Source organism: Rissa tridactyla, chromosome 2, assembly GCF_028500815.1.
Source record: "Rissa tridactyla isolate bRisTri1 chromosome 2, bRisTri1.patW.cur.20221130, whole genome shotgun sequence".
In the NCBI taxonomy this organism is placed as follows: domain Eukaryota; kingdom Metazoa; phylum Chordata; class Aves; order Charadriiformes; family Laridae; genus Rissa; species Rissa tridactyla.
In genome coordinates this window covers 13,693,102-13,836,840 of record NC_071467.1, presented here as the reverse complement: position 1 = coordinate 13,836,840, position 143,739 = coordinate 13,693,102, and the positions used below count along the sequence as shown (strand labels likewise).

Below are 143,739 nucleotides of genomic sequence, written 5' to 3'. Positions count from 1 at the left end.
TGAACTCCATTTACCACCACTCTCTGGGCACGGCCATCCAGCCAGTTTTTTACCCAGCGAAGAGTACACCTGTCCAGGCCATGAGCAGCCAGTTTCTCCAGGAGAATGCTCAACGCCACAGCACCATGACACAGCTAGAGAAAGCTCAGCCCTGACCACTGCATTTTTCTGACTCTTCAGCAGCCCGTGCCAAATCCATGTGTGGTCTCAAACACCATGCTGGTCAGTGCAGTACAGGTGGAGGAATAAAGTGGGACTGTCCTTCCAGAGGGCTGAGTTTCCAAAGTCCACATCATCCTCGCTGACCTCTCCTCTAAGTGACTCATGCCAGGGGCTGAGGATCGTCACAGCGTGAGTTGTACCAACTATGAGCATGGTGATTCACCGGTAACAGAAAACAGGTCCAGAGTTTCAAATTCTGAGAATTCTGGGCCAGATCCAGGAAAATGCTTAAATATATGTTTACATTTTATTCATGTGGAATCAATGGGACAAAAAAATTAAGCGTAAGTTAAAGTGGTAAGTACCTCCTAAAGGGCCAAGTGCCTGTGCTTTGGAGGATCAGGCTTTATATAGCAAAGATGTACCTTACAGTAAGAAACAGAGCAAACACAGCATGATGGCAGGGTCAGGGTCAAAACCTGGAGACAATCCCTCCAGAAAAATATCAAGGGAGGCAGAAACCATGCTGCTTTCACAGGTCTGGGGCCAAAGAGGGCTGTCGGCCCACCATCTTCACCTGAAATCGTTTGTGCTGTCTTCCGAAAACACAACCACCAACATGACTCCAGGAACTCACTTTCCCAAAATTATACACAAAGCATGAGGATGCCTCAGAACACCTTTGGTACTCATAGAGACTAGCAATTAAAGTAAATATAAAATTACCACAAACTAATATACCTGACTCTACCACATACAGAAATTCGACTTAGAGTGCTTATTCTATTGTCCAAGGTTTTCCTCAGAATGTTGAGAAAATTATAACCTTTTAAAATATAGGTGTTACCTTAAAATATGCCTAAATTAATCTGACTTTAGCTGAGTGCATTTGTAAGAAAAATGAATGGGGAACAGTTTTATAAAATTAATCAGCAGATAACTGCAGTTCTTCTGGAGGACAATTTTGTTGGACATTTCAGGGAGGTTTAACCATTTGATCCAGATAATTTGATCTTTTGAGGAATGACAATGCTAGAAACTCTCTGAATGTTCTCGTCTGTCATTACGTGTAACTTCTGCTTCCTCTTACTCCAAGAATCATAGAATCATAGAATCACAGAATCATTTAGGTTCGAAAAGACCTTTGGGATCATCGAGTCCAACCATCAACTCCACTCTACAAAGTTCTCCCTTACACCATATCCCTTAGAGAAGAAGGGCCCCCTCTGTTCAAAGGTAAAGTTTCTATACAGTTGTATCTATGACATGAAATTCAGAAGACACAATCTTAGTTTGCCTATTACAATCAAAGAATAATAAGCAAAATCTATCTCACAGTAATCCTGAGATCTATTTGAAACCAGCTTCCAGAGCATGTGCCTTCAAACACCGGCATCAGAATATAAATTCATTTTGCCTGAAATTTAAAAGATTTATAACTACTGCTGTTATTTGGTGCAGTAAATCTTCACAATAAATTTGTTTACGGCCATATTCAACTTATAGTTATTCCAGTGCAAATCCAGAATACTTCCAGGGAATCACAAATTTCATAGATGTGGATAGAGATACAAAACGGTAGGGTTTCGGTGGAAGTGCAGGGGGTTTAACTTGAAATAACAAAGCAGAATATGATCTGGAGAACACAATTCCCACGGAAATCTTTATGACAAATTCAGAAAGGGTATAAGTTACATGTTAAGTATAGGCTGATCAGAAATGGTATAAGTGCTGAAGTAGTGGTAAGCAGGATCTTGGACTAATTTATCCCCCAGTGACTGCAAAAATGGGGTAATGTACGTGTTGAGGAACACAAAGTAGAAACTATAATGAGAAATGAAGAGAAAGCAAGTCATTCTGCTCTCTTGGCTGAAATCCCTCTTATTCTTCAGATGAGGAGCTATTGACTTCATTACAGAGACTGAGCCTTTTCTCATTCCATGCTATTCAGCAGCGATGGTGGTATACGAAGGGAAACTGCTGCCTAACACAGAGTAAAAACAGCTTCACTGTCTCAGTGTCCTATTACTCTCCACGTACAAGAAGCAATCAGAGGGTAGGACTTTTTGGCAGGGATTTCAGCTGCAAGAACAACTCGTCCTCTGGGGAGAAAAATAAAAGAATCTTATGTAAACCTTTATCAAGGGCAATACTTCCAAAAATGGGGGAGATCATCAAAATGTTAGCATATCTACTTGTAAAAGGAGATCAGAAGGACAGAAAACTGGAAGAATATTGTGTGGTCTCACCAGTAATTTATTTCTTCAGGGGAAAGTCGGGTGAACGCTCCCCCTTCCCTTCTCAGTATCAACCAAGTCTGGTTCTCTGGTTTAAAATTCAGTTCAGTACCTTCACAGACATGGAATATGATTGCCTCCCTTCTTTATCCGTTTCTCTAGTTTGCATTACCATTCAGTAAATACATTACAAAATATTATTTGCCTCTGTCCACAGCTTTTGAGTTGCTGCAGTGATCTTAAAGATATCATGAATTAAATTACTGGATTCCACTCTGAACTCATCAGGACACACTGGGGGAGAGAAAAACCAAGGAACCTCATTGCATCTGGTGCTCAGTGTTTATGCGCAGCAGCAACACATGTTCCATTGTGCTAACACCCTTCTGGAAAAGCATCAGCGAGGAAGAAACTGTCCAGTTAACTGCAAGGACCAGCACTGTTCTCTAGCCAGCCTGGCAGTCAACGCTGTGCTTGAGGGATTTTAATGTACACAGACCTGTTTTTGATTTGGTGACCTTCATTTTTATCAGGAACTTCTTCCGAAGTCAGTCAAGGTAAATGACCAGAATCTGGAGTGAAATCCAAGAAATGTATGCATTACTTGTGTCCAAGATCAGTAGTGAACTCAAAGCGGGGTAGCTGGAAAAAAGGGCTAGCCTCATATCAGAATGCAGTTTTAAAGCTAAGTTTATCCTGCAGAAGAAAATTTTAAAAAAAAAGTAATTTCAGTATTTATTGTCAACAGGCTCTTAGGAGCAGCATTGACTGCTGACAAACTGTGCAACTGCTGAACCAATTCTGCTGACACTTTGGGCATCAAATCACTCCCTAAATGATATTTTTTAAAAAGTGTCCCCTGTAGCAACATTCCCTTACTGGGTTTGTGTTTCCACCGCAGTGCAGGTGCTCTGGGGCCAGGACCATGTGAGCCGGTGGAAAAGGTCCTGACCAGGACAAGCGTGGGTCTGCAAGCAGCACAAGCACATCAGAGGGGAACCCTCCCAAGGCGGTGATGGCAGGGCTGTGGGCAGGCAGCCGCGCTCCCCGGCTCTCACACCCACACGCTGTGTGCCTCTGCATGGGCACTCACAGGGCCAAGGCAGCAAGCACTAAGTAAAGGTGTAGGCATGGTCCTTTGGCATTGACCTTGTCTCGAGCTCTCCCAGTGGGCAGTGGGTCTGGCAGCATCTCCACACCAAGAGCTCTGCCCCTGAATCTACCCCGTGAAGTTGCTGACTGCCAAAGCCACCTGGCTGTAGACCATGGAAATACAAATCAGACCTCAGCACCCTTCCAGGGGCTTCTGAAGCTTTCTGCTCTCTGGGAAACACCTGCACTAGCAAGTGGTGAAGTGAAAACTGCTAAAATTAAATGGATATTAGAATAGGGTCAGAAGCAAGCCCACTGCTATATCCATCTGTACCTCTTCAGGGGAGCACGGGCACCCATTTGGACTCTACCATTTCACCCAACTTTTCAATGACCTGTCCGAGGGTTGGGATGAGAATGTGAAATATGAAAATTGTTATTGGAGAGCAATCTGAAATATTTGAAAAGTAAGAATTTTACTTTGAATGGGCTTTCTTATTTTATCTGTTGAGATCTATGCAGGTGGACTCAGTGACTTTACAGAAAAACTTCTCAGGAGGCTCAAGGACTGCATCAGTGACACTTTTGGTTAGGGCTCAGGTTTAAGAGAGCTGGACCTTATTCCTGGTTCTATGAGGGGACTATCACTGCCAAGTAATCCAATCAAGAAAAGAGATATATATCTCCTTCAAGCATGTTTTGACCAGATGCATAAGAGGACCACCTACTTTTAAAAGCTAGAAAAAAAAACAGATTCTGTAAAAATTAATATTTTTACCTATTGTACCTATTTTTTACTTATAGCCAACAAGGTTCTTAATACCACATGCAGAAATATGATATTGGAATACCATTCAAGATTACCTCTAATGATGGGAAATAATTTATTGTCCAGATAGTCCATAAAAGTGACAATCCATCTGGGCTGCAGGAAAAAGAAAAACTGCCAATTGTGCCAACCTTTCATGAGTTAGATGACAGTGAGAAGCATCGTGCAGCCAGAAAGTGAACAGGAAGGATCTGTGACCTCTCCAGAAAAAGGGGGCTACGTAGGACAGGAAATCACAGTAACTATGTCCTCTGCAGTGCCCTGGTGTTGACATCTTCCCTCCATTGGCTCTCCTTCACTCAGGAAAGACAGCTGCAAATACTAAAGAAAACAGTGTCTTAGGAATTGACAGGAGTATGGGGAAACTGTGAGAAGAATGGAAACATCTGAGGGGGATAATTTTTTCTCCAATCTGCTAAAAAGATGCTTTCGAAAAACCAAGTGAATAAAAAAAAAAAAACCACGCATCTCCTCAGCCAATAGAGTGTAGGGTTTGCCAGAGGTTTCTCCACCTGTTGATTTCGTGGCTTATTTCTGACAAGACATGTTTGCATCACTCAAGGGTTTTACTGATGCCTGATATTTATCCTCAGATAACACTGGGATCCTTTTCCTAGGACTAGCACCAAAAACGCAAGCTGCATAAATAAAAGGAGGCCAGCAGAATTTTTTCTGTTATATTCAGCTACATTTGATTACTTCTGGGAGTCCATTTGAAACACAGCCAATAAGAGCATCTCCCTTCTTCATTCTATTGTTTTATTACAACTCTCTAGCCATATTCCACCCTTGTTTCCTCATCAAACACAAGCTTTCTCTCCTTTTTCGTGGTGGACTTGGCAGTGCTAGGTTAACAGTTGAACTTGACGATCTTAAAGGTCTTTTCCAACCTAAACAATTCTATGATTCCTTGTTTCAAAAGTCTTCCAAAATATTGTCCCATCCTATCAACCCAATCCATTACTGCAAGATCAACTAAAACACACCACTGCAGTGAGTGGGGAACTGGCTGACAGGCCGCACCTAGAGTGTGGTGGTAAATTCCACAGGTAAACTCCTTTTTAAACTGGTAACCTGTCACAAGGGGGGATACCCCAGCGATCAATACTGGGCCCAACGCCGTTTAATATCTTCATAAGTGATCTGGATGGTGGGATCAAGTGTACCCTGTTGAAGTTTGCTGATGACACCAAACTGAGTGGGGAAATGGACACTTGGGAAGGGAAGGCCACCCTGCGGGAAGACCTGGATAGGCTGGAAGAGTGGGCTAACAAGAACCTTATGAAGTTCAACAAGGACAAGTGTAAGGTCTTGCACCTGGGAAAACATAACCCAGGAGTGCAACATAGGCTGGGATCCACCTGGCTGGGCAGCAGCTCTGTGGAAAGGGACCTGGGACTCCTGGTGGACAACAGGCTCAATATGAGTGAACAGTGTGCTGCTGTGGCAAAGAAAGCCAACAGGACACTCAGTTGCATCAACAAGGGCATCACCAGCAGAGACAAAGAAGTCATTATCCCACTCTATTCAGCACTTGTCAGGCCACACCTGGAATATTGCTTTCAGTTTTTGTCCCCACTATACAAAAATGGTGTGGACAGGCTGGATAGGGTTCAGAGAAGGGCCACAAAGATGATCAAAGGCCTGGGAAACCTGCCATATGTGGAAAGGCTGAAAGAACGGGGTTTGTTCATCCATGAGAAAAGAAGGCTTAGGAGAGAACTTACAACCATGTTCCAGTATTTAAAGATTGGCTACAAAGAAGATGGGCACACTCTTTTTACCACGAGTCACATGGAAAAGATGAGGGATAATGGGTACAAGTTACTCCTGGTGAGATTCTGACTGGACACCAGAGGAAAATTTTTGGTGATGAGAACAATCAGCCATTGGAATGGTTTCCCCAGGGGAGTGGTGGATTCCCCAACATTGGACACTGTTAAGATTCAGCTGAACAGGGTGCTGGGCCATCTTGTCTAGATCATGCTTCTTCCAAGAAAGGTTGACCTAGATGATTCTTGAGGTTCCTTCCAACCTGATATTCTATGATCCTTTGCCAATGCCAACAGCCCCATCACCCTTTACTCCAGGAAGCCCTTCAGTGCACCAGTATTTTTAGATGTTCAGAACCACTATCCCTAATAGTCCTATTTCTGTGCAAGGGCAAAAAAAAGAACTCTGTGGTCACATGGGCCATAAATTCCATATCTTGCATACTCTTTCGCCCTGCCATCAAGAAGCAGGCAAAGTTTCCGATCAAAATGTGCAATGCAACCCCCAACCATCCCTCCAGCATGCACCCAGCAGTCTTTAACCTGCTGAGCAGGTGTGCAGAGAGATGTGGGAAAGAAGCGCTAAGAAAGGACTGAGAGTTTTGTGCATCCTGTTAAACTAATCTACTGATTTGTAGATTAGTAGATTATTATTAAGTAATAACCTGGGGTCCCAAACCCCAGGCCAGATAACCTGCTTGGTCCAGATATTACAATTAATCTTTTAGACTGGAAAGCCTCTGTGGATGGTATTTGACAGCACCAGCACAAATAGACCTGCTTGACTGAAGTCTTAATGCACCATTAAAGTATATAGAATCATAGGCTTATAGGAGAAATCACGTTGGAAGGGACCTTAGCTGGATTCTAGCCCAACCTTCTGCCTAAAGCAGGGACACTCATAAGACTAGACCAGGTTGCTCAGTCCTTTATCCAGTCAGGTCTCTACAAAATCTCCCAGGATGGAGATGGCACAACCTCTCAGCAACATGCTCCCATGCCTGACTCTCCTCCTGCTGAAAATATTTTCCCCCTATTCAAGTCAGAACCTCAATGTCAATTTCAACGAGTATTTAATCAAAATAAATACGATACTGAAATATAATTATTATTTGCAAGAATTAATATTATATAATGATGCAGGGCTTTTCACTCAGCTTGGGCCTCAAAACGTAAGGGGTAGATAAATTTGTATGCCTATTTTAAAACTACGCCAGTTGTTGTTTGTTTATTGTCTTGGGGAACAACAGATATACATTCAGAGCTATTCTATAACCAGATATAATATCTTGTATTTCAATGTCCTTTACAGTAAGAAAGACCCCCCAAACACTTAAACATATATCCCATAACCCTGCATTAACTGGCGGTTACTTCTTTGGTAAAACCTGGCAGCTGTTTAACCACAAAAGAAAATAAGGAAAAAAATAGTTCAGGATAAGACATGGGAAGTACTGCAGGAATTTGGCTTGTCCTTCTGTGGTGATGTTTCACTGGGAAGAGCCGTCGTCAGCGTTTCTCTCAGAAAAGGTTGTCTGGAAAGAAACTCCTAATTCACTTGAATACACCTAAACAGCAACGCTCAGCAATTCCTAGTGATCTTACTAGAAACTCTTGGTTTCTCATTGTGATCGAGAAGCAGAAAAATTGCTTCTAGTTAATGAAATCTGGATTTTGAGACCTTATATGAAACTCCTGTAATTCAAATTTTTTTTTTCCATTTTCAGTCTTGCACACCATGGCACATCGCTTCCCTAAACTAAACAAGGGCTACACAACAAACCAAAATGCAGTGAGACATGACATGCTTCTTGAATTTGGGTCTGAATTTATGTCCCTTGCAAAATGCCTTGGGATATCTTCATTGCCCAAGAGTGATGAAGAACACAGCCCCACACTGCCTCAAAAGCACTCACACCCCCTGGACAGAGTAAACGCTAAGATGTTTTATTCTGGTAACAACCCATCAAAAGCAAGGATTATTCTTTGCTCATCTGCACAACATATTCATATGCTTCCCTGGCAAACACAACTTTCCAACGCTTGCTAAATTATTTGTCTCTACCTCTGCTGAAGGAAAAGAATAGGGACACTAAATGGAAAACAAGCCTCAAGCTCTGGTTCACCTCCACAGTATATTTGAATGAGTAACAACAACAAAGATGATCTTTCTTTTTTTCTAGGATTGTTCAGTTCCATGGAGTATAGTTCATATTTTCTGGTAAGCAATTCAGCTGTGATTGAGCACTCTATGAACAAGAACAGATGCTCTACAACTTGTCGGTACCTTTCTCTGCTATCCCTAGTCAGTGTGATGGAAGAGGAAACCATTGTAATGCATTTGCGTGAGGTGTTTTTTCCTTTTAATGGACAATCTGTAACAATGAGGAAGAGTGAGAAATAAAACCAAGGAGCAACAGCTTTCGTAATTCACACAAGGAATCAGCCTGGTGACAGGATTCGCCAAGAGGCTCTGGTGGTTTTGCTTTGACGTTCCAGGTTAATTTCTCTCCAAGGGTGGAAGAGACAAATGGGTTTTCTGTCTTCAGAGCAATTTGCAGCACTCATGAAATCATACAATAATCTCAGTGTGCTGCCAATATCTTTCAGGAGTGAACACATGTTCCCCACCAAACCCATCAACACCACGGCATCGACTGTGAGAGAGATTCTCCATCCATTGTCCATGCCAGAAGGACTCCTCTGGCCAACCTTCAGAAGGCTGGGCCATCAATTAAGGCAGCGGAGTGGAGGAAATTTCAGGTTCTCCCACAACTCTTGTGCCTGGGAGATGAGACCTACCTATGCTTGTTCAAGGTGCTTTGGCCCTCCTGCCACCGCTGAAATACCAACCGTTCCAACCCTACCATACTGTGATTCTGTGAAATGGTGTGAAATGTTCACAAAAATATTTGCCAAAAGTCTCCAAATTCCTAAAGGACAAAGATCCACACCACATTTTTCAGAGGCCTTGGCTTACCTTGTAAATAGCAGGAAAGAGAAAATTCCTCAGCCATTTGTGGGGGTTTTTTCCCTCACTGGGCAAAGCAAAACTGCAAACATAGGGGTTTGTGTATAGATGAAGACAGTAATGAAAATAGTAATACATGGGTGCACTAAATTTAGCTTACAGGGGAAAGAGGTTTTTGCTGATAAGACTTACGCGCCAATCCAGCAGTGATCCCCAGACAAGCAGACTTCTTACCATTGATTTCAGGAAAATCCCAAACAGGTCTAGCTCCCCATCTGATCAGATCCCAGACTTTTGACCCTGCAAATCTGCAAACAGTTGAAGCTGGTGGCAAGGAGACCATACAATGCCAGTAGCCTTTATAGGGGCTGCTTTTTCCAAATATTCGTTGCAGAGGTCAGCAATTTTTTGAAAATGGATTTTCAGGTAGGATACTGATAGAGCAATCAGAGCATTTAAATAACAGGTTTCTCCCTTCAGTTTAAAAACATCCAAGTTCTTCCCTACCTCCCATAAGTGATTTTTTCCTCTTCCCTGCTTGATACAGATCAGTGTTTCACAAATAAGCATTCCTTAATGCCAAAGTTAAATCGTATTATCAGAAACACAGCAGAGAGTTCAGTAGGCAAAAAGCTAATTCTGCTAATACCCCATGAATGAAATTTTAGCTGTCAATTAAAGAAGAAATACTTCCTCTTCTTTTTAATGCCGCAGAGCGGAATTAATGCCACAGCCCAATTTCTATCATACAATGTAATAACACAATTATGAAGCTGAGAAAATCCTAAAACTTATTTTGCTTGGCCTCCAGCCTGACTATTTTCAGAACTGTGTGCAATGTATTGATATGTTTCCCATTAAAAAATTATTCGCTAAGCTTCATTCATTCTAGACGCAGAAAGAGACAATTCAATGGTTTATCAGTTTCATCTGAACATCACTTGATGTTTTTGCTTGGCCTGCACTCATATTACAGTTTCCTGAAGTAGTTGCAACAGCCCATATTCAAAGCACCTCCATGCTTATACCAGATGACAATGAATTACAGGCCTGTCAAGTCTCTTGTGCTGAGCATGGGACTCACACAGGCTCCTCTCCACAGCTGGGCTGTTTCTTTGGACATTTTCTGTGCAGCATCACACCACATCGGCCCAGTCTGTGCCCTGCTAATCCACTTCATCTAGCACAAATGGGCAGATTCAGCTCCAAACTGAAACACCTAAAGACAGATGTGCCCACGTGACTGCATGCGCACTAGACATCTGAGTTTCAATTGCAGTCAGTAATGGTCTAGGGCTCAGTTTGATGTCATTAGAAATGTCCTAGGAGATTCCACACGACCTTCAGGCACCACTCCAGAACAGCCTGAGTCTTTTCTAGGACCATGTTTTGCAGATCCATCCAGGCATCTTGAGTACTCAAGAGTATCTCACATGTTATGAAACAATCCTGCCCTTCACCTTGACTTAATGCCACCCAGAGGGGTGGAGGACCAGGGCTTTTCAGCTAGAGAAGGAATCCAACCTCATTACACCTCATTGGACTGTATTCATATGCATGCATACACAAAAAAAAAAAAGAAAAAGAGAAAAGAAGATGGGTGGGCTTATGCTGTAAAGTAGTCACATTCAGATCTGGCTCAAAATTTGGTACAATTCAGGATTAAGGGCTGTATGGAGCTGGGATACTGGCTCCCTCGCCTGGAAAGATGGGGTCTTTTGGAAAACTAGAAATCAGATGTAGATTCATAACACTTCTAAAATTGTGGGAACGTTGGAGTATAAGGATTGGGTCAGGCCTGTTTCCCAGTATTAAAGAAATATTTGAAACAGAATTCATAAACAGAAAAATCTGTTCAATGAAGTGCATGGAAAATGAGTAATAATAAATCAGCTGCTGTAATTGAAATGGCTCAATTTTTTTCAGAAGTTTCTCAGTTTATCTCCATTTTGGCTGCTGTGCAGCCCCATTGAGTGTGATTTGTGATTAAAGCTGCTTGTGATACTTGTCTTGAGGCCAAAGCTTCTAGTGTGGCCATTTATAGTACAGCTTATTTTCATTGCCACATGGACCCCAACGTTGGATTAAACCAACCGGACAGAGGGCATGCAAGAACTCATTAGCAAAGACTTTAATTAGGAAAGAAGGTCAGGTTGTGGGGGAAAGCTGGGATCAGGCCACAGCCCCAGGCATCTGACACCTCCATGGGACAAAGGCCAGGTTGGAAAATCAGGCTGACGTCAGAACCAGGACCAGTGAGGGAAACCAGCATCAGACAGAACTCTGGAATAGCTGAGCAGGGCCATAGGGATAGGAATGGGCTCAGCAGGGCCCATGGCTGGGCAGGGCTGTGGCTAAGCTGGAGACCAGCATCCTACGGCATTGTTGTAGGATCGTACCTCCACTCAGCTACCTACACACAGGGATCTTGCAATAAGGGAGTTGCCACAGCATATGTGAGATATCTGCAAAGTGCTAGTAGATGTGATATAGGACCAACAGTGGACAGGCAGATGGAGACCGGGAGCGATTCCCTGAAGTATCAGGTGCCTCTCAGGAGCTGTGTGTGGGCGCCTGCAGAGACCTCCTGACAACATGCTTGGTTGAGCAATTCAGTTCACCAGAGAGAGGGTACCTAATTTAAGGTAAAACACATCAGTCTTCAAAGAGTATATTGGCTTTTGGAGAAGGAACGTCCCATGCAAGCCAGAATAAGGTGACACCTGAGCGCAACTGGACAAGTGGGCGACAGGACAAGGTGTTAAGCAAAAAAACCAACACGTGACTGTTTTGTTTAAGGAGGCCTGGTCTATCATGGAGGTGGGTGAAAGTCAGGAGAGGCAGGAGAGAGTCAAAAGGTGTGAAGATAAGGCAGGAGCAGGGCATGGTAAAACAGGTGGGTGCAAGGCCTGTGATGCTGGGCTGAGAGGGAAGAAACATCAGGGTGTATCCAAAGAATTTTGCAAGTGTCATCCAGAAGACTCCTGGAGTTGATACGAAGGCATAAAAACTCTGGCACTAAAAGTTTAGGCTGCTCTTTCTTTTTCCCCTTCTCCACTGCTCCCATGGATTTTCCTGAATAATTCATAGCGGGGGGCTTGCTGAATGCTCAGTACACAGCCACAGTCACGAATGGTGTGTTGGTGTCTTTCATTATCTCTTTTAGGAGAGCAGTGCTTTCCAAGCATGTTATCCAACCACAGACTGGTGGATGATCCTTACTAGCACTTCTTTTTTTTTGTTTCCCTTCTGGTTTGCATTTATTTGGCCTAATTAATATTCAATCTGAGGAGCACAATTTCCATTTACTCAGATGAATGAGGGAGAATTCAGAGCAGAGGGTTTTTCAGACGTAACTGGTGGTCAGCCTTCAAGAGTACATGTCCTGCTGTGTCAGGTGAGAGATGCTCATGTGTCAGTAGTGAGGGGGTGAAGTACCAGCACTTCTGAGTCCACTGCAAGGTGCTGCATGGGCACAGACCACAAACCATTTTTTCAAAGGAAGGATTCGCTTTCCAAGGACTGGCAAGGGAAAATACAGGCATCTAACCTCAATTCCCAGCTCTGCTGCATCATTGTGGGGATTGAGCTACAGTTCCACAGTTTTCTAGCACTTCAGCTCACCACCTCTTCACTCACACGCTTCCATAGGCTAAGGTGCTCTCTGTCAGTCTTGCTACATATTGCATTTAAAAGATATAACAAAAGAAGAGTATTGGGGAGTCAAGTTATGGGGATTTGTGTGGCACTGGCTTCGAGGTAGAGGTGGCAGAGGGAGACTACTGACATGAACAGAGGTAGAAGCCGAATGTTTTCTTTGGCCCAGATCTGGAAAACTCTTGGTGATTCTGGGTGCCACAACACCTAAGGATTAGGAAGTTTGGTGACTCGGATCACCTGAGTTGGATCCCAGACATCAGAGAGAGTCAGATACCCCAAAAAGCATTGCAGAAAGCAAGAATCTGCCCAGATTTGGGCATCAGGAAATGTTCACCCTATCTAAACACTGCCCCCAATGCTTTAGTCCTTGCCTGATGCAGGGTCAGCAACATGGATGCTCTGTGGATCCATGGCACTGACCTGAGCAGGCTTGCTGCCCTGACACCATGGATAACACCAGAAAGTGACCCCAGTGTTCCCTTCTCCCCTTCTGTAGCCCATCATCCTGGGATCAGGGAAGCGCAGTTTTCAGATTCCTCATGCAGCAGGAAGACCTGAGCCCAGGGATCCCATCTCCTGGCGAGCAACCAGCCAGCTCTTACACCAGCAGCAAGGCCGCTTCCCGCCCCATGGAAAGCTCAGTTCAGTGTCACATAGGAGCTCAGAGGCTAGGCAAGAATCCAGTTCTTCAGGGTGGTATTCGACTGCATTAAACATTAGGCCCCACTTTCCCTTTCTGAAATCCCTTTATTTGCTCCCTCCCCACTTTCCAAATTCTACAGCTAATGAGGCTGGGACTCTACAGACAATAGCCTTGGTCCCATACCATCTCAATTAACATTTTTCACCCTACGCACTGCATGTAGCAAGGATTCATCAAAAGAAATAACATATGATAGGGTATAATCTTTTTCTGCTAGCTATCCCTCTTCCGAGACATATTAGTTCTCCTTTATTACGGGTCCTTTGTCAACCAGCCCAGAGAACTATAGCTTTATTACTGTGAGTTTAAATAATTATGTATGTCTATTCTAATAAGAGAAAACATGGTTTGAATTTTGTAACAGATGATCTTGAGGACTTCAAGCCTGCTATGTCACTGCAGTTGGCCATAACTGTCAAACTGACTAGTTTTATTGTAAATTTAAATCATGAAAATCTCATTAAGTTCTGAGCTTTCACTGTGACACATGCATCATACAGATCTTATTTACTTGTTATTCACATTTCTATGGTGCTAATCATCAGAATATCCTCCTGATGAAAGAACATGCCATCATTTCAGGTAGGAAAGCATTGCAATGCCAGGAAAAAATTTAAGAACCCAAGCGTAGTTCCTAGGTTGGAGGAAAGAGAATGCCTCCTGCATCAACCAAAGACTGTCAACGCTAGCACTGAGCTGGTACTTCCTTCAGGTTTAAGAGGTCAGCTGTCGCAAAGAGGTAGATTAGACTCTTCTCACTCTACTGAAATATGGGAAATGCATCTTCCAATGTCTGGGCTGGAAGATTACTACTTTTAAAGTCATTTAATAACTACAATTTAATCTACGGAAATTTCTGGACAAATCGGCAGTGGATGTGCAATGCTGAGTCAATCTAAGCATGCACAGTTAAACCTAATACATTTGGGTTGAACCTACTGCTTTTAGCCTGACCATTGTCAGAGAAGAAAAGTAATAGATGTGTGCGTGTGAAAACTGGGATTCTTTCAGAGCTTTGGAGATACTTAGGAGTTCAGTAGAGTCCTCAACTATTGTTGTTAAATCTCATTTCTCTTTGGTACCTTGTAATTGAGTGACTGCAAAGGTTTACAGTAACCAACATATTGTAGCACAATATAAGACTATAAAATTGCTTTGTTTTCCTGCCAATTATGTGGTGAGAAATATATGGCTGACATGTCCTGCCACATAGGGGAAAAAAAATCATTTCCCAATTAGCTTTGTATATTTTTGGCTAAGAAGTTTTCTCATGAGTCACAAATCATTTTCTCATGGCATCAGTAGCCTTATTACATATGCAACTAATTTTGTTCTGTAATCTAAAGCAGCAACAAAATGAAAATTTCTGATATCTCTCCTGGCATTCAGTTATGAGAAGCTGCAATAATTTTTCCTTGTCCACAAATAGCAGTTAGGTACAAAGGATCTCAAGAAGGGGAATACCATTGTGCTTTCAGTTGGCAATAAGGGATATAACGAATAGCATATACAATGATCCTGACCTCAGCACATCAGTCGCCTCAGAAAAAAAAAAAATTTTCATAGCGGTCTTCTTTAATTTATCACATGGAATTAATATTGACCCCACCCTATTCTCCGTAAGATCAAGAGAGAGTTCAAAATTCGTTTCAACAAAACAAAAATTAAAGATTCCTTTTTCATTTGCTGACCTTTGAAAAAGAGAGAATACTAGTAACCCCATTAAATAAAAACCACTGTAAATACCTGGCAATCGACAACACTATAAATAGAAAACCTTTCATTTTGATGGACATTAGAAAATCTAAATGTAGTGACTCCTGCTTACTTGCTTCTTCAGGGTTTGTCTACCTCCCCCAAGAAGTGGTCTTGCTGTCCTCCATGAGAGACCATCCACTGGGAAAACAATGAGGTTTACCAGAGGATATACACTTTCTGAAATATGGGCAACTTGACAATGGAGTTTCTGTTACAAACTGGCTACTTTAATGTTGAAGTCTTTGTCCAGAGAGTGTCTTGAGTTGCTGCTCTTTCCATGGTCCGATTGTTTTGAATCTTCCCTGCTGTAAAAAGATGTCTGAAGAAGTCTAGATCTTTTTTTAAAAAACAGTCAAACTCCTATCCTTGACCAAAATGCTCCATAATGTCAAACCAATCACAGGTATGTTGAAGTTGTCATACTAAACCTTCAAAGATATATTATCTAGAGTTTTGAGACAAAGGTAAATTATCCTACAGATCTTTGAAAACTTCCCGCTGCAGCCCACAAATGAAGCAGCAGCATGACTATTTCACCACAAGCATGAAAATTACTCCAAATATTTAACTCATAACACAGACCTAAGTAGGAGTAAGTCACCTCAAGCCTTCCAAGCCTTTAAACATCTCAATACGCTACGCTTTCCGCAGCAACATTAGAGTGGATTAGCAATAGATATTTTCAGCTTCGTTTCCAAGATGCTACAGAAAGCTAGAGATATAGTATCTTAGCTATTTCATTCACGGTGGAGGGCAGGCACCAGCACAGTCAGAGAGAGCCCTGCCTTGTCAAATTACACTACATCGCGTAGGAGGCCACAACCTCAGCTTTCACCCTGTACATCCAGTACATCTGTGAGCTGACTACGTTTTCATGTGTTAGAACTGACCCATAGGTCACACCAAGTGAGTTCTTTGTGATTGTCTTTCTTGCACCTCTGTCAGCTCTGTTTTAGCAGGATCAGTGATGGCTGATCGATGAATTAGGTGCAGACTCTTTCCATAATCCCACTTGGGTTTATGCTGGCCCAGCAAGGGCACAGATGCCAGGCTGTGGGCAATGAAGGCTTCTGCATGACCATGGCTCTTGGGAAGAACTCTCTTTTTAACACTTTTTTCCTCTTTAAAAATGTTTTTTTTTTTTTCCTCTTCCCTTTTGGAGACTGCTTTCCTTTGCACAGTATCTAAAGAGACTCTACAGACAAAGACAGTCGCCAGGCCCATCTGCTCCTCCACTCTCTCTCTGCCTGGGTTAGCAGAGCTGGTAGCGGGGACCGACCAGATGAGGACAAGAGCTGAGACAGTCCAGCTGCAAGGGAAGTGTTTTGCTGTAAGATCAGGCGAGACCAGCCCTAGCACGCTAGCTAGGACTGTGGCAGTACCAAACTGTGTCAGACTGACTACCCCAAGCACCCCTGCAGATCTGGGGAGGTCATTAGGATTATGAGTCCTATCCCAAAACCACTATGCTTGGTTTTACTGGTGAGGAATCAGGCTGCCTGTACCTCCGTGACTGCTGGGTTCAGTTTCTATGGCAAATCAGCAGACTTTCAGAAATAAAAAAAAATAAAAAAAAAAAAATTAATTGAGCCAGGACCCAGTTTTAAGGCAGGCATGCCTCAGAAGGAGAGCTCACTTTTGTCGCTCAAAGGTATCATTTCAGCTCTGCCAGACTGTTGAAAAGGCCTGGCTGCTCGGGATTCTCTAAGCCCACCTGGCTTCCAGATACTGGTGAGCTTCAAGCAAGAATATGCTGCAAATCAAGGGGTTTTCTTGTCTAGCATCCACCCAAGTCCACATCACAGCACTTACAGTCACTGATGGCTCAGTCCCAAGCAGTGACAAAGCTGAAGGCCTGTTTCATCTTAATCAACTCACACTGACTAACTTTAACTACCTCTTACGGATTGGCCTTACAGCTCTCCAATTGTACTTTTCCTGCCAAGATTGTTCGTTTCAATGTTTTTCTTTCAAGTGCCTCAAGAGCACAGTTCATACGACTCCATATAAATCTCCAAATTTACAGCATGTCTAAGTTATACACAAGATGGTCAGGAAATTATGCCTAATAGAAAACTGTCAGCAGCAGATTACGAGAGAAGTGTGCAGAACAGGTAATGATAAGGCAGGAGAGAAATACACAGACCTGCAGGAAAACAAAAGGAGGAGCAGTGGGTCTGGGTACAGAGGCCAGGTCACCAGTTGGCATTTTTTCCAGCTTAATCACATCAGCCGGTGGTGTTATTTTTACAGCATTTCTCTATTGGCAAAAGCCCTAGCAATCTTACCAGCATAAAAATATTAGACCTCTCTTTGCTCCAGGAGCTTAGGAAAACTGCACAAACCCCAAATACCTGTTTTGTTGGTTGAGTCTGCTTCTAAATCTGAAGTTTACTAAACCAGCCACCCCACCAGTCTTTCCCCAATGCTGGCATGGGGTCTGGGTGTCGGCACAGAAGAGGAGCAGCGGCTGCGTGCAGGCATTGCCCTTCCTCCTTCCCTCAGAGTGCTCCAGCCCTCTTCAGTCTGAGTTTGTCCATGGGTGAGGACAACATGGCAGGTGAAAAGTGGCATGGTGGACCCATGCCTGACCACAGGGTAGATGTGCTTGAACCCCCATCTCTCTCCCCCATTCCAGACTCTGAAGCGTTGGTCCTAGGGCCAGCCCTCTCCTCCTCTTCAGCTGTAGTTACCATCCAAGTTAAATTCTCTGTCTTGCCAAGATGGACAGAAAGGGGGGTTGGTTTTAATAACATGGCAGACAGGAAGAATGGAGCCCAGAGGACCTATTTCTGGCCATCTTTGATGCCTTCCCCTTTTAACCTTGATAAGGGGTGAGCGGAAGAGAAGTGAGTGGCTGGGTTTTGAGGCTCTTGCTGGAGGAGCGCAGGAGGAAACCTGCCAGCAGCAGAAGAGTGAGAAAGGGACAAATATGAGCCTGGCAATTCAGAAAAGCAAATCAAGAGGGACGCAACAAACCACCAGTGCCAACAGTCAGTGCTTAAAAGTCCAGCTGCCTGCTCCCCTCCCATCCTGCCTGCTCTGGTGCCTGGTCATTAATCCCAGCCATCCCAGAGCGTTTTGGTCACAGCTTCCTCCAGTGAACCTAAGTCTGTTTCAGAGCAGGATCACGTGCTAAGGAAAAACCCTGAGCAGTCATGCTGGACCAGGACAGACAGTCACAGCTTTCTGCAGCCAAACTGGTTGTGCAGCCCAGGCAGTGGTAAATCTTTGTTCCTCTTTTAAACACTTTTACAGTTAGAAGACATTCAAGGATGGGTTTTGGTAGAGCCAGTAGATGCATAAGGTTAAGCCATGCTCATGTGTTTAGCTATTTCTTTTTTCAAGTGAGAAAAAAAGGGGAAAACTCAGCTTTTTAATAAAAGTTTTGTGCCACCCTCCTCCAGTGCCTAGTTCAGATTTGGTTTTCCAAGCAGGACATACATTCAGTTAACTTGGAGCTAATCAGCAGTGCTTTGAAGTTAAAGCGGCCTTTGTAGGTGAATCTTTTTGTGGTTAAATTTGGTGGGGGGGGAGGAAGGGTTAATCCTGTGCTTTTTCCACTATGAAACGCAAAAAACATCAGCTACTGTCTTTTTTCCTTCGCTTTTCTTTCCAAAGTGCTGGGATAGAAGATCCAGATCCTCATCCTTCTGAGCTTTTGTTTCTAATAGCTTTCAAACACTCAGTGATGAGCAGTGATTTTTTTCCCTCCCTCCCCTCAGTCAGCTGAAACAGAAACCATGTTCTGCCGTCATCTGGCAGAAAAGAGCAGTGTCAGGAAGCCACAGCAGAGAGGTCACTGGTAAAACGGACATGGAAAATTAAATACGCACTGCCCACAAAAGGACACACTCTGTCTAATGGTCAAGACTTGTCTTTGGCTTGCAGCTATTTTGCCTATTAATATTTGAGATATTCAAGCCTCAGAAACTGGTTCTGAAATAGCTTGAAGTCTCTGAGTATTTTCACATTGAACTCAGTCAATGGTGAATCAGGTCCTTAATACAAATACTAAGAGGGAGAAAATACCGCCTTTCACTCAGTGCTAATATACTTGACCCCACACACACTTTTCCCCAGCTGATAAATTAGAGCTTTTATTTGCATTTGGGTCCCTCTAGTGGAAAAAGGAAGAAGCCCGAAGTTCGCTGCAAAATTTGTGTGCGATGTGCTTCATTACAGAACCACACAATTTGCAACCGACGGTATTTCTGCACCTTTGTTGCACCATTTATCATCAGGTCACACCGCAGCTTGATATAAATTAAGCTAAGTGATAGACACAAGGTAAAAATATTTCACTGTGAGCACAGTTTAGTAGTGGAGAAAGTACCTAGAGACTGTGGGGAATCTCCAGCATTGGAGATATTCAAGACTCGACTGGACAAGGCCCTGAGCAATGTGCTCTGATTTCAAAGTCAACTCTGTTTTGGGCAGGAGATTGGGCTGGGTGAAGTCTAGAGGTTTCTTCCAATCCAAATTTTCTGCTTTGCATCTCTAACAGAATCACAGAATCACAGAATCACAGGGGTTGGAAGGGACCTCTGGAGATCATCTAGTCCAACCCCCCTGCCAGAGCAGGGTCACCTAGAGCAGGTTGCACAAGAACGTGTCCAGGCAGGTTTTGAATGTCTCCAGAGATGGAGACTCCACCACCTCTCTGGGCAGCCTGTTCCAGTGCTCTGCCACCCTCAAAGGAAAGAAGTTCCTCCTCATGTTTAGGTGGAATTCCCTATGTTCAAGTTTGTGCCCATTACCTCTTGTCCTGTCACTGGGCACCACTGGAAAGAGCCTGGTCCCATCCTCCTGACACCCACCCTTTAAGTATTTATAAGTGTTGATAAGATCCCCCCTCAGTCGTCTTTTTTCCAAACTGAAAAGACCCAAATCCCTCAGCCTTTCTTCATAAGAGAGGTGTTCCAGTCCCCTTATCATCTTGGTAGCCCTTTGCTGCACCCTCTCCAGCAGTTCCCTGTCCTTGAACCGGAGAGCCCAGAACTGGACACAGTACTCCAGATGCAGCAACACCAGGGCAGAGTAGAGGGGGAGGATGACCTCCCTCAACCTGCTGGCCACACTCTTCTTGATACAACCCAGGATGCTACTGAATAACTCATCTGGGCCCCGGCTTTGGTGAAGGCAATTTTGAAAAGGAGCAGTGACTATATGAGAAATTAGCCAAATAGACCAATCCAACACCTGAGATTGTGGAACAGACCCAATATCTGAAGGACAACTGTCAGTCTGCATTCGTCCCACCTAACCTCAAGTACCTGCATTCGGTGTATGGCCACCCAGTCCCGATCCGTTCTGAATCACACTCTATCTCTCCGTCACTGAAGAAAGAAGCTAAAATGTAGAAGAATTCAGTGACACATTCTCATCAATTCAGCAGCTCTAAAGAACAATTCCTATGTGCTTCAAAACAAGGCACGCTGCTGTTTAGAGAAGAAATAATAGGATTTGGGGTGCAGTGGAGGCAGGGAGTTAATGCTTTTTGCATCACAGACAGAGTGGCAAAATGTTTATACTCATTTGGAAAAAAAATTGCTGGCAAACCTACTTGACACAAAGGTGGTTTCTGTGTTTATTTTTTTGCTAGTTACTTCTTCATTCTTCTGTATTTTATGACTACACGATGTTAGGAAATACAGGCCTGGTTTTGCTCCCGCTGAAATAAAAGGAACACTCACTGATTTGTGCACTGCCAAACTGAGATTTTTATGACCCGACACAGGCAGGCTTCCACAGCGGTCAGCCCAGCACACGGGCAGCCTGCCCAAGCGAGCGGGGCCAGCCTTTCTCCAGGGCAAGGTGCTGACGGTCCTCAGCAGATGGTTGCGTGGGTATTTCCTCTCTTAGGCAAGGGTTCACCCCATGTACAACTGAGCAGTCTCTGCCAAACTTTTCAAAAAGTATTCAACCTGGAGTAGGAGGTCCCAGTAAAAAGTTGTGGCTCCAAGGGTTAGAACCCAACCAAGCTCTGAGTCGAAATAAGTAATTGGTGATGCTGCTGTGTACAACACTATGAGCTGCTCCATATTTTGCCGGGCAGTGTTATCACTATCTTTGCAGGCTTGTGGAGCACGTGTTGGGCCATCAATAGGAAAGCGTATGGCACTAGGAGAGTTCCTCCTAGTTTCAAGTTGTTCACATACCAGTTGAGTGTCAAACTGAAACAGGGGAACTCCAGGATTGTGCTTCGACACAAGAATCTACTCAGCTCCAGGCAGAAAGGAAAAAATGTTACGTCGCCCTCTGTGACCAAAACCACAGACCAGAAATTGAGCAAAGAATAACAGAGGTGATGGGACAGCCGCTCCCTACCCAGGTCATCCCGAAGTAGTGATATGAGCTGGTGACATGGCCTTGAAAGGGAAGTTTTCTGCCATGGAATAAAAAAATGCTAGCATGAATCAAATTAATACCCCCCTCCTTCTGTTTTGGGGACTGAAAAAGACTCCATCTGACATTGCTTAGCATCCGAGTACCTGCTTCCAGTGCATTTCACACACCAGCAGGTAAACTTCAGTCCTTATAATCGTACAACTATCCAAAACATCACACTGATCTGCCAACCAGCTTCCTGAGCCATGATATTTGAGACTTCAAAACAGTGTGAAAAGTGAAGACCCAAGAACAAAATACTTAGAAGAACCACAGTCCCAAGGGCTTCCTTACCTACATAAATAAGTGCCTTTAATATTACAAATACATGCCATGGCGTGGAAAGTCCTTAGCTGGCTAGAAGACAGGAGCCAGCTTCCTTCACTCACCCCAATAATGCCCTTGTCCAGTCGTGTTTTCCTGCACATGGGACCAAAGGGAGAAGGGAAGGTGTCTCGCACTGAGAGAGCACGAAGGCATGGCTGAGCATGCAGGTGGGTTTAATCCCACACGTCTAGTAACACACAGCAGCCTCCGTGGACCTTTTCCACCTCTCTCTGCCCTGACTCAGGGTATGACAAAGCAACAGGAGACCGTGAAGACAGGAGAAATCAGAGAAAGGATGAGAACAAAACACAGAAGCCAAGCGTTAGGGGAATGGGTGCCAGCTCTTTGTGTAAGCAAACCTGTTGCCAATCACTTTACCAGATAGAGAAGCTGGTGTGCCTTGAGCATACTTTCCTCATCCAAGGAATTTGGATTTTAAGCTAATTCTGCTGGCTAAAAGCTTGACATCAGGCCCTGATCCCCTCAGCTCCATGGCAAGGCGTGGAAGGCAGCACATGGACCTTGCTGGTAGCCGCACATAATACTGGTTTCAAACACTATTATGAGCCTCTGTTAAAGAGGGAGGCACGATTGCATGATGTCCATCTCTGATTTCTTGGCAGCTCTATGTCCATGTGGTAGTTCTCCACACTTCTCAACACATGTATTCCACAGCAGCCGTTTTTGTGCTTACCTTCTGCCCACAATTACTTCCCATCATCCTGATGGCTTTACAGCCATCTCATCACCCAGCAAGCACAGCACCTGGTACACAGCACCACGCACAGGCTGCCTGAGCCCATACCCCACAGCCACAGACCAGACACCCCTGGGAGCACGTTTCCCAGGCCACCGCCAGCGGTGTACATGGACCCCCAGCCGATCAGGACAACTTTGCATCCTTGCTGCAGGGTACCTTCACTGTCAGGACTTTCCCAGCTCTAAGGCTTTGCTGTCTGGCAGAAACCGGTCCATCCTTCAGTGGGATGTGGGATCTCCATGGGGATTGCACTGCTTTTGCCCGTGGTGGTGAGTGATCTAGTATGGCCCAGAAGCCTCTATTCTTTTCAGGGGATGACTTCTCGTCTCTTTCCTACATACAAGAGAGCAGCCAGTCTAGCTGGGAGTGCCCCTGGCAAAAACCTCCTGGGCAAAGGAACCGACCGGCGTGCCAGAGCTGTGCAATGAGTCCTTATGGCCCCAGGTGATGTCTGATAGGGCAAAGTATAAAGGAAACCCATGTTTAACGGTGACAAATTCTGCCAAAGGACCATGCTAAACACCTTGTTGCTTGCCCTGCGAGGGAGCTGCTGACAGCTAATCCCTACTTAACGGAACACCACCTCCCAGCCAGCAAAAGCCAAAAAGTGCCATAGCGGGGAGCTATAGAAATGCCTTAGCCAGGCTGGGACAGGGACTTCAACCATACCCGCCCATTAGCAGGGAGCTCTTCTCTTCCATGCAGACCCGTCCCTTACTCTGCCAGCGGGTTTCTGAAACAGTCATCAACAACAGAGGGATTTCAGGACTATTTTACAGCAGGATCTACAAGGGATGTCTACAAGGTTATAAAATATCATGTCCCTCATTCCCCCAGGTCTGCTATTAGTAAAAGCTGAAAGGTTGGGCTCCATAGAGCCCTAACGAGCTTAGAGAGTTGGGAAAGCAGTAGCAAATGTAAATCTACTCTGAAATTAATAAAAAAAAGGTATACTTTCACCACATTTGGCTGTAATTCTTGGGAACAAATGAAGACTAATCATATTGAGATGAGTTTACTGTGCAATTAAAATTGTTTGCTCTCAATACTAGAAGCAGACAAGTTTCTCAGCAAAACAATTTTAAGAAAACTTTGATGTGAACAAAGCAATACTTCATCCCCAAATTCAGGCTGCAATTGGCTGAAATTTTCTTCCAAAAATCACAATCCAAAGAATGAACTGATGAATTTCAGCTGAAGTATTTTAAGCTTCAAGGAGTTTCAAGTGAGAAGAGCAGGTCTTATAGTGGAAAAATGTTTCGCAATACAGGCATAGCAATTAGTACCAGCTCCAATTATAACATGTTCAACTTAGTATATACTGTAGAGTCTCTACTAAAAAGTAGATAAGTGAGCCCAAGTGTTTCCACTCTTATTTGCATTGATACTTGCCATGAGAATAGCAATGTTTCATTTGTGAATATAAACATCAAGTTTAAGCCTTTCTGGCACTACATATAAAACTTCCCTTTTCTCCCACATGTTAACATGGAGATTCACAGGCAACATGCCAAGAAGACCGGAGAAGCTAAATTCACTGTATAAATAATTCAGGATCAAAACCACTGGTGGTAAATCTGGAAAGTCACCATCTGACCTACCATATGTGGTTACTATGGAAATAGCTTTCTCCTTTAACTTAATGTACTCAGTAGTGGGAACCATTTCCTTATGATTCACATGAATCTCTGGCATGTGCTCCACTGCTAAGTGCCAGGGAAAAGCTGTTTGTTGCGGTGATATTATAATACCTTGACGGAAACTGCCCCAAACTGTGTCTGAGCTAACCGGAGTGATGCTAGAATACCTGTCAGCAAAAGCAAATCAGAAGAGGACCCAGCACCCAGTATTGCTATGTGGTCATGCCGAATGCCTGTAATATCAGTCCCGAGTCGATAATAAAACTGTAGCTCACAACGAATAGGCACAGCTTGTTTCCAACCCAGAGACGAGGTTCATGGCCACCTGCTTATAAAATGTGTTCTTGTTTGTATTAAAAAGGGCAGGTTTGTGATTTGAAGGATTAAGCAGAGTGTAAAAATTCAAGAACTCAGGACTTCTTACCTGCCGCTGCATTGTTCATGGAAGTCGTTTCACCTGTCTATGCCTGTAAAATTAAAATACTTATATATTCCTGTGTATACATCACAGTGATGTAACAGATTAGATATCCTGCTGATTATAGCATCAATTAGGAAGAAAAGAAAAGAATTTTGGGATTAAGTCTATTGGAGGGGTAGAAGAAAGGCAAGAAGGATCAAGTACTGGTATAATTGTCCACAGTTTTAGCAAAAACAAGAACAGCATCACTAGTGATGTTCAACATCATTTCATTTTGGGCACTAGCGGGAAGCAGCGTGGGAAACCGAACAGGAAAGGAAAGAACCGAATGACCAGGTTATTGTTAAGTAAGTAGTTTTCCCAAAGCCTTCACTTCATATGTGAGATAAATAGTATAATTTTCTATGTGCAAGGAAGAAACAGCTGGGCATCCCTAATTCTCCTCACCTCTTGTTTTGAGTTGGTGTCATCTGATGGTTAAAGCCCAGTGGCTTCGGTCCTCCCTGCCCAGCCTCTTGGCTCTGGTTCCGGCAATCTGTGTATCTCCCTGCTTTGAGGAGCCCTGCTCCGACTCGGCTGAGGATGGGGGTGTGCTGTCAAAGGAATAGCAGGCAGTGCTCAGGAAAGAGAGGGATCTGACTATGCTCTTCCCCTTCCCAGAAGGAAGGCTGGGAACCTCAGAGTTAGGAGAACACAACAGCTAGACAAGCCAACCCTTTGCAATACGTCTGTAGGAGAGAAGAGAGAATCCTTTGCTGAGGGTGGGGTTTTTTTAAAACAACCTGTTGTGGTAGCAGTTGGTTGTTTAACAGCTGGTCGCACTGTCTAATTTAGGCAGCTCTGACCAGACAAGTGCTTGAGATCTTGCAAAAGGCTTCCACCTTTCCCAGGTTCCTGCAGAGAGGCTGTACCTGGCCCAGGTGTGGGTGCACATTTCTGGTCCTTCCAGCAGCTGGCTGTAGAAATCCATGTTTTGCACATTGCAATGGGCTGTGAGGACTCACCCCGACATGGACAGTGAACCTCCAGATGAGGTGCTGGGGGGCCGTAACAACTCTGTCAGGGCTCTGCTCAGCTCTTGAAGGACAGTGGCCCTGATTCTCCTCCTTACTTTTAATAACCTCTCTTCGTTATTATTTTATTTATTCAGATACCTCAGTTGTGTCCAAAATTGGGAACGATACTGCCTTTTACAGTTATTGGGAGATTTAAGCACTGGTGAAGATCCTTCATGTCCAGATATGATATGAAGTGTTACACGCTGTTTTCCTGAATTCAAAATCTTTTCCCCTAACAGCCAGCTAGTCATGATGGAGATTGAAAAGCCAGCAAATGGGTCACTAGCTCTTTCCAGAGCCTGCCCCGATCTGTAATACATAGATCATCACAGTCTACAGATTTACACCCCGTTACCTGACGAACCCATGTGCATTTTTCAAACTCAGGCAAATGGAGTTTGATCACATCTGTTAAAACAGTGCCAGCACAACATGCATCAAGCAGTAACAAAAAGCTCTTCACTGTGGATAACAGTGATGAGAAAGCTTTTGGTTTGGTCTCATCTCAGCATTGCCCTTTCCCAAAGTGCAACACATAGCACACTGCTTTTTGGAGGCAGTGTGCAGATTCCCTGCGCGCCCATCCTCGCCTTTATTAAGTGATAGTAAGGATATTGTGTGCTATAAACGTTCATTGGGCATTAGCCTGGTTGTAAGGGGCAACGCTGTCAGGCAGGAGAGCTCAAGGCAGCGGGACCCTGGAAAGGCAATCTGGTCTCCAGCTCCACGCCTGGAGCCGGTCGGCTGCTCTGCTCTCTCTGCTCTCCCGGAGCAGCACAGGTGAAGGACAGTCCCAAAGTGCTGGGAATCTCCTAAAGGGAAAGGTGTCCCCTCCACCTTCAAACATGAGGAAGCTGTACTGAGGACGAGGGCTAAAAGCTGCAGCCTCTGCAATTGTCTCAGTCTGGACAGATGCATTAAATGGCTGTTCTGCTTAATCAGTCATTACAAAGATATATAAGTAAGTAGTTAAGTGAGGTGTAAAAATCTGAAACAGAGGTATCAGCCTCACAGCTATGTCTGTGCTGAGATACAATCAGTCTATAGTCCTAGAAATATAATTTTTAATTTTCTAGAGCAGGTATTCACAGGTACCACCTCAGGTATGTGGGGGCAATTTTGACCTACGGACATCACCCTCAGCCTGTGTAAGGTGCACCTTCCTGAATCCCGGCTGTCCTTGCGCCTCAGCCCGCCGAGCTCTGCCTTCCTAATTTACGTGGTGCTGGGGTGCCTGTGGCCAGTCCTGCCTCATCGCAATGCACTGGAGCACACACAGAGAGACCCATGGCAGAGATTTCAGGGCTCATCAGCTCTGGCTCGGTGTGGGGCACGCACAGCTAACCTGCTTCCCAGCCTGACTCACGTCTGCAAACACCACCCCCAGGCTCACGCAGCCCTGCTTTTAGCATTAATAAGCTCTGCCAGTCCCCTGTCTCTGCTCCAGTTAACCGCAAGGCACGTGAGCTCTTCATGAGTGACGGAGGGGGAATGGCATTGCGCTTCCTGGGCCAGACAATCTGTCTCAGCACTTCGGATGCCAAAGACCTTTCCCTACCAGGCAGGCAGATAGACCTCTTGTAATTAAGTAATGAGCCCCAGCACCTTTCATTACCTCCCAATCACATACTATTACGCTGACTCTCCTTACCTTCCTCAACTTTCATGTGAGAAGCGCTCGGATGCCTAATACTGAAAATGATGGATGATCTCTAAATGGGAAAAGAATCTCTATTTCCTCACCTGCAATTAATATTATCTGGCCTGGGCAGACCTGCGCTGCATATCTGAGAGCTCTGCACGTAAAGCTCTCCTTTCCTACAGCCCACTGAAATTCAAAAGCCATCTCAACACGGCCGAAACGTAAAAGGCAGAGCTGAGCGTTTTTCCACCATGTTTTACGGTCTTTATGGCATCCAAAGCAAAACTCTTAGTAAAGAATTTTGTCTGATTAGCATTTATTTGTGTCAGGTAAGCTCTGGACTCACAGTTGTTGCTAGGTTATCTGTTTGCATGACCATGTCCACCCGTTTCTGTACAGGATGCATAAGACTTTGCATTATTAGAACAGCCAAATGTTTGCATGCTTACAAATAGTCCAGTAAAAGAATATTTTGTTTTGCACAAAAAGATTCATGTTTCCTCCACTGAAAAAAGGGAAATCTTTGGCCCTCGACCCAATTCACAGTCAAAAACGTTTAGGCCTTTAGTTATCATGAACCAAACAGAGATAATTATTTGGCTTTTACACTGTTTTGTTTGTTTGTTTGTTTCAATAAACCCAGGAATTTTCCACATCAGTTTTTATTTTGACAATGAAGTAATTTCTTTTCAAGCAGTAGTTCCAAAGGAATATTCCAACTGGCTTCAGCTGCTCACATTTTTGTCCAATAAAGAAAGGGAAAATGTCAGTGCAAGAGACAAAAGCTGCGGAGTCATACAAGGATGAGTGATCAAGAGGAGTGCATTTTACTTGGCTATTTCCAAAAATCTGTTCCTCAGTAAATAATAATTCTGAGTTCTTGTTCATCTACACAGATCTCAAATAACTTTTCTAAGAGAAGCCTTTATCCTTAAAATAAAAATTCACTTCTTTCACATGCTTTTCAGAAAAGGGATGTACATACACTTCACATGCAAAATTATTTCTAGCCACCCACACTAGCTTCAGTAACCACATATTCCAATTTCCATAACCCATTTTCTTCCCCACACTTTCTCCTCACTGAACTGTCAAATACTTGGTTGCATTGTAATCCCCTTTTCCATACAATTGCCTTCCAAGAACCTCATTTATTTTCAGGTGCTATCAAATAAATAATCATTTTCTAAATTGATCACCAAAGCTAAAATCTGGGCTTGCTGCTTCTGTCATTCTACATGTGGTTCACAGTCACGTACACACACATGCACAAACATGAAGAAAATTAGGATAAGTCTGGCACTAAATTAAGAAGCTCAAGGGATTTAAGGACCTATAGACTTGGATTTTATGTACTGCTAAGGCTATGTTAATGCTTGAAGCCGTAGAGATTCACTCTATTTCACAAAAGGAAGTCAAGCTGCATGCTTCCACCTCACAATTTCAGCCTACACACCGTATCCAACAGAGTATCCATCTTCATCCAGGTGACTTAAGTTCCTATTTTCTTGTCTCCCAGGCTCATACCGGCTTCTGATATGCAGTTTGAGGTACCTGGAACTAAAATCTGTCTCAGAAGTTATACGGACAGATCATCATATATCACATGCAACCTCGCAGTAATAGACACAGCATACCCTACTAAAAACTGAATTATTCATTTTCTTATTTAACTTTTCTATCTCCATTCTTCAATATAAATGAAGTTGCTATAGAATCCCCACTCCACTGCAGCCATGTAAGTTGGTTCGGGAAGTTACAAGAGGGAATTGGAGGATGACAATTCCCAAAAGCAAAAATTGAAAAGGAGGATCCAGCCTTCACAGCAGCTGAACCCCCTTTAAAACAGTGGATTTTTTCCAAAGTATCCTGTTCTGATGTAACTCTGCTACTGTTTGCTTGCTTTTACTTCAGGATTACTCTCCAGGTGCATTTGGCAAGCCCGTTCCAGAAGATCTGCCTGGATGTTCAGCCCAAGGGCACACTTACAGTAGCAGCTGGTTGGCAAGATTTCATTCAAGTATTTTGAAGGGCCAAAAAAAAGAACTGGCTTTGTCATAATTTATGCATTTTCAAAAATCTGTTCGTTCTGATAGCATTTGCCCTAGAAAGAAATTGAACAACACATTGTGATGTTCATGTATCTTGTTTTGTCCTTTTGGAATGGAAGTTTTGATTTTCTTTCTCCTGAAATGGACTTTCAAAAAAAAAATTCAGTTACAAAAACTTACAAAAGATTGAAATTAAGACCAAACATTTTGACTCATTTATCTGCTTTCCTGGAATTTCACTTACTTGGAAAGGGTAGTTTTTCCTTTCCAGTTGGGAATGGAAAACCCAAGTTTCCGTGAAACAGAAGATCTAGTCTCCACCCATATTATTTGCCATAAAATATGCTTATAAATGCTAGGAGAGGATTTTCAAATAATCAAAACCATATCAAAATTGCTCAAAGTTTCATCTGTGTTACACAGAGGAAAGGTCACTGTGACCAGGCTAAATCCCACAATGGAGCACGTGGATCCAAATGGTAGGTCTTCCTCAGTGCCTTGCTCCATTAGAAGACCCCCAGATCAACCAACACATCAGAAAGTAACACCCAGCTTTCACAGAGTTAGGCACCAAAAGACTGATCACACCCAACAGTGGCAAAAGGAGATAGCAACTTTTTGCAAATAGTATCCAGAACCCTAAAGAATCTCTCAAAGCAGAGTGGCTGGATTGTCCCTGGATCAGGAGACACTGATCATGTTCTTCTTTTATGTGATGAAACTCTGACTTGTCTCAGAAGGGCACTCTTCAGAAATTCACTTTTACCAGAATCCTGAAAGTATAATTACTAAAGATATCAATTCTAAAAGCAGATAGGATAGAAGGTTGGATCCATTGCACAGAGAAATCAATAAACTCACTGACACCGATAGACTTCAGACCACAAAATGTCAAAACTCTACAGTCTCAATCTTCCCTTTACTCAGTCAGTAAGGGATTGTCCTACTAGATGACGTATCCAAAAATTTTTTTTCCATCCCCAAATAATTACAAGGAAGACACAAATTCTCCACTGGGAGAAGATTAATGAGTGTGTAAGTACGCAGGGAACTCAGAGGGATGTTACCACACCCAAAACAAATGAATCACAGGAGAACACTTTGAAGAACATCACATTTTATGAAATAAGATTCCCTCATTATTCTGGAGTGGTTTAGGGCAAGAAAGAAGTACCTGTGACATCACCAGGCCTGTTGGGTACTTCCAATCTCGACTTGTGCTGCCAAGTATTCCCAGAGCGGTGATTTAATTTTGGCTGTGTCGCTACTGCGATGTCAGCCGTACTGCTGCAAATACAGCTCTTGTGTCGTTCCAACTAGGCTGTTGCTGTCTTTCAAAATCCTCGTCGTGTGTGACACTGCAAATGGACAAGTCAGCAAGGTAATAGTTGCAATAATAAATTCTAATGGTGCGTATGGGTAAGATCGATAATGCATTACTACAGGTAGCAGTTGTCATGGGGCCAAGACTAGGACTAAAAAAAATAAATGGCAGCCTGAATAAAATGAGCCTTTTGCAGACTCATGTTTGAGCTGCCTCCTCCCAACCTTGGCAGAGTGGCTCAATGAGGAAAGGCCGTCAGTGGGTACTTTGCCTGGGACAATGGGGCTTCTGTCCTAGTGTGGATCCTCCTAATCCAAAGAAAAGGTTATTTCTCTTCACTCCAATACAGCAATTACAAAACGGACGAAACAAGACCTCTCGTCACGTGATGTACATAGAAATACTAAAGTTTGCCAGCTGCTTATTTAAGCAGAAGTGCAGTAGTTCTCCCTTGGTAGTTCCAGTAGATGGAGCAGCTCCTATCCTGGCGCAGGCTGCCGGGGCTCTCTGCTGCAGCCATCTCCCTAGCTCTGGACTTTTCCTCCTCCAGAGAATCACAAACACATTGTGACAGTCCCTCAGGCTTCCAACTGCATTTTGGATGAAAAATGAAGAACAAACAGGTAGCATTCACTCTGAAGAACCAATATATACCGAGTCAAGCATAAAATTCCAAATGGAGAAGTAGAACCAACACTGGAGAGAAAGAGGTTTGCCAATGAAACCAAAGAGAAGCAATGTGGATGGATGCACAGCCTTCCCATGAAAGAGTCCCCTTTCATCTACTTAATAGCTCTTTCCCTGCAGGGACACATGCAAACTTAACCACTGGCCAGTAAGCAGCAGTAAGCTGACACCCATTTTTAGCTCACACAAATCATCTGACATCATTCAGCTCCCTGGTGGGTGAAATGGAGCCGGGGTGCGAATCCCACAGGGACAGGACCCCAAGATCCCATCCCAGCAGCTCACATTGCAGCCTGTCATTGATACGGGGGTCTGGACCAGCCAGACTAGCACTAAGCCAGGATCTGATGTCCCACCTCCATGCCATGATGCAGACGCAGCCTCCTGAGGTCCTCTGGGGACAGGTCTTCACCTTCCCGAGACTCCAGAATATGGACCATTTAATGACAGATTGCATGTTGCCATGCCCAGCTGAGCTGATCTAAGTGTCCGCATGCACAGCCCACAAATAGTGCTGTACGCAGTTCAAGTTTGCTTTGCCTTCATTAATCTTTTCCAGCAGCAGACAGATGCCCAAGCAGCAGCAAACTGCCATATGAAACACAGGTCTCTTCCAGTTTCTCACTGTACTGGGGAAATTGGTGTCCAGAAAGAAGGAACCAGAAGCAGCAGCCTCCAGCTTGCTCCTGCTCTCCAGTTCGTGGAAACAGGAGGCAGCAAAAGGCAGAAACCACCACATGATAAGTCAAGAGCAATAAAATGTCTTGCTATTCTGATGAGGAAAAGGAAAAGGTGGAAGATCTCACTAGAAACAAAAATGTCAAAAACATGTCCACCAAAGCACGCCGATGGTCAACTCTCCACTTACACACTAACCTTACACAAGTAAAGTCAATGAGTATTTCTCCATTGACTAAAATGTCAGTATAAACTCTTTCCAGACTAAAGTGACCCACTTAGGTAGCGATAGTAGAGACAAATCAAACACTGTGAATTTGTCTATTGACAAAATGCAAAGACAGGAAAGCTATGCTCTAGCTGTCTTCTGGCAACTACGGGGCACGTGTGTCAGTAGGACAAGTATCGTCCCATTTTGGGTTACATACATGACACATAACTGAGAAAAGGTCTGAGAAGCACACAAGTAAGAAGCTAAACCAATTAAAGAAATTGTGATAGACCCATAATAGAAGTAACCAACAAGATGACAGTGAAAACGTGACCATGCAATGTACAAGAGGCAAACCAGAAGGAGTGCCATTGCAGTCAGACTGCTACATAGCATGTTTTCCTGACAGGATGGCTTGTTACTCGCTGTGTTTCCTAAATAAATGAACGGGAAGGGCAAATCCGTTCTTGAACTGAGACTGGGGTCAAAGATGGCAAAGCAAGGCACTATGCCCTGGTTGAAGGTGACAGTGACTGTCAAATGATCAATATTAACATAGGAAGAACCAGTCCCAACGTAATCGAAAGCTTATTACTGTCACCGACTGTTGGATCCTTCTGCTGCAGTCAGTAATTTCTCTGATTACACTAGAGGGACAGTGGTTTTCCCTCTGGATAATTTCAAGAATATTTTCCATGTGCCAGAATTTTAGTAGATTAAAATTCATATACTTGGGGAGACTTCCAGAAGGTCTCTGGAGCTACATGATGACAAATTCCCTCACTGCTTCAGTCTGCTTTTGAAACGATCCTGGGTGGTGGGACTTTCCTCTTGCTCATGGCAAGCACTCAAGGATGCTCTTTCAGGCGTAAATCAGGGCAACTCACTGATTTCGGTTCCTGGGGAGATTAGTTAGATCACCATTTTTAATCAGGCTAAGATTTTAGGGCAAAGAAAATTGTTTTAAATGAGTCAGAACAAAATCCATCACCTCTTCAGCACTGTGCATGTTTCTCTCTACTTTGTAACGTCATCGTTGGAAATTCCAGCAATGTCAATCAGAGCAAACCGAGAGTCCCAAGGAACAATGAAATACAACAAAATATCCAGTGTTACATCCAGCACAACTTAGGAATGGTTTAAAAACTGAAGTGGAACTTCTGCAAAACCCTGGCGAAGTCTGACATTTTGCAGTGTCGGCAAAGCAGGAATAACCATCCTTCCCTCCACAGAAAATTCACAAAGAGCTATAAACACCTACAATAAATCTAAAACTTGTGACCCCTTCTTAAATTGAATGTGTTGGAGGGGTTTTGTTGCAAATCCCAAGGTATTCTCAGTATTATTGTATTTTATTATACTACTTAAATAAGCTTTAAAATTTATACACTGGACTAGGTATACTAATTTCCATAGTAGCTGTAATCCAGTAAAGAGTTTTACAAAAGAAAAAAAAAACTTGTAAATTGTTTTATATTGTTTTATATTTCAATATAAGAGCCAATACTGATCCTTTTAGCCTTGGTATTATGTGTTAGATTAAAAAGTCTGTGAAAACAATTCCCTGATTTTCTAGGAGTTGTAAGAAAAAAGTGAGGCTCTTTTATGTGAACGGATAGCTGAAATAATAGCCACCTCCAGCCTAAACATGGCACACGGTATCACCCAAAAGAGAAGCACGTACAAAAGGCAAAAGGGTTGTACTTGCTATTCTTCTGTGAACATGCATATTTTAAGCAGGCAAACAGGGAGATCAAAGGGAACAGAAATGCAAAGGATACAACTTGAAAAAAACATCACCAGCATGACAAGGTAAAAGAGAAAACAGGAGTGCCAGGGAAAGGGCATACGGCTTGCAGAGAAAAGTCACTGCCTCTTGTCACCCGAGTCTTTCAAAGTTTAGGAGAAAAGGATTTTTAAGCTTAAAAGTAAGCAGCCCTGCCTGAGAAGGGGACCATATTCCTTCCTCAGTGTCTGCTCTTCACGAGAGGCCACTGCTGCCGCCCAGCACGTGCCTGGAGATGCCCACATCCAGGCAGGTCCCCGCCAAGCCAGTATGTCCCCAGAGGCAGAAGAATCCACAGGCAAAGCTCAGACCACGAGGTCAAAGCGTTTGCAGGCTCAGCACACGGTTCCTGCCAGCTCCCAGTGTGCTTAGTGTTAAACAGTCCTGCTGAAATCGATGGGTCTCCTCACATTTGTTCTCTTGTTCACAGCTCCCCTCGGTGCTGCACGCACGTGTCCTAATCTTAAAAGCAATAAAAAAAAATAATCATCAGTGTGGGGTTATGATTACAGAAGTGTAATGTGAAGGAGAAAGTGGTGTAAGAAAGGAGAATTAGAGGAGCAGAAGTGTTAGTACAAGCAGGCATTGAAAAAAAATCAAGAATACAGCATGCTACTGTAAAACTTCAAGTCCAATGGCAGTAAAATTAAAGGAAATTTAATGTTTAAGTAAGTCAACTATCATTCATTAAACATTGAGACTGTGACAGGACTTAGAAACCGGCTCTGTTGGCCTTCACTGAGTTATCAGTCTGAGGGTGCCACCACTACAGAATACCCCAATTCAAAGAAATATCGCAGTTCAAAAACTCTTTTGCACGGAACAACTACACAGAATCACAGTCCCAGAGAGGCTTTGGGAACCCAGGAGACGCAACACTGAAGCAGAAGCAATCCTGCCTAAGAAGCCTCTCAGCTCGTCTTTCTGTGACCTATTTGTGAAAATTCCCGCGTGAAGGAAGCTCCACAAGCTTCCCCCCGGGCAGCCTGTTTCACTGTTCTTACAGGGGGGTTCCGTCCAAACCAATCGCCGCTGCAGCTTTTCCAGCATCCCACATCAGCTGCAGTGTGTCGTGACTCTGTTAAACATGGGGTTTGGCTGGTGTGTGAGGCTTTATTTTTAACGTTACAAAAGTCAGCATGAAAAAAATTACCAGGTGAAACTGAGTAAATACACTGATTACATTAGTTTTACTCTCCACTCATTTTTATTTAGGAAGTCGTTATTTATTGGCATATTAATACCAGTATGTGTTAATTTAGGAGAGTAAGAGTTAATTTACTAATTCGTTGTGTTACTCCCATCTCTTGGGTGTCTCTCTCATTGGAGTCACCATGGTGTCTCTCTCTTAACCCGTACCTTACTTTGAGGGGTCATCCAGGGCAGTGTTAGACTCCGTGCAAACTGCTGTGAGTCAAATGCAGATGATACTGGTCTTTTCGGTCTGCCCTGTGCCAATCAAAGTGACAAACAGACTCCAGAGCCACATACACGTCACATTTTTATATTAAGATATAATTGTGATATACAAGGGAGTTCAGTGGGCTGGTCAAAAATTGTCCTAGAGCTGCTGTCCTGGATCAGAGCAGTGATCCACCCATCTCACTATCCTGTTTTTTTTAGCACAGCAAGTCCCATGTACTTCAGAAGAAACCTTTTAAAATATCACACAATAGTCAGATACGGATTGAACTAAGCTCTGCATTAAATCTCAGTGTTAAACCTAATTTTTAAAGACTGGATTATCCCAAAAGAGCAAGATTTAGTAATAAACTGCTGAAATCTCAGAGAGAAAAGTATGTAAAAATAGCTTTAATGTAGAAACTAATTTAGTAGTGATGGATAAAGACAGTATTAGCAGGAGAAAGGTAGGCTCCAGCTGTCATCATTTCTGATCTCAGATCCAGATCCAAAGAAGCATTTGCATTGCTAACTGCTCTGTAGATGTGGAAATCTCAGTGAAATGAGCAGGATCTCAGAACCCAAATGGAAGCCAGGTACAGCCTTGCAGCTTCTACATCAGTTTGTGGAAGCCTTCTGTTCCACTTGGGCTTGGATGAATCCTGATTCAGAAAAGATTCATGCCAGTACCTAATTTTAAAACCCATCTGCCCTGACCTCACTGCAGTCAGGCAGAGCCCAGTGTGTAATCACAGGATCCCAGAATTGCAGGACAGCTGAGACTGGAAGGTTCCTCTGCGGGTCATCTGTCCAAACCTCCTGCTCAGGCGGGGCTACCTAGAGTGTCTCTCTACCTAGAGAGAGAAATCCCTGTGTCTTCACTGAGACCACTTCATAGAATCATAGAATTGCCTATGTTGGAAGGGACTTTCAGATCATCTAGTCCAACCATCAACCTAATATTGACAAAAACCATCGCTAAACCATATCTCTAAGCACTATGTCTACCCATCTTTTAAATACCTCCCCAGGGATGAAGCTAACTACTGATTCATACCTTTGTGTGTAAGAGCCTCCAGCAGCTCCTAAGGGAGGATTTCTGTTCTTACTGTAAGACATTTAATTCCAAATCGTCACATTAGAGTGGACAAATTGTCTCAACTGTAGTAATTTAGAGTTTTTCAGGGAGTCAACACCCAAGAATGACTGCAGGCATCTCTCCTGTGGAAAGGATATGCCGGCAACGCTAGATTGTACTAAGTTCTACTAGCAAACAGACACTTTCTGAAGCAAGATCAGTGAGAGGACCTCACTCATACCCGTCCCTGAATACTAACCATCTGTGACAAAGATTGGAAGTTAGAGGTACCTAACCTTTGGGGTGGAATTCAGGTCCAGATTCATAGGCAGAAACTTAGCTGTCCACATGCACATTAGAAGTACAAACTCACGTTGCAGTCAGCTCCAGGACTTGATTTTGTTGAACAAATATAAGTGTCTAGTGTTGTTTGGTATGCTCCAGGGGATCCAGGAGTTCTGCCCAGGGCTGAATGACGTGGCACTGCACCTATGAGATGTCCAGTTCCTCCCTGAGCAGCATCAGAGGTCAAGCATGATCTTCTAAGCTGGTATCCCAGAACACCTTGGACCATGTTTATGCAGGCTGTCCTGATTCGGCCGCCTAACACAGGCATCTAGTGCCACCTGAGGTGCCATTCTCCAGCTACAGTTCCAGAAGGGGACAGGACTCCTTTAGGTCCTACACCATATCTGCCAGCCCCATGTAGGTGTGTCGGACGCACTACAGCATCTCAAATGGCACTTGATGCATAGTGTGGACAAATGACATCCCTTTATAGTCACTGGAGAGAAAATAGCAGTTCACACCAACTACTTTAGACAGGTTCTTTGTGATGACACGAATCACATCACGGACATGTCTATTGCTATTTATCGAGTGTAAAGAGGCTCTAGATGATGAGTTCAGATACAGACATTAGTGCTGTAGACATCTTCATCTGATCAGATGAGAAACGCTCCAAGGAGCACATTTCCTCATATTACAGGATTTTTCCTGGGGAGTTTTGTTCTTCCTGTATAAAACCAAAAATGATAATTTTTGCATGGCTGTTTTAAACTTTAATATTCTTGACCGTAAAAAAGTTGTGACTTCCTTTCATTTGGCAGAATGCTTTCTCATTAGTAAAGAATACAACTCATTTCAGGAGTGAAAGTCTTCATATTTTTCACAAAATATAGCATGAGAATTTACTAAATTAAGTTACAATCATGGGTGAAAGAGAGTTGGAATTATTAGATCCCTTAAACTGCAGAAATAGATTAAGGGATGAACATAAATAGAATTACGTGCCTCCTCGCAGTCTCTGCCAATGAATATTCTATCCAATCAAAGTGAATACACGCTTGATAGGATCAAGCAAATATGTTATGAGTGGGGTGGCTAATTATTGAATGGGAGGTTGGCAGTGGAACAAGTAATGACATCTCATCACTAGCTCATCAAAATGGGCATTTCAATGTTGAACTGAAATCTGTAAATAAATAATTTAAGACACTTTAACAAATTCTATATTCCAGGAGGTGAATTCAACACAAGTACCTAGAGCTTATTGCAAGACCCAGTTGTGACGTTTTTGTGAGTGTGAGATGTTTTAAGAGGAACAATCCTTTGGTCATTAAGAGCAAAAGCAGCTCACGCTGTGCTTTCCTTGATTTACTCATGTAAGTTCGGCAGGGGCCTCTATATATTACAAATGTGTGTGTTTATGTACTCCCAAGGGACAAGAGATAATTATTGAGGAGAATGGCAAGTTAAGCATTGTTTAAATGTAATTAATAACATTAATTTTACTGAGCAGAAACAACAACAAAAAATAGAGAGAGAGATTCTTTTTAAATTTCTAAACCAGGAAGATGCAGACTTATCACACCAAATTAAGCCAAACACAATTCCCTAAAAATTCAGAATCAAATAGCACTTTTGCTTCCAGTTTTATACCAGATTGTAGTCCACAAATTTTACTATTGCATGGGAATAACAAAAGGTTTCTAAATACATAGAAAGTTAGTGCTTTTAGCCATGTTCCTGTAGAAAAGGGGGAATTATTTTGGTCCTTCCTAGAGAACTAGATTACCTGGTCCAACCTCCCTGTCATGGGGGTCTGCCTCAGAGTCCCAGTAGCACATGCACAACCACTTGTCACAGTTTAGCTAAGAGTGACAATTTCCATGTAGCGACCAATTCCATCATCAACTGGGCAGCGATGGGACCCTGCTGAAAAGGACCCAGGGGCTATGGTGGACACCACCTCACTATAAGCCAGCAACATATTCTCACAGAGAAAAAGGACAAGCTGTGTTTTTAGTTATATTTGGAGCAGCAAGGCTCCAAATCAAGGGAAGCCATTACCCTCCTCTACTGGGTATTGGATTGCTGGGTCTGTTTTTTGGTCCCCCAGGTTGAAGAGGGAAAGAGCTTAGGGAAGAAGAAGGAGACACCAAGGGAGATGACCTTGTTCAGCTTGATCAAAAGGAGTCTAAGGGATGATCTAACAGAGGTCAGCAGCTACCTGATGGGTAGTTACAAGGGTGACAGGCTTGGAAGGATCGGGTTGGACTGTGTTTCACAGTAGGCAGGATGGCAGAATGCTGCCCAGAGAGGTCACGGCACCTCTGCCCTTGGTGTTTTTCAAGACTCAGACAGGCAAAGCCACAGCTGACCTGGACTAAAGTTGTCCTGCTTTGAGGAGGAGCTTGGACTAGATACCTCCAGAACTTCATGCAATCAACTTGCCTGTGACTCCTTGCTTCAATGGCAGCACAGCCAGACCATTCTTCCAGCCTGATCCTCCTCTGCCCAGCTCTATGTTTGACTGGGACCAGGGGGATGGGAGCAGCGGCAATAGTACCTCTGAAAGAAAAACCTCCCTGGATAGGTCCATGTTTCCCTCTGTACTGGGAGAAAGGTGGTAACAACTCTCTTTGCATCAACAACTCTAACATACACAGAAATAACAGCAATACCACCCTTCTTAAGTCATTTGTCTCATTGGTTGCAAGTAATATGAGCTTGTAATATTTGTGTTTGCTTTTTTGCAAGAAGAAAAGGCAGGGGAGGGACTGGCAATCAGAGAAACAGCTGTTCTGGCATCAGTGGAAAGGCACCACATAGCTTCAGTCTTTTCAGCAAAATGGCCTTCCTAGGAAAGCGTACCTAGTGACAGCTTGAAATTATGTCTTTCAAAAGGAAAAGTAACTTTAAGTACATGACATGAGGGCAAGAACAATTAAATACTGTTCTTGCCTCTCTTGCACCTGCAAAGCGCTCACGGAAATACACTTCGCTCTTTCCCCTTCCTCATGTGAAATGTCTCCAGATGCATATTAAAGCACAGCATTATCGTGTGCCTGGTGCAAGACTTGGAGCAGAGAGTAAAGGCAGTTTCCAGTACTCAGAAAACCTTACACTTTGAGTACATGGCCCTTCTGATTCAGCGCTCCCTTCGTTGATGCTCAAAAGTCAATAGAAAGGGAGTCACACAGTATATGCAGAGCACCATTCAAAACTGTTCACAGTTGTTTTGTAGGTGCACAGATTTCAGACTTTGGGTGATGATAAACACCATCCGATCCAACTTGCAGCATTGCAGAAAACCAGGAATCTCCTTGCCATTCCTGCAGTATGTCGTCTAATCCACGGCGGAGCTCTGCGATAGCCCCTGCTTTCCTTTTAGTGTAGAAAGAGAAAGGATCAGCAATGCATCATTGCTGGAGAGTAGTAAGTGCTCCATTCTTAATCTCCCCCACATGTATGAGAAAGTAAACGAAAGCCAAATAAAGAAAATGGGACACAGAGGACCATATTTTCAAAGTACAGCTCTTAAGCTGTCACCCATTACAAGCCCCGTGCACATTAGACCCATTTATGTCACATTTGCACTTGCAGATTGAAGGCCTCTGGTGCAATAACTATTCATTTTACACCGGCAGAGCATTGACACCTGAGGCCAACGCGGAGAGGCAGCTCTGCGCAAGCCGGGTTTGCTTTCACAAGAATTAAGACCCCACTGTCTATCAGATCGGTTCCTGTTGTTGGGTATGAGATGTTTGTCCACTCATCGGAAAAACAGTCCCTGCAGTTCTGGTGGGTCAGGTCTCTGCTGGCTTTTGCCCTTCTGCAGCCATGGCATGTTCAGTGCAAAACAGGGTGCTGCACGGCAGAGGTGGGGAAGAAGCAGGACCACCTTTTCTGGTGGCAAACGAAGCTCCAGCAGCTGCTTCATAAGCTGTTGAGAATGAAACTACCACCATTTGCGACACAGGGTTTTGCAGTAAAATGGCTTCAATTTCTTTAGTACTGTAATTCATGGCAGTTTGGCTGCTGCTGCATGGATGGATGAGCCGTCCCTGCAAAAAGCGGTGGGAGTCATTCCAGCTGTTTGAAAATAAGCTGGACACCAAAAGGGCCAGCTCTGCCCTATCCCAAAAAGCCATGGAGAAACATCTTCCTGCACAAACTTTCATCTCAGACACAGAATGTGACTGGGGAAAAATTTGTATTGACAAACAAAGGAAAATAAGTAACAACCATGATCACAGTTACCAGGTTGGTGCATGTCCCAGATGGCAGAAGGCACAGCCTATCTGCGTTACCGGAAAAAGTGCTTGGAGTACAGATATTTTTAGTTGAAAACTTAGGCTATGGAAAGAATAGTCTTGGCCATATTTTGCCCATTAAGCTCAGTGAAGTGCTCTGGGATAAGGAAATGAGTGAGAGAATCCCTGGCCAGATTCCACTTTGGCTTCTATCTACCACAACCAACTTTGCAGCTAATTCTTGTGCGCCCCTTGCTCCATCAGAGCATTTACTAAATAACTTTAAGTCCATATTTATCCCCCTCCCATTTAGGCATTAAACAAACACTACAGTTTTGCTGGAGCAGGGCCCCTAATGAGTAAGAATAGTCATGGATATAGCAGTAGCCAACAAAATCAGTACTTAATCATGAAGTACTTCGCGTGAAGGCCTCTTGTTCAGGGTGAGGCCAGGAGCAGAGTTTGCTCAGCCCTCACCAAGGTCTCAGGCACAACTGTGGGATTCATTCACTTCGCCAAATGGCAGATCCTTCCAATACAGGTGTTGACATCTGCTCATCACCTTCAACTCCTTTTATAGGAAGTGGAGAAAAATAATGTGTTCTTGAACTGCTCTTCATCTGGTGTCTTCTAGAGGTCTGTGGGGGGATTCATCATAGGACCCATTGAGTAGTATTCAGTTGTCTGTATAGGGGCCAGCTCAGAGCAGACAAATTGTCTTTAGGGGATGAATCCTTCCACCTATCTGCAAAAGACAGGGACTGTCCATTCCCCCAGGCCCTTACAGAGGAGCTGAGACCCAACCCAGCTGTGAGGGTCAATGAAGACCGCTGTGCTGGACCATTAAAAATGCAGCTGCCAAACCTCTTTCTGGGGAGCGACCTGAGCGAAAATCCCTGTCTCTGAATAAAAGCCAATCTGAAGCTCAAGAGAAGCCAGCGAGCCCTGTCCCAAATGGGAGCTATTCCTGTCCCTGGATGTGCAAGGCAACTCCTCCACAAGAGGGCCCCCAGACAACAGCAGAGCCTGGGAGACACCTCTGTCCCCTTGTACTGGCCACCCAGCGCTGAGATGGAGAACGCCCTCCCCATCTTCTTTTCCCATCCCTTGGCACTGTGGCAGTCCCAGAAACTTCCTTCCCTAGTACCATCTGATAGAGAAACGATATGGGATGTCACCATGTATCATAGCTCTGCATTTTGGTGTCCACATCCTGAGGACACCACCTGAGGAGGTGCTGGGGTCCCATGTAGGAAAAAGGGAAACTACATCCCGAGAGCACTGAGTCAGTAACAGTGAAATTAGTGATTTACTCCCGAGGACACCCACACGTCATACTAGCCCCCGAGAGAGGGCGACGAACCACCCACCAGCCCCATTCATTAGTGGGGATGCAGCGCCTGGTGCGATGCCAATGCCCTGAGAGAGGATGCAAAACACAGCAAAGAAAAGAAGTGTTTGTGATTTTCCTACAGCACAGGGATTGCTTCTGTGATTTCCAGGGATCCAGGCTGGAGATAAGTGAGCCAGATGTGCATACCACATCTTGGGTGGCAGCTTGGCCGAAGGAGATGCCCCAATGGGAATTGCTTGACAGCCCTAAACAGATACATCTTTAACATTGGCAATGCGGTGGGTTTAGTCCATCAAACCTTCGCTGAGTTCCTGATTTCAGATGAGTTTATTCTGTTGTAACTCTTGTGTTATCTTTCTCTATTGAAGTTGTTTTATTCTAAGATGGTTTCACTTGCTTGCAGCTTCTGTCCCCAGAGTAAGACTTGGATCTCCTTGGGGATGGTAACACGCTCATTGTAAAAGTCAAAGTGCAAACAGCTAAGGCAGAGAGCACTGTTCCTCTCTCCTCTTATGGCTGGAGAGCTGAGATCCAAAGAGACCAGCTACCCAGTGTCACACGTGAAGTCTGTAGCAGCAGACATAATCCATTCCTCCCATGCTTTATCCTCGCAGAATCCTAACTAGAGCAAGGATTGCCACCCACTTGGTTTCTACTCGGCTTGCAAAGTTTTGTGGCTGAGCTCTTTCGTGGTGAAAGAACTGAATCTCCTGGTGGAAGCTGTGATGCCAGCTTGGACTGCAAGTTGCCAGTTGAGCTGTGATGTAACTTGGCTTGCATTAAAGCAACTAAAGTTATGGTACTTTAATCAGATGTGGTTGTGGCTATGCTGTGTCCACTAGAAACTGGTTTCCAGTATGTCCCAGCCAGGTTATAAGGTTCTTCATCAAGTGATGCTGAACACCCTCAGTGCAGATTATTTGATAGCTGATGCGTTTAGATGTAATCTAGCTCAGAGGCCGTGGAGATGCCATCTGAGAAGTTCACAAAGCTTGTGCAGGGAAGCAGATACTGCATTTTCTTCAGGTCAATACAGAATTCACTCCTCATCCCAAGCAGCTGCAAACAGCTTTTGGAAAGCAAGTGCTTTCCAGAAAGTGAAAGGCTTCTGGAGAGCAAGTGCTCCGCTGATGACTTCCAGGTATCTCCCCAGTGAGCAGGGAGGCCCATATCAAGCATCAAGAGCACACGCGAACAGCTGCCATGGGAGGAAACCGCTCAAGTTATGAGGTTTGTTTTCAATTCTTTCCCCAAACTCGGCTCCATATGTTGCTACATTTTTCCAGCCTCTGCAAAGTGATTCATGTGGCATGTTGCCTAACATTGCACAAAGTGTGCCCATACGAGGCCTCGCAAGTGCGCGGGAAGAGCCCTGCACTAAGGCAGGTCCCACCTCTGCAAGGGCAGGCAGGATTAACATCACTGCCCGGAATGCTCCTGCCCTTCTTCAGCTAAATACAGAAATCCCACGGAGCTTGTGCATTTCCCAGCCCGCAGTGCCTCAGGGTAAACCCGGTTCGAAATTCCCCTCCCTTCTGCAGCTCCGGTCGTGCTGTTGCATCCAGTTGAGGGAAGACACAGTAACTCTGGCAGCAAACTCTGTCCTCTTGGCCATAAAAGTCCTGCAAATAACCCTCTGGTGTCTTTGGCCCAGGACCGTGCCTGATGCTCCCACATAGATCTCTTTGTCCAAGACCTACAGAGCAACATGATGTAAACAGCACCTCCTATCCGGAAACGTAATTGCAAACCCTCAATTGATTTTGTGCCAAAAAGATATACCATGAAACTCAAGCGGGCTATTAATGAGAAAGACGTTAGCAATAAAAACCCATATAAGCCTGCCCATAAACATGAGCGAGCATTATGAGAGTGGGAGATGGACGTGCAAACCCTGCATGCTGTTTACTTGGGGTGATTTTGCTAACACTTGGAGCTCTGGCGTAATAACCCTTCCCATAAATACTGCAAGACTCCACTAGATAATTATTCCGTCTTGAATGTCATCATCTGTACTTTCTCACAGAGCACAAGTGCTTTGGATAATCGGAGGGAATATCTGGGACTCGGTCGCTCAGTACCGGGTTCAATTGCTTTTGCAGCAGCATGAGTGTATGTTAAAGGTATGTCAGCTCCAGGGGAGACTGAACGCATTTGATCCCCACTAACACCACGTCCTGGAGGGTGGGGGGAGTGCAGTGCAAAGCTGGCTGAACTTACGTCTAAACTAAACCATGCCTGAACTAGTCAAAATCTGCTTTCTGTGATGAGGTGACTGGCGCTCTGGTCAAGGAGAGCCCAGTAGATGTTGGACACCTTAACTCTTGCAAGGCTTTTGACAGTCTCCCATAGTGTCCTTATCATCAGGTTGGTGTGATATAGGCTGGATAAGAGGACAATACGGTGAATGGGTGTGCCACCAGACTGAAGGAGGTATGACCAGCAGTGCAAAGTCCAGCTGGCAGCCAAGAATTGGTTGTGTCCCTCAGACCAGCCCTGGGACCAGTACTGCTTCTTGTCTCCCCTAATGGCAGGACCAAGTGCAGCCTCTGCAAGGCTGCAGACACCAAACCATGGAGTGGGATACGCTGGAGAGCAGGCTGCTCTTCAAAGGGACCTGGAGAGGCTGGAAATTGGACTGACCAGCTGTGGGACTTACAGGTGAGGCGCCCTTCCCTAAATTGCACTTTCTCACATGATCCCCAAAGATCCTGCCCAAGTGCTTCACCACCCCTCATCCAAAGTTTTAACTCTCTCGTGTGCCAAAGCCCTTCCTTCCCAAGCACATCATTGATAAGGAACCATCCTTCATCTTAGGCACTGGGACTCTAAATAACTTCGAAGGTCTCAAGCTGAGGTCCTTGGCTTGAGAACCCTTGATTTCAACTAGCACAAGAGCTGAACTCAGGGCAGCCCACCACGGGGCAGCTGGAAGGATCAGGCCCTCATTGAACAGTGACAGAAAAAAGGAGTAAAAAAATGCTGGGAAGAGGAAAATCAAGAGGCTGTTCTGCACCTGCCAGCAACCCTGAGCCTGGCTATTTTCTTCCTCACCTGGGGAAGTCATTTTGGATATAAATTTGTAAGAAATGAAAGCTTCTCACCTACTTCTTCTAGTGGCAATGTCTAAGATTCAGGCATTCCTGGCACTCACTCATCCTTTGCCTCAGCTGAAGCACTCAACCCCTAAATAGCCCCCAAATGGGGACGAAGCTTCATAGGGGACTTCCAGACCAGAAGTTTCCCCCACCTCTTGCATTTGCAAGGGGCGTTTTGGCAGGAGACGAAATGCCGTGTGCAGGCAGGTGGAGGGCATGGAGCCATCCAGCTTCATCATGGAAACCAAGGTGACCACTGAGCCTGCCCTGCAGCCCCGCTGGTCGGTGCCTGTCTTGGGGAAGGGGGTGGGGCAGACAGGAGAAACAAGGACCAGAGTCTTCATGCACCAGAGGAGCACTCTGTGTATGTCAAGAGAAAGGGCTGAGACCTTCCTCACTCACAGCTAGGAGCTACCAGAGGAAAGAGGCTTCCCACAAGAGCACAACTCGACACCTCGGCATTTCCCACCGCCTGGGCAGACATCTGCGAGTTCCAGCCTCAGGCTCCCACGCCCGCCGTGAATTCCCAAATGGGAGGTGTGAGTTCACAGGACAGCAGGTCACCCAAAAACAAGGCTCGCAGGTACACTGCGATGCAGCACTTGAGTCGTGGTGTCAAACCCAAAGATTTCCGTCTTGATGCATCCATCTGCAAAGGGGGACCACAGTGTGCATTCCCCTCCATAAAGCTCCGGAGTGAACATGGGGCTTGAGTTCAGGCAAAGCTGCCCACATTGTCCCTGCACATGAGGCAGCAGGTCCTGCTAAAGGAAGGGGGGAAGTTTAGGTGCTGAATCAAGATTAAGAGGAAGGAAAGTAAAGTTTCCCCCCTTGCCGTCTCCAAAATACAGCATTCTTTTTTTTTTTTTTTTTTTGCAGTAATGAATCCTCAAAGAAACTACTTGTTTAAGGCAACAAGATGAGGCATTTAATTACAGTGATGCCATTCATAACATGACAGTTAAGCATCTGTTGGCTTTTATAGTATATCTTTATTCTATACCGAGAAAAAAAATTTCTCTGGGCTAATGTGGGTGAAGAGCCCTGATCCCAGAGCCCAGGAACAGCAAATCCCTCTCTCCAGTAACTCAGATTTGTCCTCTCTGCATCATGTATGGTTTGCATGATCACCCACAGCTTTGAGAGTCCTGCAGGGTAAGTCAAACACAAAGGAAGTCCTCATTACATATCACTTGGTTTTCCTCATATCTGGTGATTTAAGCCATATCCTAGTGACATAACCTAATCCAAGGTTTTCCAAACTTTACGTACTACTTGACATTCAAGTTGCTTCATTCAACCCCACCCATGGCTTCCACTGCCAGGGAAGCAGGGATGGGTATCCCGGAAAGAGTATGGGAATGCTGCTCGGTTGTGTAGGGATGGGGTCAGGAAGGCCAAGGTGCAGCTGGAGCTGAACTTGGCAAGGAATGCAAAAAATAATAAGAGCTTCTACAGGTATGTCAGCCGGAAAGGGAAGGTCAAAGAAAGGGTAGTCCCCCTGATGAGCAAGACTGGCAAACTGGTAACGCGAGCTGAGGAGAAGGCTGAGGTAGTCAAAAACTTTTTTGCCTCAGCAAGTTTGCGGATGACACCAAGCTGAGTGGTGCAGTTGACAGGCCTGAGGGACAGAATGCCATCCAGAGGGACCTGGACAGGCTCAAGGAGTGGGCCCATGTGAAGCTCATGAGGTTCAACAAGGCCAAGTGCAGGGTCCTCCACATGGGTCAGGGCAATCCCCAACATCAGCATGGGCTGGGGAATGAAGGGATTGAGAGCAGCCCTACCGAGAAGGACTTGGGGTACTGGTGGATGAAAAGCTGGACATGAGCTGACAATGTGTGCTCACAGCCCAGAAAGCCAACCGTACCCTGGACTGCATGAAAAGAAGAGTGGCCAGCGGGTCTAGGGAGGTGATTCTCCCCTTCTACTCCGCTCTGGTGAGACCCCACCTGGAGTACTGCATCCAGTTCTGGAGTCCTCAGCACAAGAAGGACATGGACCTGTTGGAGCAGGTCCAGAGGAAGGCCACAAAGATGATCAGAGGGCTGGAGCACCTCTCCTATTAGGACAGGCTGAGAGAGTTGGGGTTGTTCATCCTGGAGAAGAGAAGGCTCCAGGGAGACCTTATTGCAGCCTTCCAGTACTTAAAGGGGTCTACAGAAAAGATGGGGACAAACTTTTTAATAGGGCCTGTTGCGATTGGACAAGGGGTAATGGCTTTAAACTAAAAGAGGGAAGATTTTGGTAGATATAAAGAAGAAATTTTTTACAATGAGAGTGGTGAAACACTGGCACAGGTTGCCCAGAGAGGTGGTAGATGCCCCATCCCTGGAAACATTCAAGGTCAGGTTGGATAAGGCTCTGAGCAACCTGATCTAGTGGAAGATGTCCCTGCTCAATTGCAGGGGCGTTGGACTAGATGACCTTTAAAGGTCCCTTCCAACCCAAACTATTCTATGATTCTATTCTATGATTAGCTGGACCCCTTACACTGGTCTTACCGAGGGATCCAGGCACAGTTTGGGAACACTTAAATGGGTGCTGAGAACGAATTGTATGGACAACCACAGCTCTCAAATGTCCCCACATTTCCACTGTGCTCTCCTGTCCCTGTTGAATACTTTCAGAAAGAAGCGCTGGGAGGATAATAGTTGCAAGAGACACCCAACGTATTGCACCTTGATGCTGCACTGATGATGTTTTAACGAAGCATCAAAACCTGCTGAAATCAGCTGCTTCACTGTGCAGGTAAGACAAGTTGCAAACTAAGCAGAGACCTTCATCAAGCACCCTCTCCAGACATACCATGTAGCTCCGTTCACCATTTATCAAGCTCTGGCTTAGAAAATATCTGGTAAATGTTCACAACCCCTCACTCCTCCAGACAGGTAGGACCTGTATAACTCCTGGCTTCAGGGCAGGGTGGAACAGCAGTTTCAGAAGCAGCAGTAGCAGTCTGGGATGGCACCCCCCTCAACTGCAGTCCCCACTTTACAGACAAGAAATTCAGGTAGCAAGAGGCTATGAGTGATTTTCCCAAAAAATATGGGGTAAGGTTATTTTCTGAGCCCGGTTCTCCAAGGTCCTATCCCAATGCCTTATCTTCACCATAAAACTGCAATAGAAGCTAAAAAGCCACAAACCTCAACCAGCTCTATCTCTAAACCGCCACCACTGCGACATACCTGTAAAAACAGTGTTTGTCCTTTAATAAGCACTTTTTCCTTACCCAATTAAAAATACCTATTTCTGAGATACATCTTCAAAACCAGGTATTTTTAAACGTTTCCTGGAAGGATGTGCTCAAGCTACAGTGTGATCTGAAAGTTTATAGAGGCTCAGACAAAATGATATAAGATCCGCTCCTCAAAATCAAGCAGCAAGAGACAAGTGGGTTGGCCACAGCTCCCTGGGACTGTGCACAGCTCGCAGGGGCCAAAATTTCACCCGCAGCAGCAGAACAGCTTCGTGAACACATACTCTGGGAAACATGCACCGAAAAGTCCAAGTCAAAGTTCGGCTATTTTGGAATCGTTAATGTGCAAAATAATACTTTACTATAGGGAAAAAAAATCCTAGGAGACTTCCTCACAGACATTCATCACTCAGAGCAGCTACAAGGAGCTTATTCAAACTTTCCATCCAATTGTGGCAGCACCTTGGAGTCTCAGCAAGAAGGAGAGCCAGACTCCGGCGGGCACGTTGCACGCATACAATAAAGGAGACAGTCTGTTCTCTGGGAGTTTACGATAAAGCAGATAACAGAAATAAATAGATCAGCTTTGGAAGGGCAAGCAGCATGGAAAGCGTCAGGCGAAATTACAACACTTAGAGTAAGCTGTGAATGCATGGAAATTGCTTTTTAATTGACATCTTTCTGAAACCCAAACTATACGGCTTGCCTTCAAGTGGCCAGAGCAGTATCGCAGAAACCTTTGGTACGTTCAGCACAAGCTTGACAGCTACCAATTAGCCCAACCATTAACTGAGCAGTTCAGGGAAGAAAAAAAGGACAGAGCATCATGATCCTCTACATTATTGTGCTGATTAAACTGCCTCTGTAAATTACGGCCGGATCACCTGTAACAGTCCTCTTGCCTGCTGTTTAAAGTCTCTTTGCTGTTTTTCAATTCTAAGAGAAAAATCTTAGAATTTTTACAAATAAATCTTCCTTCTTCAGTAGTGCACAGGAGGCTTTCCAGCTCACACGTAGCAGGAAAACAAAGCAGGTTTGGAGAGCAGACGCCTGCTTTTATGCCATTTGCCCTACTGAGATGAGGGTCGCATTTGCCTTCGGAGGTCAATGAGAGCTCTCTGCTGGCTCTCACTGCACGCAGCTTTATAAAGCAATGGTGCCCTCAGTCTTAGTTCTGAGAAATCTGTATTGCCGAGCCCTGGGTTCATTTTGTCGTGCTGATTTCTAGATCCACATGCAAAGCCTGGCATGCAAGTTCTCCAGCTCATGCACAGCAGTCATGAAGACCTGGCAGCAGACTGCACTTACACTTTCAGCAGGAAAAGGTATCGTAAGAAAACAGAGAGAAGATGAGGGAGGAATTCACATTCCTTCATTTTATTTTGTAGGACTACAGAAAACAGAGGAAGACAAGAAACCTGAAAGGAAAAAGATCAATTCCAGAAGAAGAGGATAATTCTGAGAGAAAGAGTAAAGGTACTCAGAAGAGCAGAAGGGAGTGAGAAGCAGACGTGCAGCACAGAGGACCAGGGTACATCTCCTTGGCCCAATACCCATCCCACAACAGGTCCGCAAGGTGGCATACGGTGCACTGCGGAGCACGTCGTAGGTGTTCCACAGAGGTACCAGCTGGGCCTTCTGAGAACCAGACCCAGGAGCATCCCAGCAGTAGGGTGTCCAGAGCCAACACACTTATTCTCAACACTCACTCTTTCCTACCTTGTAAATATATCCAGACATGCTGGAAAAGAGGTCAGAGCCTCTCAGCTCTTCAAGTCCCAAAAGACGAATGTAACATGCTCCAGGACTGCTCATCAAGGTGATGTATGCCATAGTACCAGCTTGGTTCGTTGGGAGAAGCCCATAAAACACAGGAGAGGAAAGTGATGTTGGGACCTTGTGGATTAGCATCCATGACCTTATTTCTAGAAGTGCTACACATTTACCACCACCACCACCAGATTTCAAAGGGAACTGACAGCTCTAAGTGCTTTCTAAAGAACACGGTATAGGATTTTAATATGCTTTTCCTGATTCAGAACATGTGAGGATCTCTCATCATTACATGGATGTGGAGGAGATTGCTGCTCTTTTAGTGTTTTGGCAGAAAATGGAAATCGAGATTAAAAGATATAAATCAAGACTTTATTAGAAAATAAATTCTTCAGTATGAAAACCCCAAAACTGTATCATTTTAGAGAAGCTGGTCACTAGGAAAGGGCATTGTTTTCTTTCTTTATTTTTTTAAGCACATTAAAAATGGATGAAAATGAGCACACAGGCCTCCAGCAGCTCCCAGCCTGCCCACCCTCTGGGGTTCAGTTGGAAAATTGTGCTTGGAAAACATCTACAAAAATGTTGGCAACTTTATATGAGCTTTTCCCCAAAAGACCTAGCGGGTTTTTATTATCCAAACAGATCAGATGGCTTGGAAAATCCACATCTGTACCAAGCTGCCGAATGGGAAATGAGATCAAAATGTGAAACTAAGAACTTCCGATAGCTCCTTCGTAAGTGACATTAAAACCAGACAGAGGAGGAGGCAGAAGGAGGAGCAGAAGGAGGTTGTTCGTGGTGGATCAAGCTCCCCACGGGGCCAACAACCCTCTTCCCAGCTGATTACACAGGGAAGGAATGAAGAGCTTTGGTTTCGAGGGGCCAGCCCTTGTGGTGGTCTCAGCTACCTGCACTATGCTCGAACAGACGAACCAATCCTTGCAGGTCAGAGAGAGAGAAAAATATGAACAAAAGCACTTTCCACCAGTGTTTTTTAAACCAGGGACAATACTCTTAGTATTAGGCCTGTTTCCACCATTTCATTTTCTTTTTTAATACAACATCAGGGCTTATTAGAAGGAACGTTAAGATTAAACTCAGCACACAGGTTTCTCTGCTCATAGCCTTTCCCCCTCTGGACAATACAAAAAAGATTGCACACTTTCTTTTCCACTCTGGCAGTGATTGCTGTGATTATTATTTTCCTCCCACTCTGCTGATGCTGCCAGTTGAGCACAGAAAGACACCCGAACGGAGAAAATCAACAGGAGAAAAGGCGTTTGGAGTGAAGGTCGCCTTACATCACTTAAAGTTGCTAGGATTAGCTCATTTGAACTCCTATGGAGTTGGGAGTTGTGGCATTCGGAGGTAAACCCAGCTTTTTCTTCAGTGGTATGGTTTATTCACCACAATAAAGTTTCCACAAGGATGAATTTGAGTTTAGCATTAGCCTTCCTAGTTACTCTTGTTGTTTTGCAGCACAGAGTGCTTCCTGCAAACCTGGACGTTTCCTCAGCACTCAAGAAGGCAGGTCCTAACTCAAGATGAACCCCCCAAAATATAACCAGAGAGACTATTTCTGGGATACAAGAGTGAATTAGACTCATGCAGCCCAGGGCAAGAAAAAAGAATGTGAAGTGGGAGGAGTTTTTCTGTGCAAAGAACTGACTATTCAGGTGGGAAAGCCTCATTAAAGGAACATAAAACTTATAACTAATCAGATCCACATAATTATTCAGATCTGCAAAAGCCAAGACACTCCTGAGATAAGCTTTCTGTATAGTTCCTTGCTGATGTGTAGCTGTGATAAAGCACTTGGACTGAATCATAACTTTACTCCCAAAGCCAAATAACAAGGACACACCATTGCACAAATATTTATCTTCACCCAGTTATCAGCAGCATAGCCAATAAATGCTCGATGCATTTCTTGTCTCCACCTCCTGGAGTCTGGGGTTTTTTTAGGGAATATTAATAGCAACTGGCTTGCTTGCGGCCCAGCTGTAGAAACAGTGCAAATGTCACGCTTGTACCTCACCCCAATGCCAGGGGGTGCTTTGGCAAAGACCATCTTGTAGGTGTAAAACTTGTCTACTAAAGTGCAAGCAGACACATCTGAACCACGTTGTGGAGACAACAGACAACTTTTAATCAGGCTCGAACCTGTATCTGAACTACCCAAGGCTCCCCAGCCTTATCCATCCCCTCAGTGATCTAAAGATAAGATGCGTTAGCCCACAAATTGTACTCCCGTGCTTTATACAGAAAATGTGGATTTCCCATGACCTCGGTGTTGTCTTTATGTGACTTCTGGGTGTGTAAGTTCAGAGCATAGCCAGTGCGTAGGGCTAGTACGTCATTCTATCTGAGAATTAGTGCCTGTCCCACTGGAGTCAATGAGATATTTGCCATTTTCCTTCACCGAGACCAGGATTCCAGGTAAAGTGCTTATGAAAGCAGGCAGTAGGTTGGAAGAGAGGAAAAAAAATGTGTCATCTGGGCAGCCCAGCCCCTACCTGTTTACTGGCAATAAAGGAGAGCCGTAGCTCTTGTGTTACAATCACAGCTGAAAATACAAAGGTCTGTGAGTAGAAACTGTGCTGTCCTCCATCTCACAAAAGCTCGAGGTTTCCCCCGTTCTCCCATGCCCTCTGCGGGTCCTGCAGGTTTTGTATGGTGAGAAAACTACATGCAACACTTTGCTGATATGATCACCAGATGGACCACGCTTGTAGCGGTCCACAGACGAAAATACCGCTCGAGTTTCTGGTAGGGCTCAGGTCAGCTGTAGCTGGAGTGGTGATACCCTGTACGCCCATCTGTGTGTGTTTCCAGCACCAAGTGCACTCAGATCCACCTTCCCCAAATCTCCGAGGTGCGAACCTACAAGGGATGAGGAAGTCAGGAGCGCTGCCAGGGGCCCTCCTCAAACCTTTCGCACACGTCCACGCTCAGAAAACATTTCTTCTAATCTTGCTGGCACATCACCAGCAAAACCAACAGCAAATTCCTTCTTAACCATCCTGTCGTTTCTTATCTTCAGCATCTGCTCCGCCATCTTCTACAGTAAACTTCATTCCAGCAATTAACTCACAAAAATACACTTTGACATTAGTTTTGATGTGTTAATTGTCCGAAGTTTAGATGAAATTCAGGAGCACCTTCTCAGCCTGCAAGATCCACTTTCAGCATTTCCCCTGTCCATATTGTGTCAGATGAAGGACAGCAAGAGTCTCACCACTGCCTGCACTTCCCAGATGGTTCATTGGGGTTTTTTTCTGTAATTTGAGTTTTTCATCATGGTTTGTTACCTCATGTGCAGTCTCACAGTAATGTGGTTACACAGTTTTTGAACGATGGTGAACCCATGCGTGGTCAGCTTGGTGTCCAGGCAGAGAGAGCTTGTATCCACCCACAACCCGCTGAGACAGGATCCTTGCATCCTGAAGAAGACCCTTGCTGAATTCAGCTCTGATTTCAGCTGGGGCATCTGGGCCTTCTCATAAGGCAAACATTTCTGCGTGTAGGATCTGCTGGGACCACAGATGAAGGTGGACTGTCTGCATTAGGCATCTGTTTTCCATTGCAATCAAGCTGGTTTGAAATCACTTGTCTTTATTGCTGAAGCATTAGTGTTTTACCATCAGCTTCAATGGGAATTGCTATGCCAGAGAAGCAGATGAGGCAGTCCACCACCCTGCCCTCTTTTTTTTTTTTTTTTTTAATTTTACAATACACACAAATATTAACATATCATCCTGATAAAGCTTTGTTTACTGGCGCGGTGCCAACCCCTCTGCAGTGCCTCCTGCTCGGCAGCCTAATCTCCTGAAGTTTGAGGGATGCTGTCCAAATCTCTTAGCAACGTTAAATCTCATTCAATTAACTTTGTTGGGGGACAAAGTTATTTTGTTACCGCCATTTGTCAGTCTGCCCTACATAATATGCCATCCAGCAGCTAGGCCATTCAGCCTTTAGGGATGGCGAGGAGACACAGCACAGTCCGGCACAGGGAGCTCTGGCTAGAGTGGGCGTTCTGAGACGCAAAATAACCCATTAGCCAAAAACCCCACCAAGACCTCAGAAAGGTCCACAGCAGCAACAGGTCCGAGACACTGCCCGGGTTTTAACGCCTTCTATTGGTGCCACTTGCGGTCTCCACCCAGCAGAGGCACCTGGTCCAAGGAATCATCCCTTCCTCGTTGGGTTCCTGGTGCGTCCCTGGCTTCAGAGCCACTGGATCAGCATCCCCAAGCAGATGTACCAACACAGCATGCCCCTGAGCTCGGTCCGGTCAAATGCCCTTCCAACACTAAGCATATGAATATACGTTTCTATCTGGCACTGCTCTATGAATAAAAGTTCATTATTGCCTCCATGGGGATTTCTTTTGCACCTGCAAAAAAATCAGGGAGGTGTATGAGGATGTCTTCCAGCTCCCCAGTGAAGAAAAGGAAACTACTACTGAACTCAGATAGAAGACGCTGGGGTGCTGTGCCATCTGGGAAGTGGTGGGTTCACGCTGCAGGCCTCCCCTGTGTGTGATTTTACACAGTATTTATGCTTAGTTGCAACACGTGAATCTTTAATTATACATATAAGACATTAAAGGGAAATTAGTTCGGTCCAAATTCATTTTCATTCCAGAACTAGTCAAAAACAACCAAAGCAGCAGTAATTTGTTTTTACCACACAGCAGGTGGCATTATATCCTTCATTAAATTATACACATATGATTAATATTAATCTGCATTTGTATCACTATCCATCAAATTCCACATCCATCACACCATCCTTAGCATAGCATTTATTTTCCAATCTATTTCATTAAAGTGTTAAGACGTAACTAAAAGCGGTGAGCAGGACCTGGACACAGAGCGACCCTTCTCCCACCTCCCTCCCGGACAGTAGATCCCAGCACTTCTCTGAAAGACTTGCACCGACATTATGGCGTTAAGGAATTCACTGATATTTCTACACTTGTTTTTCATTCTATTCCTAACTTCCAAAAACTCTTGCAAGTCAATTCAAGGGGTTAGGGGAAGGGGGATCCCTTATCTTCATATTTTTTAATATCGAAAAGAGTAGTTCTGAAACCAGGTGGCTCTACGGAGTTCATAGCCAGCAAGATGCATGTCTGTGCCTTTATAAAGGTATATGCCTTTATCAGTCCCCCTCTTGGTGCGTCCCCTCCCTGCCTTTTCCAAGTTGCACCCCATATTGTCGCCCATGTATTGCAACTTCTAGCTCCCATCCTGCCGGCTCACTCCTGGATGAAACACAGCTGTTGGTGGCATGATGTTAAATTTAATTTGTGTCTTGTAATGTAAATGCACCCAGAGGTTGAAGCAACAGGAACAAGTTTTTTTATAAATCAAATTTTACGTACAGTATCATTTTTTCCCCCAGACACTCTCAGAGTGCAGGAAAATCAGCATTTTACAGGCAGCACTTGAGTTGAGTTTAACCATCTCTGTGGAAAAATGTCACCATAAATTTGTCACTGAACCAGGGTGACATTTAAGGTGGCTACTGTGACAAAATATTTTGCACTGATAGGGCTGCCTTTCCAGGATTTTCAGGATTGGAAAAAAACATTTCCCTTCAGTTGTAGTAAATACCCATAGCCTAGCCTGTAATTTAGCATGTTCTCCAGCAGCTAGCTTTGCAAATCCAGCTTTCCGAAACTTACAGGAGTTATTACTAGCACGGCCTTGCAGCACAACAAAGGTTTCGCTGCCCCAGCACACAGGGAAAATCTATGCGCTGAGGACCTAAGGGCAGATCTCTTACCAAGACGATGATACGAACTCTTGGCTGAGCTCTGGTAGGATAAAGACTCCAACCTGTTTCCGTGAGCACTGTGATACCACTTTTATATTTCTGATAGTGGTATGGGCGCACTTTTCTTCGAAAGCAGGAAAATTCCTACTGCCGCTGCTGAGATCCAGGCCAGTCCTATAAATATTTACCGCAACGCGTAACGAGCCGAACTGAGCACTTCTGCTGGTGTCAGCTGTTGGGACGAGCGATGGGGCACGTAGCTAAGCCAACAGGTTTAGACTCAGGGGGCCTGGCTGTGCCACGGGTTCCTTGCGTAGAGTCAGCAAAAGTCGCAAGTTCCCCAGCGCCGGCATTGATTTTCATGAGTGCTTGGCTGCAGCCAAAGCCACTGGAGAGCTCCATCCCCAGTTTCCCCAAGCCTCAGCTTCCCACCGATAAATTGGGATAACCATAGGGGCTGATAACATGAGCGCGCTGTAAAGCTTATGATTATAATCTTCTGAACACCTTGAGACACTGGTATGGACAGAGCTACAGAAGTATTGTTATTTTTGAGCATGCACAGCCAAAGACCAGTAAACTGATTGAATTCACCTTCAGAAAAGAGAAGATTTTAATCTTCTCACATTAAACCGGCCCAGGGTAAACATGCTTCTATCCTCCTGCTGTTAAAATATGTTGCCATAAGTGTTTAGTGTAACATTTGACCTGTTTCTCTTGAATCTTCCTAGATTACGGTCAATCCATTTGCACTTCAATAGTTTGGGGGCTGTGCTGCATTTTCTGGGGTTGGGAAGTAGCTCGGCTGTAAAAACTTGCTGGAGGCTGTAAGATGGCATAAAGAGGCTGAGTCAGGGAGTATTTTACAAGCCAGTTTTGGAGGGAGAAAATCATTATACTTGATTCAAAGCCAGGTTGAATGGGGCTTTGGGCAATCTAGTGGTCTAGTGGGAGGTGTCCCTGCCCATGGCAGGGGGCGTGGAACTAGATGATCTTTAAGGTGCCTTCCAACTCTAACCATTCTATGATGCCTTCCTCCCCCTCTACCCCCCCACCCCTGGTTTTGGTTGGGAGCCTAAAAAAATTATGGAGGTCTTCAAGGTTGTCTCTCCAAAATGACCTAAAGACAAATCTGCAGCAACCATTTGCCAGCTTTCTTACTCAATGGGTAAAGCAGAGAGTCATCAGTGCAAAATGAAGTGGCCTGATTGGTAATACACTGGGGCTATGTTGATTCTGTATGTTCAAAAAGGGACAGGGGAGGAACAGATGCATGAGGACTGTAAACCTTTTACGCCAGCTCCACCATAAGGGACAGTGGAACCTATAGCAGCTCAGGGCTGTGTGCTCTTCTGTCACCATACAGACCGTGGCACAGCAGATCCACTGTGGTCCCCTAGACCATCATATAGAAGTTGCCACAAAGTCTTAATATTTGAAAGTCTAATGCTATGGAAGTCTAATACTTCTCCTCTGTACAATGTACCACTTGAGGAACCGCATCATTTTCCCCAGATTCTCACCTCCTTTTCCCCAAACACCTCTCAGCTTTGTTAACACATATCATTTAATAGGCACATATCATTTAAGTCCTCATAAACAGCACCACGTCTATTCAGCAACAAATAAAACAGCCAAACTAGGCTGCCTGTTAACTTTCCAGCTCCCCAGAGAGGTGGCAAATTGTACCACCAATTTCTCCAGAACTGCCAAATATCCCCATCAATTTTGTTTGCACCAGCAGTCTAAAGATGCTATATTCTAATCTAAGGGACAGATAAAGGCACATTCTGAAATACATACTAAAGTACAGATAAATATACAAGCTGTCTCAGTGAATTAGTTACATGTGCAAATAGCTTCCTAGAAGAGCAGGCTCAGTTTGATGGTTAAAATCTGGTCCAAAATCCACAGGAATCACAAAAAAAAAAAAAAAGGTAAGAAAAAAATCCCTTACTTTGAACCAGGGGCTCTGAACCAGGTCTTTGGTTAATTGGAAATGGATAACACTGGGTATGACACCTGCTGGGCGCTCTTTGGTCACTAATCCGCTCCAGTTGTCCGCAAAGGCTTGCGACAGTTGTCACCCTTCACGCCAGGCTCAGCGGGGAGGTGAGAGATGAATGCCTCGAAAAGCCAAACCACTCACCCCCAGCCCTGTTATCTTCTAGATGGGGTCCGGGCAAAGCCACGGGGGAGCCTAGGTGAAGTATGCATTGCCACCGGCCATGCAGCACCTGCCTCCAAACAGGAAACAGAGAGTTTGGTCTCCGGCACTTTCAGTCTTTGGATGCACAGGGGGGAAAAAAAAGAAAAGAAAAGTCTTAAAAATTCCAAGGATTTCTACTGAAGTAATACCATAAATTGGTGGAAAAGATTTCTCAAAGAAAGCAACTTCCTCTAAGGAGAGAAATACGTGATTTCTCAAGTGGATGCCCTCCCCCAGCCCTAGCACTGAAGTCCTGTAAAAAGCTCTGGGGAGGGCTTTAGTCCGTCTGCTCCAGGACAAATCCCATTGGCTTGTAGCAGAAATCCCACTTTTGTTAATAGAGAAGCTGCTTTTTTATTTCTCCTGCCAAAGCAGCCTGGCCTGCCTGGTCCCGCAGTGAGGTCATAACTCAGGGTTGATCACATCACAGCACGTTGCCATGGCGATGCTTGAACTGTCACAAAGGATGTGCGCTATGATTTCACAGCAGATGGGCTGTGAGGGAGGAAGCCCTCATTTAAATTTTAAAAATTGCTTTAGTAATTAGCAAGAGCAATAGAAAAAGACATTAAAAAGAAAAGAAAAATCCCCAAACCGCCACTCTCAGTGAAGGCTGCGGGATTCACGTGGGACCTGCAGGCCGTCTGCAGGGGGGGATGGCCGAGCTGCTGCTCCGAGTTCACCCAGCTCTTGGGGTCAACTGGTGGGTCCAAAAAAGCCTGGAGCCTGCCCGGCTGCAGGAGGCCCAGAGCAGCGGTGGGTGAGCGAAGGCCCCCCCGCGCACCAGTGCATTTCAAAGCACGCTGGCGCCCGGCCAGCCGCCCTTCGCAAGGGCCTGGTGGGAATGGCAGAGGGCAGGCGGAGGTGGCCACAGCCTTTATTAAAACATGAAAAGCCCAATGGAAGGGCAGGTGGAGTGTCCTGGCTTCAGAAGTTTTTAGCAAGGAGCTGGTTTAGGTACTTCTATGGCCCTTTTTAATACAGCACGTGAGGAGCCCAGAGTCACACTGGTGTGTTTGCCCTCGCATCTCGAAGTGTTACCCCTTTGAGATGAGAGTACAACCCCGTGGCCCCCCTAATTCTCACAGCGCAACAGCACTGACCCACACAGCATCCTACGCTGGCCTTGCCCTGCATCCTCAGCATCCTCATGGCGGAGCGATAACCCAGTCCCACCTATTGCCCCTGCGTTTGGGAACTGAGATCAACAGCAAGCAACAGAGGCAGAGCAGATGGCGTCAAGCTTTCCAGATAGCCACGGTGCAGCCCTGCTACCCCTCAGGCTTCTCCGTCCCTGGCAGAGGTGACCTTGAGGAAGCAGAGCCTCAGGTCCCCGTGGCCACCACAGCTCGTGGCAGAGAGGCTGGCATCCCCCAGCTTGCCGCAGCAGCTCTCTTCCACACCGCAGCAGCTCAGCAACCTCAAGGCAGAATTAAATCTCTCTCCCCTCCAGCTGCAGCGGGCAACGCACACGGTGTTTCAGGGACCTTGGGCTGAGTCCTCATATTTAATGGGGAGAGCAGACTTCAATGCAGCATGCTCCTCGTTCGTTCAGTGACTAACTGTTGATCTCTCTAAGAATAAGCCAGATGGTTCCCGTGATAAGTGATCAGCTCTCCTGGAGTTTTTGAAACAGGAAAAGACAGATGCCTGCGTGCCTCTTGCCAGGACCCATCTTAAGCTCAGGCGATGAGTGCAAATGCTTAGGGAGGTTGCGTTCAGGGGATTCTCTCCATCCAGGCTTAGCAACTAATCTTCCCCGTCAGCCCTGCGTCCTGAAGGGGAGGCATCTTGCCTTCTGACAGCTTCCCCCGGCTTAAGGGCACTACAAATCATAAGGTCAGCCCTTATAATTGGATCAGACCTTGATATTGCTTTGCTCTTCTGTGCATTTATATTAACATCTCATTTTGCAGACAGCGCATCTGATCGGTGCTCACTACCTCAGCTTGCGTTTGCACACCCCGGCGATTGAGAGCACTGATGGCATCGACAAAGCATTTTAGCAAAGGGGAAAGCTTGATCTGGGGAGTTGTTTTGCTGGGGTGATAGAAACTAAACCACCCACGTTGGGGAGAGAGTGACAAACACACGACGCTGAAGAGCTTTGTTTCTCGGCCACTGGTCTGCACAACATGCGCTGACCCCAGCCAAGCACCGCTTCCTGCCCTCAGCACAGGGATCGAGATCTCCCCAAGAGGGAGGAGGGAAAAGTAACAGCATTTATCTGCTGACTTCTTTCTGAATTGATTTTACCTTAATTTCTACTGCTGACGGCACAGAAAGCCTAACTCCACTATTGGGCTATCACCAAACAGACCAAGTGGGAGCCAGGGAATCGCCGTACCTGTGCGTGGTAAGAAGAACGGGGTGGAAATGGAGCAAGGTGTAAAATGAGCAATTGAAGCTGAGCCTGGCTCTTCCCAAATCCAGGTCTAAGGCGGCAGCTTGGCCCGCCAACCCAGGGCTGCTTCACCTCGCCTGGGAGGAGCCAACACGTCCTGGAGCCCCCAGCCCACCCATTTGCTGCTGCACCCTGTAGGCAAAGCTCCGCTTGATCTCACAGTGTCAGGCCAACATAAAAGTGAGCAACACGTAGCCACACACTCAACAGAAAACGACTCTCTTTTATTTACATGCCTCTGTTTTGGCTCGTAAATGATGCACATTCCCTTCGAGGATATTTACACACTCGCTTCAGAGCGAAATTCGGAGCTGCACCTCGAAGAGAGGGAATTAGATCTGTAATGCTGACTCAGCCTGCAATTTCACAGGATTAAACAGTCAGAAAAAAACCATTAAACTAAAAAAGACTGAAATGTATGTGACAATACATATGTCAGAGGCTCATCTCCTCACCGTAAAAAATATATATATACATATCAGTACACAGTTCATTATCTCTGACCAAGGTATTATTTCACAGGCGAGCTTGCAACTTCATCTGAGGGCTTTATGGAGCAGATGTCACTTTAAATCTAGAGAAAGTGCACAGAGGAAGTGGAGATGGCACTAGATTTAAAGCACACAAGTGCTCTGCCCTCACTTTCCTGGGAAATTGGGCACACATGTACTTTGTAACCAGTGCGGCTTCCATTGTGTTATTAATTGAAAAGAGAGGCCTTATTCAAAAGAAATTTAAAATTGCAAATCTCCTTTTTGCATCTTCTGTAAAAGTCGTTTCCATTTTGTTGTGTTACACTGCATCATTCCAATGTTAGGTTTCTATCAATGAGTTACATACCGAGAGCTAGCGCGAGTATTCATATTGCATTCATCACTGCTACTTCTTTTTTTTTTTTCTTTTTTGCCTGATTTCCCAAGGAATCAAGGCTTTTGTAATTATAAACTCTAATCATAAACACTGCTCTCCCATCCCTCAGTAAACTTTTGATCCCTTCAGTTAACTTCAATTAAATTTGACAGAATCGGAGCTAACTGACTAACCACAAGTTTCCTAAAAGACAGCATCTGGGCGGAGAAGCCACACAGCCTGCCGGTCCCACTGCTCAAGCTTCAGAGGAAGAATTCGATGACCAAGTTGAAAAACATCCACAAAACAGATCGCCGTGCACTATATTTTGCACTTTGATGTGGGAAAATGCAAAGTCACACGCAAGCGGGTATCCTTAGACGTACCTACGTGGTCTGAGCAGTTTCTCTGGCGTAACATTGAACACACAGTGCTCAGAAAGTTGTCCCTAGTTTGTTCTTTTAGGACGGCAATAGCAGCTGCTACAGTTTTAAACCCACACCCTCCTCCCCTTAAATACAGTGAATTATGCCCCATTTTTAACGACCCCTCAGCTTCTAATTTGTGTGACATCATCCAGGGTTTTGGGGAAGGCAGATGAGCCTCACTGGGGGCCTTACTCGGTGCGGGCACCGCTCTGACCTGAGGTTAGAATTCTCTTTGTTACAACCCGGGTTTAAAGTCTGAAACCCCGGACCCGGCTCCCGTTGACGGCCCTTTTTTGCACTTGAAAGGCAGAATTAGCCGCCGCCGCATCACCCAATCAATCAAAGAGCCTTTTGCATTTGGCAAGGCAAAAAACGTTAAAGAGGCCTTAAAGTAAGTGTTAATTAGGACAAGAGCAAGCAGACGATTTTTTCACCTGCTTTTCCATTGATCTGCCCTTTCAAGAATATTTTATATCCAGAAGCATAGAAGTCTTATTAAAACACTTTGGCTTTTCTTTTTTTTCCGAATCATAGAAAAGGAATTTAAGACAGTAGGAAAAGAAAAAGTATATCCTGGGGGGAAATATTTTTGCCCCCTAAAATAGAAATAGCTCTTTTTTTTATTTTTTTTTCCCCAGGCGTTCAAAACTCAGAAACATTTACAGGGCTGATCAGCTACTGAAGAGTTAAACAAACTATATGTTCAGTAGTATTTATCAGAAAGAGGAATTTCCATTAAAAACAAAAGAAAACAAAACGCTAGGAAGGAAAACCAAAGTTCAATGAGCATCAGCAAGCTCTAATGGTCACCTTCCGTGTCTCCAGCGATCACGGAGAGGATGCCCACGCCTGCCCCTTCCTAACAGCTGAAATCCAGAAAGAAGAGGAAAAGTTAGCACAAATCTCGAAGCTGGTGGCAGAGAGGAAAGAATCCATTCTGTTATCAAATACTTGCAGAGACTGTACTCAATCAGGCAGTCAAAAACACGCCTACTCAGATAAGGGTATCCCTGCAAAGAAATCTCTTGACACTGCTTTGACATATTTACGTTCTTCCGCGATTATTCAGTTGCAATAACTTCGAGCTCCTCTTCTGACACTCTCACACAAGCCGGTCCCAAACCTGCACGGGGAAGGGGAATGAAAACGCTGCCCACCGAACTTGTTGAGGGGGGTTAAGGGCTGCAGCCCGGCTCCGGCTCGCCGTGCCGCAACGCCGGTGACACGGGGCAGGGGGCCGGCCGAAGCGAGGGGAGATTCAAAGCCCCTGGAGCTTTAAGTATACAATTAAAATATCGATTTAATGCCATCTAATCAAAGATACCGCATCGTAGATAGCACACCCCTGAAGTCACCGAGAGATTATGCTACTCGTAAGTCCTATTAGCCTTGTTGGACTTGTTGGAAGATCTGCTATCTGGTAGCAAGATACAATCGGTAAATTATTTCTTTTAATTATCTCATTGAAGTAAACAGAAAATAGCCTGGGTCCTATCTGTCTACATCTCTTTGGAAGAAAGGCAAAGAGGCACAAGAGTTCAACGACAGTTTTAAGTGGGGGAAAGGATTCCTGCGGTGCAGCGGAGGAGAGGAGATTGCAGCATCCCTGGGAAATACACACCACCTTCTTCAAAGCAACAACCAACCGCCGCCTGAAGCCCACCCGAGCTGGGGTGGCTTGGAAAAAACCTCCATCCCAAGCCAAGGATGAAGAAATGCCTCCCACCTCCCCAGGTAACCTGCCCCGCTTCGGGGGGTGGGGGGGGGGGGCAGCCTCAGGGAACTTCATCCAGCCCCTCATCATCCCACCGCCGCCGCTACAGCGGGGGTCCAGCCCCCACTCCGTCCTTGCAGCGGGGATCTAACCCCGCCGTCCCTATACCGGGGGGCCCATCCCCGCGATGCTAAGGCGGGGGTCCCGTCCCCACGTTCTACAACCACCCGCTGCCATCCCCACGCGGGGACGTCCAGCCCACGGGGTCCTGGACTGAGGGGTCCCCACCCCCAGCCCCTGAACCGAGGGTCCATCTTTCCCCCGGGGGGAGAGCGGGGGGCGAGCCCCGGCTCCGCCCGGGGGATCGGGGGTTCCGCGCCGTTCCTGCCGCGGAGCGGGACGGGGGGCGCGGCGGGGACGGGCGGAGGGGCCGGCGGTGACACCACACGGCGGAGCCCACGCGTGGACAGCTCGGGGCGCGGGGGGGGGATGCGTGGAAGATCCGCGGGGCTGAGCCGGAGGAGGAGCGGCGGGGGCCGGGCGGGATGGGGGGGGGCACGGCCCCACTCCCAACTTTCCGCCGCGCCGAGGGACCCCGGCGGCCGCGCCGGCGGTGGTATCGTATGCAAATACGCACGCTGACGTCAGAGATCATGTGGGTTTTGGCGTAGATCCCCACCGATCGAGGGCTCTTTTTTTTTTTTCCCCATTTTTTTTTCCTTTTCTTTTTTTTTTTTCCTTTTTTTTTTCCCCTCCCCATTTTATTTTTTGCACCGCGGCGTGTGCGTGCGTGCGCGCGTGGCGGTGCGCGCGTGTTTCCCCGCGGACGGGCGCGGGCGGGGGCGGGGGTTGGGGGGGGGGAGGGGGGGCGGGGGGGGGGGTGTCCGTTGCGCGGGGTCCCGCGGCCGCGGGCTGCCGCGGCGGCGCGCGGAGCGGCGCGGAGCGGTGCGCGGAGCCCTCGGTGCCGCTCCGCAGCGGGACAGTCGGTGCCGCCGCCCTGGGCGCAGGTAGGAAACTTCCCAGGCGGGGCTTCCCTCCCCCCCCCCCCCATATCACCCCCCCCCGGCACCCCACCTCACCCCCGGCGGGCGCGGAGCTGCGCGGCGCTGCGCACCCCTCCGCACCGCCCCCCCCCCCCCCCCTTTCTTCCCGCACACATGCACTCGCCGGCGCTGCCCCGGCCGCTCGCACCCAACTTTTCCTGCCGCAAAAAACTGTCCGGTTCCCGGGATTCCGGCGGGGGCCGGGAGAAAAGGGAGGGGGTTGGGGGGGGGGGAAGAGACCGGCGGGGGGGGTGTGAGCCGGGAGGGTTATTCGGGGTGAGCTCTTAATTATTTTTTTTAGATATAATTTTTGCCACGCAGCCTGCGTGCCCCCCGTCCTCCTCCCCGCTCCCCGCCGCCTCCCGACCGCAAGTTTGGGTGAAGGGGGGGAAGGCAGGCGGAGGGGGGTGGGGGGGGCAGGAAAAAACATGTCTACGTTTGTCTATGTCGACATCAGCAACACAAAATATGGCGTCCGCTTTCGACAGGGCGTTACGTAGAGGCGAGCAGGGCGATTTTGTCAGTGCGGTCTTTAAAAAGCAGCCGCTGGCTTCCCGGGAGGGGGAAGGACGGGGCGGGGGGGGGACAGAAGCCGCCCCGGGGGTGCTGCGGGCGCAGGAGGGGCCCCGGGCACCGCCGCCGCCACGCGTGGCTCCGCGGCCGGACTTGGCAGCGGTTCTTCGGATTTAATTTTTTATCAAAATTTTTTTTTTTTTAGCTCTTCACCCCCCTCTCCCCCCCGCCCCCGTCTGCTCCCCCGGGGCTCGCCCCCTCCCGCCCCGCCGCTGCCGGTACCCGCCGAGCGCGGCGGGGCAGCCCGGGAGCCCCGCTCCATCCCTCCTCCAGCCTTTGCCAAAGTCGCTGCCTTTCCTCTGGCATTTAATTTTTCCCGGGATGGGGAGATTTGGGGAAATTCGGCCTTTGGCACGTTTCACCCACTTTTTTTTTTTTAAGGAGAGGTGACTTTCCCTTTTGTTTTAGCGGGTTTCCAAAGCCATCACAGAGCTGTCGTGGGTTTTTTTCCCCTTCTCTCTCACCACAGATTTTTTTTCCCCCTTTTTGCTAGGAATAAAACTTGGAAGTGGAGTTGGGATGTGCCTGCCTGACTTTGGGGGATCCCTCTGCCCGCCTCTTTCCTGAGCCCTTTTGTTCACTTTGCGCCTGGGAATCCTTCCTTAGGGAGTGAGCCTGGTGAGGGGACACGGCCCCGGTAGTTCCCTCGGGATCCCCAGGGAACCTCTCCGATGGAGGCTCCCCATCCTCTCGGGGCAGGTGCTCCTCTTAAACCCCGGGAGGCTGCAAGGGCCCTGCCATGCAGGAGAACTCAGCAAAAGTTTTGTATCTGAAGGTGGAGAGCAGAAGGGGGAAAAGCATCTGAAGAGGTAGGAATGGGAGGGAAGAGGAGGACGCTGGCTGGGTGGGAAGGTGAGAGGATGCCGAGGATTGCTGGGCATCAGCACCTCCTGCCAGCCGGGTCCCGAGGTGGCAGCGTGGGGAGCAGCAGGACAGGGTGACGGAGCCTGCGGTGCCTTGTGACGCTGCACCCCCGGCAGCACCGGGGATCTCCCTCAGCAGTGCTGGGGTCACAGCGTAAGGCTGTCAGCTTGGCAAAACTGGTCTTTCCTGGTTGGGTTTTTTTTGTCCCACAGGTGTCAAGATCCCAGTCCAGGAAGGGATTTTAGCATGTCCTTTAGTGGAGCAGTGACAGACATCCCCCCCAGAAAAACCCTTTTCAGATTGGGGCTGAGAACTAAAATGTCAGATGCCTCAATGTAATTCTTCTACAGCAAATGATGATAAATCATTGCCGCTCTCTGCTTCGTCATCCAGCTCACCTACAAGTAACCCACGTGTGGTTGGTCAGTGAGTTGTCTTTGTTTTTAAAAAAGCTACAGATCAAACTTTGTTCGGGGTTTGTCCCTCCCGGCCGGGGCTGGGGTAGTCGTGCAGGCGCAGGTGTGACTGGCACAGGGGTCCGAAGTCTCTGGCAGAAACACCTCGCATGTAAACTTCCTGGGAAATGCCATGTGAAATAACACGGCTTGTGTGCTGCCGTGTTTTGTTAGACCAGTAGAGGAATAATTTTGTTGTTTTAGAGGTATCTGTGACAGAAGTGCTTTGCCAGTGTAATATATTCCTGTCCCGGTGAAGCCTTTCTAATGTAGATGTGGCTTCAGTCTGTTGTATGAACTCAGCAGCTCTTTGAAACCCAGAATTGCAAATTGATCTCCGGGTCAGGGAAAGCAAGGTACTGGCCAGCAGTGGGGGAGAGTATAAATGCTAAAAAGCCCATGCATTTTTAAAGTTGTTGGCCAGTCCTTATTTTACCTCTGCACCCGTGTGCGGGTTTCTGCTGCGTATCTGCAGAAATGAACGGCCAAGAGTTGTCCCGCGTTGGTTCTCTCTCCTTGTGCCGGTGATGAACTCGGTGCCGGAAAGCACTTATAGATGTGCGTAGCTCAGTTACCAACCCAAAGCCCGTGCGATTACTCACCTTCCCAAAATGAGGTTTTTCCTGCCTGACCACCCCAAAAATTCTCCTGTCAGAGTTACGTCCCACAGGACATCTCTGCCATCGGCTGCTTTCTCTCAAAGTAATACTTTTTTTTCCCCCCTTTTGACCCTAGTTATAATTCCTGTAAAATCAGTGATCCGTTGTATGAGACAGCCCAAGTTGTCAGCCTGACGTTTTGGTTCTTTTTTTGTTAGGGGTGGCGTTTTATTGGGTTTTTATTAAAAGTAAAAAAAAAAAAAAAAAAGCTAACATTAAATATAGAAAAGTTATTTGCTTCTTTTTACATTTTCAAACCAGTTTCAAACCGCTGCAGGCTGGACTGAGAACACAGCAGGTTTTGCTCATCCTCGTACAAGATGAAGATTTTAATGCCAGGCATGACATCACTGTATCTGCATGTGCGACATCTTCAGGTTTTGTTCCTTTTAGCTTTGGTTTAACTAGGATGATCCTCAGAGATACTATTTGGAGCCTATTTTTGGTTAGGGTGTTTTGGCCTACATCTGAATTATTTTCCTGCATGTCCACTTAACTTAAGGAATGAAAACATCCACCGAAAATAAATCAAAATAGTATTTTGGTTAGGATTTGTTTAGAAATGAACAGCATCACAACTGAATTCCTGGAGATTTTAGCGTGGCAGTGAGGTTGCAGCAAAGCTGCGTTTGCTTTTGGTGTGGAGTTGTAGTTTTGACTTTGTTTGAAGCGTGCGGATAATTCAGCAAGTGTGTTCTTTCCCTAAAAGTTACTGCAAACTGAAGGTGGTAACATCCGCATGACAGTATTTGTTCATATTGAAAATAAGTAATAAACGGAAGTAGGCATTATGATAATCTATTAAAGGCTTTAACTTAAAGCCATTTAAAGTAATTGCTGTCAAGTTGTGTTTACACATGTCACTTCAGCTGGAACTAACATTTGTGGTGTTAGTTTATTTTCTCAACCCTTCAAAAATAGGTAGGTCTGAAGTTTACTGGGTGCCATGATACGGTTCAGTCCCAGGGTAGCAATAAGTTTGGGTTTTATCTGCAAAAAACTGTTGATTTCCAGAATGTTACAAATACTTTTCATACAGGGTGGTATTTGAGAGTTTGGCTTGCGAAGGTGTAGCGAAATGGGGATGAAGTGAATCGGGCCCTTGGGAAGAGGAAGGGAAGAGAGCTCACTTCCAGGCTTGCCGTCCGCAGGCAGTTCAGAAACCACCAACACAGCGCCCCCCCCCCCCCAAACAGCCATGCCTTTGCGAGGCAGGGGGGTTTGTTGGACTGATTGTTTTGTTTTAAAAAAAAGATGCACACGGGGTTGTTTCAAGAAACGCTGCGGGTTTGGATATAAGACAATGCACTTGGCAAGCTTTCCTCAGGACCCTGAGACCCAAAACCTGTTTCTAAAGTGAAAAAACTGAGTTTTCTGTAAAACGAGTTTACATAGAACGGCCAGTGTTGTGAGTCTGCTGGTGCGACTGGGAGATCCGGTCAAATTGAGGGATACAGGGTTTTTCAGGGAGACGTGTGAAATGATTTTTTGTATTTAGCATTGAAAAACCTTTAAAAGTCTGTGTTTTGTTAGTGAGCGGAGGGAGAACGGCACAGGCAAGCAGAGGAGGATTTGGCATTGGTGACTTAAAAAAAGGTCCTCCTGTGGGGCTTTATTCTGGTCCTGAGGACGTGGGTTATGGTGCCACATCCCCGTGAATTTGCGATGCCCCGAGCAGGGCTGGTGGTGGGAAGACTTATGTCGGTGCTTGGCAGAGGGGAGAGTTGGCCATCTGGAGGGCTGACGGAGGAGGGAGGAAGGGTTGGGAAGCAAATGGGGAGGAAGGTGATCTGTAACGCCTGCGTGGTTAGAAATCGCACGTTGGGAGCGGTTTTGGGGGGGGTGGGGGGGGGCGTGATTTCAGCGAGTTTTGACAACCTTTTGCGAGTCGTCCCGGTGCACGGGGTACATGCTGGGTGGTGAAAGCAGGGTGCATGAGAGGAATTCAATGTCTCTCCGGCAGCGAGCCGCCCCGGCTACATCTACAGTTTATATCTTCTCCAGGCTGTGGCCCCTGGGCAGACTTTTCCAGCGGGGACCTGATCTAGCAAAGCCAAGCCTGCTCACCACTGGCTTATCTCTCAAATTGACTTTTGCAGATATTTTGGGAGCAATTGGCAGATTTCCACACGCCCCCTGAGCCCCCGTCAGTTGCCATCTACACCGTTGACAAGCTCTGAAGTGATGCGGGTCTCCTCTCTCTCTTGCGGCCCTTCATCTGGCAGCCGGGGGGAAGCCCACTGGCTGTGCACCTCGAAGGGCAGCCCCAGCATCCGTAGGATCATAGAACCATAGAATGGTTCAGGTTGAAAGGGACCTTTAAAGATCATCTAGTCCAAACCTCCTGCCATGACCTGGGACATCTAGCGCTAGGTTATGTTGCTCAGAGCCCCATCCAGCCTGACCTTGAACACTGCCAGTGATGAGGCACCCACAGCTTCTCTGGGCAACCTGTTCCAGTGCCTCACCACCCTCATCATAAAGAATTTCTTCCTTATGTCCAATTTAAACCTACCCTCTTTCAGTTTAAAACCATTGCCCCTTGTCCGGTCACTGCAGGCCTTGGCAAAAAGCAAGTACGCATACATTTCAGGCTACTTGATATCTCATTACACTCCCAGAGCCTAGGAGTGTGTGAGTGCTTTGGTGGGGTGAGCATCCCACGAACACACCAAGAACTTGCTCCTCGGGTGAATTTGCTGGTCGTGGGTTTATCCTCCTAACCCCACGCGATGAGTTTGATAAGCGGCATCAGCAAAAATCACCCCTTGGCTGGTGTAACAGCCTTTCTGCTCCTGGGTTTTGCCAGCACAGCGACATCGGTGACATGTCCTGCCCTGGGCTGATACAGCCACCTGGAAAGCGTTTGTGGTACGGACCTGACATAAGACGTTCCCATGCAGAGCTGTCTGCTGCCGTGTGCTTGTTCATCCCTTGCTGTCTGCACAGCAACGCTCCTCTTTGGGAAACCTTTTTGCTGCTTGAGTTAAGCCCGAGTTAAGCCCAGTCCTCCCAGCAGGAGCAGGCGTTGGAGGCTCCAGGCCACAGGAGCGGGCGCATCCTGGCCCAAACACAAGGGACTCTGTGCACGTCACGGGAGTTTCCTCCAGACCGGTGTTGTCTGACCACGGCATAGTTTAGTTCACTTGGGAGACTCCTCCACAGCCTGAAATTCATCTTCTGTCCTGGAAAAATGTGGCAAAGCTGAAAAACAAAATTATTTCCCTTGTGTTACGGTCCTCTTAGCTGTGGGTTTGCACAGAAACAATCTTGGTGAGAAGCAACCCTTGCTTCACTCCCTCCTTTCTTAAGTGAGATAGATATAGGATATAGATATAGATATAGATTAGATATAGATATAGATATAGATATAGATACGTATTGTTTTTTACTTGCAGCAGTTTGGCAATGTGATTTACAGCGTGGTCCCAGCTGGCACCAATGCAGGGGACGATGAACTTTGTGTGAGCAGTGAGAGGGGCGGAATGGGAACTTCTCGCGCTGGTTTCCGTGCTCCGTCACAGGCCTGAAATCTTAGTTTTCCTTCTCTCTTTTTTTCCCATTCTTCCTGTCCTGACCTTATGTCCCCTCTTAAATACTAAATATATTTTTAAACTTGCAACCTCAAATTACCTGTCAATTTTGGCTTTTCTTTTGTTGTTAATTTTCTGTTGTTCCCGCGATTCTCTAGTAAGTGTTAAAACTTCATATTTCACTTGCTGGAGCTTAAAACCAAAAAAAAAAAATAATAACCAAATGGAAAGAGATTTTCTCGCTTGTTTTGAGTCAGTGACCGTAACTAAGCAAGCCTCAAGTTCAGGGTTATTTAACCTCTTGTCCAGTCTGGTGAGTGAGGGAAGAAGTCCCGTGAGCAAAGCTGTCTAGGGAGAAATGCGTTTCCTTTCTTTTTAACAGAATCTAGTTGTTTGTGGGTTATTTTAAATAGCACCCTAAAAAGCAGGTTCTGAGCTGCTGCTAAAGGCAGTCTCAGAGGGGTTTAAGAAAATCTCAGTATTTCTCAAGAACTCTGTGCCCCTTCCCTGTTCCTTTTTCTCACTCTCCAAGCTTTGGACATTTTTTTTTTTTATCTCCCTCAACCTAATTTCATGCTTATTAGTTTCAGTTACTTCATGTTACACTTCACTCAGATAGCAGAAGTGGGAAAATACTTGTTCTTTTTAAAAATCTTATTTGCAAGAAGCAAATCCAAGAGTAAACAGTTGGAGGTAGGAAGTTTTGTTGGATTTCCAAGAGTGCCAGGACGGAGGCCCTGGGGAAGCGATGCGGGGAGGTTTTCCGTCCTCTCCTGCCGGGGGAAGCCGGTACGAAGCAGACAGCGCCGGCATCTCCGAGCTTTGCTGCTGGGCTGCTGATTCACTCTCGCACAAAATAAAAGAAAAGTCCTGATGGTTCTGGCCTGAAGTGTTTTTGAGGAGATGCCTTCCCCGCCCCTCTTCCCGCCTCCCACCTCTAAAGCAAATATGTTTTGTTGTGGGGTTTTTTTTTCAGCATCCTCTTAAGCACAAACTGTCAGGCACCACAGGGAGTTTTTCCTTGTCTTTTGTCTCTCCAGAAACTGATTTATTTAAATGATATGCTGGGAGCACACTGCTGTTACAGGCTTTGGTGCTTGTCGTCTTCCGGGCTTCGGTACAGATTCCATGAAAATTGTGGGAGATGGGGTTATCCCAGAGGATCATGGTGCCCCCTGAAGCTGAGTTTTTTCTGCATTTTTCCAAAAAGATTCCCCTCCTCGGTCTTCTGAGAAAAGCGGCGTTGGGTCGGACCTATTTTTTTCCACGTGACTGAAAGGCAAGGACGTTGTTTGAACGCTTGGCTCCCTCCTGGGGAGAGCGCTGGGTGGCCTGGCTGGGTGTGCACACAGCTGTCACTGCTCCCACCTGTGGGACCACTGCACCAGCACCCTCCTTTTGCTCAGCCAAAGGTTGTTTTGGAGTCCTTTATTACTCATTTATTTCCTTGTCACCCTTGCCATCCCCATGGCATCTCTTGCAGCCTGTCACTTTTATGATGACACTTTCCATTACTGTCCTGTAGTGCTCGGTACTGGGAGGAGTTGTGACCTCGTGGCTGCAAATTTTTGGGATTTGCTCCTCGTCCCTCGGGACTGGGCAGCCAGGGTTTTTTTCAGGCTCTGAGAGCCAGAAGCCCTTTTACCTGGGCTTTAACCTAAGGCACAAGTTTCCCCAGCCTGTGCTCAGGTACAAGCATCTTGCCAGGAAGGTGCCAGCTCCACTGTGCTGCCGTTTTGAGGGTTAGATTTAATTTTCTTTGGGAAGCCAGCAGCGGTAAGATGCTCAGAAAGCCTCATGTGGGGGTTTTGAACCAAGGAAAGTGCCTGGGGATGCTGCACGGCAGAGTCGGCCGTGCCAGGCTGCTGGGTGCAGGGACTGGTGGCCGCTGAGAACCTGCAGGATTTTGCCCAACTGCTGTGGGTAGGAGGTTTCCAGGGACAAATGGTGATGAATAAATTCAGAGGAAACTGCTGCCTTAGGAAGCTTTTACTTCCCTCTGTCTGTCTGGGATCCTCTGGCATAAGAAAGGAATAGGCTCCACGTGTGTTTTAGAGCAGTTGGAGTGACGAGGAAGAGCGATGTGTTTGGAGGGTGCTGTTTTCTTCACCGCTTTTAACCTGGCATCTTCTCTTCCTTTAAAGTTAGAGCATCCTTGTAATTTTGCTGTTGCCAAAACAGTTTTTCCAGGACGCCCCTCTGCGTATCTGCTGGCATCTCGTCTGCGTGCCTTGCGGTTATGTCGAGGGGATGAGGTGGTTTGGGAAATATTGCTCAAGGCAAACACAAGTTTCAAAATCCACAGTTAATCAGATACAGGAAAAAAAATGTTAGCACTCTAAAGTATTTCGCTTTCAAACCTAAATATACTTGAAATGCCTTAAATTCTCTTTGCTTGTCCTGTTACCCCAGATCTTAGCCTTTATCTAGAAGTACCTTATTTTCATGTTTTACCTTATTTTTACGTGTTTACCCTCTGTGCGATCATCCGGGAGAGCGTGTGAACACTCGGGGAGTATCCGAGCCAGGAGAGGAGTGTCAGAAGATATTACTTATGCCGAAAAGAGCTCGTACGTAGGGATGATCTTAGCTCCAGCCCCGTCTCTTCTCCAGCGGCAGATCAGAGAGCCAGGTCGGTGGATTTAAAGTGAATCTCCTGAAACCGGAACTCCTTTTTGTTTGCTCCGCTCTTGCCTCTTGGCGAGCAGTGGATGGTCTTGTTCTCCCCACAAAGTGCTGGAGAGCGGGTGCTTTCAGCCTCGGAGTCTGCAAGCTCCAGGCAGCACTTCTGGGGTGCGGGTGGGTGACCGGGAACCCGCACACCCTTCGTTGGCTGGCCCCAATGCCCTGCTGAGCCCTCTGCACCTCTCTGCACCTTTCTAAGGGACTTAAATATGTGTTTTAAAAAAAAGCCACAAACCCCTATCTGCACCCTGTCCCCAGTTTAGGAGGAAGTATGTTATTGACAGCATGTTTTGCATTTTTGATTGCTTTGTGGTACCCTCTACCCTCTTCCTTCCCTTCTTCCCCCCCAAGCCTGTTCCCACCCTGCCATCGCTTCAGAGGGCTCCGTCCACATCCGCATCCCAGCAGGGAGCCTGCCGCGGCAGGGTGCTCGCCAGGCAGGGAAGGCTCCTTTCCATCCGCAGGGAAAAAGTTTTTATGGTGGCTTGATGGAGGGAGGGACCCGCTTTGAAATGTGCTATTACATGTGAAGCACCCCCTGAAAAATATGCGAGGTGCTTTGCAAGGATGATATTTGGGTATTTAATGTTAGCACTGCTGCGTCACAAAATTGGTGGTGGTGTAAACAGTATGCGGTACTGTATGGCAAACGATTGTCGTCTGTTTTCGGGCAGCTTTACTTCCAGAAGGTATCGGGCAGCAAGAGGGGATGGGGATTACCGCTCAGTCTCTGCCAAGATTTTAGCTTTTTTTTTTTCGATGTTTTGTGTGCGATGGTGTGAGGTCCAGTTTGCTGCATTTTGGAAATGGTGTATTTGCACAGGAAAGCTGAATTCTTACCCGAGCCTCCTCACTGTATTGATTTCTGCAGACAAGGTTGGAATTTGATCGCATTTTTCTGTTAGCTGCCTTGGACTTGACGCAGCCTTTCGTATTTGCCTCTCCCTGACAGAGGTGCCTTGTGGTTAGTGCAGCTCCCACGGGACCGCTCAGACTGGCTCGCGTTTTTATCTGACGTGCTTTTGTTATTTTATTTTTTTAATCTGCCTGTATTTTGTTCACGCCTGTGTAGATGGAGTTTTTTTTTTCCTTTCTTCTTTCTTTCTTCTCACTCTCATCCTGACCTTTTTATTGAATCTCTGGGTGGAGGCTGCTACCATGTGTCCTGAGGTTCCCGTCAGGTTGGGTTTGGTTTGTGCATCTAAGGCGCTGCCGTAGCATCCTTCAGAAGAGTTCCCGTGCCAGACTTCTGGCATAGATCAGCCAGGAGACCCTTCTTCCGCTCAAATTCCTGATTGCTGGTCTGCATAGCAGCATAGAAAGACTGTGATTTGCCACCCTTTATTATTGGCCTTTTACAACCTACTCGTCTTGAAACACTCTTCACCTTTTGCTGTGGCCACTTGGCTTGGTTGGGGTTGCAGCTTGATTAATTTTTGGCTAGTGTGTGAGGCCCTTGTCCCTTTGCGGTCTTTTAAAATCAGTAAAAAATAAGTGCTCAAAAAGTTCAAAACAGCAAGTTTAACACACACTTGGTACTGAAACTTTTACACTGTAGCTAGAGGAGAAGGAAAAGTATCAAGAATCTTATTACTTGTTTTTTTCTTCTTTTTTTTAAATGAAGCAGGCAGCTAATAGGAAGCTGATTAAGAAACATTTGAAGTTGGGTGGGTTTTTTTATCATTAAACTTTTTTTTTACTTGTCTGCGGTTTTAAAATATCCATTCTTAAATTATGTAAAATAGATGGTGTGGGGGTGAGGAACAGCCCAATGCACATCTCGGTTTGGCGGGGTTCTTCATATGTGAAGTTTCATCCTTAATGTGATTTAAGTAGTTCAAGGTAGTAAAGTCTTTAAATCAAGGTTTATAATGACTTTAAGATGCTCCCCATTTAAAGCATGAAGGAATGTTATATGCTATGGCTTTTAAAGGGAAACATTGTACATTCGTTGCTAATTGTGTTCTTTATTATTAAGTCCAAGTAGTAATTTTTTTTTCCAAGGCATGTTTGGCAACTGATAGTTTTTAATCAAATTACAGAATAAAATAATTACTTGAAATTTAACATAATAAACTTATTTTATAGGTCTTAATACAGTGAGGAGCTATTAAGATCACCTTTGATCTGCACTGAAAGCAGGCAGGCAGAGTCTTGTGTGAAGGCAAGCAAAGCCAGTTGTGTTAAAAACTAGAAGACGATCATCCCAGGAGGTGCTTGTTCAGAAGCCCACGGTTTAGGTGAGAGTAGGGTGTTGACAGAGAAATTTTTTGTCTCTTCGGTGAGTACATGCAGATAGATTAGGCGAATTGTAGTTAATTATTTAACAAAGGGCCCAATGCTGGAGTTGCCTTTGACTCTTGCGCTACTTGACAGCTCTGGTTTGGAGGGTGGAATTTAAGACTACAACTTTGAAATTAAGCTTTTCTTTGCCTTTTCTGATTCCCAGTGAATTCAAGGCTCTTGACTGCCAGCTCTGAGCATTACAGCCCAAACAGATGACGTGCAGACTTTTGCACTTTGTGCTAAGGACATTTACATAAAAGGGAGATATTCAGATTGCATCCAAACCCCACTCAGTTTATGGGCTTGCTGTTGAAGAAGATGGGTCTGCGCTGTCCCTGTCCACCTGGGGGTCTTCAGAGAGTTTCTCTTATACCAGTCCTTGCTTTTTGTGCAGACCCCTATCAGTCGTTGAGCAGAAAAAGCTTAATCCGTGACAAGCCAGATGTGATGTGAGCTGAAATCCAGGAGACTAATTATTCCTGGGGCCAGCAGGACCGATGCAAACCACTTTCCAGCACGTTCGCTCACGAGATTGAATTCCTGCATGCACTGGGAGAAGGGCCAGACTAACCCCTCTCCACTCGATGGCACCAGTGATGGGGCCTCTCCTTCACAGCGTGTCTGTTTTCATGAGACCGGTAGGAAGTTACTGTCTTCAAGATTTTCACCTCTGTCAAGTGTGACAGTCGTTAGGGGATGTGCTGGGATTGATAGACCCACATACGCATGAACGTGGAGGCAGCCGGAAACCAACCTCACAAATCCCTTAAAAATCAGTGCTACCAGCAGGGATAAAAAGAAGGAAATGGAGTTTAGGAATGTCCAAACTTTTACCCAATTCTACTTGCCATCCCCCTTTCATTTTGCCCCTACCTGGGCTGTAGGGCTGGAGTAGCTCTCAGCAGCCCTGTGGTGCCTTTCACAGAATCACAGAATCACAGGGGTTGGAAGGGACCTCTGGAGATCATCTAGTCCAACCCCCTGCCAGAGCAGGTTCCCCTACAGCAGGTTGCACAGGAACGTGTCCAGGTGGGTTTTGAATGTCTCCAGAGACTCCACCACCTCTCTGGGCAGCCTGTTCCAGTGCTCTGCCACCCTCAAAGGAAAGAAGTTCCTCCTCATGTTTAGGTGGAATTTCCTATGTTCAAGTTTGTGTCCATTACCTCTTGTTCTGTCACTGGGCACCACTGGAAAGAGCCTGGCCCCATCCTCCTGACACCCACCCTTTAAGTATTTATAAGTGTTGATAAGATCCCCCCTCAGTCGTCTTTTTTCCAGACTGAAAAGACCCAAGTCCCTCAGCCTTTCTTCATAAGAGAGGTGTTCCAGTCCCCTAATCATCTTGGTAGCTCTCTGCTGCACCCTCTCCAGCAATTCCCTGTCCTTAAACTGAGGAGCCCAGAACTGGACACAGTACTCCAGGTGCGGCCTCACCAACGCAGAGTAGAGGGGGAGGATGACCTCCCTCCACCTGCTGGCCACATTCTTCTTGATGCACCCCAGGATGCCACTGGCCTTCTTGGCCACAAGGGCACATTGCTGGCTCATGGTCATCCTGTTGTCCTCCAGGACTCCCAGGTCTCTTTCAGCTGAGCTGCTCTCCAGCAGGTCAGCCCCCAACCTGTACTGGTGCAGGGGGTTATACCTCCCCAGGTGCAGCACCCTACACTTGCCCTTGTTGAATTTCATAAGGTTCCTCTCTGCCCAACTCTCCAGCCTGTCCAGGTCTCTCTGTATGGCAGCACAGCCTTCTGATGTGTCAGCCACCCCTCCCAATTTTGCATCATCAGCAGACTTGCTGAGGGTGCACTCCATCCCTTCATCCAGGTCACTGATGAATATATTGAACAGGACTGGACCCAGTACTGACCCCTGGGGAACACCACTTATCACTGACCTCCAACTAGACTCTGTGCCCCTAATCATGACCCACTAAGCTCTGTCTTTCAACCAGTTTTCAATCCACCCCACTGTCCATTCATCTAACCCACGCTTCCTCAGCATACCTATGAGAATGCTGTGGGAGACCATGTCGAAAGCCTTTCCTCGGTAAAGCCCCAGGCAAGTGGAGTTACCAAAAGGCGACGTGCTTTCCTGGCTGCAAATGTACAGACAAGGGCATGCCAGTTCAGAGGTATGAAAGAGTATGTACAGCAAAAATATCTTTTCACTAGAGTCCTCACTGCATTTGAGGCTGAAATCACAAGAGCTGTTCTTTGAAGTTGGCTGCCTAATTGTATTGTGAATTTGGCTTTCAGGGTACCGCTTTGAACAAGCAGCTGAGACCTTTAAAAGGCCCAAACCCCCACTCTTTTTATTGGCATTTTTACATAAGTCCAACTACAGGGTGCACACATGCACCTGCACACATGCATTGTGTGGTCCTACCTGGGTAAGTGTTTAGGTCATTGCACTTGTGTTGAAGTGAGGTGCAGCACTGAGGCCTTTTCCCTCCCACGGACGTTCCCAGAGCATCAGGATGGTCGGTTCAGACCCTTTGCTGTGGTCTCTGTCCCTGCTGGGTGACAGCAGTGGGGCAGGGGGGTCAGGTGCGGTTCTACTGGAGGTTCTGTGATCAGTTCCTGGGTCGTGCCGTGATGGGGAAGATTTGATAAAAGGATCAAGCCGTTCCTTTGCATTATGGCATTGTAGTGAATGGGCAAACACTGCTGTTCTCGTCTTGTCTTTACCTCTGAGATCACCAGCAGCTGCTTCATTAACTATTAATGGCCTGCTCATTAATGCTGTAAAAGGCTAGGACCAATCTTGCAAATTTTCTGGACTCTTCCCCTGAAATATTTATGACTTGCTCGCTGTGCAAAAGGGCAAGAGCAACAGCAGAGAACATGCCTCCAAGTTTTGTTGAGCATTATTAAAGAGCTCATGAATATGAAGAAGCTGGCAGCTTCTCTCTTTTTTTTTTTTTTGGCTTTCTGAGCTTGTGCTGCACGTCTGGCTGTAGGGGTCGAATGGGCTGGTGGTTCGCTGGTGCATCGGCGGCTCAGATGGTCCCTTGGTGAGCCATTACTCCAGACAACCTGCTGTAACACAGAAGATTCATAACCAGACTAACCTAGTCTAGTGTCTGGTCTTCTGCCTTCTTAGCAGAGTTTTGGCTGCTTTGCTTAGGATCTGTAGTTGCTGTAGTGCTTTCCTTTGCACAGTGTCCTGCGAGCACCAAGTTGTAAATGACACCTGCAGGGGAGGTTTTATTATCCTTGTTTAACAGATGGGGAAACTGAGGCACCAAAGTTGAACAATGTGCCTGGAGCTGAGTAATGGGAAGGCAGTAGAGGATGGAAATGGTTTTGCCCAAAACTGTGTTACTTTTGATTAAATCTGGTTAGTGTGAAAGAGGGGGACGCTCACCAAGCCTCCTCTGAAGCCATTGCTACAAGTCATTCCCGTCCCATTCTAAACAGATACCCTACGTGATCGCAGAGAGGAGCATGGGGTGGTGCTTTCCCTGGGAAGGTGCCAGTTGTTGTAGCTCCCTCCAGTACCGAGAAGCAGCCGGGAAGCTATTTTTCCCCTCCATCCAGATTTTGGAGATAAAATTGTGTTCTTCCCGTCGCTTACATCTACCGGCAATAAAGAGTCTGTCCACTAAATCCCAATTGCAGCTCAGCTGGTGGTGCGCCAGGCAGATTAAAATCTATATTTCTTTCCCACAGCCATCTGCAGAGCAAACACCAGTGTAAATACACGTGGGAGGCTTTTTTTGGTGAAGTAAGGAAATATGCTTTAAAGAGAACAGGTATGACTCCAGGAGTGAGAACTGGTCTGTACAAAGTTTAACATCTTTTCCATATGCAGCTGGCCTTTAGAGTAAAAAGGCTCCTGTGTGTTTGGAAGATGCTGGGTGTGTCAGGAATGACCAGCCTTTAATACTGTTTGAGCTTCTGGGCTTGCGGGTAGCGCCGGAGTGGAGCCAGGCAGAAAAATAGATCCATATCAGAAGCATTCCCTGGTACAGCTTTCTCATTATTATTTCTTACAGAGTGTGAATATTTTATCCCACATTATATCAAATTACAAGGCATGCTTGGTTTCTCTCCTGGAGCCATTCCTTTTAGTTGATGGAGCAAAGTTGTGTTGGATTCAGGGTAGAGTTTCAAAGCCCTGTCCTTCACCACAGTAGTATTTAAGGGTCTGTCTTAACAGCTTAATTTCATACTGCTAAGACAAGGTGAAAAGCCAGCTCTGGTACCCTGGTGGTAGTCACAACTTAGTGGTAGAACATGGTCATGTGCCCTGTATCACTACAGCAGACCCTGGTGGGCCTCCATTGTCACACTGATCTTTAGGAATATCCCAGCAGTGTGCTGAATGCCATCTGGCTTTGCCCTCAAAACTAGCAGAAGTGTCTCTGGGGAAGACTTCTGTGACTCTGCTGCTACAAGAATACCATCCAGATCTTGAGTGACTCTTGTCACTCTTTATTGAAGCAATTCCTCCAAAAGCTAGAAAATGGGTAGATGCAGGAATCGAGTCCCTGTCCTTTGGCTGGTGCAGCTCTTCCAGAGACAGCGGCAATGGAGGCTGCAGAGCAGATTGTCATTATTTTTTTAGTTACCAATGGTGCCTTTATGTCTCCATCTGTAGAGCTGCACTCTTCCTCGTGGAAGATCTGTCCCCTCATCCCAGCAAGGACAGGAAGCTCCACCTAAGTTTTGAGGGCCCTTTCCTTGCTTCCTCCTTGCTAGTTAGGACGAGTCTGCCCAAAACAGACCCTGTTCCTCCTCTCTGAGGAAGGTTGAATCACAGGTTGAATCACAGGTGAGGGATGTTGCAAAATCTCTGTTCCTGAGCACAGGGAAGACCAGTGTAATTCAAAATCTTGGGGACTGTGTCTTATCTCTGCCAAAGGCATCAATGATCAAGAATCAATGATGTGAGAAAATACAGCAATAAGTAACACTTTCAGTAAGTACAAACTTACTGTATCCTATGAAATAACTGGAAGAGGGAGGGGTTCTCTGTAGAAATATCAACATTCAGCTCTTGGTGTCATAACGTGAACTAAAAGAGCTGCTGGCAGCAGAGAAATTCCAGATGTGTCTTCTGCGTGCTGCTCAGCTGCGGGTTACATTCCCAAGGAAAAAACGTGTCTGTTTGCACTCTTGGGCAGATCCCTGATTTCAGCAGTTTCGGACTGAGGACTGGACTGTGCTTCAGACGATGCTGCAACTCATTACTGATTTTCCTTTTCTGCCTGTCTTGTCAAGATAAAAATGATTGCGCACTTACGAATAGTGGTTTCTAAAGGCTAGACTTTAAAGTTTAGCCTTTAAAGAGGTGTCGTGGCATCTAAGTGATCAATGGGGTACCAGTAGTTCGTTGGAACTTGTGGGTCTCCAGCATTTTTGGTAGAACCCAGCTATTCATTAGCTATACATGTGTTTGCCTTGTGTCTTCGGATTTGTAAGTGTTAGCTTAAATTTTCACATGCATTTAGATTGCTGGGTACTCCAACCAGCAGCCGCTTTGGTTCATGGTAAATTCTGACTCAGGAAAAAGTTATCTAAGCCTAAAATTAAGAGGAAGAAAGGGCAAAACCAGCCTTACAGTTCATGGGTAGAAATGGGGGAACAGGTCAGCCAGCCAAATAAAATGACTCCTGGTTGAGTCTGGGATGAAGCTGTCCTACAAGACCTGCTAAACTTGGCCTTTTCAAAAGAGTGTAATCGTCTTTTGAGATGTGTTGATTTCTTATTTTTGCCACTGATGCTGTTTATGTCTTGTGCTTGCCTTGGCTTAAGGAGTACAAAGTCGCCTTGCGACTGCTATGCTCATGTAGTTGGGTCCTTCTGCACTAATGTGATGTGATGGGGCCCAGAACAGCGCTCAGCTAGAGTTTGCGTATCAATAAAAACTGTCCTGTCAGGCTTTTTATAAAACCATTTATTTCATGGCATCGTCACCTTGACTCTTACTTGACGGCATCTAATGGTCCCCACCTCCAATGGCCTGAGCAGCTCTGTGTGGAAGGACACAAAGGCTGAATTTTGTATTACAACACAGGTTGTAATTTATGCTGGGAACTCAGCTGGCATCTTGATGCCTTCTGAAGGTGGCTTGGGGTTAAGCTGTGCCTACACTACAGACTTCTGCTAGCAAAGCTGTCCTGGCCAACAATTGTGGAGAGGTGTGATTCCTGAGTGACACGGCCGCGCTGGCACAGCCCTGAGGCATGGCGTGCCTACGCTGGGGAAGCTGCCCTTTTGCCGGCCTGCGAGGGACTTGTGTTGGGTTCTTGTAGACCAGGGCTTTTCTGCAATAGCCCGATGTAGTGTTTTGACAAGATTACATGGGTGTTCATCTGCTGCTGGAGTGCTTCTGGGATCTTAGTTCCTGGAAATTTTTAAAGGGGTGTTTTTAGATCCTCCTCAGAAAAACAGAGGTGAAAGGCGTGTTTTAATGTTGCAGGTCCTCTCTCATCATCCTTCTTTGTGGGTTGGTTCTGGTGTTCCCTCCACGCTCCAGAGCAGGGCACGGCGGCTGTTATTCTAGTTATGTGCCATCTAATGCTGGATAATGTTGCAAGATCCAAAAATAAAAAGTGAAAAATTAGGCAGACAGAGGAAACAAGGCCCAACTTTACCTCTTGGGCAGAGCAACCCCCTTCTCTCTTCCTACCACAGCTTCACCCCCCGAGTCTCAAAAGACAGATAACTTCGTTGGGTTTTTACCACCTACTCTGTCTTTCTACAATGAGTTTTGTTCCTTGTCTCTCTTCAAGAGCTTATGTTGTTACACCGCTACTACAGGTCCTTTGGTAAAATACTGTTCCTCTCTTCCTCCCCAGCCTTTTAGAGTTACGCATTTCTTCGCTCAAGAAAAACACCTCATGGTCGTCATCCCCAGCTTCATTGGAGAAGCAGAGAAGAGAGCGGTTTATTGGTGCTTATTTAATCCCATGTCTCTTAAAATACAAGCACCTGTTACCTGCTTGCATGTTTTCCATCCCAGTATTTGTGCTACAGAAAAGTTTTGTTACAAGAATTAGGTGTAGAAGCACTGAGGAATAAAAATGGTTTACGCAAGTTCAGGTGGAGGATTAAAACCTCCTCTCCCACAGCCTGGCTGGGACCATACCCTCTTGCCTGTACTTTTCATCTGGTGCACTCATGTCCCTGGTTTATGAGTTGCTACCTGAATAGCTCAGCTTCTCAGTACAGTATAGGACACACCGATTTCTGAACGGGTCCCTAAGGATGTACCAGCTGAGTGCCACAGATGGCAAAGGCCACGTCAGACCTGCAGGTCTCTTACTTCTCTGTTTGCTCGTACGTTTAAACTTACTTACTGCCTTTGGCAAAACTAATGCAATCATTCAGTCTATTGGAATTGCCCAATTAAGTCTCTGATCAGATAAAAGTCTATTGGGATGTGATTATCAGCAAGAAAGCATCAAGATCTCCAACTTGGCCTCCATGAAGAATGTGGATTCTGACTTGAAACAAATATGTGGCAAGGTTGTGATTTTGGCTTGGTTTTCTCCCAAAATAAGAACGGGAAGTGTCTCATCTTTTGTAGAACTCTTCCTTCCCCCTTCCAGTGAAACTTGGCATTTTTTCTTACTGAAAAGGGGACCCAGAAAAATGATTTTGCTAGACCAGGGTCCGGTCAAGATACAAACACATTATGGGGGAGCTGAGACTGAAATGTTACTGCTCTCTAGCAAGTCTCCTGTGTATATATAGCTCTTATATGTGTGTCTGTGTGTGTGTGTTTATATATATAGAGAGAGAGCTCTCTTCATAGCCATGGAGAGCAGGGATGCCCGGCTTCCCAGGGCACGAAGCTTTCATGTTTAGCCTGTCCCAATACATCACAGGAGACGGGACCTCAGTGTAATCTCCTTAACTATATCTCCATTCCTCGTTCCCCCTCTTCCACACTCTCCCTGCAGCCGGGAACTCACTGTTATTGTAGGAATTTACGCCAGCATCCCAGTGTTCAAAAGCAACACTTGCTATTTTACCTATTTATTGGGGGTTTTTTTTAGAAGCAAAATGCTAAACACAAATAAAATAAACAAGTCAATAAGCAAAGCATTTAAATGAATGTGCAGTCATTATAACTGGTATCAGGGGAAAGGAATGCAAACAGGCCAGTCTGTGGCTGGATGCCTTTAGCTCCTGTCCCTCTGTTTTGTTTTTAATTTTGAGCACAGGAAGGGGCCAGTGTATGACCATATGCTTACAAAATGCTGGTTACACGCATCTTCCAAACAATGTTGTCATAGTAATGATATGTCACGTATGTGTCACATTTTGTCACACTGTGAATGCATCCATGTGACTCCAAACCTTACTGCATTTCTTTCTCCTGTTCTTTGTCACCAGCAATAACGATTGTTTCTAGTCAACTTCTGCACCCATTCTGAATAAATTGGAAATGTGATTTCACTTCATTCAGAGACGATGGGAAGTTCATACCCTGGGAAATTTGCAAGGGTATTGCAGGGAAAATGTTAAGCATGTGCTTAAGCATCACTGATGTTGATCAAGTTAAGTGTACTCTTAAGCCTTAGGAGCTATTGCCTCTTTCCAAGCATTGATCTTAATGGAGGGTTCTGAAAGAAGGGGAATTGATCTCCACTTGCAAGGCCCTAAAGATGGAAGTGTACCTTGAGGGAAGGAATAATCAGCAGAAGTTGATGCTGATATTGCTGTGAACATTATCTTGGTCATACCTTTTCATTTTCCAAAGATAAGATCTGTTCGGCATGATCTAAAGATTCCTTCAGTTTTCAAAAGTTGGGTGGGTTTTTTTTCTCCCCTTGTGATTTGTTTTCCCTTATTTTTCTTGTCATGTAATCGCCTTTGCAGTTTTAACAAGGTTTTGAAGTTAACACCACTTTGAGGCAGTGATATCTAGGCCAAAGAGGTTCGCACCTCTTTGGTGTGAGTGAGTTCTTGTGATTTTTGAGGAGGGAGGTCTTGTGATGAGAACGTGGAGGAGCAGAGAATCAAGGCTCCTGGGTCCAGATTCGATCTCTGTGGCTTTCCCTCCTGTGAGCCTTTGGCAAATGAGAGATGAATGCAGACTCCATATAACCATCTTTAAAATAGATCTCCCTTGGGGAGAGTATGGATTAATTAACATTTCAGAGGCGCTTTGAGTTCCTTTGATAGGTGTTGCAGAAATGCAAGAGGGGTTTTTTTTCTTGCTAGACATAGGCTGTCTAAAGGACGGATTTTGATGATGTTGGTTTACCTCCTAAGAGCTCTTTTTCAAATGGAAGACTGTTTAACTTCTTATGTATGTACCAATATGGTGGTTTACTGCCAATTTAAGCCAAATAAAATATATAGCGTCTGGACCAAGACTGTATTTGGTACCTTCACATCATGCAAGCTCATGCTGATAATTTGCCAGTAGCCTCAAGGCTCTGATAGTAATTTGCCAGATGCTATACTGAACCTAATTTGCATCTGTATTTACATAAATGCTTTAATTAAAATTATATGCACCAACCTGAGATAGATGAGCAGCACTGCCTGCTATTTGCTTACATTCCCTGACAATAAAACCCTGCCTTGGCTGTTTCTTGCCGATTATATGACTCGACAAGGCTATTTGAGGTGTGGACTAGAAACTTGACAAATTTCTAGTTAGGCTCTGCTGCAAACAGAGGAGTGACCTTAAGGTTCCAGGACCAAATTCTACCTTCATTTTAGCAGCAGAGGAGATTTGAGCATCTTGATTCTAGGGGTCAGATTTGCTCCGTGGATGCTCTAGGTTTCGGGTAGTTTTGTGCAGTCAGGGTTTACAGCTTCTTGAAGACAATGTCTGCTTTGTCACGCATGCAAAATGTGAAACCCCACTGAGGACAGTAGAAAAACATTTTAAATACAGCTTCCATCAAGAATAAAATTTCTGAGCACTGTTGATCTTTGAAGAGAGCGTTACAGGGCTCCTTATAGGGCAAAGTGCTGTAAATAAAATGGATTTCAGGGCCCAAGTGGGGTCCTGGTTGTTTCAGTGGGACATGTGAGAGCTCATGGCTGAGTTTGGATGAAGGCAGTGGAGACTGGCTGACGTTTTTGCTTAGACCACACATTTAATCTGGAAAATGCAAGCATATAAATACCAATTAAATCCAAGCCGTGCAGTTTACCTTTGTACAGTGGAGGATGTTCTGGTCGATGCTGCTGGGCTGCTTCCCAGTTATTTGAAAGTTGCCATGAAGTGTTGCAAAGGAAAGAAATCGAGTGGCAAAGTTGTGACCGATTTCACAGACCGCTTTGAAGATACACGAAGGACAGGCTAAAGAGAGCCATAACTACTCTGCATGGGTTTGGAGGATTGCTGAGCTTTATTTGAAGGTGTTTACTTACTTAGCTCTATATGAGATACTTCAAAGCCGCTGTTTCCGTCACTGAGAGGTGGTATATAAATCTGAGCGTTACCAGTCACTTCCTCTGGTGACCTCTGACTATATTTGCCCATAGTCATTTCTGAATCCAGCTTGAGAGAGTCCATACAGGTTCAGCATATTCATACATTAACCTGTTGGCCTGACAGCTCTGTTGAAGAGGATAAACCGCCCTACGTATTACAGCCTGCCATGGGATGGGTAGCCAAAACCTGTTTATTGAAGTCCACGTGCAAGAGCACAAGCACAAAAGCATCTATGTTTGTTGCAAAGTGGCCTGAATATTTAAATCCAGAGGCGTTAACGCCAGCAGTACGCAGGTTGAAAGGCGTGTCTGGGAGTTGGGGTGAGTGGGACTGGGGAGGGTGGTTTGGGGTGACCCGATGGCAATAGGAGTCGAGCCCACCCCACTCCCAGGGGCACTGCAGCACCACAGCCCTCGGCCCGGTACAGAAATCGCAGCCAGCAGCGATTGCGGGGGCGATGGGCTGCCGGGGACACCCTCCGCCAGCAGCTGGGGTCTGACCAGCTTTGCTCTGCTGGGACCTGGTGGTCTCAGTCGGATAATGGACGCGACAAAGCCAGATCTGCAGTCTTGCGAAGCCACAGCCCTAATTTAAACCAAAGTAACATAAATAAATCCAAGCTATCAGTCTTGCTTTACCTCGTCCGTAATAGGAGGATGAAAACACTTCCCCTATTAAGTTCATTACGGCGGCGGGGGGGTGCTCTGAGGCTCGATGGGGCGGCGGGGAGGGCAGCTGAAGGAAAGCAGCCCTCATTTCCCTGGGTGTGAGGGAGAGGAGGGGACGGTACTTGCTGGTTACTCAGTCCTGCTTTTTATGGTCACTAACTGAGGCGAGGAGTGCGGGCAGAGCTTGGATCCTCTCCGCTAACGAAGCTTTTTCAACGTGATGGGAGCAGATGAAGGAGAGGGCCTGGGATGTAGCGCACAGGGAGAAAAAAAATGCCCCCCAGGGAAGGTGTCCTGTCAGGGTGGGATATGTATTTGTGTCTACCACCATGGAAGTCCATCAGCCCTCCCCTTTCCCCTCTGCCCTCCACACCACATCTCCCAGCCCGGCCGGCACCTCCCTGGGGAGGGCAGTATGGCGGCTGATGGGCACCAGCTCCAGAAAGCTGGGGTTTGCAACCGTGCTTCGACACTAAGACAGCCACTGGTTTGAATATGGACCAACATCCAAGGTGTTGGTACCTCTGTAGGTACCAAGTTTTGGTACCTCTGGTTTTCTCTAGGTGACCTCTCGGTCTGTTTTGAGGTGGGAGAGCAAGGCAGGGAGGGGGTTCAGTGAGCAGCCCTGCGTTTGGAGAAGGTTTCTTTCAAAAATCATCATGTCTGTTTGGTTTTAAAATTCACCGCTAATGCTTTAAGTGTAGCAAGTGCCGTAAGCCAGCCTTTAATCAGCCTGTGCGTATTTTAAGAATTGTGCCAACTGTTACTGCCTCAGAGGTACCTGGAGATTTGGCCGAGAGAAGCCTGGCCTAGTTTTTCGGGGCAGCGAGCAATGCCGTTTTCATTTCCCTATTTAACGTGCGCTTCCCCGGTCTTATTTTTCAAGGGGTTTTCTTTGAAAGGTTGCAAAGCTCCAAGCCACCCGTTCATGCATGGGAGAAGAGAGAAGTCAGGGTGTAATATAGCAATAATTCCTGCAGTTAGAAGTATATTAAGAACTGGACTTCAGCCATGGATGGAGTATGGAGTGGTGGGGTGCGGGAGGGTCACCCCTGGGCGAGGGGACCTGCGGCCTATGAAAAATAAGTGTAGAATTTACCGGTGAATTCCTTAATGCCATAACATCAGTCCATCTTTCAGGGAAGTGCTGGGATGTGCTGTCTGGGAGGGAGGTGGGAGAAGGGTCGCTCTGTGATGGCAGCTTGGTCCTCTGTGGATCATTGGTTGCAGTTGTGCAACACTGAAGGCAGCATCCAGCAGCCTAGTCTGGAACTGGCACAGCTTCCCTAATGAAGACAAGGCTTAATTGGGTAAAATCGTGGCGAGAACATGTTGGGGTTTAATCATTTGCATATCAGAAACCGTTAAGCTGTTAGGCTGGGGGTTTTGTTTGTGTTACACAACTGATGTGGTGGAAACGATTACTCATCTTTCCATCTCGGCTCTGCAGACGGGGAAAACGGAATATAAAAAGGCTGAGGGATCCGTCCTGACAATCCTCTGGATCTTGAGCATGCCAGGCGGGCGTCCCAGAGCCAGGAAAGAAGTGCTTGGCTTAGCCAGACCCCTCTTGAGCTCTGATGTGGGAGCATGCGTGCAAATGGCCCCATTGGTCATCTACCCGGGTCCCTGGGAAACGAGGTCTTGCCAAAGCGGGCACCCAGGTTCCAGCAGTAGCACACTTGCTAATCAGGCTCTTGGGCAATGTGTTGTTATTCCCAGCATCACACCACCACCAAAATATGCAAAAAGCATCTCTCAGAAGTAAAAGGACTCCATCCTTGAAAAGCACTTAAGAGGCAGTTCATTAGTGCTTTGTTTTCACCAAGAGTTAATTAGACTTCCCAACTACTTTATTTATATGTTTTTTCTGCTGTCATTTGGAGATGGAAGCAAATTTTCTGAGTGACTCCTGTTACAAACTGTCACCCATTGGTAGGCATCCTCTGGTAGTGTCCTCTTTCCATTTCCCACCCATGTGTGCGGATGAAGTTGATACGAGACCTTCAAGATGCCTGCAGCAAGTGACCTCCTCCTAACACGGGATCCAGCATTTTGTCACACGAGGCCAGTTCTTATTTATTTCTGTTTCAGAGCGCCTCAAGACACACATCAGGTTGATGAAACGACATAAAGCGAAGCTGGAGGCTGTGCCAAATAGTTCATAACCATGGAGCAAAACTTGGCAGGTGGGCAGAGAAAGGGAGGGGTGAATTAGTGGTAGAACTTGTGTGTGAGTATGTCTAACGTGTTTGTCTCATCATGTTAGCTTTCCTAGATGTTGTCAGCTGTCTTAAGTTTTGTACACCTAATAGCAAAGATGTTAAATAGTGTTTAATAAAAACAGAAGCAGTATGGGAAGAGGGCATTTACTGAATTTAGAAATCAATCCAGATGCTTGTTCACTGTTCGTTAGACTTTATTATATAAAAAAAAATACCTTTTTGATTTGGAGTCACCCAACAAAACTAATCCTTGGCTCAGACGGATGTTTGACTTAAGTTCTGATGTTCTCTTTTTCTTCTTTTTAAACTAAAAAAACCTTAGCTTTAAAAAAATGATATGGTATTTGCAGAATCAATAGAAAAGCTGACCCAGATAAAAGTGCGCAAAAATTGGTTTCATGCCCTAGAACTTTTCCTGCATGCTTTTTGATGCAATGTATCTGATCCTTCAAAAAGGAGGTAACATACAGTGATCTCAGCAGCTTTGAAGAATTGTTCTGGAAGAATAACAAGGAGCACCAGAGAAAGGGGTGTGCACGTGTACTTTTTTTTTTCCCCCTCATTAAATATATCGTGAGATGGAAGAAATTAATGTCATGTTGCTGGTTATGTGGAAGGATAGGATCAATTTTCTATGAAATCTGGTTTTGTCTGATTTTTAAAGGGTGAAAGTGCATTTCTCCTGAAGAGCTCTTCACAGTAGGATGTGAATTGCACTTTATCTTCCTTGGTTCAAACCTGCTCCTACTGGAGTAAGCGGCAAAGGTGTATCCAAGTAGTAGCAGGATTCACTCTCAGAATTGTAATGATGCCCTGGATCCTGATTCACGTAGAAAGCTGTAAAAAGCATCGGCTGCAACAGATGTATTCCAATATAACTAGGATCCAAATCTTAATTTGATTCAAATACAGCACTTAGATCTGCGGGAATCAGACTTTCAGTGTCTGAACCTGTATTGCCTTGGCTCCCAGGAACGTCCCAGGCTGTTTAGGGCTGTGGACCCGAAGGCATAACAAATCAGCATTCAGTACAGGCGTCGCTGCAGTGAAGGTGATAAATTGATAGGACAGATTTGTGGAACCACGAGACTGGCAGGCTGTGAGGAGAAAGTTTCATTCCAGCCCTTTGTATTCGCGGCCTTAAAAAAAATGTTAAACTCTAGCTGGAGGGGAAGGGTGGGCCTGAAGTTACTGATTCTTAACAGAATAAGCAGACGCAGTGCCCAGGCTGTGCTGGCTCTTCCCAGGATAGGGAGAAAAGGCCACAAAAGCAACTGCTTCGTGGGGATTTCCACATGCCTTTCCAGTTCTTGGGGTTGGATGCTGTTTTTCAGTGCTCGGTGTACGCAGATTGTCCCTTTTCGAAAGGCTGCGTGAGCCGGCGCTGTGTGTCCGGGGCGCAAGTGCAGCAGGGCAGGGAGATGCTCCGGGAGATGCTCGCCGCAGACAGGCTGCTCCGGGTGTTTGCAGTGAGGAGAGCGGGTGAAGCTCAGCACCAAGCGGGACCGTACATCAATGTGTAGGGGACTCCGGCCAACCTTTCCTACCGTCTCTTTGTTGCTCCTTGATTACTAGTAGCTGCAAGTAGGTCACCTTGCATGAATATAGGGGCTGCTGACCCAGGTGCATCTCACTTAACTTTCCAAATATAGACACATGGACACTCTTGCTGAAAATAAGAGACTCAATAACACTTAACAACACTGGTCTTCAAGAGCGAATGGAGCACTAGCACCATTATTTGAACAGAGTGCAGTGATTTCTTGCTTTATATTTACACCCCGTGCTCATTTCGTTTCTTGTACTACTTTTGCGCTGACGGCTGCTATGTTTGGCAGGAATTTGCAAACACGCCGGTGCTTACAGCCAAAAGTAGGAATGGTCTAAACAGCCGGAAAAGGGAAACCCCTTCCTCTTGTATTTATTTTTATAACAGCAAAATGTAGTTGCTGGCTGGCCTTGATCAGTCTTTTTTTTTTTTTGCCTTTAAAGTTGTTTTGTTGGTTTTTTTTTCTTTTCAGCTTGGGGGTTGAGGGAAACAAAAGAGAGAATGAATTAAGAGCAGGAGAAAAGAGTGTCTGCTGTTGGGCTGTGTCATGTGGTGAGGAAATCAGGCTGAAACTGGAGAGACCGGGCCAAACCTAACAGCGGTACTGGGAGGCCTCAAATTGTGTCACTCTGACAGCGGATCTGAGCAGCAAAAATAGCCAGTGATGTTTGTGGCTGCAGTCTAGGTTAAAGAGTGTTGTGCACACATGAAGGGATGCCGATGGGCTGCTGCTCACGTCACTTGCCCCACCTGCCTGCTTGGTACCTCTTGTAGGTGCTCTCAAATGATGACCCCCATCCTTTCCAAATTGGCAGATGCATTTAGACCCTGGGGACTGGTATGAGTTAGTGTGCTTTTGTGTTGTGTTCACTTCAGTTCTCTCTCTCATTGGTCTTTTCCTCCCTAGCACTGCTGTTGTTATGAGACTGGGTATTTGGGGGGGTGAGGAAGGAGTGTGTGACTCTTGGCTGGGTCCCCTGTGTACACCATATGCTGTGTCTCTTGAGCAAACTCGTACAGTGACACCTAGATGGATCTGAACACAGGGACTGGACATCCCGTGGTGTTGAAAATTAATTAGTGGATGAACAGTCAGCAGCTAGGTTGTTTAAAAATAAAATAAAAGTTATTGCTGTACATATGTTGGGCAGCAAAAGCATCCTACAACAGTGCTACTGTAGCAACCGCTGTGTTGGAAAACAGTTATCAATCATGGTTCTGGCAGAGGAGGGTCTGACAACTGTTTCCCAACACGTTTATTACTATGGGCAAGCCTTTAGTGCCCGGTCTCGTAGGTAACTAACTGGAGGGTGACAGTCTGAAATGCAGGGTTTAAGAGGAATAATGTGAAATAGTTTAACTCTACTAAAAGCCAAATGAATTAATGATGAACTTTCTGTTGGCCAGAACCCTACAGGACATCGCGCTCTCTCTGGTTGAATTTTCTTATGTGATCAAACAAGTCTTCTTGCTTTAAAGCTCTTGCTGCCAATTTAAAATAGTATACGAGACTGAGATTTCTCACCCTTCAAGAAAACACTTTGATTTGTTGAAGGAAACTAGGAACAGTTAAGGAGATAGATAGAAAAGTAAGTAATATACCTTTCTCTGCGCTGACATCCACAGCTGGGGGATGTGTTGAAAAGTAAATACAATCTGCTTTGAGCAGTGCTTTCCCATTCTCTTTCATTTTTGTTTAGTTCTCTGGTTCTCGACGAACTAGACTTAACGACAGAAAGTGAGGTGTGGAAAGGCTGCATGACCCGAGCAGAGATGCGGGGGAATACATCCCCCCATGCTGGGGCCGCAGGGGTTAATGTTGTTGTTTGTTTGCACATTTTTAAAGAAAGCGCTGAGATGAGAAGCGGTCCGTCTGTCCATCCAGTGCCGGGGAAGCCATGCCAGGACCCTCACCAGGCCCTGCCTTGCCTTGCAGCCAAGGCCAACCACGGCTGCTGCCAGCAGCCAAACCACATCTTCTTACAGGAAGGTGCTGCCTTCAAGTAAAACTATGGATAGACACATCTCAGCCCCCGCCCCGAGCAGCCTGTGGCCGAGGGCTCGGAGCAGTCCCCTGGGAGCACTGGTTGGGCCAAGGCGGCCTTGGTGGCTGCCCAGGCTGCCTGGCTCAGATGTCCACCACCCTGGAGCATCGCTCTCGTGCTTCTCCCTGGTGGGATGTAGGAAGATCGGTTTCATCCTGATAGAGAGCCTGTGTTCTCAAATCTTTTAAAGCTCTGAGAGAGGGGGAATAGTTTCTGTGACAGTGAAATCTGCCTAAACCTACAAAACTTTTTCCTTTAATTTTTTTTTTTCGAGACAGATTATTTGCTTTCTGCTCTTATTTACTCTTACTTTGCTGTTATCTGCTCTTTGCTTATTTTTATGCTTCCAAATATTTCCAGAAGCAGCTGGTAACATTAAGAAGGCACTGCAAAAAGGGGTTTTGTCCATTCATGTAGTTTATAGAAGTTTTCCTGGGGGAAGCAAAGGCTGGAGAGCTGCAGCATGCTGCAGCCTTGGAGTGACTCCCTGGGGCAGCTTCTGCTCACAGGTACCTGCAAATGGTGCAGCGTTGATTAAGGCCTTGTGCACGTAGGTGTCACACTGCTGAGGTGGGGAAGATGACCCTTGGCAGAAGCCTCCTACCCTTTGTTTTCCAGGTCAGCACTGGTGGCATTCCAGGGGAACCACCAGGGCTGCCGTCAGCAGCTGCTGTGGGGTGGAAATACCCGTCTCCATTTCAGCTTCGTTCAAAAGGCTGGAGAAAGGTGGCTAACAGTTGAGTGGGGCAGGGGTAAGACCGCTGGGGATGGAAAGCTGCGGGGGATATTCCTGAGCCTCTCCAAGCATCACCGTCCACACGGGGGGTGTGTGCGTACACAGAGATATCAGAGCACTTCTGGGCTTTTTACTGGCTTTTTCACCACTTATATAGGTATTTAATGGAAACTCTGCATTTGTGTTTTCTGCATTTGTCTTAGGGATGGAGGCAGGGATGGGTTAATGTTATTAGCTTTATTAAAAGGTGTTGGTGAAGGATGCTCATGACCACGTTGCTCCCTTGCGCTGACATCTGCCATGTTTGGTGAATGTTTAACGAAGACCAGCCCGGCAGCTGGGAACTGTTGGTGTACTCGGGATCCGACGGAATAACTGGGATTTTCAGCGTGTGGATGCAGACGACTTTCAGGAACGCTTGTATCTGCTAATCATGCTGTAATAACAGTCTGCAATCCACGGGCTGCAAACCCCCCATTTCCGACACAGCTGTGCGTATTTAATTCAATAGAAGGCATTTCTAGTCTAGTGTTAGAAGTAATTCAGATCGCTACGGTAGTAATTTTGATCATGGTAGTTTTTAGGGAAATCTAGGTATGAGCTAGACTGAAATGTTAATAAATGCCTAGTACCTTACAAGCGCTGGGGGGTGAGGAGCGGGGATGAGCCTGCACCCCAGCCTTGCTGTATTCCTGCCTCGCTGAGGCAGCAGCATACCAGGGCTCATTAGGTTGATGAAGGAAAAGTGGCCCCAACCTATTGCCTGTGCCACGAAATTTTGGGCGTTGGGGCAAGCGGGTGATGGGAACGGGTCACCAGCAGTGCCAGTGGGAAGCGCTAAAGCCTCGTGGGGCTGCGGAGGGTTCGCATTACGGGCACAGCCCGCTCCAAAGCAATGCTTTCGTCAGACTGGCAGCAGGGTGTAAGCCACCGAGTGGGCAGCTTTCAGGAAAAGAGGTCTGGGGGAGTTCGGAGGTTATTTTTCTTTGGCTAGAGCACAGCTGGGGAAAGCAAGTGCTTTCAGGACTCCCAACTCCATTTCTCTCTGTAAAATGTTCTTGTGCAAAATTGATCATTTCTGTAGGTTGAGAGAGTCTCAAAGGAACTTTTCTGTCAAGCGTCTAAAAAGTACCGTTATTTCTCTTCCCTGCCTTAACAGCAGCTCGAGATTTACATTTTAGTTCACTAAAGATACCTCGACAATCTGTTTTTTGAAAGAAATTTCATGGCGAATAAAGCAAACTAATCCCATTTTCAGGTGGTTAGTGCTGTAGTGTTTGGGTTGCAGGAACTGTACAGAGTGCTGGTGTTTATCAAGTTACATACTTTAGAGAAGTATTTTTTAAATCGTTTTGTTTATTTTGGTTTTTGTTTTGCCACAAGATGTTACTTTTTTTGGAAAGCATCCAGAATAACGAAGCAGCTGGTGGCTGAGTCTCCTGCTCGGTGCGTGGAGAATGAAGGATGGCTGGGGTAGCAGGAGTTATCCTCTGTGTGCTGCGGGTTGCGTACGCACACACACGTGGGCAATTCCTGTGAACCAGGTGGTGTTTGGTAACTCATAAACCACCGTCACCTGTTTTGCACATGTCCTCACCGGGACACTGCACGGGAGCCAGTAGATACGGATCTCCCTGGCTCTTGGTGCTGACTGTGCTGGTGTTTCTGTGGCACGGCTGGTGCAGGTGAGGACGCGACGCCTGCATGAATGCCCTCCTGTGGAGTGGGGAGGTCTGGTCTGAATACGCCTGATCCCAGACGTGTGATGCGTTTCAGGGAAGCGATGCTGGGTTGGAGTAAGCATGCCCCCATGGGAGGCTGCTCAAGAGCTGCCCATGCAGGGATGCTCAGGACGAACAAACTCAGGCAAGAGTTTTCTTTTCATTCGTAATTACCTACATGTTGCAAAAAAATTGATGTTTCTGTATGAAACGTGTTTGTGGCACCTTCATTTCACTATTGCCTAACTCCAGGCTTTCAAAAGCAGTAGCAGATCTCCCAGAACCATGAAATTGTTTAAAAGATCTGAAATATGTATGTATATATATGTGTATACATATATTACCAACTTGTTTCTGAGCTGTTATGTTAAACCAAATCATATTCTCATAGCCACAAGGGGTAAAAACTTTTTGCATACTTTCTGAAGAGGATTGTGCGGTACGAGTACAACAGCAAGGGACTGGATTTAATAACCCTGGAGATTTCTTCCTACTTTATGTTTCTGAAAGCAGAGATAGATCCTTACAGAAACTTCAGCAGCTGAGTCTTTAGGAAAAGCACCAAAAATTACGAGACTCGTTATACAGTCCTAAGAAGGAGTGGCACCATACATACGTATTTATTTTAATTAACTTTCTAAGCTGTGTTGCACTATAGGCAATTTTGTTGTTCTTTAAAAGCGTTTTATTCATAGGTGTGGTTTTGGTCCTTGTTGGCAAGATGTAGGATCACTTTTGCACGTTGGACACAGCACTGAAAAGGCAGGATTTCAGGTAGTGGATTTGGTGTAAGATAACTGGACTAAGCCCATTAAATAAAGAAACTGCTAGGCCCTGAGCTTGCAGCCTGTGATGGGAGAATGGGGGATCTGACCCAAAAGAGGGAGGAAGGGCAGCAGAAGGCAGCCTGCTGGGTCCAAAACGGGGTGGAGGTGTAAAGAGCACAAAATCTGCAGCCATCCCATGTGTTTATTTCTCTTTTACAATTCAGTGCAACTAGCATTTTTTTGCCGTACTCAGAGAGGGAGCAAAGCGGGAAGCAGCTTCCTTTTTATCTATGAATAAACATGCAGCTTTTTCTGTTCTAAGCTCTTAAAAAATGGGTTTGCTTGTGTAACAGCACCTGGCCTCCCAGCTCCTCCAGTAGCCGTGATGCTCCTTCAGTAAATCAAGTCATATCTTCCTTTGAAAAGAGCCAAAAAATACCTTCCTAACCTGCTGGGAAGGAGGAAAAGACTGTAGGTGATTTCGTTCGGGTTTGCCAGCTGACCTTCCTCTGGCCAGATAACAAGAGCATGGAGTTTCGCACTCAAATTCTTCAGCTTGAGCTGAAAATACAGGTTGTGCTCTTGGCGCTGCTAAAGCAATCGATAAGCTTCTGCCTCTTTTCTTGAGGGAGAAGCAGGGTGTTTTGTTGCATGTATTTCTTTTACTGAGAGCGGTCCCATGACCGATTATTATTTTCGCTTTACCTGTTCTTTGCAGGCCTGCAGGCACAGTGTTTCTCAGGTGTGTATACAGCCGCTGCCAAAGGGGAAATTTTTTATATCAGTTCTGCTGTTGCAGCTACTGAAGCTAAACCTTCCTCTCCCATTTCTTTAGGGGAGAAACAAAAAGGCAAAAATGAGGAAAGGCAACTTTAGCTTTGGGACACAGCAGGTGAGTCCCTTTAGGGAAGAGAAAGGCAATTTTGATGGCATTTTGTTGAAGTTGCCAGTAGCCAAACAGAACTTGTTCTGGTATATGTCTGCTGCAGCAGATGTTTTGTGGGTATTTCTGGTCCAAACCGCAGCGGTGGTATCTTAGGACATCAGCGTGTGAGTGCTCTCCACTGCCTGCTCGGCCTTAGAAATGTGGAATTTTTTTCCCCCCAAGAGGTCCCCCACATTCGTCGTGTTACTGTAACAGGGCTGGAGCACCAAATCTTTCAAATTCTGCATCTGTCAGTGGTGGTCAGTGGAAAAGGGAATTGCTGCAATTCCTGTCAGTCGGCATTCCCGGGTGCTGGCAAAAAAAACTGAATTGCCAGTCAGAGAGTGGAAGAGATGACTACTATTTTCTCCTCTTTTTTTTCCCTGACTTACGTGGCTTTTCCCTCTTTTGTAGGTATTAGAAGTCCTGCTCGCCTTCGAAGAGGCATAAGTACTGTGATTCCCAGGATGTAAGAAATGCAGTGCTGTGAGTAGGGTTTTTTTTTTTCCTATTTTCCTTTAAATGAGAAACCCAAGCTTGCTCAAACAGAAGGAAGATTTTTCAGTTTTTCTTTTAAAAAGACACTTTAAGAAACATTTACAGCAAGCAAATCCAGTCTTTTGGAACCGGTTGTGTGCCTTTGGCACCTCTTCGCAACCCACAAAATAAAGTCAGCATTGTATTACCTCATAGGCTGAATAATTATCTCGCTGCAGATATGAACCACATGAATGCATTTAACTGAGAATATGGTCAGCAGAATGGACCATTAGCACCATCTGAAGCTTATTTGTTGTTTCCAAGCCCTACCAGCCATTGAAAGACAAAATCTTGCCGAAGAGTTGAGGCAAGGCGTTCCTCGGGAAGAGAGCCTGCCTCTTCCGAAAGGGGAGAAGGGCACAGATTTGCTGTGAGGTTGTTTTTGTGTGTGTGCAGAGCACCCCAGCCCTATTGGAAAACTATCCAATATTGAGCTCTTCCCTGATCTGGTAAAATAGCTTTGGAAAAGCTTTTACACTACAGGAGATGCCCACATGCTTGGCTCCCTCCGTTGCTTCAAAGCAGCTCAGCCAGGAGCTTTTATATGTATATATGTGTGTGTGTATATATATATGTAAAAATACATTTAACGAGCAGCTGCACTGTGGCCTTTTCCTGTGCATTGCTAAAGGGTCTGGGCTGTGATTTCCCATCAGCTGTGGCTGGTTTGCAGCTCTCCAGGTGGACCAGCCAGGGCTGCACTAGACCGACCTCGGCAACCCTGGCTGGAACTGCTGGGCCGTGTGCCTGGCACAGCGTGTGCTCCTGGGGCAGCTCCTCTGGACTGGTGCTGGGGGGCATAACAGAGCTAAAATTTCAACTGTGGGTTCAGATGCCATTGCTTTGGGCTTTGCTGCTTTTCTGTAAGTAAATTTTCTTAGCAGAGGGGTTGGGGGGTTGTGTTTAAATCAGCCAAACTCCTGTCCCGGTTTTACACTGTTCTGCAGTGATGGAAATCTATGGTTACTTGGATATCAGCAGAGTTTTGTTTCCATTTTTATTTCAGTGGTTTACAGCCTGTGTTCTGTTACAGCAACACAAACCTATTTGGGCTAGAGCAGAACAAAGCCCCAAATTGCAATCAGCCTGGAAGAAAGAAAGGGTTATGTTTTGTTAACAGGAGGGAAACCAAGTCCATCAGTGTTTGGTAAGGACATGCTAAAAATTCCTTAATAAATACCTAAAAATCATTCAGAAACTAGTAAGCATAAAGGATGAATAGGGAATCCTCCTTTTAGCCTTTTGTGAAGAATAGCAGCAATGAGTGCGGTTACTGTGAGAAAAAGTATGTGAAATTATGACAATGTTTTGCATTGATCCTCCCTCAGTAGGGTCCATAGCTCATATTCTCCCTTTGAATCACAAACATTTTCTCCTAACTCCTTTGTGTTTAAACTGCCACACAAGAACTGCTAATTGAGCTGAGGGGTTTAGCTTTTGTCAATCGCTTACAAAGCGTTGCACAGGATGGGTTCTGCCCTCTTTTTTTTTTTTTTTTTTTTTTTTTTTTAAAAGCCATATTGGCTCTGGAGTGAAATGACGAGTAGATTTAGGTGAAGAAAATTAGAAAATTCAGCAGGAAGATGCCACGTGTCCATACTACGTCTCTCAAAGTATATCGATAAGCTAGAAAAGCTCTTTGGTCATCTCAAAAGCAAAGTTTGCTTGGGTTTTTTGCTGATAAGTAGGCAGCGTTGAAATTTGGCAAGTGCTTCTGAGGTCCTAATGAATCTGTGTCCTAATGCACCACTGTGGTGGTTGTTTCCACAAAAGGAATAAAGAAGGGGACCTGTTCCTGCTCTTTAAAGGTGGACTGCTAGTCCCAGGTAGATGTTATCTGTGCTGTTAAGTCAAAGCAAAGCAGTGATGCTGAGGGTGGCACGCAGTACACAGGTGCCTCTGATATATCAGAGCTGTGGTAAGAGGGTGAGAGAGAAAACAAGAGCAGGCTGCATGGAAGCTGCCCAGGTAACTTATGTATGGTTTCAGATGGCCCTGAAATTATTGCAGGGAGATGCAGTTGTTGCTCAGTGGTGAAAGGAGAATGTAAATTCCCATTTACCCGCCTCCTGCTGCTGTGGTGTATGTGCGGCTGCGTGGCAGAAGCCTGAATGAGGAACTGGGGAGCGCGAGATGGCTGCAGGGGGGTGATGCCAACCGAGAAACTGTGTCCTACTAAGAAACTCAGGGAGAAACCAGAGCTGAAAGAGCTCAATTCCTGTACACCGGCTCTCTGCGTCCCCTTCTGGTATTGTCCTGCAAAATGTTTCAGTACCTGGTGTTCATTGTGAAGAGATTCGATGGAGAGAGGGGGAAAGGAGGCCCACAGCTGCTCCCAGAGGTGTTCTCCCTTGCGAGGGGTGGCAGCATGGGGTGCAGCAGTGGTTCGGGGTAGCTCCAACTGATGCCCATGCAGAGGGAAGCTAAACCAAGAGCTAGTGTGCTGTGTTATAAGTGGTCAGGGATGGTGTTGGTTTGGGGACCTCCTGCCGCTTCCAGTGGGCTTGGGGACACTGATGAGCAGAGGCAGAGCAGGGAGCTGCAAGCAGTTGCTTCACCTGTTAGGCTTTAATCCACCACCCCTTTGTAAAGTGGCATCTCTCTTCTGTTATTTAACAGCAATACCCTCTTTTTTTTTTTTATGGGCAAGATTTCCCCTCATGGGGTTTTTCTTGTCTGGGCAGTACAAGGCAGAGCCGCCTCTTTGTGGGGACTAAGCCCTGGGAGGATGCAGGGGGAGGGTTTCCTTCAGGTTGTACGTGCTTGAGGAGAAGCATCTTCAGCTGTATCACAGTGGTGTGGCTGCGTCCCACCCCAGGATGCTGTGTGTGAGGACAGGTTGGTGGGTTGGCTGCAGATCAGGTGGGGCCTCGGGGGTGCACCGGGGCAGGCTGCGGCCTTGGGCTGCGGAGGCATGTCAGGTCCAGCAGGAGAGCACGGAAGGCAGAGAAGCACCTTTCATGTATTGGAAAAACTTAGGGAAAAAGTAACTTGGAAAAATGAACTGCTTTATGTCAAGGCTTCTGGATGTGTAACGATAAGTGAGACGCTTGTTGCAGTGGACTGTTCTCTACCAGATAAGATTTAGTTGGGTTTGGGGGCTTCAGGATTTGGGGTTTTTTTTCTTGTTGTTGTTACTTGGAGCAGTGAATTTGCAAACGTTTTCTGTGAAAGCAAAGGAAGGCTCTGACAGCAGTGTGTCCCATGACTGCCAGCACTACGTACGGTAATGGCTTTGCGAAATGCAGCAGTGGTGCTGCCTCCTTGCTCTTATACGGGGCGAGACATCTGGCTCCAGCTGGGGCAGCTCTCAAAGGCTGAACCATCACTTATACTTGTCACCAGAAAAGCCATCTCCCTAAGCAGTGCGCTCCTCACAAAATCAATGCTTATTTCCCCCGTGCTTGGTCAAGCAACCGTCTGGAAATGTTGGGCAGACTCTGTTTTATTTTTAAAAAGGGGGGAAAATTTTGCTATAACTGAAGAATAGAGACGGGAAGGAGAAGCTGTTTGGAGAGCAGGAGACACTTAGCCAGGAGAGGTGAGGCTTAGCCAAAAGCCTCCATTGCTGCCATCGTCTCAGACCTGGAAGCCAGGCTTAGGCTTTGGATCATGCTGATGGTTCCCAGACGGGAAGGGGTGAGGAGATTTCTTCCGTGTGACTGCTAACTTGCCGTTCGTCCTGCCACTGAGGGGAGGGAGGAGGACAGGTTTTCGCAAGTGCCTAGTGTTGCCCGTGATTCAGTAAAGATGGAGTTGCTGCTGCCTGGCTCTCCAGCAGCCCCAGCGTGGTTGTCCTTCGGGACCTTACTTCGTAGACAGGAGCTGATGGCACTTGAAGAGGCAAAAGCGGGTTTTGTTCCATTATTCTTATTTTTGGTAGTGTCTCTTCTTCCTTTTCTTTTCCATTAAGCATGATGTCACAAATTACATCAGTCCAATAACTGCTTGCGGTTGTCATAGTCACAGCCTGTGACACCCAAACAAAGCAGCAGGAAACTGAAGCTGGCATACAAATGCTGTAATATTCATCGCATTCCTTTCAGTTAATAACTGCATAGTTAGGTATTTATTTTCCATTTGAATAAAAGAGGAGGGGGTGTTAAAAGCACAAACTTGAGTTGTTGAGGGGTAGGAAGTTTGTCCCCAACTCCGCCTGAGCGATGCAACTGTGCTTCTCCCTCCCAGTCCTCCTCCTCCTCCTCCACGCCAACGTTGCTCTGGACCTCAACTGCTGGACTCCCTCCTGCAGCCGTTCCCATCGCTGCAGACCACATGGTGATGCCACAGCATGGGCGAAGGCAATGGCAGAATTCCCACCGCCTCTAACACAAGCTGTGCCCCCAGGGAAAAGCCTCCCAAGGGCTGGCAGCAAGTGCCAGCAGTAGCCGTGGGTCAGCTGGCTTCAACTGCTGGACGGCTGCGGTTGCCGTCCTTGCGGTGCATGAATGGAGGGTGTAGAAGGGTGTTTTCAGCTTGGTTGGGGATGAGGTGTGATGGGGATTTTTTTGTTGGGTGTTTTTTCTGTTTTTTTTAAAATCTGTAAAATAAGCTCTTCTGGGTGAGTGGCAGAGCTGGCTTGCCTTTGCAAGGTTTAATCTCCGCTCCTTCGGAGTTTCGCACAGTTGGCCTGATGGTAGGAAGGCACCTGCTGCAAGAAATAATTCCAATAAATTAAAAAAATTTTTTACAGAAATAGATCTTGTGCAAGTGCCGCATTTGCGAGACAGGCACTGGAGGTGGTTGGTCAGGGCTCGACGGGAAGGAGCCACCCAAACCCCTCGCCGCCATGGACATGCGGGGAGGCACCGTCCCCACACCCCTTGCCAAAATCTCCCCTTGCCCAATGCCATCCCCCTTCGTGCCCCTACAAGGCCGTACTGACCGCGAGCGCTCCAGCCTGGCTTCCCCAAAATATTTGGGCACTGAGCCTGGATAACTACGCAGCCGTGCCTAAGCCGGGGCAGGCAGCGAGCACCCAGAGGGCAGAGTCCGGCTGGGGGCTGTGGCTTTGGGCACTGGGTGCCACGGCTGCCACTGGCGCTGGGGTGGGGGGGAACGGACTCATTATATAATAGCTGGTGGTTGATTAATATGCTGTGAGTCAGAAACGCCAGGGTATTTTAGCTTTCTCCAGTTGCTATGGCAACGTTATTTTAACAAATAGCTTTTTAATATTTAATTAAAACTCAGCTTTTGGCAAGCTGGAGTAAGAACTATTACAATTGCTACTACAAAGGGTTAGCAGCAAAGTGTATTTCAGAGACACGGCTTTTTGGTTGGGTTTTCCCCCCCCCCGCCCCGAACTGTCAGCTTCCAAAAAAAACAAAAAAAGAAAAAGGAAAAAAAAATAAATCACTAATTCATTAGTTGTGAGAAACGGGTGCTTGTTCCCAAGACACAAAGCAAATGTGATGCAAATCTGCAGTTACCCTTCGCAATTGAAGGTTGTCACTTCTGAAAGGTGTAGTGCCAAGCCAGCTCCGTAAGGACAGAGTGGTATGATAGCGTTCATTAATTGCTGCTTTGTCGCTGGCGTTCCTTCTTCTACCTTTGCCTGCCGGATGAGATCATTCCCGTTTTGTTTGCTTCATGTTCCCTCTGTGTCAGGTTGGATGCTTTTCCCTCGCCAGCTTGTAGAGGAGGCTGGTGCTGTGTCCGGATCAGGCTCTGGACTGGTTCCTAGTCTTTTTTTAGGTGAGCTCTGCTGCTCCCTGATACCGACTGATTCTGCAACGGAGACAAATGAACAGAGAACTCGGTCTCCAGAGAAAAATAAATATTTAACAGCTCTCTTTGTAAATACCCTTTATTTATAGAACAGTTGCAGGTTCTATCGTGCTTGGTAAAAGGGGATGCTTCTTATGCAAGAATCCTGCCTTGAGGGACTTGCTGGATACTTAATGTCATCTGTGATATAATAATGAAATAAATGTGTCGCTCTCATGGGATTCCCTCCCAGCCCCTATTTTCTGTGATTAACTTCAGTATCGCATGCTTTGTCTCTGTTCACATTGCATCCCTTAATATTGTACGGAAACCTTATTTGGAAAGTAACACCTTTATTTCCTGAAGGGATGGGAAGGCTGTTGAGTGTTTTGACTCATGCTGAGGCATCTGAGACTAAATGTGCCTCCATCACATATCACCGTAGCGTCTCGCTAGGTCCCTGGGATTGATGCACTCAGCCTCTTGCTCTCCCAGAAGACTGGGATGGTGCTGTTATCCCAGCTTATACATGGAGAAAGGTAGACCTAAAGAGATGGACTAGGTTGTGTTTCACCCCAGCTGCCTGTAGGTTACACAGTTATTCTATGGTAGCTGTCTAACCGCTTCTGGGATCAGCTGAGGGACCGCACTGTTTGCAGAGGTGTTTCACCCTGCTTTATGACAGATGTTTGAGGCATGTTGCAGGCTGAGAGAGTTGGGGTTGTTCAGCCTGGAGAAGAGAAGGCTCCGGGGAGACCTTATTGCCCCTTCCTAAAGGGGACCTACAGGAAGGATGGGGAGGGACTCTTTACCAGAGAGTGCAGCGTTAGGAAGAGGGGTAATGGTTTTAAACTTGAAAGAGGGGAGATTTAGTTTAGATATCAGGTAGAAATTCTTTATTGTGAGGGTGGTGAGACACTGGCACAGGTTGCCCAGAGAAGCTGTGGCTGCCCCATCCCTGGAAGTGTTTAAGGCCAGGCTGGATGGGGCTTTGAGCAGCCTGGTCTAGTGGGAGGTGTCCCTGCCCATGGCTGGGGGTTGGAACTAGGTGATGTTTAAGGTCCCTTCCAAACCATTCTGTGATTTTGTGTTGCAGGCATAGCCCTCAGAGTTGCTGGTCTCTCCCCAGTCCCTTTGAGCCATAAATTAGATGGGGAAAATGAAGTGAGAGAGGTGCCACCCTGCACCGAAGATCTTCTATACTCATTTCTATAGGAGATCCCTAATGGTGTCCCCAGCTGGAGGATGCCCTTACTTGTTAACACTATTCTGGTCACAGTGGTGTCAGGACGCCTTTCCAAAGCAGCACAGCTAATCTCTGCTGCACACTGCTCACAGGTGGGCATCCAGGATTGAACAGCTCGGAGAGATGCAAACCAGTACCCAGGCGTGTAAACTGAGGTGCAGAAGATTTTGCTGAACTCTTCTAGCAAGCCGGGAAGAGAGAAAGGATTTCTGTTTGTGCTGGAGGTGTACTGTTGCAATGAAAATTACAGTGATAATATTATTGCTGCTAGAATATTGCAAACCATACGGGTGTGTTTGGTTCTTTAAAGCATCCTTCTGAGTTGCATACCATAGTTCTTGGTATGCTAAGTTTTTTTGATCTCTATTTAAACCTCTCTTCTAGCTTATGGCAACCTCAAGGAGTCCAAAGGTGATCTCAGGATGTGTTGGGAGCTGTGACAGGAACAGGGTGTCTGGGTGGATAATGACAAACACAGAGGAGCACACGCTCGCGCCCACCTGGGTCAACTGCTGATTCCTGAGAGGTCTAGGAAGGAATCTTTTCTATTTAGTACCAATAAGGAACTGAAATGTAGGGCAAAAATTTGCCTGGCTTCATAGCAAACATGGGTCTCCGCGTGGCTTGCAAGGCACAGCCAGGACAGGCTTTGCAGATGGGTGGCAGGAGGTCCTGCCATGCCGGAGGGGCAGCGCGGAGGGACAGGCGGTGAGTGTTGTGGGGGAAGCTGACAAGCAGATGGATGGAGCTGGCGTTGCTGCTGGAGCGGAGGAGGCGAGCGCTGCTACGTTAATGAACATGATCAGGCAACCACAGAGGGGCAAGGGGGACTGAGAGGTTTCAACCAAGTATCCTGACCAAGGGGAGCCTGCGGAGATGCGCTCTGGGAAGAGGTGGGAAGGGTATGGTGATGGTGACTAGTACAGGTAGGGGTCTGAGAAGCGATGCTTTTGACTATTATAGGGTGAAGGGTTATGCAGCTGAAATGGGAATAGTGGTGAGAAGGCAGAGAAATAACATTTCTACCTGGAATTTTCATTCTGCGGCAAAATTTTGAGGATACAGAGAAAAATGCTGCAGGATAACGATCTTGCTTGGGCTACATGCTGGAGTGTAAGAGAAATGCCCCCGGGTTGCGGGTGAGAGAACATGAGATAGCCAAAATACAGGCAGTAGAGCAGATGGGGGAGCAGGGAAGGTCAGGAGCACCGCCGTCCCCAGAGGAGGTGGCACGGTAGTGAGCAGCAGGCTGTTGAGGAGGGATGGCCGTGCCAGGAGCCCGTGGGGTGGAGCAGACCCGGCTGTGAGCGATTTGGGGAATCCCTGATGCATATTGCTCCCGAGTGCCATGATGGGTGGCAGGTCTGGCCAGTCAGATCTGCCACGGAAAACAGTTCCCAAGGGGAGAAATCAGGTTAGTCAGGAGGGGGAAAAAGGTAGAAGACAAGACCCCTATATTTTTGTTTGGGAAGATGTACGCTGGAGTCGTACTTCGAAAAGCTGAAATGAGATTTGCAAGGGGAAATAAACGCTCCGTTACACAGACTGGTGTAAATGAGTTTACCTGTTGGGTCCCCAGCTCAGCCTCAGCTACTCAGCCTCTCCGTATGGGTGTAATATGCTATATAGATTTTAAATTTTCAGTAATTTGGGACTGGCACGACGGGCTGTCTGGCAGGTCTGACTTTCCCTCCCCTGAGGATAAGGGTGGATCCAAGCTGGCAGAAAGCCCTGCGTGGGAGTGAAGGGCACATCTCTCCCGAGCGAGTGCTCAGAGATATTGCAGTAACAAGGACTCCCCAAAATGAAGCCTGAGGGCCTGCCTTTTTTTTTTTTTTTTATGGTGGTTTAGGATCTGTACGCACACCTTCTATTGCAAGTCGGTGATCTGTCCCAAATCCCCACGTAACCGAGCATGGAATCTCTTCCCCTCACCCTCCCCTCACCCCCTCCCTATGCTTAAAGCTAACCCAGGCTTTGCTTGCTTTCCTCTTCACTAGTCCCAGTTGATTTAAAACGTATGCTGCTACTTCTGTGTCTCTACTTCTGTGTCTCCCTGGTAAGCAAGAACATCAAGGGATGACATACAGAGTTGGGTGAATTGAAAGGAGAGAGATGGGAAGTTACAGAAATTGCAGTGAACTTTCCTGGAGCTTCTCATCTCCACCTGTCCCAGACCTTTTCTTATCTTCTGCTGTTGTCAGTCATTTTTGGTAGTGTTGTCTTGTGAGTGGCTGCCCTCTCACTAGGGCATCTGTTGGAAATCAGGGAGGGTTGATATCCTGAAAGCACAAGCACTTGAACCTGCGAGTCTGCTCGTGTGTTGGAGAAGACACTCCTGTCTCCCAACCTGGCAAGGGCAACGGGGGCGAGTGTCCCACGCTTTGCATTGGGAATAGTTTTGCACAATGCAGCTGTGATATCTGCACGGGTAATGTGTGCTTAGTCCTGATTTTGCTGTTGGTAAAGTTAGGGTAGAGCATCACATGTGCACTGAGCACAGTAGTGGTCTCTGAGTTGTCTCCGTTTTCTCTGTCAACATTAGTCATGACTCAGGTATAAACAATCTGGCATGTTTCCTGTCTGCACTTCTCCAAGCACAGTCTTCTGCTTGCACGCCTCAAACCAAACTGTAACTGCGTTTGCCGCGCTCTGAAATCCAGCCAGGCTTGCTACAGATGAATCAAACCCTGCAGCGCTCGGGGCGGCTGGGTTTCATATGCTGCCGCGTGCGTAGGAAGGGCAAGGACGAGTGAGGTGCTTGGAATCTACTACAGGAGAAGACTCAAGCTCTGGCAGGATGGGGAATGGCCTTGCATTTATTGTTATTAATGTTGTATATGAATATATTTTATATTATTTTTATATAGTAAGTATATATTTAATAATAACTAATTATTATATACTATATAAATACAAAGACGAACTGCAATTTTTTTAGCTCTGCTGTAAAGCATTCAGTGGATCCCCATCCTGGTGTGACCTTGCTCTCCGATGGTTTTCTCTTAAGTAAAAGAGCCTGCTGAGTGCCCATGGGCAGGCTATCCCTCTGACACTGGAGGAGTGCAGAGAAGGAGCAGCTTGCTTCTTTGATCTTACTTCTGCCAGAGTCAGTAGCAAAATTTCGGAGGACTTCAGTGAGCCAGGATCAGCCCCTCTAAAAATACTGCCAAGGCACTTGGAGAAAGCACTGGCGAGTAGGTGAGAAGCAGCCTATGTGTGCCTGAAAGGCTGTTTTCAAACCCCAGAATTTTGCAATAAATGACAATTTCAAAATGCATCAGTTCTTGCCTCCTGCAGTGCACATCTCTGGCCTCACCTGGTCCCAGTGTAGCATCCGCTCAGGTGAAGGCTCAGGGGTGTTACAACATGCTCACATTTTGTGTCATCACCATGACTGTCCAGCATCAGGTCTGCTTTGGGGCAGAAACCACCCTCTTGTGGAGCCCCATCGATTGCTATCAATCAACTCAGTTTGCTTTTCAGGAGGCTCTAGCAGGATTAGCCTTGCTGGCACCGTCCAGTGCTGCTCTGTGTCTCTGCTCTTCCTCAAACGCTCAGTCTTCAGATCTCTAAAAGGAGGGACGATCCCCAGTGTCACCTCTCAGGAAATATTGACATTCAAAAACTTCATGTAATTAGCTGTGCTGTCCTTTTTAGATACCACCTGTTTGCTTCAGCAAGTCTAGCTGGGGCATTATGTAAAGACCTCAGTGTGTGTCCTGGAGCTTTCCCTGGCTCTTCCCCTGGATCTTCTGCTGTGGGAGCCTTGGCTGGGGACGGCAGCACAGACGCAAGTAACATCATAGTGGGTGTATTTGCCAGGGTTTAAGTGCCAGTGCTGTGTCAGATACTTGTATGAAATGTGTAGGGCTTCCATGTTTTTTTCTCCAGGACACACAACTCCTGGGGGTCCCATTAAATTGCTTAGAGATTTGGGTACTGGACACATCTGAAAACTAGTCTGTGGCTGCTTTACAAAGGCTGGGTTTTATTCCAGGCAGTTGAAAGCTCAGGGGGGTGGGTCTTTGTATTCCTGTGAGTGAATTTGGTGGATTTTTTTCTTACTTGGTCAAAAGGGTGACTGGTAGCATGGCTGGATCCATACACACTGCCAGCCTATGCATCCTTTCCCATTTGGGTTACTGGAGGTGCCTGGCGTTCCTCTGCTGCTCCTTATCCAAGACCCTCTTTGGCAGAAGTTGGGTGCCAAATTGCTTTGTGCACCTTCAGCGCAGCAGCAGTTAACTCGCGGTGAGCCGTGTTTCATAGGAAGGCCAGGAGGGTGGTCCCCTCTTCGCAAAGGTTGATGTCATTCTGGTGGACACCACTTACTCTTTGCCCTCTGCAGGGTAGATGCAGACTCAGCTCTTCGCTTCCATTGAACTGAAGGGACTGAACAAAATTTGTCTGACTCTGAGTTGAAATTTGTTCAGTTTAACCTTAAAACATATTTGCCTGCAAGGGGCTATTGTCAGAGACAGTAATGCTTGGTGTTTCTTGTTCCTGAGCCACTGATTGTAGAGTTTATTGCTCAAAAAGGCTATTTTTATCACAGTATAAATGGTTAGTAGAGAGTTTTAAAGAGTATGTGTTAACTTACAGAGACAGCAATATTTAGCAGGTTTTTTTTTGTTTACCTTCAGATCAATTCACAGCAAATAATCCTCCTAACTCCCCTTCGAGGGGAGGAAATAGTGTGTGAGCTCTTCGGGACAGGGATTGGGGCTTGTTTGGGTTTGTAGCACTGACGTTGTGATTGGGGAAGAACTGTTCATCTGGGAAAACCTTCTTGCTGTAAAATTCCTGCTCAGTAACCATAGAGAGAAACCGCTTTACATGGATTGCTCAAAAATGCTGGAGAAGGTATTGGGATTGGGACGTTTCTAGTGCTAACAGTTAAACTGTATCCCGTACTTCTCAAATTTATGAAAAGCAGCTTTATCTGTCTCGGGAGGTTTTCTTTTGTTGTTTAAAGTTCCATAAATCTACATGGGAGATCTTAAAATTGGATGAGGACTGTGTGACTGACTGAGACATTTCTGAGTTAAGTTGTAACTTGAAGCATAAGAAAATAAAGGTTCTCTTGGCTTGTTGCATTAGTAGGATATATTTGAACCAGTGTGTTGCATGTCATTAAACATACGGTGACTCACATCTGACATACATGCCAGAAAGAGTCTGAGATAATGGGACCAAAATGTCATGGAGTAACAATATTCACATAACAGAGTAATTTCCTGGAATATAATCCTCAGGGAATGTAAAATTAAATTTGAAAATGTATTCCCATTTTTATCTTGCCCCTTGTAAAGTAAAACCACTGGAAATTTTTAACCCTTTGGTTGTTCTTACAGCACCTTGTGAATGTTAAACTTCTTGTTGGGTCTCGAGTACCTTTTTCCTACCCCAACTTCACCTGCCCAAGGGCAAAATGAATCTGTGCACCATCCATCTGTAGCATCACTACACCTGTGCTGTCTGTGATGGAGGTTCCCCATAGAGATACGGATGTTGTCTTCTTTGTTCTTCATGTCTGGCAGCTGTTCTTCAAGTCCTCAGGTCTCCTGAAACAATGGCTGTTTTGGGTAACACCGCTGGTGCATGTACCGTAATGGACAAAGATTCTCTGGGCTTGTTTGATTTGTAGGATATATTCAACTAAAAGACATTGCGCATAGTTAAGTGTATTGCGTGCAGTTAAGTGTACAGCAAAACAGTGCCGGCACAAATGGTGGTGTTTTCCAGGGATCTTTTGCACTTTAGGAGAAAGTATAGTCTAGTCCAATTGTGGTAACCTGTCCTAAAACCAAGGCAATTAAACTTAAGAGATCGTTAAGGTTGTAGGGTAGGGTTTTCTGAAAGCCAGCTTGCAAATCTGCTCGGTCTGTCCCTAGTCTGTGTTTTAAATGTTGACTTCAGCTTCTAGCTAACCTTCTTTAACTTCCACCATGTTAGTCAAGCAGCTAATTCACTGGGAACTCGTCTGGGCTCCAGTCTGTTTACACAGTCCTTATTGAATTAGATTGGAAAAGCACTGTGGAATTTGAAAGAAAAGCAGAATGTGGATTCATGATCTTTCCTTTTTTGTAGTCTTTTTGAAGGAGGAAGCCTGGGGTGTCTTCGTCTATGTGTGAGATACAAATCGCTAGCAAAAATACAGCAAAAAAGTGTGTTTTATCATTGCTGCCTTGGTCAACGTGCTGAGCCTTCAGAGTTGAGATGGCCGTGCCTGTAGGTTGGGCTAAAAACTGGGGGGGAGTGAGGGGTACATTGCAGCTCCTGTGACTTTGGCATGGCAGAGGAAAGCCTGGAGCCCCTCACCAGGGCTCTGCTGGTAGAGGGAAGGTGCCCCTGGGGGACGGGATTTGGCAGGAGCAAGGCTGGCCTTTGAGCTGAATTCAGGAGGACTGTAGGAGGCTGAGGGCAAAGCTGTTTCTTATTTGTTCACCTCTTCCCTTCTCTCCGAGCTCTTGTAGCTCTTTGCTGCTGCCTCTTCCTTCCTCTCCCCCTTCCCCTTGTCAGCCACCCTAAAACCAGTCGAGGTGCAACCCAGCACCTGCTGGTTTTGTCATTTACCTACAAATCACCGTCCTTCTTTTCTTTCCCCTCAGGAAAACCCTGTGCTATCATCCACGCACACACACAAAATAAACTTCTGGGCCCACCAGGATAAATGTTGTATTAAAATCACACATGTAACATCATCAAAGCTCTGGTTTAAGCTGGACAGATGGAAAATGCCCTGCTGACCTAATCCCCATTAAAAAAATATATCTGTAGCTGGTGTCAATGGGCCGCTTTCTTCTTTTCCTTTCTTTCTCTTTCTTATCATTTCTGTGCTTTCTCTTCATAAGAACTTCAGTGCTGCATTAAAGAGATTACAGGTGCTTTTCATCTTTACCTTTTTTTCCCCCCAATTTTACTTCTTCCCAGTAAGCCTCAGGGGGTTTTGTTGGGGTTTTTTTGTTGTTGGGTTTTTTTTTTTTATTTTAAAGCAATTGATTTATAGCTCTATTACCTGCTGGGAAAGATTGACCCGCTACTGAGCATCTTCAGACAGCCCTTCTTTTGAGTCACTCGGGACTGGAAGCAAATAGAGGGCTCAGTTCAAAGGTGTTTCTTTCCTGGTGCTATTTACACCCTAAGGAAACAGAGATGGTGTGTGCTGGTTTTGTATAGCTTGATATACATCGTGTGTGTATGCACCTGCATCTTGAAATGCGCTTGTCCGAGGAGGAGACTTTCTTTTTTCCCACTAATACCCTCTTGATTTCTTACTTCAGATCTGAATGAAATCTCATTCCACAGTTTTCCCCACTCTTTCTCTCATAGTATGCTTTTGGTGGGTGTTTACTTTGTGGTTTTGAGGCTGGTGATGGTGTTTGTGTTTATGCAAGCCTCGGGCAGTGCTTTGGTTCCTCTGAAACGTGAAGCATAGATCCCATCTGAAGACCCTTTCTGTGGGTTAAAGAATTTGTGGTTCTCCTCCCACTTTGGTGCCACAGTCTCTCTCTGCATGTCTGGGGCAGGAGACACGGGCTGAGCAGCGGTGCTGAGCCACCGTGCCAAGAAGAGAACAGGGAAAGATGCTTTTCACATCACTTCAGTTCACTGCGAGCTTGATGAACCACGGGGTCTGTCCTGTTGTTCAGCATTGAAGCCCTGAAAAGATCTCTCAGGGCAGTGTGGAAAGGGTTTGGGTGGGGTTTTTGTCCTTTTTTTTCAGTTCCTGCCATCTGATACCAACACTAGGTTGTTTCACCTTCAAAGGAATAAACTTGACATGCCAGGATGGCTATTCTTCCTAAAGATGTTCATCCTAAAGGATGAATCAGCCAGCACTGAATTTCCTCAGCCAGGTCTTCTGCTTTTATGCATTGGTCTGAAAACACTGACCTCAGCAGTTAGGCTGATTTATTCCACAAAAGGAGTAAAATCTGTCTATTCTTGTTTGAATTCAGTTTTGAACGAACAAGGTCTAGAATTAAAAACAAATGATGAGAAGAAAAGAGAGAGGCCTTTTTTTAACTTGCTTTCTTAGACCTAATATTAAGGCTCCTTTTCTCACTTGCTAACGCAACAGCTAAGACCAAGTCCCATGGACGTCATCACCCTTGAACTATTTTATTCAGTGCCACCTTTTCATCATTAGGAAACAGCTAGAGATGCCACATTTGAACCTTGGCAAGTGACAAAAGAGACCAGCAAAGATTTAGACACCGCTCCATTCTGCAGATGAATCAAACGTGGGGTGACCCCATCCTGTCTCATCTCTCCCTTCTTGCCCTGGGGGTGGTTTGGATGCAGTTAACTGATGTGAACCGCCAGTATTTGGAAAGGAGGGGTTTGGGAGACTGTTTCAGCAGCCTGATCCAATTTCTCAGCAGCCTTTTGTGCAATTGGGCTGTGTTTCATCATATTTGCTTTATTTTAATAAGTGTTACGAGAGGACTGCTCGGTGACTGAGTGAGGATTTTCCATTACAGGCTCTGCAGCCTTTTCACGCTCCCTGGCTGTCTTTCCTCTCTTGCAGTACCTCGCACAGGATAACTTTGCTTTAGAAATTAATTTTTCAAAAGGAGAGTGGAGGCCCATGGCCCGCATGAGCGGGATGGGATTTTAAGGGTTTCTTGTTTGTTCCCTCTTTCTCCCCTCTGATTGTTACCCTTTAATTTACTGTTGCAAGGCCACAGGAGGTTCCAGGGGAATTGAGTGCATTGGGTCATATTGTGCCAGAAGTAGCCCTTCTCCACAGGGACTGCCTCTCAGGAGCATTTCTAGAGGCCACACGGATCAGGAGCTATGTGAACAGTTTGTCTGGTTTCTTCTGCCTGAGCTTCCTTCACCCCCTGAACATTTTGGTGGGGGTGGAGAAGCCAAAAGGCATCAGAATGGAATCGGATCACTTCCACAAGACCGAGGAATCAGGAAGAGAAGAGGAACTTTGGGGAGAAAAGACAAAAGTAATTAAAGAATTCAGTTTTTCTTCTTGGGTTCCTCTTTCAGGTGAGGAACATGCAGTAAGTCTTGATCTAGTTCACTGAATATCACAAAAGTCTTGAGAAAGGAGTTGCTTCAGGAAACGTTCACGAGCAAACATTTCCCTGTCAGAAGGCAGCCGATCTGCTGGAACTGAAGCTCTTCACACAAATGTGTGTTTTGCCAATGCTTTTGTCAGGAAAGATGCCTGAAGCCCAGGCTGGATTTGAGAGAGGTGATAGCTGGTAGCTCCTCTGAGCTCACGGTTCCTCTGAGATGTGGTTTCAGGTCTCTGCCATCCCCAGCCTTACCCATGGGACTATTGTCTCTCCCCTTCCCCCCTTCTTATTTGGATTTTGGGGTCGGGTGACTTCAAATAATAACCTCAGCTCTAGCTGTGGAACGTGGTTTTTCCTAAACCTCAGAAACTGTTGTGCAACTAAACTTTCACATAAAGCCTCAAGAGAAATAACCCTGGGCTGCTCCAGTCTGGGTAATTGTAGTGCTTAAGGCAGAGTCTTGCAGGTGATAAGACAGAGAGGGAATGCTGCTGGGAAGGGAGGATGGGGGGGAAATCCTTGGGAGCTGGCTTGTTGTCAGCTTTGGCTCCCCGAGCAGTTGCACAAAGGGTTTGGATACATGGCTAGGTTGAAGAATAGCCAAAGACGAGATGTGCCTGGAGGTCTTGGCTCCCACATGTCTGGGGATGCTGAATTTCTAAAGTACTCGTCAAAGAGCATGGCAGGGGGGTGTTTTGGAGGAAAATTTGTGGTTGTAGGGACAAGCTTGAGAGTCTAGCCTGTGTCTAGTTGGTGCTGCAGCAATGGCAGGTTGGTCCTAGCAGAACATCAGGTGCAACGTCCAGCGATGGCTATCAGAGGTAGCGAGGGAGCTTGCGAGCACCCTGCTGCCTGCCCTCCACACGGGCCGGGCTGCCCGTGGCAGTGGTGAGCCCAGCGTGGTTGTCCTGCCAGTTCTGGGAGCGATGCACGTTCTGTCTGTCCTCCAAAAGGAGATACCTGCAGCGAGCATCCTGCTGATGCATGTGGAGACCATCTGAGAGCATGGCCCAGTTGCCTTAATTCCATTCCCTTCTGGTGTGGAGAGTGATTTTGGGACTACAAAGGTAATTTTCCGTGCAGTTGAGGAAACAAAATGCCTTGACTGTGCTTTACAAAGCAAGCAAACCAACCAACCGAGCAGCTGGTTAACAGTTGGAGCTGAGACGCGTTTCAGCAGTGAGGCTGTGGAAGTGCTGCCTTTCCCTGGTGTATTCGGTTCCCCGGAGTGGCAGGATTGCCAGGCTGGAGTCAACAGCCGGAGCTTTTCAGCAGGCTCTTTCCCTGCCCTCCTTCGTCATGCAGCGAGGTCCGTGCAGAAAAGCAGGCTCGGTGCTGGTGGGTTGCCATGGGAAGAGCTGCCACATTGCACTGAGTTCATAGTGGGGTGTTTGGTTATTTCTTTTCAAGAGAGAAATTTTCACAAACATTATAAAATCAGGAGACAAGCTAAATTAACACAAGCTGATCACAAAATCAGTGGCTCTTGAAATTATATCATTAAGGATCTTTTTTTTTTTTTTTTTTCCTTTCTTTTTCTCCTTCCCTTGGAAGGAGCACACGTGTTTTGGCAAACAAATACTGAATATTAGTGTTGTGCTGGATGTCGATGACTGGTTGGTTGGAGCCTGTTTTGCAGCACAGAAGAGAGAGGGAGGAGGAGGAGGGTTTGCTGGAGCGGGTGGGAGCGAGCGTCCACCCTGGCCGCGCTGCTGCAGGCCTGGTCCTGGCTCTTTCTGTGCCTCTCGTGTTCCGTGGCCCTGGCAGGCAGTGTTATGGGTTATTAACATACTGTGTCGGAGGAGGTGGGCCTTGGAACTTCACGTAAAACTTGGGTCTAAGAGCACATGGGCTGCATGGAGGTGATTTCTGAGCCCACGCCATACAGTTGATCCCAAATTTGGGGGTTCTCCTGGCACTAACATATCATGAGCCGCTCCTGAACGCTTTCTGTGGTGGTTACGCTCGGGGCTTTGCAGGATTTCCAGCTCCGTTTGGCTGGAGAGGCAGCACAGGCCGCCCGGATGACAGGATTTTTTCGGAAGCAGTGAGATTTAACACTTCTGTAACACCTTCCCTCTGCGGACCTTGCCGGGCCGTGCTGGCAGACGAGCGGGGCTGGAGCCCGCAACGGTGACAGGCATGGGTAGAAACAGGTTAACGCTTTCCTTCCACTTTCCCTTTGGCCTTTTCCATAATTTAGCAAGAAGATCATCCATGAGACCAGCAGAGCTCTGGGGTTTAAAGCAGGAGGAGGAGGCAGGTTCGGAAGGGAACATGAATCATATGAAATAAGAGGAAAACTGAACTAATGAGGCTTACGGGATGTTACAAACTTAAGCTTGAGTCTTGCTTTCCTTCTGTTGACCTAGGTAGTGGAGAGAGTGTCCACCTTCTGCATTGACTTCTAGTTTTGTGCTTTTGGCTTGCCGTGGCTTCTTTGCGGTGTTATGTTTCACTCATTTGGATGTAATCTTTTTGGATAGTAGCTATTCATTTTTTTTTACTTTTTGGGGGGGAATAAATTATGTATAAGAAACTCTTCAAACATTATTTCTCCCGATAATTTTTAATGGAGCAGGATTGCTCAACAATTTCTGACATACCAAAAGGCAACATGAAATAATTGATTGACCTCGTGAGAGGCAACGAAGACACATTCCCCCAGGGAGATGTTTTTCGTGTGTATAAACCAGCCTTTGCTTTTTCAAGCGAGATCCCTCCTACTCACCAGAAACGGGAGAAGAAATACAGTTTTTAAAAAAAAAAAAAAAAAAAGGATTTAGACGAATACCCTTCAGTGAGAAACTGTTTTAAGGAGCAGTTCTCTTCCTTTTCTGCATTTCTCAAGTATTGCTCAAGCATCATTGTTACAGTTTGTTCATCTGGACACGCTATGAAGTAGCCCCCGGGGGGAATCCAGGCACCAGGGAGACAAAGAGGCCGGTGCCTGCAATGACTCCGGCCCTGCACGGGAATAGTGAGTATGCCCAGATTAAAAGTGTGGGAGGAGACGGGAGGAGGCGATGGACAAGAGTACTTTGTCACGCTTTAAGGTGTTCTGGTGGCAAACGCTTCCACTGGTAAGAAATAAATGAATGGGAGGTTTTTCCAATTCTTTTTGTTGTTGTTGTTGGCAGTTTATTCTTCAGCATAGTAATAATCTGTCTGGGTGAAACACGGTCCCTCTGTGGTTTGGGAGCATAGGGGGCATTCCAGGCAGATGCCAAAGCATCCAAGCTTTGGATGGTCCAGATCAAGCTCAGTTTTGGAAGTAGCAACTGGTTTGTTCTGCATCCCTTGATGTTTAAAATGAGAAGTGGAAGAAACAAAATGTGTCCTCGTTTGTGGTATGCTCCGTTGTAAAAGTCTGCAAAGGCATGGATTGTGCTAATTTCATTTTATTTATGAGTGTGTCAATTATTATTATTTTTTTTAATACATAATCAGGTCTTATGAAACTTCATTTACTTCCAAAGATCCTTTTCACTCTCTTTCACTGTGTGTTTCCAAAGAAGCACCGGTTCTTTTGAACTGGGATATTAAATAATTTGTGAATGATCCGGTAATTGTCTCCCCTTCTATTTCCTGGGTGACATGAAAATGCAGAGACATGGGCATCCCTCTAAACCCCACTCTTTTCCAGCAGCATCGTGTCAGCATGTGCTCACCCTCTGTCCCCTGCCCCTGATATTGGCATCCTTTCCTGGAGCTTCTGGGTGCTGGCAGCTCCTGTCCTGGCCTGGGGACCCTCATTGCAAGGGCCAGTTGAGGGAAAGGTGGGACAGACTGGTTACAGAGCAGTGCCCCAGAGCTGCTGTGCTGAAATAAAAATAAATATATATATATATATACACACACACACACACACAGAGGCTGGCAGATAAAATGCAGACGGGGAAGTGTGGCACAAAGGAATCACATGTTGTTAGATCCATCTGCCAAGTTTCTGGCCTCTTGAGGACAAGAATATACCTGGAAATTGGAGAGCCTTCTGTTCAGGTGGTCTTGTAGTATCCAGGTCGCAAGAGTCCTGCAGAGACGCTGAGGGCAGAGCTCCGGGAGTCCCTCAGACCCATCTTTGCTGCAAGTCAGGTTAGGGTTTGCAGGAATTAATGCCCCAAAGAGTGGTGATTGCTCCCCTGTCTTCTCTTCCCATGTCACGTACTGCAGGAAAGAAGGATTTTGTGTTGGGGAGGGGGACGGTGTTTGGGTTTGGGGGTTGCAGTCGTCGGGGAGTGTTTCTAACCCGGCTATGGAAACCCAACTCTGTGTGACAAGGGGGAAGGATTGCATTGTGTGCCCAACTTCTGGCACGAACAAAGGTCCTTTGTGGCCGTGCCAAATTTCTCCCAACAGCAAAACTGTTACTGTGCACAGAGGGCAGTGCCTCTGCCCTGTGACAAATCGCAGCAGCGGGTGCTGCAGGGAGGAAGAGGAAGCACGTTCGGTCCTGTGATCCCCAGGGGCAAAATGCATTCATTTTCCTGCCTAACATGCGCCTGTAGGGACACTTAATGAACTGTACGCATCCACCTGAAATCTCAGCCTACCGTGTGGCTAGACAGGCCTTTTCCCCACAAGCAAGTACAGTTTTGAAAGGCTTTCTGTTTCTTTCTTCCTTTTTTTTTTTTCTTTTAAATTTAAAAATTGTGTGTATAATCTGTGATTTTTCCAAAGGAAGCTAAGTATTTGACTGGGAGCATATTTGTTGGATGACAGACGAAATTAGAACAGGGTTATTTTGTGAATAACTTCAGGTCCAAACAACTATTAATTTTGAGCTTCAGATGGTGTAGACACTGGGAACATCAGTGATGCTTCAGCTGGCTTCTATTTTCCCATTGACAGACAATAGTTGGTGGCCTTTGGTCTTACATTAGATGCCTTGAATGCCCAGTATGCTGGGGAAAGTGGTTTGTGACCTGCAGCGAAGGGAAAGCATGCAGGTGTTTTGAAGGATCTTGCTGGCCTTGCTATTTGTTGTCTCTTTGCCTCTTCTGCTGAACATAGGTCCTCTGTCACACAGTCTACAGGATTGTAATAAACAGGGTGGTTCGCATGGGTATGAGGTCTAGGCGCTTACTAGGAAAAGGATAGATAATTAAACACACTTCGGAAACAAAGTGCTGAGATAAAATTTGAAGCCAGTAAGGGGGAAATGATGTGCAGAGGTGATCTAAGTGGGAATTGCAGGAGATGAAGTACAGCAGATGTAATAAAACAACTTCAGCAGACACAGCATGTGATGGAAAACAGAGTAGCTAAGCATCTTTCAGGGGGTCACTTTTTCAGTATTTGACCTCAGAGCTGACCAAGGAACTGATGAAGGGGCAATGTGATGCATGCTAGGAACACTCAGTTTCTATTACCAGCAACAGGAAAAAATACGCCCTTGACTGAGAGGTGAGGGTCAACTCTTCCAGAGCCAGGAAGAAAGAAAAGAACAAGTATATTGATGGTGCCCACAGACTTTGGATGAGATGAGGTTGTTATGAGAAGGTCTTCATCACATGAAAATGCTCTTTACAGTACTACATTTTTTCCAGAATTTAGGCCAAAAAAAAATGGAAAGAGGAGAGTTCTTGAACTGTAGCACTGAGGCAAAGAAGACCAGGAGGAATTGGCGCGGCTTTGCTAGCAATGCGTTTGCTGCAGCTGCGGAGGAAAGTAACTTTTAGCGTGTGTAAGGACAGAGGGAGGTTTGGCACCATCAGAAGCAGACGGGCTTCTCTGTTGTGTACATGCACCTGGCCTGATGAGCGATTTCTGAGGGAAGGCAGATAGTTCAGACCTTTGATCTTCAAACTTTTGCTTCCTGCCATGAGCCTGCTGGTGAGTGAGAGTTGTGGTGGTTTCGCGACTTTGGTGCTTGTTTGCTGGGACCTAATCAAAGTGTACCAGCTCCTTTTGCAGGGGCTTTTAAATATTTTTCAACCTGTGAGCCAGGAGAATAACCTGAATTTACTGGAGGATGGAGCAGTAGCCTGTAGCACAGAAAACCTGGATGCTGTTTCCAGCCCTGCTGAAGACCTTGGGTAAGGCATGATTTTTGCACTGTGGCTACCCCATCCCTTTGGTGGCAGCAAGCTGTAAATTGGCTTGTCCATTTAATGAAGCCTCAGCCACGCTCTCTTCGTGTCTTAATTGCCCATCTGAGCAATGGGAATAATAGCAAGTGCCTTAATTCACAGGCCTGCTGTGAGGATAGGTGTCTTAATAGCTGTAAAACCTCCGAATACCGGGCCAGCAGGATCCTCTGATCACCATAGGTCATTAACTATCTAAGGCAGACTCCTCCATGAGGGGAAAGGACTTAGAAAAGTTACCTGGTTTACATAGTCGGTGGAAGTCACATCACTGGTTTTAGAGACAAAAAGCCTCCAAATGTTGAAGTATGTTTTTCATGGTCTGATACAAAGCTACTTTTGAAACAGTCTTTAATTTAAGCAAGTAGAGCACAACAAAATTTAATGTAAAACGTGACAAGGTGAGAGTGAATGTTATTTACACCAAGATACTTGCAAAGGCCCTCAGCAGAACCAAATCTGCTCGTCACCAGGGCCAGAGGGAGAGGAGGAGGTCAGACTGATGCGAAGCACTGCATGGGTACGTACTCTTCCAAGCACCTCATTCCTCTTAACCAGCAACAGCCACCTTTGCTGCATGCTGGCACAGCAGAGATGTGGCCTGGTGACCTTAGACACCTGCTTTTTGTCTCTGTCTTGGTTTGGAGAGTGGGCACCAGCTATGATTGGGAAGAAATTGTGTCAGGTTTGAGGAAGGGATGTGTTTTCCCAGCAATACAGGCGTTCATCTGTATCATAGAAGTCTCCTAAATAGGCATCCAGGTTAGGAAACAATGTGCATCATCTGCCAGCAGTTTAAGGTCATTCATCTGAATTTGGCTAGTGAGCAGGAGACCTGACCTGGCTATGGGCACAGGCAGCCTGGATGTCTGCAGCGTGCTCCCCCAAGCCGGCAGCAGTACGTGCATGGAGGTCTGTTTGCACCCCCAGACAGAAACACGGCATTTTGATGTGGGACGCCTGAGGTTTGCCTCCTTGGTTCATCAGGGTATTGAAGCGTGTGAGTTAGGCCAACGGCTGACTGTTCATGTGCTTAAAATTGGAGCTGTCCTGAAGTGCCTTGGACATCAGATTTGTTTGCTATCCTCTGGTTGAGTTTGGAGGTGTATGTTCAGGTCCTGTGAAAACCCATCTGGCAGTTTACAGGGGTGGTTTGGTTTCGAAGGAGGTGTGTTGAAATTCCTGCTTCTGGAAATGAGGTTTATGTTTCCGTTGCATCGCTGTGCAGGTATTCAGCGTGGTGGGCTCTAAGATGCATTTTTGTACCCCAGACGCTGCTTTTCGGCTTCCTTCAATAGCATCTGGCACCATGGCTCAAGACTTTCCGTTCAGGAAGTGAATATTCTTAGGTGTTGCAGTTATAAGTCAGATCTAATGTTTTAAAAGGGGAAATTATTGTGTACTGAAGCTTTTCCTGGTGGTGCAAAGGTTCAGACTGTGTAAGCAGTGTCAGTCTGGATGACTTGAAGCGATAGCCTTTGTGTTCACTGGAGCACAGATGAGTGGAGAGGGAAACGGGGGCAGGAGAGAAGAACAGCAGTGTTTGGGGGGCACGGTTAAAACCATCCTGTGGGTGGGAGACGTTACGCTAGTCTGCTTGTAGTGTTTTATCCTCTCATCTGTACTCCTTATCGGGGAATGTGGAGATACACAGAGAAGCCCTTGGCGGGGGGAAGGAAAGTGGTACAGTGACTCATCAGCTTTATAAATCACAAACCATCTGCGTTTTTCTAACTCGTCGTGAATGAGTCAAAGGGGGAGGTGTACAGCTATAGACACACACAGGTTACTAATGTTTTGTGTTAATTATTGAACTCCTTCGTCTCTTTTGGGAACTCCGTAGACTCCTTCAGTGCTGCTGTTGTGTTGGATGAGGCTGATGCAAGGGATGCTCCCCATCTCAGACAAAAAGTGATGGCCAGGCATCCCCATACGTCTGCACATATTCCTTATCTCGTTCAGACCTGACATCCTAATGACATTGATTTCTTCTCCTTTCTCTTTCCCTCAAATCTAAACCCATCTGAGAAGCGGTCACCAAATCGCCTCCTGGCCTCAGCCTTCGCTTCTTCCCCTCCATCAGGTCCTCTGGGCGCTTTTCTCTCTGTTTCGTGCTGTGATGTGGGCCACGTGCTGCCTGAGCCAAGAGATGCGGAGTTTCGGGGCCTACTTCTTGAGAAGTGAAAGCTGCTCCTGAGAAATGTAGAGCTTATTTCTACCCTGCAGCCATGCAAGAGGGACTCCCAGAATGTGCATGTGATTTTTATTTTGTTTTCCCCTTTACAGTTCACCCACAAAAGTGTTTGTGAGTGCTTTGATAATTTTACTTGAGGGGAAAAAAAAAAAAAAAGACCCTCAGCTGACTAAAGGCAGGGTGCTGTGGTTCCCAGAGCAGAAAAGTTTGCCAAGGGAGACAAGAGGTGTAAGAAGTACCGAAGCAGGAAAACTTCTGTACTGTTGCTTAAGTTTTGTAAGCACATAAAGAAATCAAATGTCTTATTTCTGTCATAGCCCATCTTCTTTCTGCTTTGGAGGCATTTAACTGATAGTGTCCCTATAATAACAATAAATCTGAATAGAGAGTATATGTAATAGTATAAAAAATAGGTAGTAACATAGAAAATGTATACAGCTGTACCCTGTCTAGGTGGCGGTGTCATGGAATGATGACACGAAGGAGAAAGGGGGCCAGATGTTCCCGTTACGATGCTTGATCTTAACAAATGGGAAATGATTACTAAAAGTTGATCAGACTTATTTTAACACCTCCACCTTTCCCAGAAAAAAAAAAAAAATCACTCTTTAAAAGCAAGAAAAGAAGCTGAACATTCAAACAGAATAAACTATTTTTTTCCCTGCGTAAAATCAAAGGTGGAAACATCCAGGTTTTACCCACATAGCTGAAGATAGTGTCTACAGATAATTTGTGGTTTGTGTCTGTGGGTCTCTTGTCCTCCCATCACATGGTGCAGGATGAAAACTCAATATGAAGAATTAGTTAAATCCAGTGACTTTAATCCAGTCCAATGATGAGGATTCAGTGAGCTGCACAGACAAGTAATTAAACTAATTAGAATGAATGTTTTTATAGTGTTTCTATTTCTCTCTTAAGAAATCTGTTGGTCTTTATTTCTCTCTTATGAACATGCAAGTACCCACCCTAGAAGTAAACACACCACTGATTAAAGGAGATCATTTTGACAGGGTACGTGACTAATCTTTGGAGCTCGCTGCCCCTGGAAGCCATTGATGGAGGGTGTTGGATAGAGGTTCAGCCCCCCTGCGGGTGTTGAGAACATCTGCTGGTGTACCCGGCTGTATCTTGTATGGGTGGTTCATACATCTCCTTGCTTGGAAGAGGTCAGTTTATATTTTTCCTTCCCAAAGGAAAGAGCGAGGCCCCAGGAGCACACCACTTTGAGTTTTGAGTGGGCATAGCCATAGGTGCCACTGGGACTTTGGGTCTCTTTCTGCCCCTGAGCATCTGCGACTCTGGTGGAGGGCACCAGCTAAACCAGGTGTTCAGCAGGACACCAAAGCAGGTACCTTTGGCAGAAGCCCACACTACAAGGAAAAAAGCTTTTCCCAAACTGCGCCAACTTCAGAAACCAATGGGAGCTGCAGTCCTTTTGGGCCGATTGCAGTTGTCCACGCACCCTGTTTAGTGTGTAAGCTATGGGTTGCCAGCCCTTTTTCCAGAGAAGAAAGCAGTGGCTGGGAAGCAAGAAAACCTGGATTTTGTCCGCATCCCATTGTGATGGTGCTCTCCTTCCTGCTCATTGCTTACCCTGTCAACTTGGGTGCATGCCCTCCTGGAGAGGGACCCTGTCTTGGGTGGGACAAGTGACCATTGCTACAATATAAATATTGGCTCAGGGCATGAACTAGTCCATGGGGTGATGTTTTTCATCCTGGGTAGATAATTCTGTTATTTTCCAGAGAGAAAAAAAAAAGGCAAAATCAGGCCTAATCCATATTTTAGCAACTAAACTTAAGCATGCATTTAAAAAAGGAAGGGGGGAGGGGGAATAAGCTAGCAATTGCAGATTAGTACTTTAAAATAGAAAATTCACAGCACACGATGTTCAGCTTCCCCTTTTCTGGGAAGGGGTTGGCCACTTGTGTTCGTACAACATGCAGCACGGAAACCCCACCATTTTCCCCATCTCTTTGGCTTTGCAGCAGCGTGAATGAGAACATTTTAGTTCAAAGGAATAGCCTGTGAGCGGTGTACTCTGAAATATGCCTGTTGCACGGTACTGCCTGACACAATCTATTCTGGTAAAACCTACAGAGGTGTAGGGTTTTTTTCTAGAATATCTGTGTTTTCCAGAATAAGTTTCTTTATGTCTATACAGTGGTCACATCGCAGCTGAGCTGTTAATGTAAAGAGGCAGCTTTCATGTGGATTGGCTCAGGCACACAGTTCTCCAGGGTTTTCTACTACTGCTGGTGCCTTTTGAAATCCTGTTTTATCCAACCCTCGGCCCATCTCCACCAAAACCTCTCACTTTTGTTTTATCTGTGTATTTTTACAGAGTCTCTCAATGACGGTGCTGTAGGGGTGCGAGGCAGAGACGGGATATGCGCTGGGTTTGCTTCCGCCCTCGTTAACAGACGTGTTGATATCCAGTTTCACAGGACGCATTGCTGGGGAAGTCAGGAGTCATGGAGGCAGTTTGGTTTGCTGATCGCCTTTGAAAGGTGTCGGCCTCTCGTCCTTAAAAGACAGAAAAATTATCAATTGCTGCTTTTCTGTAGACAAAAATTCATTGCCACAGCGCCCTGCTACAAACATCTAAATGGTGATTTTTTTTCTAATTAGAAATGTCTACACCGACATAAGCGAATTGAAAATGTATAGCACTTTCAAATTTATCTTTTCGCATGTCTGCAAAAATTATTGCTGTAACAGTCTGTATACCTCCCCTGGTTAATTCAGCTTACAGAGAACTGCAGAAGTGTCGGAGCTCTAGGCTGCTCTGACTTGCTTTTTTAAAAGCTCTGCTCTAGTTCACAAAACCTGCCTGCCTTTCTGTGGTTTTCTTTTGCGAATCATTACGGTCCTGATCCATCGTGCAGGAATTATTTTCCCTGGTTTGCTTCTGCTTATTCTCCTGCATATAATTAAGCAATGTTTTTAAGTGTTTTATCACACTGGAGAGCAACAGCATTTTTTTTGCTGTGCTAGCTGATGTGCTTTTTGATATTACTGTAGCAGCTGCATGCTAAAAACAGTTGTGAGGAAGGAAGAACATCACCCTAGGCATGTTCCTCTTTAGCACCATGAAATGTGCATCTCACCTCTCATCCTTGGATTTGTAGGAGAATAACATTACCACAACATTAATGAATGAGAGTTCAGTATCTCTGATATGGAGCAGGATGATAGCTCTGCCCTGTGCTGCATGGTTTGCATTGCCACAGCCTTCGTGGGGGAAGAGTAGCTGGTCTTGGGAGGGTTATGATGCTGTCAAGGACCATCAATTAGTTTCTGCTCTGCTCTAAACTCTATGGGCATGACTTCTGGGCAGCCATGCAGGTTGGAGTCAAGTGTTAAAAGCAGAGATGCTCACAGGGACACGTGCTTTTGAATCCTGGGGGAGCCAGGGACCCGCAAGCTTGGAAGGTTACAAGAGGGAGAGGACTATCATTGAAGCTAGTCAGAAATGAGCAGACCCACGAAGGTCCATTGCGGTGTGGCTGGTCACACGTCCTGGAAAGGGTGGCAAATTCTTCAGCTCAGGAAAAAAGTGGTGCAGGTGGTGTCTCTGCTTTAAAAGCAGCCTGTGGTGTTTGCAAGGCGGTGGGCAGCAGGGCCTGGCTGGTATCTGAGGGCAGAGCATGGCATCCATGTTGAGGTTCGCTGAGATCCATTTACTGCATGACAAAGTAGGATAGTATCCCAAAAAAAACCCAGGGACTGAAAGACTTGTGTCCGACAAGTCCTTGCTAATGAGCTGTGGTTGACGCTGCGCACCTCCTCTGTTTATTCCTACTGCGTCCCCCAGCTGGGGACGAGGCATGGGAAAGCTGGAAGGAGAAGTTTGTACCTTTGCGATATTAAACATCATGTTCAAACATGAGGGAGGGGTTTTTGCTTTTGGTGTTTTGTGGGGTTTGTTTTTTTTTTTTTGGCGGGGAGCATCTTAAATTACAAGGGCATGATTTACTGTTGATTGTCCTATGTAGCAGAGAGGATGCTGTCCATGGGGAACAAGCTCCTAAGCAGTAAAGCAATAAAATGCTCCTACCCTCTTTAAACATCAGCTGGCCCTTGCAAATGAAGCCCCTGAAGCTTCCCGCTTATTTGCAGGGTATCCTCACGGTGGTGGTTTTCCCGCTGTTCATTTTCGAATGAGGCCAGGTGCTGGGAACTCTCTGCTAGCACAGAGCAGAGGAAACCAATGCAGTGAGATGAAAAATAAGAAAAGATTTTATTGGCAAATCACACGAGCTTCACTGAAGTGTTTTCATTTGTGGTTTTTTGGTTGGGTTTGTTGGTTTTTTTTAATAAAAAAAAAAAAAGCAAGGTATACCTGTGAAAAGTAAAGATCCATTTGCACTGGATGGGGGGTTCAACCTGTTTCAGCATCTGTCGTATTACTTTCTTCCAGCCCTTGGCTGGAAGCAAAATGCAGCACAAAGTGCTGATATTTCTGATATGCTTCTCCCTTTCTGCTAAAGTTAAGGTTTTCCCTGCTTTTTAATTTGACGTCCCTTCTAATTTGGTTGTCTTTGGACAGCCTTTTTAAGACTTATATTTTTAGGGTACGAGAGAAGACAGACAGCATCTCGTCCTGTCTCTCCACTGCCCTACCACTTCCCCAGCCACGGCTCACAGGGGTTTGGCTAATGCTTTGTGCGATTGGGCTGTCCCAGCTGCCATGGAAAATTCCCACTCTACCACCACCTCACAGGAGCCGGTGTGGGAACACCACTGCAGAAAAGGAGTTCAGTCTCTTCCCAAATATTTGGATTTTTTGGGGAGGGGGTATAAAACTAGCTATGTGCACAAGGGAAAAGACAGGAGAGTGTGAAAAGACTTCAGTGTTTTTGATTTCCTTTTCCCATCCCTTTGCTTGCGCTGTACAGTTATCTTTTGCTGCTGGAAGGTGGCATTGCTACACAGGCAAACGTGTTCCACTGCCAGCCAGGCCTAAAAGCATGGTTTGTTTTCCCTCTGCGGTTCTCCGCAGTTTCCCTGCTCTGGGCCAGGTGACCGGGTGGGAAATGTGGCGTTTCCTCAATTGTGCACAGAGTCGCCAAAGTCATTCTCACGTTGGATGCTCCAGAGCCATTTTAACAGGGGTTTGAAAGATCAGAGGAGTGTGACTGAGTTACTTCATTAATTAAACAAATGAAACAAATTTCAGAAATTAAACAAAACCAGACTAGGGCCTCTCTTGTAACTGCTGTGACACGCTTTTGGAGTGACACGTTTAAAAGAATATGTTGCTTCTTGTGTGCTCTGGTCCCAGATGGCTTTGCTGAAGCAAAGGAAATCGAAAGCTCTTGTTCCTGCACACGGGCCTTTTGTGGTTTGGTTTGGACCTCGTTCACAATGGCAGCTGCCTGCTCAGAGCCGAGCGCTTTTGTTTTTCACCTGTTTGTCTTTTGCCACTTTGTGTGTTTACTTGTTTAAAAAAAAAAGAAAAAAAAAAAAGAAAAAAATTAGGTGGCTTTTTTTTTTCCCCAACCTGCTACAGCATGGAAGACAAGCGGGAGATGGGCCAGGTGAGCTGGAGGGGTGAGGGCTGCCTTCCCTCCCCGTACCTGGGGACTGCTCATAGGGCAGCCACCAGCAGCACCCCTGCACCCCATACCTATGGCCACCCCACCACGGCAGCAGCCCAAAAAGGAGGTCGGGGTCCCTTCAGGGTCCCATCCATAATGAAGCACAAAGAGTCAGCCAGACCAGCTTCAGGGATAGAGGTTGTCCTGTCCCTGGTGCAGCCCCATTCCTCAAGTGCTGGATGTGAATTTTGTCCCTCGAAGTGACACATATGCCCTGGGCAGGTGATGGATGAAGTGTGGCTTGTGTTCCCATCCCGATGCGCTGGTTACTGAGCCCTGACTGTTGCTGAGGGGTGTCTTCTCTTCCCTCTAAGTTGGAGGAGCTGAAGCATGGTCATTTAGCAGCTTTGTCAGGAGCAACACCGTGTATTTAAAGCTGTCCGCTGTGGCTTTGATGTTCTGGCAAGCAGCTTGTGTTTGAAAGCTGTGAGATGCTCCTGGTGTTTCCTCTGATGTCCTCGGATGAGACGTGGCAGCCCCTGTAAACGTATGTGATGCAGCTCCCGGAGATGTGCCGTGGCAGGGGTCTGTCCTTCTTGGCAACTGTGCGTTGATTTATCCCAAATGACATCCTTAGTGAGGTCCTGGAGGGGCCGTGCCTTGGAGGTCCCAATAAACTCTCCTCGCTCATGCAGGTGTTTGGCCTCGTTCCCCTCCCCTCTTTCAGGACGCAGGTTGAAGGGACAGAGACAGTCTCTGGCTGGTCGTGAGCCCCCCAAACTGCACATCTTAGACGGAAACTCATTGGTTTTGTTACTGACCTCCAAAAAGAAGTGTTTGACTTGGGCTTGATTTCTGTGGCGAATAGTGATTCTCCAGTGGCAGAAAAACTATTCGAAGTGTAGAGTAGCAAACCAGCAATTGGACATGCAGAAAACCACTCTGTGGAATAGAAGAGAAGCAACAATCTCTACAATTTTCTAGTGAAACTGTAGCAGACGGAATTTTTCATCCACCCATTTATATATGTTTTGGAGGGACCTTGGCCCTTCCTCCATATCAGAGCATCCTTGCTTGGGGCAAATCCTCATGTTTTCATGAGAGACGGGAGCTCAGCACAGCAACTCAAGGCAGCTTGCTGAGCTTCCAGAGAGTGGAGAATTCAAAACATTTAGTCTGACTTTTAAGAAACCTTTGATTGATTCAAAGTTGTAACCTAGATGTTTCTCATTCTCCACTCTCTCTTCCGTTACATTCCTTTATCTTTTTGCTCTTACCTCTTTCTTCCTTTGTGGGGGTGGGATATTCAGTGAAATATAAATAAGCCTTGCTCTGTCTTTGATGTCTTTTGAATTTTCTTCCTTTTGCTGATGTTGCCACATGAATTTTGCAGAAGGTCATACATCAGAAAAGGAGGAGACCATTAGGTGCAGCTGTGAGGCCTGTGAGGGAGAGCGAGTCGCGGAGGAGCATCCCAGGAGCTGTAGCTCCATCCTCATCTCCGCCACCATCCCAGGGCACTGCCTTGTGCCTCCCTTCCCTCATCTATGAAAGTCAACATCACGAGCACGGTGGGATCTGCAGGGCAAAGTGAGGTGACCTGATCACCTTCACCCTGTTTCTGGCAGCAGTCGGGCTTACAGAGGCCATTCTGCCCCCTTGTCTCACTTTTTGGCCTGTTTCAGCCAAATTGCATACGAGGGAAGAAGCATCAAAGGTAACTAATTTTTTGGAAGCATCATTAAAAATGGGTGGCCAGGAAGATGGACATTCGGATAGTTGCACGTTTGTCTCTAGCTTCTGATCCGGCCTGCAGTGGGATGCAGCAAGCCACAGATCACAGCCAAAATACTCTGTGGGAGGATGATTGTGAGGGGAAGTAGAAAGGAATTTTGAAGGAATATGTGGAAATAATAGAGACTATTCAGTGTAATCCAGTTTAAAGATCAGTCGGCACAAATCTGTAGAAGACCAGGCATCACTTCTTCCATGGTTCATCTGCTTGTTTATTACTAAAAGGGAGAAGGAAAAAAGGAAACAGAAGAGAAGAGGTTGGCTCAGAGGTACTAATACTTTGGGGAGTGACGGTGACAACATTGGTGATCCCAGGTTAGAGGGAAACAGCACTGTGTCATCCTGACCGAGGCAGAGCCGTAAGCCTGCGGGCAGCCCATCCCTGTTTCATGTGGCTGAGCAAAGATGCTCCGTTTCCCAGGGAAGCATCCAGAGCTTAAGTGCACCGGTGAAAGTCAACCAGATGGTCCAGTGCTTCACTGAATTGGAGCGAGTGTGCAGGAGCACCCCCGATCTGTCGGGGCTGGGAGGTTCAGAGGCAGCGGTGGCTGGGAACGCAGAGCACCGTGTCGTTATTCTGGGGCATCTGCAATACAACAACTAGTGTCTCTGCGCAGCGTCTTTTCTCTGGTGCGTGTTTAGTGTTTCACAGCTTGTGTTTCGCAACTGCCTTATCTGCAAAGGTGCTTCATGGAGAATTTGCATGTGAAGCGCTTCGTGTATGGAGAATTGCTTTGTGCTGGGTTTAAAGTACATAGAGCTGGAAGCTGCCATCCCTGCTCTTACACGCAGCTGGAGCTGCTTCCTCTGGCAGTATGTCATTTTGAGTTTCCATATGTACAGGAGTGGTATGATCTGTGATGGGCAGAGTAGCAGAAATATTCTCTAGAGACCTGCAAAGTATACATCAGCGGCAAACAGAACTGAGAAGTTAGCGTCTACTTTTGGAGCAACTATTCCTGGTTCTCGTGCCAATGCGCAAGGGAGAGGAGCAGGTTCAGGGACAGCACTGAGGTGGTTATAAACTGTCTGCTGATGTTGGATCTGTCCAGATGTAACTGCAGTGGGATTTTATCTCGTTTGATCTTCATGGGCGCTGGAGGCATCTTACTATTTACAGGCTTCACAATGAGAATATCTGCCTTTGGTTAGACATGAGATCGTAGAATCACAGAATGGTTTGGGTTGGAAGGAACCTTTAAAGATCATGTAGTCCATCCCCACTGCCACGGCACATCTTTCATTAGATCTCTAGTTCAGATTCTCCATTTAATATGCTTCTACAAAGTCAATGCAGGTCTTACCCACTCTGCAAATCTCCACTTTCCATCCTCCTCCAGTTTGTGGAGTCCAGTGCCTCCCCCACCCCATCCCAAGGACTCCTTGATTGTAAAAGATGAGTTTTCCATGAGGACTGGAAGTACTACAAATCCAGAGCCCATCTGATCAGGAGGAGTTACAAACTGGAGTCAAGGATTGATTAGAAAAGGCATCTTGTCAAATAGGAGAGCGATTTTTTTAATTGTTTTATTTTCAATTAGTGAAACTGTTTTGACAACTAAATTTCCCTCCTTCCCCCCACCCACTCCTGATGAGTGTGGGTAGATCCTAAAACAGCTGGTGTCGTGTTTCTTTGTGGTTGCTCTGACTGATGTTGACCTCAGATCCTTTTAAAAATATGTTTTGCAGAATTCTTGCATTTGGGAACTTCCAAAACCACTTTGACATATGAATCGTGCTTAAAAATGGCTTTTTTTAAATTCTGTAGGGAGTGAAGTGCACAAATCAGCGCTTGATGAGAATATCCGCAGGGTCTTGGGAAGGGACCCTGTTTAAAGGGTATCTAAGGGCTTCTGTGACCTTTGCTGGCTACCTCTGTCAATATTGAGTGAAAAATGGTGTTTTAAGGAAACTTCTGTTCCAGAAATGACTTGATAAGCCTCCATAGATCTGCTGCAGTTTCTTTGAACCCACCTCTCAAGACACAGACCTTTGAAAACATTGATTTATATTAACTCTTCTTTCTGCCTTTACTTTTACAACCTAGGCAAGCCCTATAGCTTTATTTAGAAATCACCCATCATTAGTAACCACAATCATTTAGTAGACATATTTACAAGGTAAGTGACAGTGGGAAGTAATTAAGTTTAATATAAATCGCACTCAATTTCAAATCTGCAGGCTTCAAAATAATAATTAATAGAAACTGCAGCTTCTATAAAAAGATGCAGTATTTATAGCAGTATCTTCTTTCTTTTCCAGCTAAATGCATTGAGTCTAGCGGAGATTAAAATCCCCTGTCTGTTCCTTTTATTTATTTCAAAGCCATTGTCTACCTGTGGCGCACTTCACTGCGAATTATCCACTGCTTTTGTTCTTTGTGAGGAGATTTTTACTCTTCGAGTTGATGACGGAGAGGAGGAAGAGTTCAGCATTGTCCAAACCGGCCTTTTAAATGCACATATCTTGAGCTGTGGCTTTCTGCTAAATCTGTGTTTCATAGATCAGTGCCTAACGATGCGTGCTTTGTCTCACAGGTGTCATGCAGCTGACAGGTCTGCTGGCGGAGCTGATGGTCATAGCCGGGCTGGAAATTCTTCATTAAACAGAACAGAGTAAAATAATCAAGGAAGGTTGGAGCTGCTTGCAAGATTTGTCGAGTTGATTGCTCACCCTGTCTAAAAAAGTCATCGTTTGGGACAACAGCCCGCTGCCAGCAGCTGCCATGGCTAGCAAAAGAAAGTCAACGACTCCCTGTATGGTACGAACTTCTGAAGTCATGGAGCAGGAAGGCGCTGAGGCCGTAGAGGCTCCTAAAGAGAAGGGGGCTGGCACACCACAGCAGGACTCTAAAAAAAATCGGCCTTCAGAAAGCTCAGTCAAAGACTGCGAAGTGGTTGAGGCAAAGCCCGCAGCTGAAAATCAGTCTAAGAAACCCCAGGGTGGTTACGAGTGCAAATACTGCCCTTACTCAACACAAAACTTAAATGAATTTACAGAGCATGTTGACACTCAGCATCCAAATGTCATTCTTAACCCCCTGTATGTCTGTGCTGAATGCAACTTCACAACCAAAAAATACGATTCTTTATCTGACCACAACACAAAATACCACCCGGGAGAGACTAACTTTAAACTGAAATTAATTAAACGCAATAATCAGACTGTTTTAGAGCAGTCCATTGAGACCACTGCTAACGATGCCACTGTCACCAGCGGTGGGCTAGAAAATGCAGAGTGTGATGATTCACTTCATGGGGGAATTAGTGCGAGTAAAACACCAATGATGAAACTGGGAAAGCCTAAAGGGGAAACCAGGAAGGGTCCCAAAAAGCCAGAAGAGGGAGTTACGGAAAACCACGTGGATGGCGCACTACCCCGCATCATAACTGAAGCCACTGAAGCTATTGCTTGTATAAATGGCGACCTTCTCCATGATGTGTTAGCCCATGTTATGCCCTCTGTACAGCTGCCACCAAATATTAATCTTGTCCCCAAGGTCCCAGTACCTCTGAACAGTACCAAATACAACTCTGCACTGGACACTAATGCAACCATGATCAACTCCTTCAATAAATTTCCTTATCCAACGCAAGCAGAGTTGTCGTGGTTGACAGCAGCATCAAAACATCCAGAAGAACAAATCCGAATCTGGTTTGCTACACAACGTTTGAAGCACGGTATAAGTTGGTCTCCTGAAGAAGTGGAGGAGGCAAGGAAAAAGATGTTCAACGGTACTATCCAGGCAGTTCCCCAGACCATCACCGTCCTGCCAGCTCCTTTGACAACTGCAAAAATGCCCCAGCCCATCATCCAGACAGCATTGCCTTGTCAGATACTGGGCCAGACTGGTCTGGTTTTGACTCCAGTGTCAAATGGTTCAGCCGTTTCCTGTTCACCAATTACGCTTGCTGTTGCCCCAAACCAGGGGCAAAAGAGGACAATACAGACCTTATCAAGTGCTCCAGAGGCCAAGCGTCCTCATGTAGTTCAGGTGCCTGAGATCCCTGCCAAGTTGACTGCTGTACCACTGACACCAGCCAGTGAGCGAAAAAAGACGAAGGAGCAGATAGCAGAGCTGAAGGCCAGTTTCATGGCAAGCCAGTTTCCTGATGATGCAGAAGTCTACCGGCTGATCGAGACAACGGGTCTCTCCAGGAGCGAGATCAAGAAGTGGTTCAGTGACCACAGGTACAGAAGTCAAAGGGGCATTGTGCACATCCCTGGGGATGCTTTAGGGAAAGATCAAATAGCACCTTCAGCTGGTCGACACGGACGTTCGTTTCACCCATACACAGATTTTACTCCCCAGAGATTCAAAGAGAAAACCCAAGAGCAGCTTAGGGCCCTTGAGGAGAGTTTCCTAAGATGCTCCTTTCCTACCCAAGGAGAATTGGACAGACTTCGAGTGGAGACTAAGCTGAGTAGGAGGGAAATAGATTCATGGTTCTCTGAGCGGAGAAAGATAAGGGACAGCATGGAGCAAGCCGTGTTGGACTCAATGGGATCATACAGAAAAATTAAAGAACAAGGAACTCCCAATGGTGCAATAAGCCAGGCAGAACTGCTGAGTAGCTCTCAGCTCCCCGGTGCTTTATCTGGGTCCTCCACCACGTTTAAGAAAACCCAAGAGCAGATTCATCTACTGAAAAGCACATTTGCAAGGACCCAGTGGCCAACGCCCCAGGAGTATGACCAGTTAGCTTCTCAGACTGGGCTCACAAGAACTGAAATAGTTCGCTGGTTCAAGGAAAACCGGTCTTCACTAAGATCGGGGTCACTTAAATGGATTGACCAGTACCAGCAGCAGTATGTTGTTGATGGTCATAACGAGCAAAGCCAGAAAAAGGGATCAAAACACAATGAGAATCCAAAGAATGGTAATGAGGTGTCTCGGCAGCATTACCAGGAGCATAAAAAACTGAATGAAGAGAACGGGGGGAAACCGGTGGTGAGAGCAAAAAGAGACTGCGAACCATTGAAAGACTCTTTGTTGGGGAATCAAGCGGAGGGTACGGACAGGTTGGAGTGCAACAGCCACGACGGCCACGGCAGTGAGGAGAACGAGGAGCCGGCGGAGGTCAACTGGGTGGAGGTGACGGTGGGCGAGGATGACGCTGCATCGGACTGTACAGACAGCTGGAGCCAAACAGCACCTGAAGGCCAGGCAGAGCTGGCGGACTTTGACTCTGAAAGTATATCTGGAGACAATTCCCACGTATAGACAGGTAATGCTGATGGTGCCCTGTTTTTCTGAGCCTGCCTCTGTCTGGGTGTGCTTCCAGCATCCTGTAGCCCCTCTTCAGTATAAATCCCTGGAGACCATCCGTGACGGATCCTTGTGCCTGCTGGATGCCTGAACAAAAGGGAGACCCATCCTGCTTGTAAATTAAAGCAACTGCATGGTAGGGGAGGGGTTAGTGCCGTTTGCCTTGTTTCTTGTCTGCTTGCGGGTCAAGTCCTGGATAAGGGAGATTTTTATTTTTTTTTGGCAATAAGTGATTAAACTTTCTGCCTTTAAATGACCTATGTAACCTCTGCAGCACTCGATGTAAAATACGCCAGCTGAGCCACGCAAAGAAATAGTAAGTAACACGAGTTGCTAATACCCCCCGTGCTAACAGATCATTTATCTCCCGGGAATAGAGGCTGTGCCTGGTTTTGCACCTCGGGTCCTTCCTTTGCAGCATCCTGCCCTGCTCAGAATAAAAGGTCACTGGGGGAAGGGCCCAGGACAAAGATGCTTCTTTATGCAACGGCAAGCAAAAAAAATGTTGTGGGGACTGAAGTGGCTCATGCAAATGTGCTCTCTTCCTCTTGCAGGTGAGAACGGTCTCCAACCTCCCTTTGTTCCGCTTGCTCACTCTAGAGGCTTAGGAAATGCCCCAGACTAAGCTGTGTGGGTGTTTTCGCAGCTCTTCTTCACAGGATCTTGAATTTAAAAGCAAGCTGCAGGGCCTTTATTTAAGGTGGTTTTATACAATCTTTCACAGTGAGAAAGGACCTTACGTGGAGAGCTGAAGCCTGTTTCTGATTACAGTTGCACGGGTTTAAATCTGGAGCAAGCACCGTCAGCGTTCCTTGACTTGCATTTCTTGAGTTCACTGGAGCCTGTAACATTTTGTGCTGTGTGAAAACCCAGTCTGTCTCTTCCAAACTGGAGTCTCCTTAAGCTAGAACTTATCCCACAGAAAGCTCAGCCCCTTGCATTAACAACCAGAGTGGGAGAACACCTATTCTAGAAAGAGTTAGTAGTTTTCCGATATCTAATAGGTATAATATACTTCGGCGTTTCTTTAAACATATATATAAAAAATATTCAAAATAAAAATAAAAAAAGGAAATACAAAAGCCAGAAAGTCCCTCCACGCTTGCACTGAAGACTTACTATTGCAGCTGGCAGTACTTGAATTGAACTACTCTTTGTGGCAGAGGTGCGGTTTTTCTTAGCAAGCCCTGCTGGCGAGCCTAGGGCCCTCCGCTTTCTCCTTGTGCAAAACTTGTCCAGAAGGCTCCTGGACACTTTCTCGTGAGTTGAAAAGGGAAACCCTGCAGTGGTTTTATTTTGAACTACGAATTGTGTCGGCTAATTTTGAGAAATGTTATCATGGCATCTGTGTCGCAAAGCATCTTAAAGCTCCAGACTGCAATGCAAGGCACTGTCCCGCGTTACGCCTGCGGAAGTTGGTAATTAGGGATGTAGGGATGTGAGGAGCAGGCTCTGTTACCTTTGTGGCAAGGGCAGCGATTAAAGGAGGAAGGACACGGGAACATCAGCCAAAGGCACGCTGGGGTGCCAGTGCTGTGCAGCCACATAAGAAAGGAGAGCCAGGATCTGATCTTCCTTTTAAAATCAAATATGCGATGAATAAATGCGTTGTGGGATTATTATTTTTTTTTTTTCAGGATTGTTATTCCAGATCATTTCCCCCTTCCGGCTATCAACGTTCATACTGAGGAGAGGGAGCAGACCAGGGGCTAGGAGAGGGAATGGGGAGGAGGGCAGGAGAGGGGGGGACATTGCCTGAAACCACTATTTCTTACAAACCTCTTGCACCATGAACACGAGCTCTGCAACAACCCTCTTCCAGCAGCGTAGGTTTGGTGCCTGCATTTTTGTGCTTGCGAGCAGCGTAAGGTACGTTGGGGTGAACCTCCCGCCTCTGTGCGCTGGCACAGATGCTGACCATAAAGCTCCAGGGCTGTGGAGGTGCTCAAGTGTTATCAGAGAAGAATTTTAATAAGAACTTTGATCTCACTTAAACGTCCCCTGGGTTATCTTTTTGATGAGGACCTTTCTGGTGGCTGGTGGTAAAACACACTTACTGAGAAGAGGTGCACTGGAACAGGGCTTCTGCTGCGAAGACCATGCAGTGAGATCAGAGAACCATTTCGTCCTCTGCTCTTTGCCCGCATCTCAGCATGCTGGCCTGAGGACTTGACAAAAGCCCAAAGTCTTTTTCATTTTCCTTTATTCTCCCTGTAAGTCTCAGCCCAGAAATGGAAGTGCCTGCTCTCCGGTGCCCGCGCGGAGGCATTGTTACAGGCATTGGAAGCTTCATACCCCACACTGATGGGACCCGTGGAAAACTCCCAGCTGCTGGCTCCTTTTTCCTTCAGGATAAGCTTTTGCTCTTATCTTTGGGAAGCCTATCTCTTACAATTTTTAACTAAAAGTTTGGTGTTAAATTAACAAGGTATTATCTTAGGTAAGATCCAGAGTATGGCTCAAAAGCAAAGACTGTGTAAGACCTGATGGAGAGCTGGTTTCTGCCTGTTGTCATATAAAAGTCTGATTTTTCCTAACGTCATACCCCTCGGTACCGTAGAGGGGTCGTGCCACTGTCCTGGCTGCACGCAAGAGGTAGACTGAAGAGCTGACAAGGGACTTCTCCTCTTGACTCTCACACAGCCACAGTCATTATGTGAAACTTTCACTGCTGAACCCTACATCGGGTAGAAACGCGCTCCTTTGATATTCGTGGTGTTGCTGTTTTCTCAGCTTGATATGTGTAGTTTAAAGTGGACGTTTTTCGGTGATCAGTCTCCATGCCCCAGTTGCTGGTTGAATTTGTGTGTGGCTTCTTTAAAACCTGAGCTCTTCCAGACCATCTTGGTCACTCTCTGCTCCAGTGTTTAGGTTTAGGAGTTTCTGAAACTATTAGGGAGTATTTGTGCTGCAGTTTAGACAGACCTTATGCCTTAGAGAATCGAGTTTTTCAAAACTGATCTGTGTTCGGCAGGTCCTGCTGCTGCAGCTGGTGGGAGCTTCATGAGTGCCTGGCTGTGGTTGAGAGCAGGATTCACACCAGGCCCTGAAGTACCATCCCTGGGCTAAGAAAAGGCTCTGAACAGTGAGGCTGGGAGGCCTGTCCCCATAGGGTACTGGGGCCTTCAAGATGTTGAGTGGGCGCTGTAGGGTGCACAAAAGCCATCACTGAAAGTGCTCCAGATGCTGTGTAATGAAGCCTCACGTCCCTCTTGCAGTGAGACCCAACTGCTCTGTCAAGAGAGTGCTTTAGTTCCTTTTCTGTCAATAGAGATATTCCCGCCTTCCAACAGCACGGGTCAAAATTAGGTCTGTTGTCCCCATTTGCGCAAGCCTGACAAACAGAAACTGGTCCTAAATTAAATACAGCAAATTGCAGCTCAGCCATGAGAGCGGGACCAGAGTGTGCCAGCGTGGTTGGCAGCTGCCGTTGGCTTCTTCACAGCATTGTCTCCCCGTGGGGTTTTCCCAAGATCAGTATTTCCTCAGCCCAGAGCTTTTGTTTTTTTCTCAGAGGCATACTTTTTTTTCTCACCACCACCACCTTCACTGCCGTAAACTCTCTTTTTTAGAGTTATTTCATGAACTCCATTTTAAGCCCAAGCCCTGCAAGATGTAGGCACAAAGTCTATGGCTCATAGTGGGAGCAAGGTAGGTAGACACCTCAGAAGATGCATGCCCTGGCTCTTGATGGCTGTGACCACTGCTGTGTGGAGATGTGTCAAAGGAAAACCATGTCTGGGAGTTGCACACCAGGAAAAAAAAAAAGAGTCCAAAGGAAGTCACCCCTTACTTCTGCTGTATGCATCGTACTGGGCATCAGAGGTGGTCGGGGTCCTCTTGGTGCCTCCAACCCCTTTTGCACCACTCCGGGAGCTGAGAACACTCAGTTGCTGGTGGCCCACTGCATTCCTCGGTGTTGGAAACCGGTAAACGTGAACAGTACTGGTGTTTCCTTCCCTTTCTCTCCAAATTCTTATTTTTCGTGTGGTTAGGGTTTCATCCATAAAGCTTAGCTATAGAGCCCATTACTGGTGTTGGGCTCCAAGGCGCCATCCTGAAGTCAGTGTTGGATTGACCAGTGGTTTTTGTAGAACTTGGGTCAGCCTAAAGCATTTAAGGGAGTGAGGCCGAAGTACGGAGGAGTTGCCATTTCCCCTGAAACCAGTGAGGTGTGTCGCAGACCCAAGCTGTAACGCAATGAAGGACTTCGGAGGGGGAAGTCCTCCTACACGACGCAGCAATTAATATTTTCCAGTGAATTAGGAGGAGCAGGGGGTTGTCTGAGGAAAGGTCACGAGGACGAGGAGGACTTTTACCTTTGGAGTTGGTGCAAGCCCATGCCATTTTAGTGGCCTGGACCGTATTGGTTTCTGCATTGCAGATGCCAGACAGAGCTCGCTGCTTTTGTGGGAAATAATAGACCTGGTAGCAACGTTCATAAAAGGTGTGAAATAACGGTTAGCTCAGGTTTTCGATAAGCACTGGTGCAGGATGGGTGAGGAGGAGGGTATGGGAAAGCCACGTCGTGCTGCTGTGTGCAGCTCCAGCCTGAGTAGGTGCTTGCATGTTTACACTTCAGTGGGGAAAAACACATTGAACATAATCTTATCTTAGAGCCCTTGCTCTGTGCTGGGAACTGGGGATATGCGTAGGTGGGTGAGTATTTGAAGGTTGGGGTTTTTTGGGGTTATTTTCTAATCACTGGTCCATGGTGCAGCCTTTATGTAGGTGCAGGAGTCGTAGCGTAGTCAGGGAGCTGCTCTGCAGAGCACAGGCACATGCAAATTTTTTTCCATTCTCTTGCAGTTTGTGTAGTTATTTTTTTAAATCATGCCAAAAAAGTGTTTAATGAGAGGATTTACAGGAGAAGAAAGACCTGAAGTCTTCTTGCCTTTAATGTCCTCTGTCCCTAACCCGTGTGCACATCGTCTTTGAGCCAGCCGGAGGGTCTGCCCGAGGTGTATAGTGATGAGGGATCAGGAGAGTGAAGGCTGGGCTGTATGTCCCTGGTAGAAATCTACAGGGGGTTGTTGGCTGGGTGTTACATACAACAAAAATTCGGCACCCTACTGCAGCGTCGGGCTGCGATAGGGATAGGCTTCAGGGTATGGCTAATACAAAATACAGTGCTGCCGTGTGTGCAAGGGTATAAGCTGGACACTGTGTTAGTTGGCGGCTCAAATAGTTGTTCGCAGTGCCTTCAAAAATCATATGCTGCTTTTATAATTTTTTTCCAGGGGTACTCCTCAGCTGCACTGTCCTGACGTCGAAGGAGAAATGCTGTCTGAAAATAGAAGAAAACTATTTTCCTGCCTGGGGTGAGATAGCGTGTTGCGACTCCAAGTCTCCAACCGCACTTGCGGAGGCACAGCGAGAAATACTCTTGTGGAGCATCATCATGGGATCGTTTATAGTGCCAAAGTCCTACTACTGCATTAAAAAAGAAAAAGAAGGAAGGAAGAAAGGAAGGAAGAAAAAAGGGTCCTTGTACATAGGTTTCTCCTTAGCTTCTCTCCCACCCACTTTCCTGCCCAGGCTCTTCCTCTACTGGAACAGATTTGTACAACGTGGAAATTTTGTTAACTTTTTAATAGGTGCAAGTTATTCTTGCATATAATGCCATTGCAAAATTTGGGGGTTGGTTTGGGGGAGGGGAGGGAGAGGAGAATTTTTTCTGACGCGTTTTAAGAGAGATTTGTAATCTTTTGGAGTCTTGTTGGTGCAGATCAACACCTGAGCCCAGGTCCCCATCCCGGTTTACATTTCAGCCCACTTAAATGAGTTATGGGGTTGGGGAGGGTCATTCTGGAGTGGTTGGGGTTTGTTGGGGTTTTTTCTTGTTGTTTTGACTTTTTTGTTTTGTTTTATGGCCACCTGCTACTGGTTGAAGTATTTAAATCTCTGCTTTTCCGTGCTCCTACAAAGCGAGTCTTCTCCAGCTCCTGTTCTTCACTTTTCACAAGTCAGCCCCGGCCGTGGGTCTCTGAAGATCTGGCTAGAATGCCTTTTTTTTTTTTTTGTTGGGTATTTTTTTTAGCACTTTTTGTTTAAACATGCAGTACAACCCCCAGAGGGGTTGTAGAGAGGAAATTAAAATGCTTCATAATCCGAACTTGTTTGTGTTTCTTCAGCTGGTACAACGATGGACACCGTAATCGACAGTCTGCCCTCCAGCTTTAGATGTTGTAGTGCACAACAGAAATTTCTGATTAACCCTTGCCACTAAATTTTCAGATCAATCTTAGGTTCCCGAGTGCACTTTTTTTCAAATACTGCTAATTTGGGTTTGTGTGGGGGTGTCTGTCCATGCACGTGTGAGGAGGAGGAGGAGGGAGAACGGAGCGTGGGTACGTAGACGAGCAGGTGCAAGAGCCGTCCGGTGCGTTCCTCTGACGAGCTGGGTTCGGAAAACTTACCCACCTTTCAGTACGCTGCACAAATACAATGCTAGGGAGTTTGAATAAATCCCAACTTTTCTAACTTGTTGCTCATTTGTTGTAACTCAATAAAACAAAGGCTAAACATTTTGGTAACCTTTTTCTCATCTCTTCTTTTATTATTATTTTATTCCCTTTAAAACCCAACCTCAGCCCCCACCAGCTCTCCTTGCTGCACAAGAGCTCAGTGTCTTTAGAGCCACGATTAGGGTTTTAGCTGGTTTTGCAGTAATCGGCTTGGCAAACACTAACCAGATTAAGGTGAACTGGGTGAACTACTGATGTTTATTCCCCTGGTGTTGAATGGCTCTTCCCTGCGCGAGGGGGTCGGATACCACCTGGGACCGGGGATTTGGGAGGCGCCTTTACTTCAGTTGCAGTCACAACCTAACGAGCGAATGAATGAAACCATCCCCATGACTCACCCCTATGGAATTATTTTTGTTAATCATCAGCACAACGTCTAAGTGTGGAGGGAGGTCTGCAGTGGGCGGCGGCAAGCGCTTGGTGACTTTGCTCACAATGAAGATGTCTGGTTCATCGATGAAGAGGCGTGAATGGATGGGGCAGCACTCGCTGCGTTTGCGTGTCAGGGGCCAAGGGCAAGCGCTGGGGAGCAACCTCGGCTCCTCCGTGGGCGACGGCAGCCGGACGGGGTGTGTGCTCGTGTCCCATCGCACGTGGTGCTGTGCATCGCGCTCCTCCGGGTGACCGCACAGTTGCGTCTGTACCCCCCACGTGGGTTGTCAAACCGATGGATGCAAGCGTCAGGTGGCCAAAAGGAAAATGCCTCCGAGGAGGCTCCCCCAGGACTCCCGAGTTGTAACTGAAACTAATTGCCACTTCTGTCTGCTTTGCTTACATGAAAGGATGCTAATATTTTAATTGCCCTTGTGCACAGTTTTTAACAGCCACTTGGCGGCTTAATATTCCACTTTGCGTCTCCCCTGTCTGCTGTGCGCACACGGCTGTGTGTCTGGAGCCCTGACCTACTTTGCTTCACCAGCAGCGCTCCCAGGGAGCTCAGCAGGAGGTTTCGGAAGAACAAGACCCACCTGGGTTTTCTGTGTTGGTGCAGCCCCAGACACGGCGGGATTAAGGGCCGGGACTGGGGCACTTTTAACATCTCTGCAATTCAAATAAAACAATAGCAGCGGCCCTGGAGTCTGTCATCACGCAGATAAAGAAGCTGAAGCTCTCCCGCAGCAAACAAACAAACTGGGAAAAGACCGGCACGGCCTTTGCCGGCCCCGGCAGCACCAGGCAGGGTTGTGCAGGCAGGTTGTGGTGTGATACAGAACCTTCAGGCACCAGCTTTCATCAGGGAAAGCCGATCCGGTGGCCCCTTGGTTTTTTGGCTTAAATCAACGCAGGTCCCCACAAAGATTGCTTCAGTGTGGCTGCTGGACCGGGTTCACAAACTGGGCATTGCAAGCAGGCTTTGTTTTTAATTAATACCGATGCAGTGACTGCGTTTCTCAGAGAGCGCAAGCGGGGAGGCACAATCAGGACATTGTTTGTTCACGGCGGCCATTCGGGACGGCCTCGGCCATGGGGTTTGGTTGCAGACGGATGAGAACAGGCTGCCGACACCGCAATTCCTTGCCTCCCGGGGCAGGAGCCTGGCGTTTGCACCGCGGTGCGTGGCCGGGCAAAGCCCCACGGTGAGGAGATGGCTTGGGACAGCCCCTCCCAGGCAGGACCCCCGGCACCAGCAGTCCTTGGCCCTCAGGCTCTGATTGACATCTCTCACAATGTGTTTTAACCCAAGTCTCTTGAAATGTCCTAATCAGAAGAAATCTAGTTAACACACACAAAAAAAAAAATTTAAAAAATGAAATTTTTGCACTTGCGCAACACTTTTTTTTTAATGTGGTTTGTAGAAATAAAAGTACCCATCACAGAAGCCAGGAACAACTTGAATTAGGTGACCTCTGCTTTCGTGATTTAGGCTGCTTGTATGCTGACAAGAGGATGGGTTTTCGTTATATACACAGTTCACTTCTGCCTGGTCCATACGACGCTGGAAGGCTGCTCTCGGTAAATGAGCTGCCCTTAACTCCTTACTGCAGTCAGAGAGCCGGGGACTCCGAGCACGGAGTAACACAGGTACAATTTAGGACCTGTCAGACAAAAGCTTTATTAAATGTGATCATGGTGAGAGACCGCTTGGCCAGCAGAGAATAACAGCATCACGGAATGGTTTGGGTTGGAAGGGACCTTCAAAGATCATCTAGTTCCAACACTCTGCCATGGGCAGGGACACCTCCTATTAGACCAGGCTGCTCAAAGCCCCATCCAGCCTGGCCTTGGGAAGTTTGGCAGCAGAAACTTCAGTGTGTACAAACCTCTCTGCAGTCCAAATGTTTCATTTTTCATAAATCCTTTTTTTCTCTTTTTTTTTTTTTTTAAGAAAAAAAGCTGAAAAGCAAAGAGCGCTTTTTTTTTCTTTTTTTTTTTAAGAAAAGCTCTTTGCTTTTCAGCCACATCGCTGCAGAGGGATCACTCTTGGAAGAAGGGGAGTCACACCACCACACAGACCATCACAGGCTGGGGGAGGCGCTGGGTTATGCAAGAAATCTGAGTGATTATGAGCATAATGATGATTAGGTGGTGATAACTTAAAATCTAGGTAAACCAGCAACCAAGATAAATAACATTTATGCATTATATTCACGATTAGCAGAAATTTAAGCACTGAAAGTTTCCCTGTCATCTTCCTGTAGCCTTCAGATA

The 143,739-nt window shown here is 46.2% G+C and overlaps 1 protein-coding gene across 6 annotated transcripts; it reads left to right on the top strand.

The window, feature by feature from the left end:
- The first annotated feature begins 64,627 nt into the window (after nt 1-64,627).
- ZHX2 (zinc fingers and homeoboxes 2) lies at nt 64,628-141,099 on the top strand. 6 transcript variants are annotated; one of them, XM_054191631.1, is made up of 6 exons: nt 64,910-64,998; nt 89,265-89,359; nt 97,553-97,624; nt 98,712-98,825; nt 131,832-134,522; nt 139,804-141,099. In XM_054191631.1, exon 5 carries the CDS (start codon nt 132,020-132,022, stop codon nt 134,516-134,518), a length of 2,499 nt encoding a protein of 832 aa, XP_054047606.1. In that variant the 5' UTR covers nt 64,910-64,998; nt 89,265-89,359; nt 97,553-97,624; nt 98,712-98,825; nt 131,832-132,019; the 3' UTR covers nt 134,519-134,522; nt 139,804-141,099. The 6 variants fall into 6 exon arrangements, with proteins under 6 accessions (XP_054047605.1, XP_054047604.1, XP_054047601.1 ...); XM_054191629.1 differs by lacking the exon at nt 89,265-89,359 and having other exon boundaries at nt 64,877-64,998; XM_054191628.1 differs by lacking the exon at nt 98,712-98,825.
- The last annotated feature ends 2,640 nt before the right edge of the window (nt 141,100-143,739 follow it).

Excerpts from the sequence above, each read along its gene's own strand:
- ZHX2 (XM_054191630.1), top strand. The coding sequence starts at position 132,020 with ATGGCTAGCAAAAGAAAGTCAACGACTCCCTGTATGGTACGAACTTCT.